Here is a 142,961-nt window from a genome sequence, read left to right as displayed (position 1 = left end):
AGAATGATCCTGTGTTTACACTACTTTATGCTTATATGTCAGTGTAAGTGTGTCGACTGCCATGAGCAAGACAGGCAAACAGCTGAAGAGGGGATGAGTCTGAGAGGTGGGTGACACATGGGAGTCAGGGGGAAGGGGAAGAAGAAGGAAGATCTTTCTTTCCTGGCTCCCCTAATCCCTACCTTAAAGTCAGATTTTGCTGAACTTCATTTTCTTTATGTTTATTTGAGGATAATTACTTCTTCCTCATAGACAATTAGGATAACCAAATAAGACCACATATATACGTCTCCTTCATGGCGCCCCAGAATAAGCCACTGTCATTACTCATATTATTCCTGTCGGAAGCAAGAGAAAGAACTGGCACTTCTGTGACCATCAGAGCTTCAGATGTTTTGTGTTGTTTTCCTTCCTGAGGCTGTTGTGGCCCAGGAAATGTCACCATGGAAAGGCATAATAAATTGTCTTTTTTTTTTCAATATAAGAGAAAGTAGCTTGTTTTACAGTGGTTCATCTGATTTCCTTAAGGCTGGGTATCACCAGGAAAAGTAAAAATGTCAAGTATATATATATATATATGCTTATACTACATCTCATCTAACATCTGGATGTTTGGAAACATCTAGATGTCAGCTCTTCAAATTTCAAGACAGATGCTTGTTGATTTTGTAATATATGGCTGTGAAACTTCATTTCTGTTATTTTATACCTTTACTAGCATTCCTAAAGTGACTTTCCACACATTTGATTTATTTCTTGCATACTCCCCTTTCAGGACCAAGCAACAAAGGGTTTGAATGATGAGGGGTTTGAACCAAGAATCCTGGCAGCTCACTCTGGAACTTCTCTCAAATGGAGTCAGGGCCTTGTGTTGCTTTTCTGACTTAATTTTCATACTTTGAGAGCTTAGCAATGGCAACGAAATTTTTAAGCAATAACAGTGGGATCCATTTGTTCATTCAACAGGTATTTTTATAGCATGTGACTACAGTGGGTCAGTCACTGTGCTAAGTACTGGAGAAATATAATAAACAACAAAAAAATAGAAATCTCTGTTCTTTTTTTAAAAAGATTTTATTTATTCATGAGAGATACACAGAGATAGAGAGGCAGAGACACAGGCAGTGGAAGAAGCAGGCTCCCTGCAGGAAGCTCGATGTGGGACTCCCTGGGTCTCCAAGATCACGCCCTGAGCCAAGGGCAAACACTCAACTGCTAAGCCACTCAGGTGTCCTGAAATCTCTGTGCTCTTTGAGCTTACAGTCAATGATCTTGGTTAAATGTTTGTAATACATGGCAGGTCACCTATCAGCAAAAGAGCTTAGAGCTCCAGAGATAAATGGAACAAACTAAGAAGATGGGCACTAGGCCTGCCCACAGGTGTCCTCCACCAGAATGGTATAGACTGCATATACTTCATCTACAGACCGCACACAAATCGGCGACTACTGAATCAGGCGGCAGGATTGGGCTGAGCTGGTCGGGCTAACAGGAATACAGGCGGGCCAGAGGCAGGACTAGGAGACGTGGCAGTAGGGATGGTGTGGTGTGCTGAGCGGTTCTACCACCCTGCGAGACAGGCCAGAGGGGAGATCCTGTCTCGCATGGCCTGGGGTAGAGGAGAGGTCACCCAGGGCTCAAGAAAGAGGCCTGGGCCCTACCCTGGACCACGAGGCCAGGCCTTCATGCATTAGACACTCACCATGTGCATATGCTGTTCTAAGTCCTGAGATGTAGCAGACAAAACTCCCTTCCTTGTGGAATTTGCACTTAGAGGTAGATAATCAAGACCATACAGAAACAAAACAGAGAAGGAAGTTAGGGAACACTGAGACGATGTCAGCATTTTCAAATGAAGTGGTCAGGGTAGGCCTTGCTGAGTTGACAGCTATGATCTGAAAGAGGTAAAGGAGAAAGGCACGTGGCTAAATGGGAGAGGATGACTGCAGGTGGAGGAAGCAGCAAGTGCAAAAACCTTGAGGCAGGAATGTGCCAAAGGGATGGTGAGAAGATGGAGTGGCTGGAGCGGAGTAAGCTGGAGGGAGAGTAGAAGTTGCTGAGGCCGGAGAGGCAACCAGGTGGATGGGTGTGTGGAGTGGAGGGAAAAGGAGGAGATTCAGAGGTCCTGGAGTGAATTTTTGCTTTCACTGTCAATGAGATGGAAGGTCTGCTGGAGGGTTCTGAGCAGAGAACCACTGTGGTCTGACTTAGATTAAAACAAGCTCACTCTGGCTGCTGTGTGGAAAGTAAACTGCAGAGAGGCAGGGCAGCTTCTAAGCTGGAGACACTAGGTAGGTGGTAGATGACAGGATGCCAAGTCAGCTCCTTCACTGCCCACCCACCCACCATACATTCTTCTGCCTAAGAATGAGATGGATGACAGAGCCAGAGGCAAGGTAGTGGCTGCGGCAAATGGGGACAAAGCTACCTCAGCCATGGGTGAATCAGGCCGAGGAGATAAGAGGTCACAGAAATTGGTGGCTCTCAACCCCAACTTCACACCCATCACCTCAGGGAGCTTCTGAAAATATTATGCAAGACCCACTTATTTATTCCTGGGTGGTATGTTTTTATTAAGCCTCCCTGGTGATTCTAACGTGCATCCAGGGCTGAGAACCATTGATGGGGGCCATTGCAGGCTGACACCACAAGGAGTAGGTGGCCACACATCCACACTTCATACGTTTCGTACATATTTATAATGCCCAGCTGGGAGCCGCTCTGCCTAGCGGTTGGTGCTCGGAAGATGTTACATGTTACTGGTATTAATAAGAAAGAGGTTGAAGGCCCTTACCCTAGGGTATGTTATGATCATACCTATACTTTGGGAATTTTATCTGACAGCGGTGGGTAAAATAAGTGTGACTGGGAAGACGACCCAACAAAGGGGAAGCAGCTCAGAGTGATGGTTCTCAGTCTTTAGCGAGCATCAGAATCATCTGTAGCACTAGTTAAATCAGCCATCGCTGGGCTCCACCCCCAAAACCTCTGGAGGAGCTCTAGAGGAGGTCTGGAGAGGGGCCTGGGATTTTGCATTTCTAACAAGTTCCCAGGTGGTGCTGATGCGTCTGGTCGGAAGACCAGAACTTGAGAACCATACTGCCCTAGTTTTGGCTGTAGCAAACGGTCAGGTGGTCAGGTGAGAGGTGAGGAAGGCCTGACCCAGGTGAGGGGCCGTGGAGAGAAGAGAACAAGGTGAGGCTTGCTGTGCAGGTCGTTCAATAAGGAGGTTGCAAGTGATTGGCTGGAGAGAGAGCGAGGGGCGGGCCCAGGAGAGGGGGAAGTCCACCGGAGGCTGCAGAGGTCCAGATGTGGCCCAGCAGCCCCTCTTTTAAGACAGTCAGGTTAATTTCCTTGTTAAAAGCAAAAGAGCTTCTTTGTTTTCTCTGTACAGGTTTTTGCTTTGTTTTCCCTACTAAATAGTACAATAAATTCCACTGCCTTATTTGTTTTAACAAATAAAAGAATGCCTGCCAATATCTGTTAGGTTAACATTATAGCTCAATTCCAGAACATCTTGTAGTGGTTATTTCTAACATGTTCTGGAATCTGTACTTAGGGTACTCAGTGCCTTAACCAACCCACATTTGAAATTGAATTGCTTCTGCACCAGTTTATCAAGGTTATTATGCCTGCAGAATAATTTATAGCAGATGCAGAGCAGGGGGCCGATCCTCCGATACCGCAATTATCTCAGTAATCTATAGACGCAAAGGCTGGTGATAGAGCAAGAAATGCTGTGAAAAGTTTCTATTTTTGATGGACTTTTCTGGTAGATGAAGCAGTGCAAATGGTTTAAAATGTGTTCCTCATGAAGGGATAAGATGTTGAAAGACCCTGTGATTTAAAAAGCTGGCATCACATTGAGGAACTGTTTAGTAGATTTAATAGTCTGTAATTTGGAGAAATGGTACAGATGAGATGTCCTTCTTTGTTACCAGGCTAGAGAATCAAGCATGGTATTCAGACCACCTATTTATAGACTGCACGTTCATGGGCCTTGCCTCAGACTTTTTCAGTATCCTGGCCGTGGCCTCAAAATCTGCATTTAAAATAAAGACCACAGGTTTAAGAGCCACTCATAGGAAATATGAGTGGGTTCAAGCAGCAGGCAATCTAATGCTAGAGGTTAGAGCAAAGAAGATTTACAACATGGTGGGGGGGGGGGGGTTCCCATAACTCTATTTCTATACACAATTGGTATACATAATCATCAAATTTCAGAAAACTTCAGAGCAGAAAACAGAGGCTCAGCCAGTCCAACATGAGAACCTTGTCTAGAATATCTCAGAAGAAACTCCAACCAGAAGTCAGTTCATCTTTCTCTTAAGTCAGTGCTATTTTTACTGCATTTAATGTGACATTTATTTACCTTGTCATTTGTTTGTGTGGCTGTCACCATATCAAAGCTTTAATAGTTATCACAGAAACTGAACTTTGTTGCCAGCTACAAATACCATATTTGGTGGCTAAACGTATAGGTGAGACCAGTTGGGGCAGGGACCATGAAACTCGTAGGGTCCTCTCTAGAGGGTCCTCTCTACACATGCTACAGGACCCCCTATACATATCAAACTGAGATGCATTCTGTCTTTCCTGACACTAACAGTGAAGGACACTTTATTTTTATGTTCTATTCAGCTTTCTTGAGACATAATTGACATATGATATGACATAATTGACATATGATATGACAAAATATGCAATTTGATTACTGGTGATGTAGGACTACATCATAATTGAGAGTTTATCACCCTAGAAGTTTCCTGTGCCCTTTGAAATTCCATCTTCCCTCCCTGTCCCCCCCTGTCACCAGAAACCACTAGCCTGTTCTCTGCCACAATAGATGTGTTCATATTTTATAGTCTTAAATCTATGGAATGTTAGTGACTCTTTTTTTTTCTGGCTCTTAATGAAAGAGTTGCTAAATGATAGCAATTTTGATATTCATTCATTTTGTTGTGCTTACAGATAGTTTTTTTTCTTTTTATTGCTTAGTGGTATTCCACTACATTGATAGACCATAATTCATGTAACCATTTGCTTATTGATGGACAGTAGGATTGCCTGCAGTCTCTGGCTGTTACAAATAAAGCAGCTGTAAACATTTGCACACAAGTTTTGTGTGTATGTGTTTTCAATTATCTTAGGTAAATACCTATGAGTAGAGTGGTATGATCGTATGGTTAGCATAGGTTTAACTTTTTAAGAAAGTGCCAAACTGGGGCATCTGGGTAGCTTGGTGGTTGAGCATCTGTATTTGCTCAGGTTGTGATCCTGGAGTCCTGAGATCAAGTCCCACATCAGGCTCCTTGCAGAGAGCCTGCTTCTCCCTCTGCCTATGTCTCTGCCTCTCTGTGTGTGTCTCTCGTGAATAAATAATAAAATAAAATAAAATAAAATAAAATAAAATAAATAAATAAAATAAAATAAAATAAAGTGCCAAAGTGATTTTCACCCTTTTTTCATTTCCCCTAGCAGGTATATGAGCATCACTTACTCTGTGTCCTCGACACCTAACACAGGCTCTCACTGTAGCCATTCCAGTGTATGTTAGTGATTATCTCACTGTGGCTTCAATATGTATCTTCTAATAACCAGAACTCAAGACTGGCAGTTGTTACTCTGGTTTTCAAAGAGAAAGAAAAGAAGAGGGTATAAATAGAAGCCAGTACAGCCAATACCAGTCCCTGTCAAAATTCCAGAACAATTAGTCAACCAAGTAGTTAAGATAGATCTAGAAGACTGGAAGCCTCACTAGCTGCCCACCTGGGCTTAATAGTAACAATTCCTACTTAGTGAAGATCATGAATATTTTGATAAGACATTGTTAGATCAGCAGATAAGAGAGGTAATGTAAGCACTAATCACCAGATATATAACAGTTGCTTTTCATTATGGGAGATACTTATGTGTTCCTAGGTTTTTAAGTCATGGGCACTTCTGTGTCCTCCTTTGTCTGCCAGCCTTTTGTATGTCTTCACTTGCATTCTGCTGCAAGGTCTCTTCATTTGTTGTTGGATTAAGTTCAAGTTCCCCCATGGCCCCATGTTTGATGATGCTCATTTCTGTTCCATGTGTACTTTTCCATTCATGATGGCGCTCTTCCAATCTCCTACATGTTTTTCCATTTAATCTAGTTGTCAACTGAGAATATTTTATGAAAAATCACTTGTACATTACTTGCCCATAAATTGTTATCATTTTCTAACTGGATGGCCTAAACAGAATGGTCTATCATGTATGCTTCTTCATTATACTATCTATGGAATGTTCAGTTTGGGGGCATTCTTGTTATCCTGGTCCAAAGGTCGATATCTGCCAATATATAATGAATGTCTTTATCCCTTTAATACCATGGATATTAAACTTTATTCAATTCTAGCCTTATTTTCAATTTTACTTCTGTGTCTTAATCCTAAAGTAGTTCTAAATTTAAGTAGATCATAATCTACAGAGAGTCTCTTATTATTAAAGTTGAATAGATTCCCAAACCTGCTTCTGTTGTCAGTAGGAAACAAATTAGAAAGTTTTCCTATGCGGGGGGAGGAAAAAAATCTCCTTATCGATAAGGGATGGTCATGGGATCCCTCCCCCCAGAATGCTCTCAAGATGCTTCTAGAAATCACAGGACAGTGTGCCTTGCTGCATATTCCTAGTAGTTTCTGGAGGAGAAAATAATACTTTAGCAGGGTCAAATGAGTTAATTTTTTATCTTCTCAGCTAACAGAGAAAACTAGAAAAATTTCTCACTAATTTCTATTTCCCAAACCGGGAAACTAACAACAAGAAACAAGACATCCCCCTTCCACAATGGAAGAGACCAGTAAGAATCTGTGAGGTCACTGAGCCTGACATTATTAAAAGAGGAATCCCTAGCAGTAAAAAAAAATAAAGCCCAAACAAATAAACAAATAAAGCCTTTCTGCAGATATGGAAAGTAGGCTAGTTTGGAGACTGTATACCTAGAAATATAAAGAAATTATGTTTTTCATACTTTCTACAAAGAGTATTTCCCTTAGATTATATTAATACATTTTTTTAATGTTCTAAATGTTTTTACAAAGTAAATTTTCAGTCCCTGAAAAACAAGATCACAACCAAATAAGCCTACAGGTGTTCCAATTTTCCATTCCCAGCCTGGGATGAAGTAAGGTTTTGAATTTTGTTTCTTTGTTTATTAACATCCTGTAATTTGAATTAGTAGAGTGTACAGCAGCATTTCTCAAAATACAGTTTTAGTATAATAAGCTGAAGAGCTTGTTAAATGTGGGTCCAGTTTGGTGCTAAGAGATAGGATCATTATATTTATAAGAATAAGCTGAGGGACACCTGGGTGGCTCAGTGGTTGAGCGCCTGCCTTTGGCTCAGGTTGTGATCCCAGGATCCTGGGATTGAGTCCTGAAACAGGCTCCCTCTGTCTATGTTTCTGACTCTGTGTCTCTCATGAATAAATGAATAAAATCTTAAAAAATAAAAGAATAAGATGATTATTTTTTAGTTTGGAATCAACTTGTAGTTTGTAAATCATGCTAATCTGTTATCTGAAGCCTCCTTATAGCCTAGGAATTCCCTATAGGTGACTGGAGATTTTACTGAGCTGAACCTCAAATATGCACTATAGAAAGCCCACCACATTCAACATCTTGCATATGAATAGCTACATTATGATTTGTCTTTATACTTTGGTGCTTTGCAAGCAAAACTTTGATAGGTTATGTGACTGACTTATCTTAAACTTAACCTGAAAGCTTCCTGGAAAAATATACCTGGTATGCTACCTGACATATATAATATAATAAGCACTCAGTAAATATTTACTTAATGAGGAAATAAATGAATGAATAAATGTTTGCCCATTTCATCTCTGCTACTCCTTCTTGCTTTTCTGTGTGTCTTATCATAGTAATTGATATTGTCATCCACCCAGATTTCCAGGCTAAAAATGGGAGGGCTATCCATAGAGCTACCTTCTCATTTACATATGATTGGTTACTAAACACCCTCATGTTTGTACCATCAGAATGTTCTCACTTCCTAGTATTCCTAGTTGTTATATGAGATGTTATATATTAGTAAAGGAATGATAAATCAAATGTATAAGGATAATGAGCATATATGTGCCTAAGAATATATCCTGTAAATATATAAAGCAACATCCTGCAGAGCGCAAATCAACAATTGAAGATTTTAACACAATCCTTTCAGAAACTTTTAAGTCAAGTAAAACAAAACAAAACAAAACAAAACAAAACAAAAAAACAAACAAGCAAAAGATCATAGATTTGAATAACATGATTGATAAGCTCAAACAAATAGATGTCTAGAATTTTATACCCAAGAGAGAATATGCATTGTTTTTTAACAAACATGGAATATTTACAAAACTCTGTGTTAAATTACAAATAATCAGCATCACACAGACTATATTCTCTGCTCATCATACAATAGGATGAGAATCCAGCAAGAAAAGACTTTTTTTTTAATCTCCTATGCCTGGAAACTAAGTAATATATTATTAAATAATCCTTGGGTTAAAAAGAATACCATAAAGGAAATTACAAAATATTCATAACTGAGAAACAAGGAAATATTACATGCCAAAATTTTTGCAATACAGTTAAACAAGTACTTGGTGGGAAATTTTCATTTGGATTACATTTGCCAGCAAACAAGAAAGACTGAAAACAAATCCTAAGCATCCAATTCAAGAATTTGGAAAAAGGAGCAACAAACACACCCCTCCCAAAGGACCAAAAGAGGACACAGTAAACAAAGGAGGGATAAATCAATGAAAGAACAAAAGAGAAGCAGAGAAGGCTAAATGCCTGAAACTGGTTATGTGAAGAAATGTGTAGCAGAAATGTAGCAGAAACATTGGTCAAGAGGGTGGGATGATGCAGGGGGAGCCCAGGGAGGGAGTGGGGCACTCAGTGCAGAAACACATAAATACAGAATGAAAAGGAGTCATAACTGTAAATAATATATATAATAGCTTTTAACTTTTAATCATACTGGATGTTAATATGTTATTGCACATGTCTATTATATATTGTACTTATCTACTGATTTTTTTGTTTTTGTTTTGTTTTTAAGATTTTATTTATTTATTCACGAGAGACACAGAGAGAGAGGCAGAGACATAGACAGAGGGAGAAGCAGGGTCCCTACGGGAAGCCTGATGCAGGACTCAATCCCAGGACCCTGGAATCATGACCTGACCAAAGGCAGATACTCAACCACTGAGCCACCCAGGTGCCCCTGTACTTTTGTATTATAATTGAATATGTATATAGAAGCATATAGTATCATATGTGATACAGTGTATTTTTACCTTGTATGTAATATATATCATATATATATGTTGTGTGTATATATATATAAAATATGTAGTACCTTGTATAGTGTTGTGTATATATGTCATATACTATTCTCTAATTCATAAATCTATATACTATATACTGTACAAGGGCACAAATTATTACATTATGGGAAAGAGAAAAACAACTGGATGTGGGGGCGATTTGGCTGCAACATCTGTCACTCCATTGATCGCCTGGGTTGATTCGGCAGATCTGACTGGCTAGGCAGCTGTCCCCTCCCTCCCTCTGAAGCAGAAGCTCCAAGAGGATGACCTAGCCCGATGGAGGAGGACAGTTCTTCTTCGGTCAAGGGTATAGGACTAGCTGCACTTCCTTGCTAGAACCTCCAAACAAGCTCAAGAACAGCTGAAACAGGAAATAAGGGAATACCAGTGACACGGTAACTAATTGGACTATATAAATGAAAGGAAAAATATAAAACAGTCAAAACTGGCTCAAAAATAAATTAAAAACCCAAATAAATAAATAACAATTTTAAAAAGTGAAATGGCAGTGAGGTTCTCCACACAGCAAAAGCTTCAAGGCTCGGGATAATTTTATAGATAAGTTATATCATATATTCAAAGAACATATATTTATTTTATAGGTCATTATAAAATGTAGAAAAATAAGGAACACTGTACAAATCATTTTATGAGACTAATTTAATCTTGATTCCCAAAATAGGTAAGAACAGGTCACAAAAGGAGAATTAAAGGGCTATGCAGGAATATTGGTAAAAGATCCCAAATAAAAATATTTGGTAAGCAAACCCAGAAGTGTATTAAAAATACTACACTATTAAGTGGGGTTAATACCAGAAACCCAAGGTTGGTTCAATGTCAGAAATATATCAGTGTAATCCACCATATGAATAAACTAAAGGAGATAAATCATAGGATTATCTCAACTGATGCAGAAAAAATAATTTGATAAAACTGAATAACTAGATATAATTTTAAAACACTTCTTGAAAAACTGGGAATAAAAAAGGAAATTTCCTTAACTTAATAAAGATCAAGTTCCAAAAACCTAAAGCAAACATCATTCTTAGCAGAGAAATTTTAAAACTTTCCATCAAGATTGGAAACAAACCAAGGATGCTTACCATTATGTTTTACAAAGTCCTGGTTAGTTATAAGATGACAAGAAAGCTAATATATAAAGACTGTAAAAAAAAAACAAAAACAAAAAAACCTTCTAAAAGTCTCATCATATGCAGATAACATAATCATCTAACCAGAAAAGCCAACAGAATCAACAGATAAACAAAAGGAACTGATGTGAGAGGCTAAGCTTTATCGCCAGAGAGATCAACTTACAAAATTCAGGAGACTTCCTCTATACCAGTAATAGTCACTTGGAAAAGAGTATACCACTTACAAGTGCAACAAAACCTATATGATATTTAGGATTTCACCTAATAAAGAATACACAGAACCTTGGCAAAAAAAAAAAAATGTGATTATGTGAAGACAGATGAAACTGTATCCCTTCCTTATACAATATACAGAGCTAGACTCCAATTATACTAGGAAGGATCAAATTATATGCAATAGGGACTCCTGGGCAGTTCAGTGGTTGAGCGTCTGCCTTCCGCTCAGGTCCTGATCCAGGGTTCCAGGATGGAGTCCCACATCAGGCTCCCTGCAGGGAGCCTGCCTCTCCTTCTGCCTGTGTTTCTGCCTCTCTCTCTCTACATCTCTCTTGAATAAATTTTGAAAAAATCTTCAAAAAAGAAGAAAATATAGGAGAACTCTTTTGTGATGTAATAGTGTACAAAGTCTTATTAAATAAGACTTCAAAATCAGACATGAGGCAAAAAAAAAAAAAAGGTTGTTGGATTTGACCACAACACAACTAACGAAATGTTGAGTCCTGAGTAAGTCCATGGCACTTGGAACATCATATCTATGATGCATATTCATAATAACTCATGAGTCCTCAGAAAATGGCTAAGATGTGCCTGCACAGGATTCGGGATCATGTGTGTCTTGCTCTTCATAGCTTGAGGAACTCTCACAGTGCCTGGCACATAGTAGGTGCTTAATAAATATTTATTGAATAAATAAGTTTTATTATATTTCCTATTCTACATAGTAAGACAAGGAAATATGGAATTTGTCTTAGAAATATTCCTTTAAAATCTTAAAAATTTTAAGCTTTAGGAAAATGTGCTTATGCAAAATACTTCATTTTCTAATTTGGTAACCAAATAAGGAACTACTTCATCATTATTTTTACTTATTGTTTGTGGCACTTGGGTCATTTTTTTTTTGTCTTTTTTTTTGTTTGTTTTTTATGGCTGCGACTCAGCCTCGTCACCTGTTCTAGGCCACGTTTGGCATGGCAAACAGGTTAGGATATCTTTTTTTTTTATCATAAATTTATTTTTTATTGGTGTTCAATTTACCAACATACCAGTTTTAAGTGTCAGTTTGAAACATGTGATTTAAAGTCATACTCAAAGTGAGTTGAAGTTTGCAAATTAAGTTTCATAAGACATTATTGGGTAAATATTTTCTCTGAAGCCCAATTATATTATATAATCTGAATTTCTAATTCCTGCTGCTTTGGCAGGCCAGACGGAGAGGCAGAAATGAGAAGAGTTAATTCATAACTGACTTATGTCTTAGCTTCATTTCCCATGATTTCACCCCTCCTTGAAACAGCCCTCTCTTACTCTTGACAAGAAGAAAAGCATAATATCCTTACAGTTAAATAGACACAAACAAATATTGGACCTAGCGTCTGTTTGCAGTACTTCTGATTTATTGGCTGTGATGTTTTTCTGCTGCCACAGGAATGGAACCAACCCGTTGGCAGAGGAACTGGGCAGCTGAGTCCAGAGAGAGAAATGGGGTAACAAATCAAGCCTTCAAAGAGCAAAGCCTATTTCAACTACTAAAGGTAATTTCCATTCTCCAAAGAGGAAGAAATAGGATTTGATAAATACTCCCCAAATATCGCTACAGTTATGTAAAGCCTCAGCATGAAGCTACTTCAGATTCATTTCCTCACCCCCAATCATGCCCCTTCTTTTTGGTTTTCATACTCTTGACTGTTCTGTTTGCCTAGAGAGGTTGGCATCATGCCTGTAGGGTGACGTTTCACAACTGGCGCTCACTGATTTCAGGTTCTGCACATAGTGCCTTTGGTCATAAGCCAAAGGTAAGATTTTGTGTTTGCACCTTATGGGATAAAACACTTTTCCAGACAATGTTGCTTAAAAGAAGTTACCCTGACTTTGCTAATTCCTGGATGGCCCTGCCTACCATCTTGTTTCTTAAAAATCCAGAGCAGAGCTGTAGCTGGCACTGCCGAGCCTCTAGTTGAAATTCATTTTCTGAAAACCATGGCCTAGTATCTTCCTAGAGCCAAAATGGATGATTCATTGCTGAACATATTTATACAAACTCATTTGGTTGTAAATTATAGAAATCCAACTTCAACTAGTTTGAGCAAGATGTTGGAGTTATTGTGTCAGAATCCAGGAAAGACTGACAAAAGAAGACCTTTTGAAATAGCAGATCCCCAGCTGGTTTCAGGGACTAGTGAAACTAGCAACCCAAATGGCAACCCATCTACTCCTTTCCTGTACCCCTCACCTCTCAGCTAAGTTTTCTTCTCTTTCACTAAAGACAGCTCTCTTTCACATGATGGGAAACATGAGTACCAAAATCTCCTAAGTACTTTTTGTAACCCCTAGCACAAATTAAGGACTGACACTCAGTTCTAGTCAAAATCTGAAGAAAAAAAAAATGATACTGGCTCAGTTTGGGTTAGATGCTCACTGACAGGGGTGAGGTCATGTGAGAACAAAGCAGCTTTTACAGCAGCCCTATAGATAGGGATACCGAGCAGAAAATATCACAGTAGTTCACAGAGCATCAAGAATAAATGTATTAGGATAAAATAAGGGTAATCTGGCTAAGAACCTTATTGAATATCACAAAAAAAATGTAGTTCAACTCAAGAAAAACCCAGTAACTCTAGAAAAACTGTAGAGAAAGATAACAAATGACAAAATACTTTAAGGCAAAAAACAGTGCTGCAGATGGAGGGTCATTTCACAATGGCAAATGATCTTCTTCAATAGAAAGAGATAAAGATTATATATATATCCACCAATTTGACATAGAGATATATAAAAAAAAAGTGACACATGGAAAAGTTGACAAGTCTACATATTTAAAAATATCTTCCTAAAATATGTCAGTTCTGTCCAAATTACCTATATCACCACTGCCAGAAGCAAAAATTTCACATGAGATTTCTTAGGAGCTTAGACTTCTGTGGTTGGTAGATCATGCCAGGAAGTCCTATCTCTGGCACAGAAGGACTAGGTATAGCATGCAACATGTCAAGAGCCCTGAATTTTCAATCAAGAGTAACTATCTCTAATCACTACTGGATACCATCTAGTGACTGGGTGGTTAAAACGCAATGTGGCAGAGATCTCTCTGCCTCACTTTTCTGAGATAAAAAGAATCCAAGCAGTTTTATGGCATGTACAAAAGCATATCTTCTTATGGAAAAATTAGTCACAGAAACACAAAGGTTGCCTCACAGACCAAATACAGCTTTCAACAGTTGAGAAAAAGCAAGCTATTTCAATTTCTTGAGGATTTAATAATATATTTATTAAGCATGAATGCCAAAAGGAATTAGAAAATTTGTTCAATATTACTTTAAATATATTTGACAAATCAGCACTTTTAACACATGATTATGATGATTGTATGTGAAACAATGTCTAAAACTGTAAAGTGGTGGATCTTAGCAAATGTGAGATTCAGGCTGAATGCCCCCCCTCACTACCCCATTCCAGAACCAAGCCCCACAGGAAACCCCAGGACAAGTGCACAAACTACTTTGATTTAAATTCAACAGACTTAATGCATTAGTCGTGGGAATTAAGTGTACTGGGATCATATCTTGCTCAGATTAAGATCCATATCACTTTCTTGAAATGTTAAATCCTTTGTCTAAGATCAGATAATTCCCAAAAATCTAAGTGGAATGATTGCTCAGGGAAACTTCCTAATCAAAATACTTTCTTAGGGTGCCTGGGTGGCTCAGTTGGTTAAGCGCCTGCCTTCAGTTCAGGTCATGATACAGGGTCCTGGGATCAAGCCAGCCCTGCATCAGGTTCCCAGCTCAGTGGGGAGTCTGCTTCTCCCTCTACCTCTTCCCCCCACCCCTGCTTGTGCTCTCTCTTTCTCTTTTTCTCTCTCAAATAAATAAATAAAATCTTTTTAAAAAATACTTTCTTAAACATAAAATTTGAACCTATAGTGAAATTTCCTGGGACTATGCCAATTTTACATATTCATAATGCTAAAAGGGGATAGAATTAGCAGGCAATAAAGGAAGATAATTAGCAGAGGCCAAGGAACCAGCTTTGATTATCAAAATGCATTTTTATTTAAAGTGTTTCACAAATGGAGAAACCAGCTTTGAGAAGGTGTCATTTGTCTACATTCCCACAGCAAATAAAAAGTAGGATGCACATATACTCATGTCTGTCCTATTCCAAGACCCACACTAATAAGTATTAGCATAGTAGGAATTTTGCTGTATTCAAATACATTTACTAAATTCATTTTTTCATGTCATTCTTTTGTTCCTATAATCTTACATTTAATAAATCTTCAGGAGCCCCTAACAGTAAAGGCATTATGCTAGGTCTAGAGAAATAGCAGGGAACACAAAGAAGTCATTGTCCTCATAAACATTCAGTCTAACGAAGAAGACCTAATACAACATAAAAAATTAATATATTTGAGCAAACAGGATTGAAGGGTGTTCATTCAGATGAGCACTATATACTGAAAGAAAATAAATGTTTTAAGCAATAGAAGCTAAACAAATGTGAGTGTTTGAAACAAGAGTAAGAAGGTCAAGATTGGCCTGATGCCTAACATAATGTTCTCATTTGCATAATCTTGTAAATGATTCCATCCCATTTCATTGAGTAGACCAATAGATGGGTAGGTAGAAAGATGATAGATACATCCATTCATAGATATGCACATAGATGGTAGACAGATGGACGGTGATAGGTAAATACACGATAGATGATGGGAATGGGAGTGGAGAAAGAAGAAAACCCATAACTCAGATGAACCACATTCCTCCTGACATGCCCTAAATTTTGCTTTCCAAGTATTTTCAGAAACCATTCCTATGTTGTCTGAGAGTGTGATGATCTAAGCCCAGACACATTTTTGTTCACACTCAGCCACCCCTTTGTTTGCCTTCAGGGAGCTCCACTTATGCTCCTGCCTTGGCATCATCTCCTACTATGTGCAGTTCTAAGCTGTAGTCAGGCCTCTGCCAAAGCTAGGATGTGACAGCCATGTAAAGAGTCATGGACACCACAGATACTACTCATTTTCTGTTTGTTTTTGGTTTTCTGTTCTGAAGCTTTGCCGTGAGTTCAGACTGACCTTCTGGCTATTGGTCTTACCAAGTGAAATTGAGTATTTTATAAGCAGCCAAATGGTATCTATCATCCCTTAACAAATAACCTCATTCCTTACACATGTGAGGTGCGAGTCCTCTTAGCTGGCACAGCTGACGTGAGCATAGCACACTCACCTCTGAGCGGTGTTTCTACCTTGCCTTCAGTGCAGAAACCTCCACCCAAATGGATCAATGATCCTCTTCACCCTCTAACACTTAAGAAGAATATACAGCCAAGAAATAGATTTTTTATATCCCCTGGCTTCTTGATCTTGATTATTTTTTAAATTAAAAGAAACTTCATTGGGGTGGGGGTGCTGTACGTGGGTGACTTGGTCAGTTAAGCATCCAACTCTTGATTTCGGCTCAGGTCATGATCTGTGTGGTGAGATTGAGCGCCAAGTTGGGCTCTGCTTAAGAGTCTCTCTCCCCCTCTCCTTCTGCCCCACCCCCACTGTTCATGTGCGCCGTGCGCTCTCTCTAAAACAAACAAAAAGAAGCTTCATTTTGATTTCTTCATTAATCCCCTCATAAATCCCTTCAGTCAACACTCCTCAAGCACCTACTGCATTCAAATTACTAGTGAAGAGCCGGGGAAACAAATCAGTGAGGCTCTGGCCCTCACCTGGAGAAGAGTGTTCATCAGCCAACTCCAGGCTGAGCTCAGGAGAAAGACACCTCTGTTCACCAGGTATTTGGTAATAGTCCTCCCCTTCTAAGCAGGATTGTTTATTTAACTTTCTTGTGTAGCTGCATACTCTCTGTCTCTAGCTATGTCCAGGCTTAGGTTTCCAGAATTCACATGAATTTTCATTGTTTTAAATCTCTACTGCTCCCCAAATGTAACTATCTTGTATGAAATGAAAACATAGAAGCACTCAGAAAAACAATAGGTCACATCTTTGAAATATATAAGAAAGTGGAATAGCGGTAGGGGAAAATGACTTTAATGTCCATTATGTTATCTTAGCTCCATCTTGAATCAACAGAAATGTGAACTAGGGAGTAAATTTGGCTTTCCAGAAACAGAAGTTCCTCTCATTCGGGTACTCGAGTTTGACACTGCTTCCTAATGTACCAAACAATAACATCTAATTACCTTATGAAGCCAACACTTCTTAATGATTATGTGCCAGGTGCCAGCGACACATAGATAAATGGGACATAGTTTCTGTTCTCAAAGAACTTTGCTTTTCAGAGTGAATCCTGTGACTTCCTCAGAGTAAATCCGGCATAGGCAACTACTTAAAAATGTATTGCTCCAGCTGACATTATTGGGATGGTCACACATCTCTGCCCTAAGCCAAAGAACGAAGCTCGAGAGATCACAAAAATCTGGGGGTAGTTATAAGCAGGCAGGTAAGGACATCATACAGAGGGCTCTAATTGAGTCCAGAGGAAACACGTAGCCAGCTTCTTAATTTGGAAAACAAACACAGGTTGCAGACGTTTACAGAAGAAACAGTTATGAGTGGTTCTAAAGGGAGGTGATGAACAGAATGTGACTTTGAGGATCGTGATTAGCTGTGAGGAGTGATGGGTCTTACTGTCTTCACAAGATGTTGGGACACCCAGACCTGCCCACTCTAACATACCTCCTGTGTGAAGCCCAGAGAATAGAGGGGAATCATTCAATTCCAACAGCATTATGTGCTTAATATTTAATAAGTTTTCTACTATCCTCAAATGACTCTTATCAGAGAAACCTGTGGTGTAAGGAGTAGTGGGAAAGAGCATTGGTAGCACATCGTCAGTCCTGAATGCTTGGATCCGTTCCTTAAGCCTCTCAGTCCACAGTTTCCTAACCTATAAAATGGGGATAATTTAGTTTGGATTGAATTACATAATAAGTGTTGAACACCTAATTGATGGATGCAGGGCACACTGCCTAGATCAATAAATGTTGGCTTCCCAGAGAAAAGAATTTAGAAGATTCCCAGAGCACATGCCTGAGGGTACACTTGTAAAGATTATATTTATATTTATAATGATTATACTTACAGCAGCCAGGATATTCTGGCCAACGAGTAAAGAACAAATTTGTAAAGCCTCAATACTAAAGACTGGAATATAAGCTAAGTGTTTGAGTGAGTGGCAAAGGTCCAGCAAAAAGAATAGAGCATTGTAGGGAACTCAGTGCCTCTTAGGAGAAAGCTCTGTAAGTCCCCTCGAAGGAGGGAACCTATTAAAACAAGCAGACATTTAGTTTATTCAGCAAACACAAATTGAGTGCCTACATTGTGCCTACACCGAGTGGCATTCTGTTAAGAAATGGGGAAAGAGAGGAAGGTTACAGTCCACAGAAGATTCAAGAGACCCCCACAATAGAGGCCAGTTGAAGGTAGCCATAGGATACAGTCCTACAGTAGATCTCCTCTTCCACTGGAGCCCCCACCCAAACGATGGTCTTGCCCTCCCAGAAGAGAAGCGAGAGTTACAAGTTAGCAAACAGCCACTTGAAGGGATGGAGGGATTGCTGAGTGCCTAACTACAAACAGGTCTGAGTGATGCGGGCTTGCACTTCTGAAAGCTTACCAGCTCTAACTCCAGGCCAGGAAGGGCACCACATGCTATAGGACTCCAGAGGAGGGAGGATATACTTTCAGCTGAACATGTATCACCTCACTGTATGAACAATTTACAGATACAGGTTGTTGTCATGGGCTTGAAAAACAGTTTGGAATGTAATTTGAGTAAAAAAAAAAAAAATATATATATATATATACATACACACACACACACACACACACACACATATATATATATACACACATATATGATGGATAATATTGTATCAAGTGCTAGGTTCTGGATGTAATGCAATTCTAACCACTGAGCCACAAAAAAAAAATAAGGTCTTCACAAGCTAACAAATATTAAATGATCCACCAATCAGACCACCTGCCAATAAAATAAATTGCTTTTTAGAAGCTGCTGAAATAGGGTGAAAAGAATAAGTGGGACTTTATGGTAAGCTCACAGCTCGATTTGTTTCTGGCAGTGTTCGTTCTGAACCATAACAATGTGTGCTCGTTAGTTACTAGCAGTAACTAGCCAGGTCTTTGTGCCAGAGAAGAGTATGGTAGTTATCACCGTTAATTAAAACCAGCCATATAAAAGGAATTAGAAAGCAAAGTACGCTTTTCATATAAGATAAGGGGAAACAAGTGGCAGAGAGTAGATTGCCACTTGCCTTAGGAAAACAAGTCTGAACAAGAAACGAGACAAAAACAAGTGTAATGATTCTGCCAAATGTAGGCTTTTTAAGAGAAACTTTGGGATCCCTTGAGGAAAGTGTTTGTTTCAACGCTGTCAACATTCTTGTAGATGTAGGGGAGGTTTAGACTCCTCTACTACTACTTTTAGTAAGACTTCCCAACATATGAATTGACTTTCTTTACATAGGCTCATGATGCGCTTCCTTTGATTTTACCTGCACAACAGCCAGGTGTGTAAGAGAGCTTAGGCTTCCAGGGAGATGGTCCTGGACATGGGAGGACATATGAGAGTCCTCTATTCATTTTCTTAACAATGATCTTAACAGGCCTGACTATTTGGAAATCAGAAGTGTATAATCTTGGATGAAGTCCTATTTTTCATTATTTTTTCCTTTATGGCTGGTGCTCTCTGGATCCATGTGAGAAATCTTTGCCTGACCAAGAGTTATAAAAAGTTACAAAAATATTCTCCTATGTTTTCTTCTAGAGCAATCTTCCCTGACCTTTGTTACATTATCATTCCCCATGTGAGTTTGCTAGGGTTGCCCTAACAAAGTAAAAATGGAGGGCTTACTTAATACAACAGAAATTTATTGTAGCACAGTTCTGGAGGCTGAAAGTCCAAAATCAAGGTGTTGGCAGAGCCTTGCTCTCTTTGACAGCTCTAGGGGAGGATCCTCTCTTGCCTCTGGCTAGCTTCTGATGGTGTGCCAGGAATCTTTGGCATTCCTTAGCTTGTACCATTTCACTGCAGTCTCTGCTCTGTCTTCATATGGCCTTCTCCCCTGTGTGTTTCTCTCCATGTCTCTTCTCCTCTTCTATTAGGATACTAGTCATATTGTATTAGGGACCTACCTTACTCCAGTGTGACTTCATCATTGCTTCTTAATTACATCCCCAAAGACACTATATCCACACGTGATAACTTTCACAGGTATCAGGGGTTATGACTTCAGCATAAGTTTTTTGGGAGACACAATTTATACCAATAATATTTCCACAGGAGTCTTTTCAGATATTCTCTTTCCAATCAGCCCAGTCCCCTGACATGAAATGTGTTAATATACACAAGATATATTGTATATCCATTCTTATACTATGACTCTTTAGAGGGCCACAAACTATTGTAATATCCAAGACTTTTGCACCCTCCTAGGGCTGATTTTCACCCCCCTTCACATTCAGATATAATAGCCATCTCAAATTCATTTTTGTGTATAGTGTGAGGTACAGGTTGAAGGTCACCTCTCTATATGGATATCCAATTGTTCCAGCATTGTTTATTAAAATGGTTTCATTTTAGGGTCCCTGGATGGCTCAGTGGGTTAAGCATCAGCCTTCAGCTTAGGTCATGATCCCAGCATCTGGGATGGAACCCCACATCAGGCCCTTTTCTCAGCAGGGAGCCTCCTTCTGCCTCTGCCTGCCTCTCCCCCTGCTTGTGCGCTCGCTCTCTCTCTCTCTCTCTCTCTCTCTGTCAGATAAATAAATTAAATCTTTTTTAAAATAAATAAATAAATAAAAATAAAAGATTTTCATTTTGTCATTGAATTGCTTTGTACCGTAGTCTCAAGGTGTAGTTCTATTTCTGAACTCTTGTGCTATCTTTACACCAATACAGCTCTTCTTTTTAAAGATTGTTAGCTATTCTACATTCTTTGAATCTCTAAATTTTAGAAATGACATGCCAATTCCTACACACACACACACACACACACACACACACACACATACACACAGCATACTGAGTTTTGACCAGAATCATATTGAATGTGTAGATTAATTTGAGGAGAATCATCATCTCAGCAATATTGAGTCTTCCAATCCATGATGGTGGTATAACTCTTCATTCAGTTTAGATCCCCATTAATGTCTCTCAGCAATATTTTTGTGTTTTGTCAGTATACAGATTTTATACATCTTTTGTTAATTTTAATCACAAGTGTTTTGTGGTTTTATATGCTATTCTAAATGACATTGAAGTTCATTTTACAGAGATTTATTGCTATTATATAGAAAGGCAATTACTTTTCATATATTGACTTGGAATCCTACAACCCTGCTAAACTCACTTATTCATTCTAGTGGTTTTATGTAGATTATCTAAGGCTGCCTGTGTATATACAACATGTTATCTATGAACAAAGACGCTTTTTTCACCCTTTTTAAATCTATATGTCCTTTATTTCTCTTACTTAATTTATTACCCTGGGTAGTACCTCCCATACAATGTCAAGTAGAAATAGTGAGAGTTCTTTCTTTCTTTTTAAAATTTACTGAATCTCATTGTATGGCCCAGCATATGTGGTCTATATTGGGGAATGCTCCATATGCATTTAAGAATGAGTATTTTATAGTTTTTGAAGATAGTGTTCCACAAAGGTTAATTAGGTCACGTTGTTAACTTATATTTTTCTGTTCTCTTTTATATCCTTTCTGAGTTTCTACTTTTTTATCAGTTACAGAAAGAATGCTGAAATCTCTAAATATACTTCTAGATTTGTCTATTTTTCGATTAGGTTTTATCAGCATTACCATCATTTTGATTTGTAGCTCTGTTATTATGTGCACACACATTGAAGATTGTTATCTTTATGCCATTACCACAATATCTTGGATACTGTAACTTTATAATAAATCTTGAAGTCAGTACTGTAAGTCTTCGAACTTTCCTCTTGTCCTTTCAAAGTTATTTGGCTATTCTAGGTTTGTTGTTTTTTGAAATGAATTTTAAAATCGATTTCTACAAAAAAAAAATCTGCTGGGATTTTGATTGGGATAACTTTAAGTCTATAGATCAATTTGGGGAAAATTGACATCTTAACAACATTGACTCTTCCAGTTTATGAATGTGTATGTGTGTGTGGATAGATAGATGATGGATAGATAGATAGATCTTCATTTGTTTAAGTTTTTCATTTCTCTCAGTAATGTGGTTGTTTTCAGTTACAAGTCTTGCATGTTACCTACTAGATTTATCTGTAAATATTTCCTATTTTGATATGATTGTAAATGGTAGGGATTTTTTTCTTGTTTCTGATTGCTCATTGTCAGTATAGAGAAATGCAATTGATTTTTGTATATTGATCTTATATCATGTATTCACTTGTAAGTTCTACTGCCTTTTTGTAAATTCCATAAGATTTTTCCATATAGATGATCAAGTACTTATGAACAAACATTAGTTTTATTTCTCCCTTTAGAGGCTGCATACCTTTTATATCTTTTCTTTGCTGTATTACAGGTCTAGAACCTTCAGTGCAATGTTGAATAGAAGTGGTGAGAGCAGATATCCTCGTTTTGTTCATTATTTTAGAGGAAAGGTATTTAACATTTCATCTTTAAATATGATGGTAACTCCAGATGCCCTTGATCAAATTGATAAAGTTGTCATCTAGTCCTAAGTGGCTAAGAGTTTTATGAGGAATGAAGGTTAAGTTTTGTCAGATACTTTGTTTTGCATCTAAAAAGATAATCAGGGATCCCTGGGTGGCGCAGCGGTTTGGCGCCTGCCTTTGGCCCAGGGCGCGATCCTGAAGACCCAGGATCAAATCCCACGTCGGGCTCCCGGTGCATGGAGCCTGCTTCTCCCTCTGCCTGTGTCTCTGCCTCTCTCTCTCTCTCTGTGACTATCATAAATAAAAAAAAAAATTAAAAAAAATATATAAAAAAAATAAAAAATAAAATAAAAAGATAATCAAGTAGGGGTTATTCTCTTATCTTTTCTCGCCACCCCCCCCCCAGTCTGTCATGGTAAATTATATTGATTGATTTTCAGAGGTATTATTAACCTCACATTCTTGTGATAAGCCTCATTTGGCCATAATGTATTGTTTTTTTGGGGTTTTTTTGATAATGTATTGTTTTTAATGTATATTGTTGGATTCGATTTTTTTATAATAAATTTATTTTGTATTGATGTTCAATTTACCAACATACAGAATAACACCCAGTGCTCATCCCGTCAAGTGCCCCCGCTCAGTGCCCGTCACCCATTCACCCCCACCTCCCACCCTCCTCCCCTTCCACCACCCCTAGTTCCTTTCCCAGAGTTAGGAGTCTTTATGTTCTGTCTCCCTTTCTGATATTTCCCACACATTTCTTCTCCCTTCCCTTATATTCCTTTCACTATTATTTATATTCCCCAAATGAATGAGAACATACAATGTTTGTCCTTCTCCGATTGACTTACTGCACTCAGCATAATACCCTCCAGTTCCATCCACGTCGAAGCAAATGGTGGGTATTTGTCGTTTCTAATGGCTGAGTAATATTCCATTGTATACATAGACCACATCTTCTTTATCCATTCATCTTTCGATGGACACCGAGGATCCTTCCACAGTTTGGCTATTGTGGACATTGCTGCTAGAAACATCGGGGTGCAGGTGTCCCGGCGTTTCATTGCATCTGTATCTTTGGGGTAAATCCCCAACAGTGCAATTGCTGGGTCGTAGGCCAGGTCTATTTTTAACTCTTTGAGGAACCTCCACACAGTTTTCCAGAGTGGCTGCACCAGTTCACATTCCCACCAACAGTGTAAGAGGGTTCCCTTTTCTCCGCATCCTCTCCAACATTTGTGGTTTCCTGCCTTATTAATTTTCCCCATTCTCACTGGTGTGAGATGGTATCTCAATGTGGTTTTGATTTGTATTTCCCTGATGGCAAGTGATGCAGAGCATTTTCTCATGTGCCTGTTGGCCATGTCCATGTCTTCCTCTGTGAGATTTCTCTTCATGTCTTTTGCCCATTTCATGATTGGATTGTTTGTTTCTTTGGTGTTGAGTTTAATAAGTTCTTTATAGATCTTGGAAACTAGCCCTTTATCTGATATGTCATTTACAAATATCTTCTCCCATTCTGTAGGTTGTCTTTTAGTTCTGTTGACTGTATCCTTTGCTGTGCAAAAGCTTCTTATCTTGATGAAGTCCCAATAGTTCATTTTTGCTTTTGTTTCTTTTGCCTTCGTGGATGTATCTTGCAAGAAGTTACTGTGGCTGAGTTCAAAAAGGATGTTGTCTGTGTTCCCCTCTAGGATTTTGATGGAATCTTGTCTCACATTTAGATCTTTCATCCATTTTGAGTTTATCTTTGTGTATGGTGAAAGAGAGTGGTCTAGTTTCATTCTTCTGCATGTGGATGTCCAATTTTCCCAGCACCATTTATTGAAGAGACTGTCTTTCTTCCAATGGATAGTCTTTCCTCCTTTATCGAATATTAGTTGACCATAAAGTTGAGGGTCCACTTCTGGGTTCTCTATTCTGTTCCTTTGATCTATGTGTCTGTTTTTGTGCCAGTACCACACTGTCTTGATGACCACAGCTTTGTAGTACAACCTGAAATCTGGCATTGCGATGCCCCCAGATATGGTTTTCTTTTTTAAAATTCCCCTGGCTATTCGGGGTCTTTTCTGATTCCACACAAATCTTAAAATAATTTGTTCTAACTCTCTGAAGAAAGTCCATGGTATTTTGATAGAGATTGCATTAAACGTGTAAATTGCCCTGGGTAACATTGACATTTTCACAATATTAATTCTGCCAATCCATGAGCATGGAATATTTTTCCATCTCTTTGTGTCTTCCTCAATTTCTTTCAGAAGTGTTCTATAGTTTTTAGGGTATAGATCCTTTACCTCTTTGGTTAGGTTTATTCCTAGGTATCTTATGCTTTTGGGTGCAATTGTAAATGGTATTGACTCCTTAATCTCTCTTTCTTCAGTCTCATTGTTAGTGTATAGAAATGCCACTGATTTCTGGGCATTGATTTTGTATCCTGCCACGCTACCAAATTGCCGTATGAGTTCTAGCAATCTTGGGGTGGAGGCTTTTGGGTTTTCTATGTAGAGTATATCATGTCATCGGCAAAGAGGGAGAGTTTGACTTCTTCTTTGCCAATTTGGATGTCTTTTTGTTGTCTGATTGCTGAGGCTAGGACTTCCAGTACTATGTTGAATAGCAGTGGTGAGAGTGGACATCCCTGTCTTGTTCCTGATCTTAGGGGAAAGGCTCCCAGTGCTTCCCCATTGAGAATGAGCACCCCATTGAGTGCTTCCCCTTTTGCTGTGGGCTTTTCGTAGATGGCTTTTAAGATGTTGAGGAATGTTCCCTCTATCCCTACACTCTGAAGAGTTTTGATCAGGAATGGATGCTGTATTTTGTCAAATGCTTTCTCTGCATCTAATGAGAGGATCATATGGTTCTTTGTTTTTCTCTTGCTGATATGAATCACATTGATTGTTTTACGAGTGTTGAACCGGCCTTGTGTCCCGGGGATAAATCCTACTTGGTCGTGGTGAATTATTTTCTTAATGTATTGTTGGATCCTATTGGCTAGTATCTTGTTGAGAATTTTTGCATCCATGTTCATCAGGGATATTGGTCTGTAATTCTCCTTTTTGGTGGGGTCTTTGTCTGGTTTTGGAATTAAGCTGATGCTGGCCTCATAGATGTTGGATTCGATTTTATAAAATTTTGCTAAAAAATTTTTCAGCCATGCACTTTTCTTTTATTGTCATGTTCATGCTGTGTTTTATAATGTTTCAGCTTACACCAGAGCAAGGCTAACCTCCTAGAATGAATTGGGAGATAATTCCTTCCTTTCAATTTCTTGAAGATTTTAGAGAGAATTGCTGTTATTGATTCTGTAAATATCTGGTACAATTCACAGTGAAGCTATTTAAGGCCTGGATTTTGGGAGTATGTGCAGGACAACTTTTAACCTCAAATTTTGTCTAATAGTCGATTTGGGTTACCTCTTTGTTCTTGAATAAACTCGAATAGTTTGTATCTTTCACGAAGTTGGTCCCTTTCAGTTAAGTTGTCAAATTTATTGGCATAACATGTTCATAAAATTCCTTCACTATCTTTTTGATATCTGTAGAATTCTTACTGACAATACCTCTCTCATTCCCAATAATGTAATTTGTGCTTTCTCTTTTTTATTCCTGATCAATGTGGTTTGCGCTTCATTGGTTATACTTGACCTTTTCCAAAGAACTAACTTTTGCTTTCCTTGATTTTCTCTATTGTTTTTCTGTTTTCAATTTCACTGATTGCTGTTCTGCTCTTTAATATTTCCTTTCTTCTCCATACTTTGGATTTCATTTGTTCTTTTTCCCTCTGGTTTTGTAATGTGTAAGCTGAGGTCACAAATTTAGATAGCATCTTCTTTTCTCTTATAGGTGTTTAGTGCTATAATTTCCCTCAAAATAACAGTTTAGCAAGATCCCATAAATAGTAATATGTTGCAGTTTCATTTTATTCAGTTCAAAATACTCTATTTCCCTTCTATTTCTGCTTTGACCCACTGTATATTAAGATACATAAATGGCAAATAAGCAAATGAAAAGTTACACGTATTCATACACAGAATTGTATGCAAATGTCCAGAGCAGTTTTATTTGTACTAGCAGAGAATTGGGAATGACCTAAATGTGCATCAACAAGTGAATGGATTTTTTTGAAAACCATAACTGTTCCTACAATGGTACACTTTCTCAACAGTAAAAAGGGATAACTATTGATACGATGCAACAACATGCATGAACCTCAAAATGATGCTGTCTGAGAGATGGGAGATAAGAGCATGCACTGTATAGATCCACTAATATAAAATCCTGAAAAATGCAAACCACTTTATACTGGCACAAACCTAGGGAAAGAGAGCAAGGACAGGAAAAGGCAGGAGGGAAGGATTCCCAAGGGGCATGAATAAATTTCTGGGAGAAAAATAACATGTTTATTATCTTTACTATGATGATGATTTCACCGGTACATACACATGTCAAAACCTATCAAACTTTACACATCAAATGTATGTCATTTACTGCATGTGAACTATACCTCAACACCACCCTTAAAGAAAAATGCAATGCAGAATGGAAACAGTGCCTCATTGCTTCTCAGGTGACTGGATTATCTTGTCAGAGCCTCCCTCTTTCCCTAACTCGGGTGTTTTGCAGTCTTTGACTCACTTTCTGTGTCTTCTTGCTCCTCTCCAACCCTCTCTGTTTTACTATTCTGTGTGTATCTCTGTGTGTGTGTGTGTCTGTATCTGTGTGTGTATGTATGTGTGTGTGGTATTAAAACTGCCTAAGAGAAGATCACAACCAATACTCATGAAGAATCCTGGCTGACCCTCAAAGGTCATGAGGTCTCCTTTATCTGGTGTATATGGTTGCCCTTGTCAGATTCGTGTGTGCAGTGTCTTGTTCAATATGTTGTAATCAGGACGCTGTGAAGGACATCAAAGGAGCCTAATGACAGGAAGTACTTTGGCTGCTTCCCTGGAAAGAGGGCTGTGGCTAAGGAGATTTCTCAGGCTCATTTCCCCCTCCCTGGCACAAGTATGCCCAGCTCTCCAGTTCAAGCCTGTTTACACGGGCCCTGGAGAGTTCAGGTGACCCTCCTATGTACCTTCTATGAAATGGGCTGAGGGGCTCTCTGCAGTCCTTCTCCTGGGAGGCAGGAGCCCCCAAAACAGCCCTTGCTGCCTGCCAGAGAAGAACAGCATGCAGAAACAGACGCATTGCTGAGCTCCCTCCAAAGCACAGATGGTTCTCAGGCACAATATATTACACAAACAGAAAATGTTACTGTGTTCTTCCTGTGGTCAACTCCTGGACTGCAGAAAAGGTTAAGAGTATAATATATCTGTAGATCTAACGTCTTACACAAATGTGTGACAACAAAGCGGGAAGGGGCATCATTGTCTGAAAGCAGAGATTATGGTCTGTTGTCCCCAAAGGTTGCACACTGAAGCTGAAGGTCACATTCAGAGAGGGGCTCTCCTGGTAAAACCCAGACCTCTTCATCTCAGCTGTTCTCTCCAAGGTCCAGGAACAACATCACCCTGGTGTGTGAGTTTGTTTTACTTCTTTGAGTGGCTGCTTCTGCCAAGAAACTCCTATTCGTCGTTCCACTGGTCATTTCCACTAGAGAATTGAGAGCCCATTGCTGAGCAGAAGGGAGATGTGGAAGCGTGAATGTTTGTTATGATTGAACCCACTCATATCTTTCTGAAATGTGTTGCACGTGTGTAAAAAAGACAGACATAGGAGATGGATGTCCTACCTAAGAAAATTTTCCAGAACAAAGGCAGTCGACTCATAGCTTTGGAGTAAAGCTTATTGTCTCTCTTTGTTTATCCCCCTTTCTCTTTCCAAAGAGTTTGCTTTTCAGAATAAGTAATGCGACAGAGAATGAACATTATGAAGTGAGGGGCAAAAATGAAGCTGAGAAGTGGGAACAAATGTAAATTAAAGGATAATTTCACGGCTACACCAATAAGCATCTTGGTTTGCACTGCTGTGGCTGCAACAAAGCAACACAGATGGGCTGGCTTCTAAGTAGCAGAAGTTTTCTTCTCATGGTTCTGAAAGCTGGAAGTCCAGGCTTGGGGAGCAGCATGGTTGGGTGAGGGCTCCACTCTGGGCCCCAGACTTCTTGCATCCTCCCATGGCAGAAGGTCAAGGGAGCTCTCTCGAGCCTCTGTTATGAGGATGCTGATCTTATTCATGAGGATCCTGCCCTCCTGGCCTCGTCACCTCCCAAATGCCTCACCTCCTGTATCATCAGCGTGGACATCAGATTTTCAGTATATGAATTCTGGGAGAACATAAACATTCAGACCATAGCCATAGACCATTTCATAGAAGGTACAGAGAAGGTTCACCTGAACTCTCCAGGGCTCATGTAAACAGGCTTGCACTGGAGATCTGGCCTTACTTGTGCCATTGCTGAAGACTGAAGTACTTCACTGTGCACGCACACACACACACACACACACACACACACAAACCCCCCCCCACACACACACACATGCACGCACACACACACACATGCACACAGAGGACAGAAGTCAAAAATTACAAAACCCACAGAATTTAGAATCGCTTGATGGTCTGTGGTTCAGCCTGGCTACTTACCAGTCCTGAGCACGTCTCTTCAGTTGCATCAGCAAATGAGGATAACAATGACACCTGACCTGTTCATTCCCCAAGGGGGGGTGTTGTATTCACGAATTATAGGGACAGCTGGGGGGCTCAGTGGGTTAAGCATCTGCCTTTGGCTCAGGTCATGATCCTGGGGTCTGGGGATTGAGCCTCCAGTTGAGCTCCCTGCTCAGCAGTGAGTCTGCCTCTCTCTCTGCCCCACCCCCTGCTCTCTCTCTCTCAAATAAATACATAAAATCTTTAAAAAAAAAAAAAAGATAACATTATGCAGTTACTGTATGCCATCATTTTTTCACCTATGTAATTCTTTATGAAGTAGCAATGATCTTTTAATGAAGGAGGAGTTTCCCTTATTCGCCCATTCAACAACCATTTATTGAGTGCCTACTGTGTGCCAGACATTCCTCCTTTTACTTTACAATTATCCTTTTCGTTTTACAGATTCCAGCTGCAAATGAGGATTTTATAGCTCCTACCTCTTCCTGTAGCTTCTCCATATATAAACTTCTAAAGGAGATGTGTATACATAAAACACACATGCAGAGAGAGAAATAGATCATATCAACGATACTGCGGGTGCCAAGGAAGCCAAGATAAAAATGAAAATGTAAGAATAACAATGACTTATTCAAAAATATACTACACTAAATATTTTAGGGAAAGAAACTGCAGATAGTTGCTTCTAGCCACCTCATCAACTTTGCTCTGAAAAATAGAGTTTTAACCTTTGACTTCCTCATTTTATCAGAGCTTTCAAGCCATTGCAATCTGCCATCCCATACTAAATTCCTTCCTGATCTTCTACATCCTAGAATAGTTTCCATTTTAAGGATCTTGGTCCTCCAAATCTTTGGTCCTGCTACTCATGTCAGGTTTCTCCATCCCTAGGTTGTCCATTGTACTACATCAGTACCTAAACTCAAGAAGACAGAAACAGGAGGCCAGAACCACAACTTAAGCTCAGAGTCGCTAGTCAGCTTCCTCTTGCACTTTCCTTCATTTCAATAGTGGAAAAGACCATGGGTCCCCTGTTCACAGAGCTGCACAAATAAACCGTAAAAACTCCTCTCCCAAACTGGAGGTTGATTTAAGCTCCACATTTTTTTCCTCCCATGTTATGTAATTTACAGTTTGAATAAATAGAAAATTAATTTTAATTCAAAACAAAATAACCATGGCTTTAACTTCACATATTCATTACATGAATTCAAGTAAAATTTTTGAAAAAATAATACAGGGACACCTGGGTGTCTCAGCAGTTGAGCGTCTGCCTTTGGCCCAGGGTGTGATCCTGGAGTCCCGGAATCAAGTCCCACATCGGGCTCCATGCATGGAGCCTGCTTCTCCCTCTGCCTATGTCTCTGCCTCTCTCATTCTCTCTCTATCATGAATAAATAAATAAATAAAATCTTAAAAAAAAAAGAAAAAAGAAAAAAGAATACATACTATAAAACTTTGGTTGCTCTTTTATGTTCCTCATTAAACTGTCTGGGATATGGTTTCTTTCCTTTCAACGTGCTTGATAGCACCTCTTGTTTATATTTTCATTGCATCTGTTCCTTTGCAAATTAGAAAAATGATAAAAAAAAAATAAAATAATTTGAATAGAATTTGCCAGAGCAGATCCATGAAGCACACGGGGTCAGATTTGTCAGACTGGTGAGGAGTGGGGCCAGCGGTCCTAAGCCTGCTCTATGCCGACCCAGAAGGGCAGCTGCATCTTCCCTCCATCCTTTCCTTCTTGGTCAGGAGCGCAGGGATCCCCTGGTGTGTCTCCTGTAGGCAGAGAGGGCCGCTCTGCCGGCAGCCCGACCCTGTGCATGCTGCCTTCCCATTCCCACGGCCCCTGAAGATCTCCCCGCGCTGGGATGCCTCCAAAACACCCCGAGGAGCGGCTGCACAGCACCGAGTGTGACAGCTTGGAGAAGCAGGTAGTTGGCCACTTCAGCGGAGCCTTGGCTAGGATTGGATGGAAAATTCGTCAGTGCTGAAAGAATGCTTTGCTTCCCCAGCACCCAGGTTGTTCTTTGCATACCTGCAAGAGTCGAGGGAAAGACCGGGCTGATGAAGCATCTGACTGTCAAACCAGACCAAGAGCTCTGGTGGCAGCCCTGTCTCGGGGCTGTGTTGGGAAGACAGGAGCTCACAGCTGACCACAGCCTCCACTTCCTAACTCAGCCCCAGGCACACATTGGTCCAGCCAGCACTAATCCATCTGATCACCACAGGTCATTGGAAACTTACATCTGATCATTACGGGTCATTGGAACTTACAATTCACAGTGTAGGGCTACTGTGTGCCACTTCTCTAAGAGGGGCACAGAGTCCTGCCCCACTGAGCAGTATCAGTCTCTTCTCATTTTGGTAAAAGCCAGTATTCTCCTTGGCTGCTTAGAAAGCAGTCATGACGGCATTCCTCCTCTAAGAGGAAGGGAAGGGAAGGGCGGTTACAGATACATCACCAGGGCTGAGCAGAACCAGTTGTTTGTTACAAGGATGAGCTATGTGGGAGGAAGGAGGAGAAGAGGCAAGACTTGTACAGCATTTTGCAAGGTCTGAATTCTTTGTTATTAATTCAAATAAATAACCCTGGAAAAAATGGCTCAGTATTCTGACCCTTGAATATCTGGGAACGATGAATGATTTGAAGCTGACTTCTGGTGGATTGCTAGTAAGCAGAATTTAAAAAAGAAAAGGTAATCACATCACAAAAGTGTTAAGAAGCACTGGATTTTGGTCTTGAGCTTTAAACCTGTCACTTTAAAAATGGCAAAAGAGAGCTCATGCCAACATAACTTATCCGAGATGACATCAGCATAGACAGTTTCTTCTCTGCATCATGTGTCTTTATCTTGAGCAGATCCTTCTCTGAATTGGATCACCCTGACCCAACCTCCCATAATCTACCCAGGAACAAGAAGAAATAACAAAACTATTTTGTGTGATGGTGGCTATGATTTGGTTTTTATAATGAGCCTTAGAAAAAGCCAACTCTGTTTTGCGTTCAAAGTTGTAAATCTTTTATAAAAGCTCAAAATGCCTTGAATCGTGAATCTGGTTCTCAAGAATTAATATGTGGAGCATTATGAAAATGCTTCATTTGGAACATGTCTTGCCTCTTGTGCTTCTTTTAAATTCATATCAGAAGTTATGCTAACAAAGTAAGCTTGTTTTATATCCTGGAGGACTGCATTGCTCACAGTGGCTGTAAGTGCAGATAATTTGTGCCCATGCTCTGGCCCATAAGACCACATGAATTTCTGGACATTCCTCCTAAAGCAAAGAATTGAGCTATGATTGTTTCCTATAAAAGATATGTTTTACAAGAAATCTTCACAACATTTTTACCTTGGATTTATAGTCAACAGCATCTTTTGTAAAACCACAGTAAAAATTTAAAAATCAAAAAATAATAACGGGAAAAATGGTATTTTTTTTAAATCTTCAAAGCAGACACTGTTGTTTTCCTGACATATATTCCCCTTCTTCCTTTGAATGAAAGCAAAACCCTACATCATTGGGTGTGGCGATTTGCCCAATGATTTATTCCTCCTCGAGGAGCCTGGGTGGCTCAGTGGTTGAGCATCTGCCTTTGGTTCAGGATGTGATACCAGGGTCCTGGGATGGCTCCCCACAGGGAGCCTGCTTCTCCTTCTGCCTATGTCTCTGCCCCTTTCTGTGTGTTCTCAAATAAATAAATGAATGAATGAATAAATAAATAAACAAACAAAATATTTTTTTAAAAAACTACATTTCTAAGCATCCCTTAGAGATAGAAATGGATGATAATATATGGATGGAAGTCATTGCATGTGGTTTCTTGGAAAAGGGATTGATTCAAATGAGAGACAGGATGGAAAAGCTATAGCTATTCAACCATCTTGTGAGCAGCAGATTGCCCTGAAAATGAAAGCCATTTACTAACTAAGGTCAGCAGAACAGAAAGAAGGAGACTGAGTCCTCAGTGACCATGGAGTCACCATACTTAGTACCTTATTAACCTACTTCTAGACTTCTCTTGTTAGAGAAAAAATGTATCTCCGATTTATTTTAATTACTTTTGCCTTGGATTTTTCTTACTAGCAGCCAAACTTAATCTTGTCTCCCTATTCCCTTCCCAACTGTGTTTGGCAGATATAATGATTGGAATATTAAAGTAAATTGTTAAAATTTAACTTAGACTGTTTCAATTTAGGGGAACTAGAAACTATAGTTCCTAAGCACGACCACTTCAGTGCAGAAGAATCTCTGAAGTACAAGAGGGGCATAGAAAGGAATCATTTATAAGGGGTTATGAATCCTTCATTGTCTCAATTATCCAAATTAAAAACAAAAAGACCCATTATAAAAAACAAATCATAGACATTGGCCCTCAGAAGAGGAGAGCCATATACACAGTGTGATCAGAACCTAGAAACAGGCAGGAGGGATGTTTGTGTGTATATACAATTAATTAAAAGAGGTAGGTGAAATAAGAAAAAAATGGTGTGAGCAGATATAAAGTATAGAGATCTTCAGCAATAAGGAAAAAAATCTTCTAAGAAGATATCCAGATGGCCAACAGACACAATAAAAAGATGCTCATCATCACTTACCATCAGGAAAATACAAATCAAAACCACAATGAGATATCACTTCACCCCTGTCAGAATGGGTAAAACAAAAAACTCAAGAAACAACAAGTGTTGGTGGGGATGTGAAGAAAAAGGAACCCTCAAGAACTGTTGGTGGGAACACAAGCTGGTACAGCCACTGTGGGAAACAATATGGAGGTTAGAACTACCCGACAATCCAATAATCAAACTACTAGGTATTTACCCAAATAATACAAAAACACTAACTCAAAAGGACAGATGCACCCCTATACTTATAGCAGCATTATTAACAATAGCCAAATTATGGAAGCAGCCCAAGTGTCCATCGATAGATGAATGGACAGGGAAGAAATGGTATATATATATATATATATATATATATATATATATATATATATATACACACACACACACACACACACATCACGGAATATTATTCAGTCATAAAAAATAATTAAATCTTGCCATTTGCAACAACATGGGTGGAGCTAAAGAATATAATGCTAAGGAGAAAAGGGAACCCTCTTACACTGTTGGTGGGAATGTGAACTGGTGCAGCCACTCTGGAAAACTGTGTGGAGGTTCCTCAAAGAGTTAAAAATAGACCTGCCCTACAACCCAGCAATTGCACTGTTGGGGATTTACCCCAAAGATTCAGATGCAATGAAACGTCGGGACACCTGCACCCCGATGTTTCTATCAGCAATGGCCACAATAGCCAAACTGTGGAAGGAGCCTCGGTGTCCATCGAAAGATGAATGGATAAAGAAGATGTGGTTTATGTATACAATGGAATATTACTCAGCAATTAGAAACAACAAATACCCACCATTTGCTTCAACGTGGATGGAACTGGAGGGTATTATGCTGAGTGAAATAAGTCAATCGGAGAAGGACAAACAGTGTATGTTCTCATTCATTTGGGGAATATGAATAATAGTGAAAGGGAATATAAAGGAAGGGAAAAGAAATGTTGGGAAATATCAGGAAGGGAGACAGAACATAAAGACTCCTAACTCTGGGAAACGAACTAGGGGTGGTGGAAGGGGAGGAGGGCCGGTGTTGGAGGGGAATGGGTGACGGGCACTGAGGTGGACACTTGACGGGATGAGCACTGGGTGTTTTTCTGAATGTTGGTAAATTGAACACCAATAAAAATTAATTAAAAAAAATACAAACAAACAAACAAAAAGAATATAATGCTAAGCAGAATAAGAGAAAGACAAATACCATAGTTTTCACTCAAATGTGGAATTTAAGAAACAAAACAAATAAAGGAAAAAGAGAGAAAGAGAGAGACAAACCAAGAAACAGACTCTTAACTACAGAGAGCACACTGATGGTCACCAGAGAGGAGGTGAGTGGGGGGATGGGTGAAATAAATGATGGGAATTAAGAGTGCACTTCTCATGATGAGTACTGAATAATGCAAAGAATTGTTGAATCACTATATTGTACACCTGCAACTAATAGAACACTGTATGTTAACTACACTGGAATTAAAATTAAAAATAAAATTTAAATTTAAAAAAAAGTCTTCTGAAATGGGAATTTGAGACTTGCAGAATTATAGGATGGATATCATGTTTATCAGGGACATTTAATCATATTGGAATGAGTCAATTCTGGGTCTTGGAAAACCAAGCTCTTTGCTAAGCTTCCAGGGACATGGCTCAGACCACCCTGCAGAACCAGCCTGATGAGACAGTTGCTGACCTTCCACCGCCACCCCAGAGCAATCCATGCCACTTGATTGCAGTCCCCACCGATGCTCCTGTTTCTGCGTGGAAGTTGACCTCAGCTGCACCACTGGGTCTGTAACAAAGCCTATTCCTCACAACATTCTGCTCTTATATTTGTCATTCATCTTCCTGCAAAAAAGCCTGAAAATGTATTGACTTCTACATTAGGAGACAAGACTCATAACAAAGGAATTTCCCCCAAATACACAGAAAGACTTGTCAAAATATGATGGGGAGCTATGAATAGGATAAATGTGTGCCACACAACTGCTAAAGATGAAGAATTCAGGAAGTTCTGAATGTTAAAACGAGAAGAAACTGGTTACAACTGGTTATAGAATTCAGGCAATTGGTAAAAGTGCAGTTTCAGTCTGAAGTGAGGGCCACCCCAAGACTGAGCTAAGAAAGTCATGGTGTAAAAAAAAAAAAAAGAAAAAAAAAGAAAGTCATGGTGTCCATGGTGATCCGGAGATGCATGCATTCTCCCAGTGAGCAAGTGGTTATTGAGTGCAGATTCACGCCAGAGCCTGTTACAGCACTGGAGATTCAGCGGTGAATCGATAAATACTGATAAAAGTCCTTGCCCCCATGAAGCTTGCATTTCACGGATAAAACAAATAGGACCTGAAAAGCCAGATACAGGAATCTGCCACTGCATACCTGCAATCTATCCAGGCTTATCAAGCTCTATTTCCTAATTCCTTTCCCAGTATCTCCCAAAGTATGTTTTGCCAACTCTGTGTTTTAAGAATGGAAAGGACTTGGTGAACAAAAACATTTGGGAAATGACAAGGATACAAAAGTAAACAGGTTTGTTGGAGGCAGGATCTCTCAGAGGCTTTAATATATTTAATATATTCCAATATGTGCATTGGAAATCTCCCAGAAGGGAATGGAATGAGTATGTATGCCATGTGTCCAAACTTATATGACGACAGAACCTTTTTTTTTTGTGAAGTATTTTTACAGAACTAGAATACCCAGGAATGCTTTAGAAAATGCTTCCTTACACTGTAACAAAGTTGATTTTATTCTCTTAAAATAACTGCTGGAGGGAGTGAAAGATGTGGCCCCCCAGAACAGCAGTGAAGCATTGGGTTTGGCTCAAAAAGAATTCTCCTTGCTCTCCAGGTGAAAACAGGGAAGGATGAAGCCATGCATATGAAAACACTGAGGAGATCCTGAGCAATTTTCACATCAGAGTAGTAAGTGAAGGAGAAAAAAGGATTTTTTTAAATAATGGTTGAGTTGAGAAGGGAATCCAACAATAGAGAAATATATAAAACATGGGTAATGAACCATCTTATTTATGTTCTATTAAGGGGCCTTATTCACAGAAAAAAATTAATTAAGGATCATATACAAAAAGAACCTTTTTCTCTCTTACTGGGAGAACAAAATGTACAATCCATATGCTTTTGGAATTACCAACAGGGAACATGGTATTGAAAGCAGTAATTTTAATCCCTTTCTTCACTAAACCTTTCATTACAACCATGAAAAAAATCAAATAGCTCTCATTTTCATATGATTTGTCCATACTCTTATGGGGTGCCGATGAATAGGTGAAAAATCAGAGCACAGCTCACACACAGAGAGGGATTGAAGAAATGTAAGGAAACTGGATGCCTCTGTAGGGTAGAGAAAAATCCTTTAGATAATTGGCAGGTCACAGGAAGCCTTGAAGATAATAATGAGAAACCTGAGTGTAGAAGGCCCCAAACGTAGGGAAATATTTTTGAAAGATTATATGAATCCTACTTCTCCCCCAAGAGGCCAAAGTCAGACAAAATGGATCAGTATTCTGGACCCTGAGAGCCTCCCTCCATCTTTCAAGATCCTGACTTAGAATATCAAAGTTTGGGAAAATTCTCATCCTGTTTCTTCTGTGTCCATGCACGATGAAGACCACATTGGTTCTGAAGGTCTGCTCAAAGTGGATGCAGTTTGGAAACCACCAGGGATGTGAAATTAGACAGTCTATTTTCTAAAACTCAAGAGGCATCTTTACAGGGTCAAATGCAAATAAGGCTTGACATATACAAACAAAATAATTTCTGCTTGGAAAGTCTCCCTAGACTACCCCTCTCTGCATCACTAGCTTTCATCGGATTCCACGTCTGAATAAGCATGTGAATACTGAGGCCATACTGACAAAACCAAATTTCAAAAATTATTGTGGAGCAGATTCTATTGCCCCAACATTATTTGGTTTTTATGAGAGGTATGTTAAGGAAGTGACTGGCATAGTCTTGCCTCAGGAGTTGATAAGTCCCCTTGGGGAGATGAGATTATATATGGGAAACAAATAGATTTCTAACAAATGAGGCCCCGATGGGAGTAAGCCTTGATCCTAGCATAGAACAATGGGAGGGAAGGGCCAGCTTCACAAAAGGGAAGAGTCAGCTTGACATAAGGCTTTAGGATGTACTTCAGAGAGACAGCAGGGACAGAGAAATGGAACAGAAGTGAAGGGGCCTTTCCAAGAGGCAAAGCTGAAGAGAACCAGGGAGAGAGAAAGAGATTACCAAGAGACTATTCAAAGCCACAGGGAAGGAGCATTTGTGGATAGCCTAAGATTTTTCTCCCAGTGGGATGAAGCATTCACTCACTCTGCCGTTCTAGAGATGTCTCTACTTATCACAAAGCATTACAATCACTTTCTGTGTCTTTTCCCAGCTAGACAATAAACTCCTCTAGGTCAGGGACCAGGTCTTATTCAACTTTGAAGCGTCCACTCCAATAGTAGAGTAGAGCGGGCACCTAACTGGTGATTTCTTTTTAACTGACCACAGGGACTGGGGAGCTGCAGAGAGACTATCTAGCAGCCTGGAGATAAAGAAGGAGAAGAATCTAGCAGGTCTTAGAATCTGGTTGGAGGGCTGGGTACATAAGTCTAAAATCCATATGAGAGAAGGCCGAGAAGAAATATCCAAAAGGCAAACCCAGGTTCCATCTCATTTTCATTCCCATTTGTCCCCCAAAATTGATGTTCCCTCCTTTAAAAGATAAAAGAAAAGGCTTAGAAATGCAGCCTTCATTGGACATCAGCCAGATTCTTCTAGCAAGTATATTAAAGTCTTCTTCCAAAAAGACTAGCAGAAGTATTTGGAATTGTTGAATAGATCACTAATTATTTTCAATTCTTGCCAAAAGAGGAAAGGAAAAGAAAGTGATTCATTTGTTATGTGACCATAAAGTCTTGATCCAAACCACAGTTATTAGTTAGGGCTGGTGTAGTAAAGCCAAGGCCTGCTGGAACGAGGGGCCGTGTGACAGCTCACCCAGGCATGCTGGGACCTTCCTTGTTCTGTCCTGCGCAGCTCCTGCATATGGATTTTGCATCCAAGTGTTGCTCTCTGTGATGCAGGGCATGGCCTGTTCTCCGGCATTGTAGACACAGTCTAATGGGCTCTGCTCGGTCAGTGCCATCTGCTCATTTTGTGAGCTAGCAGCTTTGCAGGGCATAACCTGTACGGTTCTCCTCTTCAAAACTTAAGAAGAGCTGTGTTTCTCTTGTCAGTGGCAGTAAAAAAGATGGAAACCTATATCTTGTTATTCATCAAAACCACACATTAACTGTTACAGGTCTTCAGGAAGCTATAGAAATAGACATGGGACATAGAAACAGAGACAGAGAATCATTTCCAAGAGGCAAAGACTTATGCAGAGGTAGAGCATATGGTAAAAGAAATTTAAATGGCAGGTCCATTCCTTTAATGCTTAGACTGCGAATGAGGTGCAATCCCTTAATGAATCACATCAAGGCTCCTGGGCTTTTCTGAGTCCCTGTGACAACTATTGGTCTGCTTGTCTGTCTGTCCCACTGGACTACACACTACCTGAGGGCAGGAACACAGTCTCTTCTGCTGCATACCAGACCCTCAACAACTGTTGCTGGAAGAATGAAGACTGGATCCTCTCCTCCCCACTGAGGGGGACAGTGGGGGACTGATTACACTGATATCCAGTGTAATATCTATAATACGGGAGAAAGTAAACACATTTTATAAAGAAAATTAAAAAACAAAGGACAGTCAATTCTCACTATTCACAGAAGTTAAATTCTCTAAAGTCACTGTGGATACCAAGTTAGCAAGTGCTGAACCATCGATAGCTCCCAGGGGAAAAAAAGGCTTAGATTCCTCTAAGCTCACATTTTTCAACTGAAATATATTTGCATTATACAGGTTTGTTTGTTAGCTGTCTTGTAAAATAAGTGGGGCTCATCAGCACTGAAACCCTGCTCTTCCATATTCCCATTTTCCTATATAATACTTAGCATGTATTTTCTTAATTGTTTTGTAGCCTCTGGATCTGCAGAACCTGCCTTGCCTGCAAGCTTAATGTTGTCTTTGACATATGGCCTTTTAGAACTTGTGGAATAGCTGAGACAACCCCAACGAGGAGGGTGTAAAGGCCTGACCCTTGGTAATGTGACCCTACGTCTCTTCGGCTTTCAGTGTCATCACAGTGCAGCCCACTATGCTTTTCATAAGGTCTTCACCTCACGAATCCACAAATGTACCAGCTTTTCCTTCTTTTCTAAAACTTCATAACATACTACAGATGTTACTACAGCACTTTCTGGGGCAGCCCTAGGTACAGAGCAGTGGACATTCCCAGTTTTTCCTGAATGGACTTTATTGTTGATTCTTTAACATTGAACTCACAGGTGACACACTATAACTCATGCCTGAACAAAGCTCATCTAGCATATATGTATTGTCTCTGTAGGGCACATCACAGCCTTCTTGCACTTAGAAATGCTGGCCAGCACTTGAGAACTATTCTTGCAGCCATTTTTAAACAACAAAATTACTAACAAAAACACAAAAATGCAAAAAATTGTATGGCATTAAATAGACTGAGAAAGGGACACTTGTTTATAATATGAAAGCTGAAACAAGAAGGCAGACATCACCCTGCTTGACCTCTGCTGGGAGGTGTGTGTCAAGTGATTTGAATTTTTCACCACTCTGGACACATTCAAGAATGACCTGGAAAGAGCCATGAGTATTGGTTTTGGGATTAGAAATAAAAGTGAGTCGATAAATTCGGAAATATGGAATCCAAAAAATGAAGAGCTACTACTGTCCTGTGGGGATGAGGTCCGGAGAAGGGATTTCTTTCCTAGATCATTTCCTGAGAGTTAAATGAGACCATATATGTAAGCAGTTCAGCACAATGCCCTACATACAGTTAGCAGTCAATAAATTCTTATTCTCTGACTAATGAGATCCCACCTCAGAGGGGAGGTGACTTTTGAGCTGGCCCCTGGAAGATAGATAAGGTATGGACAAACATAGATAAGCAGAGAGAACAGGCCAAGAGTTAGGACATTAAAAAGTCAGGAACTTGGCAGGAAAGAATTTGAAAAGACAGGTCAGGACCAATTTATAGAGTTAAGTTCCAGACTGAGGAATCTGGACGTAATTCTACAGGCAACAGAGCAGCTGTGGTATTCTATGAGTAGGAAAAATAGTGATGAGAGCTGAATTTCCAGGAGAATAAGCTGGTGATGGTGTATAAAATAAATGGTGCATGTGAGAGCGGCAACTCAGGCAACCATTCAGAAAGTGAAAGCATCACTGATGGCAATAATCATCTGGTAATTTTGTGACTTCAGAGAAATTTAATAGGAATTTTAAAAGGAAAAAGGGAAGTGTTTCAAAGTGAAGTCTTTGCCTGAGCTTTTGATGAAAAAAAATTACTTGACATTCTCATTAATAAGACAAATTCCTGGGACCAAATCCATCTCTATGGAATCAGAACCCCCAAGATGGTGGCCTGGGGAAGCCATCTGTCCTCCAAGCATCTCCCATTATTCTTCCATCAGTAAGTTTGGGAAATATTGTCTCCAAGCTGTAGGAAATCAGAACAGCAGCTCTGTCTGCTGTAGGTGTGGTCAAGAGCAACACCCTGCTCCCAACCCTAGATGTTGTGTCCTAACCTCCCTGGGCTTAGGGATAAGGAAGTACAAATGTTTTCACAAATAAGTCAGCCTTGGAAAGGAATTTTATTAAAAAAAAAAAAAAACAGGTACAACCAACTATATCCATTTGAAATAAATTTTGTACTTTCTAAACTCTTAAGGACACACTCCTTACTCCTTAATTTGTAATCTTTTTAAAATCCAATTTGTATAAATCTATGAATAGGATGAACTCCAACTGCTAATTCTAAGGCAGACACATAAAGTATTTTTTAAAGTAATATAAAGTATTTTCCATATTTACACTTAAGTAAACAGGTATGAAGAAAGTGAAAGTCTATTTGAAATTGATTTAGAGTCTACTAAAGAACTGTGAAGTTCTGTTCTATGATCCTTGACCTAACCAATTACATGGAAAACTAAAAGAACAAAAAGAAAGAACGAAAATTTTCGATTAGTAGATATCACATATGGTTAAGAAGTCACTGGTATCCAATATATTTTTAATAGATGCTTTAATAGTAGCTTTGAATCCATGATCTATCTTCTTCTACCTTCTATTTGTTGAATAGATTGCACTACCCTGAAGAAGATTCTAGAAGATAGACCATGGATTCAAAGCTACTTTGGAGACTAGATTAGAATTAATGTATCTTTTTAAGAATTTCCTCATATTGTGACAAAACATGAGAGACACCTAACTCTGGGAAATGAACAAGGGGTAGTGGAAGAGGAAGTGGGTGGGGGGTTGGGGTGACTGGGTTATGGGCACTGAGGGGGGCACTTGGCGGGATGAGCACTGGGTGTTAGGCTATATGTTGGCAAATTGAACTCCAATAAATAAATAAATAAATAAGAATTTCCTCAGATTATTTATGTACTCTTTATTTCCTCCCAAAAAGAAAAAAAAATGTCAGAAGTCATATTATATTAATACCTCAAAATCTAAAGATAATCTAGTGTAATCTCATTTTGTAGTGAAGGAAATGGGGCCCAGACAAATTAAATGACCCATGATTATACAATTAGTTAATCAGGAGTTAGAATTTTAGTCTACTGGCCCACCTTGCCTCTTAGCAAAAGGGAAGAAATACTGATTGCTGCTATACACAATCCCATTTGTATCTTTAAGATAAAATGAGTTAAAAATAGACAGCATCTTGTAGTCATTAATAATAGCCATCACTATAACGAATGAATGAGAGACAACAATGAACGCTTGTGTCCAAAAACTTGGAAATATCACGGACCTCTCACAAAACTTTGCTTTGTGAGCAATATTACAATCAAATATAATCTAAGTGGAGGCATGAGTATGTAGAAACCATCAATCACAGATTCCTAGTACTCACTTACAGACTCGTAGGGCGTTCACAAATCCAAATAAAGAACAGCAGACCTACAGGATACTGGTACACTCTGGACCACCAGTCAAGGCCTGTGGTCTCCATAAAAGATTTGTGCACAATTTGTAAGGAAGCTAGAGGTCTTACACATCTCTGAGACAGCATCTGGCAAGTTATGGGTATCCAGAGTCTCCACTGGGAGAGAGGTACAAGTCCATCTTGTGGGGCTAGTGACGAACGTCACACACACACACACACACACACACACATGCATGCACACACACACACCCATATATCTACTTGCAATCACTAGTTTACATGGGAACTAGGAGCCTCCCTATAGCAAATGCTTAACAGTGTCTAGTACTGGAGTCCAGCTGTTCACATCTCAGCTACTCACGATAGACCAGCATCTAAAATGCACTGGAGAGCACAGTAGGGGAAGGAATCAAAAGGAAAATTTGCCAGGCAGAGCAGAGCAGATCAGCAACAAGGCCTGGCAGGTCACAAGGAGAGCTAGTTTCAGATGGTGGCTGATTCTTGAACCCTTCTGGGCCCAGCTGTCCTAGCTAGGACAGCCCAGGGGAGAAGCAGAAGACCTGTTAGCCAAACTCTGCAATGTTGTTGGGCTGTGGGGTCCGCGAGCATGTAACCTGCCCCGAGGAAGGACAGCACAGAGGAGAGGCATTGTCCTGCCCCACGCCATGGGGGCCTAGTCCCCTTAGTGGCCGGGATGAACCACCAGGGTCCGGGCCTCCCTGGGACAGAAGCCTAGGCAGATGAGCAAGATCAGCTGGTGCCACAGTGGCTCTAATAGGTGTGGCCGAGTTATATGGGTGCTGGTCAGAAACCCCGTGGGGATCCCCAGAAATACTTGAGATAAGAGTTTTAACCTCAGCCAGGACTCAGACTGTGTTTGGGGAGAGGGTAGGAAAGTTGTAAGTGAGTGGACACAAATCCTCGCTGCTTCACTGGTTCTTTCTTTGGTCCAAACTCTCCCTCCTGGTTTCTTCCTTGCCAGTATGCTGGTTGGTCCAAGGTACTGAAGAGAATGGGCTCAGGGCCGGGGCACCGGATTTCTAGCCCGACTCTCCCATGCGGTGCTGTGACTTTTGGGGATTGTTTTAACTTCCTGAGCCTCAGGGTTCGGGCGTTCATGTCAGTCTGCTCCCATTCACACAGACCCACTCTTAAGACTTAGGGCATTCAAGTAATAAATGCAAAAAAAGACTTCTTTCTGCTGTATGATAGGCATCTAAACCATTTTCTAATCATTTCTAAATCATTCTAAATTAATTCCCCCCATCCCTTTCTCAGAGTCTGCACCAACATCCCACCCAGGGGCAGCCAGGCACTCAGCCCCAGGCTCTCCCACAGCTAATTGAACCATGAGTGGACATTAACCCAGCATCAGATTCTCTTCCATGATCCTGAGATTCTAAGTCAGGTCAGACTCTGACATGAACCTCAAGTGATATAAAAGCTAGAGTCAGGTCACCTATGTGCAGAGAAGAAAGAGCTGTTTTGCAAAAATAGTGAGCTGTGAGGTAGGCCGAGACATGAGGGCCCACAGCCCATGAGAGGGAGTGGAGAGAGGAGAGGAGAGGAGGGAATGGAAGGGGGGGGTGGGGAAGAGGAGGCCATCATGCACTTCTCACACTTGGGTCAGTGAGTTACTCCTGAAACCTCTCTGTGACATTCACGCGTGCTGAAGCTGACACACGTGGCATTCTGATTCTTGGCAGCTGCCTTAGTCTGTTCGGCCTGCTAGAACTGGAATATTATAGAGTGGGTGGGTTAAACAATAAACAATTATTTCTCATGGTTCTGGAAGCTGGGAAGTCCAAGACCAAGATGCCAGCAGATTCAGTGTCTGGTGAGGGCTCACTGCTTGATTCAGGGAGGGCTGTCTGCCCACTGTGTCCTCACATGGAGTTGGCAGACCTCTCCAGGGTCTCCTTTATAAGATCACTAAACTCAGGACCCAATCACCTCCCAAAGGCCCCACCCCTTATACCATCACATTGGGGGTTGGGTTTCAACATATGAATTTTGGAAGGACAAAGAAGTCATAGCAGCGAACAATTCCAACTAACACAACTGCACCCCACATGGGTGTAGGGAGGTTAGGACCTCTCCAAGTGTCATCCTTAAACAAGTGGCCACAGACCAGACCAGAAGCCAGATCCCAGACGTCCCAACTTCTCCACAGCTGTTGCTGTTGAAATAGTATCAGGTAGGGAGTTCCAGGTCACCTCAGGGGGCAGTCGGTAAAAATTTTATTGTTCTCCAGTTCGGGCTGAAGAGCTTCTGGACTGTCCTTAATATGACTCTGTACATCATTAGACCAGATTATCTACCAAACTCTTCCATTAGTTTTGTATTTTAAAGCTAGATTTTAATGGTCTGTTTTAAAGTGTACTGTAAATAGCTATGACCAAAATTACCACGGTTCAGAATTCTCATTTTTAATCTATATTTAGCTTTGAGCTGAAAAAAAATCTATAGATGAGAAAGAATATAAAAGCAACTGCGATGACACATTGTTCCTATTTCTACTTGCCAGGGTAACATCAGGATGCTGTTACTGGAAATGAGAGGGTTTCTTCAAAGGCAAAATCCTGGTGTGTCCTTTACCATCTGTGTGTGTGTGTGTGTGTGTGTGTGTACATGAGCATACATGTGTGCACATAAGCGTGTGTATGTATGTGTGTGTACATAAGCATGCGTGTGCATGTCTGTGTGTACATGAGCATGTATATATGCATATATGTGCATGTGCATGAGCATGCATGTGTGCATACTTTTGTGTACCTGAGCGTGTATATATGCATATGTGTGTGTGTGAAAGCTGTAAGTAAGCTGTCACAAATCCCTGCTTCATAGTTTCTTTCTCTGCTCCAAGTGCTTCCTCCTGGTATCATTCCTGCTTCCTAGTCCAAGATGCTTAAGGGAACAGGCTCAAGGGCAGAGTTCTGGGTTCTAATCCTGACTCAACCACATAAGGCTGTGACTTTAGGCAATTGTTTAAACTTTTCTATGACTCAATTTTCTCATCCATAAAAAGGGTCTACCAATAGTACCTATGTCATAGTTTTGTCAAGATGAAATGCATAGATATAAAACTCTTAGAACCATGCCTAATACTGAATAAATACTCAAAACTTCTAAGTGTTATTATTAGTAGTCATACCTCTTAGTTGTCAGAAAATAGTTTCTTCTTGCTTGAATCCCAGATCCACCCCTCAATTCCAGGTTGATACTGTCTGCTTATTGATGAAATCCTGACTCAGTAAACCCAGAATTTAATATAAGATTTTCTGCTATTCAGCTCTGCTATAAGGATTTATTATCCCTTTGGGGTGGGGGTCATCATCTCAGGGCTGCTCTCATTTTTAAGATTTTATAAGCTTGCCCCTGCCTCATGTAAACCCCAGAATTACAGGTTATCTACCTTTTTTTCTCAAGAGTTCTATCTTCCATGCACATTTTCAGCATCCTAGAGACTCCTTTCTCTCCTAGAAAAGACTCTCTCTGCTTCTACAAGGAATAAGTCAGCATGTTCAAGATTCATGCTCAAGTTACACAACCTGCTCTCGCACATCCTCCCTTTTGCTATGCTGGTGTACTCAGGAGGTCCTGCCCTGATAATGACCATACCTGTCATCTTGGGTTACATTTCAATCCATACAGTTTTTAGGGAAATTTGAAGACACAAAATCATGTGCAAGAAGGAACTGTTCAGGAAGCATGACTGGGGCATAGTCTGTGTGGGTGGGGTGGCAGGAAAGAGCTGGAGATGTACAAATGTCTTAATAGGTCAAGGAGTTCAACCTTTGTCTGGTTATCAGCAAGGAGACACGGAATAATGTTAGGCAGGATGGAGTCATCATCAGATCTGCAGCTGAGAAATATAATTCTGATTGGAGCAGAGAAAAGGGATAAGAACAAAAGTGACCACATATATGGAAGACAGGTGAAAGGCAATTTTTGGAACCACCTTTGATAAATGACAAGAACTGACTTTAAGGATGGAGAGGTGAGACCAGTCATGAGAACTTGGATACACTCAACAGTATTTGAACTTTGAGATTTTGGAGGTGATTGTGGGGGGGTTGGGGACGGAGTAAGTCTAAGATGACTCTAAAGCTTTGGGCTTGAGCAACAAGAATAGAGATGACCTGCCTTTAACTAAAGTAAGAAATGTAGGGGAAAGATAAAGTTCATGAAACAAGTTCATGAAAGCAAGTTCAATTTTAGATGCTCACAGGCATCGAAGTGAACATGTCTACTAGGCGCTTTGAAGTTCAGGTCTGGCACTCAAGAGAAAGATCTAGAGATGAAAATTAATATAATATACCAATAAGATATTGGCTTAAAGATGGAAGCTTGAAGCCATAGGAGTAGTGAGATTAATGAAATACATTAATCAAATAGGGTGTATAGGAGAAGAAAAGAAGATAGTCAAATATCAAACTGAGTCCAGTGAGTTCAGGTTAATTAGAAGGATTGGTGCTAACGTCAGGCCCTCAGAGTCAAAAATTCTATATATGAGGAATAATGACTATCTCTAATAATAATAATAATAACGTGGATGAACTCACTCTGAAAGGAAAAGAATTGGAGCACCATGGCAAGATGATCGCCATTAATATGAAACAAAGATGCACGTCTAAAAGTGAAAAGTTGAGTTCAATAAAGCAAGAGTGAGTCAAATACAAGAGCTCAACAGCCTAATAATGGGGACCGATAATGAATTTGTGTGTGTGGCTCCAGGAACAGTACTCCTAACGTCAATGGACTGGGGACTTATTCTTTACATCTTGATGGCAAGAACTGGAAGAGACAACCTCTTGAACACCAAAATGAATGAGAGTAAAAATCACACGAGACAGGCGGTGTGATATGACTAGAAGGTCAGTCATAATGGAGTGGCAATGATATACCATGAGCTCAGAAAGACCTCAAATAAAACTATCAGTCTCCCCTCGTGGACTGCGAGGTGAGAAGCAAGTGATTTGTGTGGCGAGGACTGTGATTCAGATATAGAATGACTATAACCATCTCCATTAATTCGGCATCAGGCTGCTGTTACCTGGGCAAGTGCGTGTCATCTGTATAAATATATACTCGCCCATTCAGCAAACCTGAGCCATATGAGGAGTGGGGTGCTGTAGGACAGACTCTATGTTCTGTGAAGCACAGAGGAAATCTGTGTTACCTGCCTTACTATTCCAAGGGCAGTGCCTCATATACAGTTTCTGACGTCAAGGAGCTAAGATCAGATCAAAAGTAAAGTACATGTGGATCCAAAGAGAAGAAAGTGTAATTGGTGGCTCAGATTTTTCATTAGAGACATAAAGAATTGGAGAGTGCTGGGATGTCTCGGGGGCTCAGTCAGTCAAGCATCAGACTCTTGATTTTGGCTCAGATCATGATGTCAGGTCATGAGATCGAGCCTGCGTTGAGCTCTGCATGGAGCATGGAGCCTGCTTAAGATTATCTCTCCCTCTCCCTCTGCCTATTTTTCCCTCTAATAAAAAAAAAAAAAGGAGAAAGAGCTGGACAATGCATTAAAAAAGGAGAACATCTAAAAAAGAGAGAACATCATAAAGCACATGTTGTACCTGGACATAATAAACACTCAATAAATGATTGCTATTTCTAATATTATATAATGTGCTCATTTTAGGCAACTCCTCTGAAAATAGGGTGTCTCAGAGAAATCCTAGAGCTTTCAGATATGTTTGTAACCAGCCATGAATCTGACTTTTGGTATAGTTTCAACTTCCCTAACAGAGCATAATGTAGTCTCTTCAGACGAGCAGAGTGTTTTTAACACAGATGGTTTAGATCAGTTATCTTATTATTCAAAAGTCTGCCCCTCAACAGGAATCCATAGAAGTTTAAACTGAAGATGAGTGGTCATTCTCAGCTAGAGTCATCCCCCATCTTGAAAAATACCTCTTCCCTTATGTTTTGGTTACACTTTCCTTTGATGGACAAACAGCTCCAGCTGTTTCAACCCTCGAAGTGCCTCAAGCCTTCCTGGGCAGGCTTTCTATCCCACTCTTCCTATGGAGACAAGGGGATCTGCATTCAGCCCCTGAGGAGTAGAAAGGACCCACATTTTCCCTCTGATCTTAGCCTAATTATTTTTGTAAATATAAATACAGCCCCATGGACTGTAGCTCTGTGGACCTCATTCACTCAGAAAAAGAAAATACCCAGTATTTGGGTACTGAGTACAGTTCTTAGAAGAAAAAAATCAGAAATGTTAAGGCACTAGTTGTTGAATATGCAAATGTTGTTGGGTGAACAGAAGAAAGTTCACTGCTAGCTGGGACTTTTTCTAAATTCATACTGACCAACATTCCATGATATCATCAAAATATTAATGTCGATTTCACTTGATTTGCTTTCACACACAGTGTTTTGAGGTTTTTTTTAAGGTAGTTATACTTTTTTTTTTTAACTTTCTGGCTTTGGTTTATACAAGATCACGACCAGTTTGTAATCCAACAAGCGGGTGGCAATTGACTCCCTCCTACGTGAAGGACATTGTGTTTGGAACATCATAATAAAGACAGATCTGAAATCACAAGCAGCAGGAAAAAGTTTCCCTCAAATGAAAGGCCAGTTGCTGCATTTCTCAATCTATCTAACAGAGTAGCTTCTATTTTGTAGCTGGATCTTTATATTTTATTTGCCCATTTGATATTTATGATGAAAATATTCAAGATTGAAAAAAATCTACTGTCCACCAGCCTTGAACCTGATAGGTGGAACCTATGCACTGCCTCCTAAGATGTGCAACAGTATGTACCAAGTGTGTTAGTGACATCCCTAGAGAAAAGTGCATTTTTCTTGCCAACAGCAATTCTGCTGGGAATAGCTTTTTGACTTAGGTAAAAATAGCTGTTTTCATCAGTCATCACACTTCCTGTTCAGCTTTTTTATACATACAATTTCTACAATTGGAAAGAAAGTGGGGAAGTGGGACTTTCAATGCTATGAAATTCATAGGCTGCATCTGTATTGAAGTCTAGTTTATGGCAGAAATTATAAGGAAATAAAAAAGAGCAAGGACTTTTCAAATGTCAAAAAGACTGCCAATTGCAGATGCTTCCTCTAATGTAGTAGAAGAGACCGGCTCTCACAGGTACAATGAAATATGTACATCCCAGCTCATCAGCACCTTGTGATCTCCATGGGAGGCATCACTTTTAGGAGAAGTATATGTTGAAATAAAGTGCGTTGAGTTCTTTTTTTAAAAAATTCATTTATTCATGAGAGACACACAGAGAGAGGCAAAGACATAGGCAGAGGGAGAAGCAGGCTCCTCACAGAGAGCCCGATGCAGAACTCGATCCCAGGACCCCAGGACCACGACCTAAGCCGAAGGCAGATGCCCAATCACTGAGCCACCCAGGTGCCCAAAGAATGTTGAGTTCTAATAGCTACTTTGAGATCACTAAGGAGAGTAAAAACAAAAGTGAGAAGTTTAAGATGTGGTTACTCAGGGTTATCCTCTCGCCCCACTTTTATACTGAGCATATTTCTCCTTGATACACTCTGTAAAGGTACCAAGAGTCATTTTCTAAGATAACCTTTTTATTGAGATATGATTTCACATATAGTGAAATGCATGAATCTTATGTGTACAGTTCAATGTGTTTTGTTGTTTTAATTGACGCATAGCTGACATACAGTATTATATTAGTTTCAGGTATACAACATACTGATTCGATGTTAATATATATTTTGAAATGCGCACCACCATAAATGTGGTTACCATCTGTTGCCATACAAAGTTATTGCAATATTATTGACTAAATTCTCTGTTACACTTTACGTCTCTGTGGCTTATTTATTTTATACCTGGAAATTTGTGACTCTTAATCCCCTTCCCCTATTTTGCCCATCCCTCCCACTCTAACTACCAATTTGCTCCCTATATCTATGAATCTGTTTCTGTTTTGTTTTGTTCCTTCATTTGTTTTCTTTCTTAGATTCCACATGTAAGTGAAATCATATGGTATTTGTCTTTCTCTTTCTGACTTATTTCACTTAGCATAATATCCTCTAGGTCCATCCTTGTTGCAAGATTTCATTCTTTTTTACGGCTGTTTTCGACAGTGGCTGCACCAATTTACATTCCCACCAACCCACACAAGGCTTCCCTTTTCTCCACATCCTCACCAACATGTGTTGTTTCTTGTCGTTTTTATACTAGCCAATCTGACAGGTGTGAGGTGATATCTGATTGTAGTTTTGATTTGCATTTTCCTGATGATGAGAGATGCTGGGCATCTTTTCATGGTCTCAAGATGTCATTTTTTAATGTCCTAGAAATTACCTAGATACAGAATAAAGATAATGAAGGTTGTTCACACATTTCTAAAACATAGATTTCCTTTACTATCTACTTTATTTGTCAGCATCTGGCTTAACACACACACACACACACACACACACACACACACCACAGAGTTCAGGACTAAATGATCAAACTAGTTGTGTATTTAACAAAAATATCATATTCCACCCCCAATTCATGAGGCTAGATGTTAAAATCATGGAACTTCAGAGCAGGAAAGGACCTCCTAAGGCTTGGGAAGACATATGGTGTGATTCCAACGTGCAGCCAAGTTTGAGAAAGTTTTCCAAATTGGTTCTCAAATTTTAATGGACAAGTAAATCACTTGAGGATCTTGTTGAGATCCTGACTCAGTGGGTCTGGAGTGAGGCCAAAATTCTGCATTTCTAACAAGTTCCCAGTAAAGCTGATGTTCCTCTCCATGGTCACACTCTGGGGCCATGAGGTCTCTGACATCTCTCAGCCCAGGGGCCATCAAACTGTTCTCAGAACTCTTAGGGCTCTGTGGAGAGTGCTGGGCAGGTTCCGCAATCTACATTCACATTTGCTAGAAATGAGGCTCATCTGAGCTTGCATCCTTCACCCATTCTCCACCATCACCTCTCCCAATTTAAATGTCATTTAGTGTCACTGTCATTGACTGACTTTATAATGTGTAAATATGATAAATATAAACTGAAAAATATTATAGATCTATTTTACATATAACATTTTGTTTGACAAGGGTGTACACTGCTAAAAATACTTCTCTGGTTCCTTCCATTATACAGATAAGGAAACTAAGATCCAATTGACTTTATGAAAGGCACATCACAATTATAGGCCAACACAATTTCCTTTTATAGAACTCAGTTTCCTTGTATAATTCAAGAGAAACTAGCCCAACTAAAGCCAAACCAATGGAAATGCAATCTGGGTTGCATGTCTGCCCATTTATGTACCAGTGTTTGAACTAAGAATGCAAGGATACTCAGGAATGCCAACCTAGCTCCTGGGCATGCTGGGTACAGTCCACTAGTTTGGAGGTTGGTTCCAATTAGGGTTATGTTGAAAATGGAAGGAAAAATTAGGGGTGCATATATCCTTTCAAGTTAATGTTTCTATGTCCATAAATATCCAATAGTGAGATTACTGGATCATATGGTAGTTCTATTTTTAATTTTTTAAAAAGATTTGATTTATTTATTTATGAGAGACACAGAGAGGGAGAAAGAGAGGCAAAGACATAGGCAAAGGGAGAAGCAGGCTCCATGGAGGGAGCCCGACGTGGGACTCGATCTCGGGTCTCCAGGATCACGCCCTGGGCTGAAGGCAGACGCCAAACTGCTGAACTACCCAGGGATCCCCCTAATTTTTTTAAAGAGCCTTCATACTGTTTTCCACAGTGGCTACAACAGTTTGCATTCCTATCAACAGTGCATGAGGGTTCCTTTTTCTCCACATCCTCGCCAACACTTGTTTCTTGTGTTTTTGATTTCAGCCTTTCTGACAGATGTGAGGTAATATTTCATTGTGGTTCTGATGTGCATTTCCCTGACGATGAGTGATGTTGAGCATCTTTTCATGTGTCTGTTGGCCATCTGGATGTCTTCTTTGGAAAAATGTCTATTCAAGTACTCTGCCCATTTTTTAATTGGATTCTTTGGAGGCTTTTTGGTGTTGAGTTATATAAATTCTTTGTACATTTTGGATACTAACCCTTTATCAGATTTGTCATTTGCAAATATCTTCTCCAATTCAGTAAGTTGCCTTTTAGTTTTGTTGATAGTTTCTTTTGCTGTGCAGAAGATTTTTATTTTGTTGTAGTCCCAAAAGCTTATTTTTGCTTTTGTTTCCCTTGTCTCAGGAGATATGTCTAGTAAAAATGTTTTTACAGCCAATGTCATAGAAATTAATGCCTCTGCTCTCTTCTAGGATCTTTATGGTTTCAGGTCTCACATTTAGGCCCTTAATCCATATTGAGTTTATTTTTGTGCATGGTGCAAGAAAGCGGTCCAGTTTCATTATTTTACAGGTAGCTGTCCAGTTTTCTCAGTGTAATTTGTTGAAGAAACTGTCTTTTCATTGTATATTCTTGCCTCCTATGTCCAAGATTAATTGACCAAATAAGCATGGGTTTATTTCTGAGCTTTCTTTCCTGTTCCATTATCTATGTGTCTATTTTTTTTTCCAGTAACACACTGTTTTGATTAGTACATCTTTGTGGTATAGCTTGAAATCTGGAATTGTGATATCTCAAGTTTTGTTTTCTTTTTCAAGATTGCTTTGGCTATTCAGGGTCTTTTGTGGATTCAAACAAATTTTAGGATTAGTCTTTTTCAGTGAAAAATGCTATTGGCATGTTGATAAGGATTGCTTTGGGTAGTATAGACAAAGAATATGAAAACACTAATTGGAAAAGATATACCCTATGTTTATTGCAGCATTATTCACAATTGCCAAATTATGGAAGCAACCCAAGTGTCCATTGGTAGATGAATGGATAAGTGGATATTATCCATTCATATATAAAGGAATGATATCTTGTCATTTGCAACAACATGGATGGAGCTAGAGAATATTGTGCAAAGCAAAATAAGTCAGTCAGAGAAAGACAAATGCCACATGATTTCACCCATATATGGAATTTAAGAAACAAAGAACAAACAGGGAAAAAAAGAGAGACAAATCAAGAAACAGAGAACAAACTGGTGGTAACCAAGGGGAAGTGGGTGAAGATGAGTGAAAAAGATGATAGGGATGAAGAGTACACTCATCTTGATGAGCTCTGAGTAATGTACAGAATTATTGAGTCACTATATTGTACACATGAAACTAATTTAACACTGTATGTTAGCTATATTGGAATTAAAATAAACTTTTAAAAAAGAAAATGGAAGGGAAACCATTTTTAGAAGCTGCAGGAAAAAAAAGAGAAAAGAAATCATAATTTAAAGAGAAAATTTTGAGCTCCAGAGAAAAAGAGATCAGAAAGCCAAGAAATAAAAAGCAAAAGAAAGTGAGAGAAAGATGGAGAAGGGCAGATGGGGAGAATGAAGAAGTCTTTCAGAGCTTTCCACTTACTAAGATAAGAGCCACTCATCAAGAGCCCTGTGACCAGAAAGGAATTCATGGAAGCAGAGGTCTGACCGCTCAGAGAGCTGTAGAGACCACAGCTTTGAATGGAACCATGGTGAACTTGCGGGCAAGGCCTTGATGATTTGGACCTTAAAATGGTGAAGACAATACTCCAGTTTTCATCTGGTGAACATACTAAAGGTGAATCAGATTTAAAACCATAGGCATTGTTAAAGCTCTGATTGCAGTGTTCCCTCATGCCAGTTTGCCATGCTTACACTTCATACCTTTATATTCTTTTATCCTGGGATCTTCTTAGGGTTAGTTTTTTCATTCTAAGTGGCTGAGTGTGAGTAAGCTATAGCATGAACACCCCTGGGGACAGCACACTGCCCATGAGGTGAAATGCAGAAGCACAGATCAAGGGAGTAGAATTCTAAAGGAGTCCTCTGTTACTTTGATTGATAGCAAGAGAAATCAGTTGGGGAACCTTCTATCTGGGAGCTCCTTAGAGGTTTTGGTTGTTCTTACAATGCTAAACATTAAACCTAATTAAAGACATCCTAAGGTCAAAGAAGGTGAGATGACAGAAGATAGATAGATAGAACATATATGAAATATATATACATATATTTGGGGGTGATTCTTTATTTATTTATCTGTTTTCCCAGCAGGAAACATCTGGCATACTCAAGCAGGATAATTGAGGAGACTTTTTTTTAAAAGATTTTATTTATTTATTCATGAGAGAAAGAAGAGAGAGACACAGGCAGAGGGACAAGCAGGCTCCCAGGACCCCAGGATCATGACCCAGGGCAAAGGCAGACACTCAACCACTGAGCTACCCAAGTGCCCCAACTGAGGAAACTTTAATGAAGGAACTACTCAGAAGGATGGTCACAGGTTCAAGGGAAACCAGGATCGGTGGAACCTCTTAGAGCTAGCAATAGCAGAGAGCTTGCCACCACCCCTAGGCCTAACCAGGAAAGAACAGGCATTTACAGAAATCCAATAATGAGACCTACAGCTGAAGATCAGGGCTTGGTCAGGGAAACAGCAGCCTTGGTCTCTGGTCAAGCCACTGCCAACCCATAGCCCAGCAATGAGGGCTCCTGGGGGAATAAATATCTTGACCTTCTTTTCCTTCCTCCTCAATTTTCTTTTTTCTTTTTTTTTTAATAAATTTATTTTTTATTGGTGTTCAATTTACCAACATACAGAATAACACCCAGTGCTCATCCCGTCAAGTGCCCCCCTCAGTACCCATCACCCATTCACCCCCACCCCCTGCCCACTTCCCTTTCCACTACCCCTTGTTCGTTTCCCAGAGTTAGGTGTCTCTCATGTTCTGTCTCCTGCTCTGATATTTCCCACTCATTTTTCTCTCCTTTCCCCTTTATTCCCTTTATCTTCCCCAAATGAATGAGACCATATAATGTTTGTCCTTCGCCCATTGACTTATTTCACTCAGCATAATACCCTCCAGGTCCATCCACATCAAAGCAAATGGTGAGTATTTGTCGTTTCTAATTGCTGAGGAATATTCCATTGTATACATAAACCACATCTTCTTTATCCATTCATCTTTCGATGGACAACGAGGCTCCTTCCACGGTTTGGCTATTGTCCTCCTCAATTTTCTATTACCCATTACTGGTACTTTCATTGGCTGAACCTGACCAGATGCCAAAGGGTGAGGGAGTTTAGTTGATTCAGTCCAGGAAGGTCAGCCTTGTGGGACAGAGTGCGAGGAGGTGAGTGAATCTAGAACACGGAGAGACCTTGCTGTTTTCTCTGGACATTGGGAGTCACAGTGTGCTCCTCGCTCTTCCCGCACACGCCATCCTCCTTTGTCTCCATCCTCGAGGGCCCTGTTGCCACCTCTTCTGTACATCTAAATCCCCTCAACCTTAAAGGCTCTAGCTCCTTGAGTGGTTTACACAGTAAACCTTCCATGTTAGGTATAACAGTGATGTCCACTCAAATGAACAGTAAGGTTTTGGAAGGCCTGGGGCCATAACTGTCTCTAGCAGAAAAGGCGGCCTATTTGCAGCAGCCTTCTCAGTTGATTCTCACTGCCCAGGGCTGAGACTGCAGACAATCCATTTACTATGGAATCAGGGAGAGAGGCAGCATGCCAATGAGAACCCAGAGCTGCCTGTTACATTTTTGCCCTGCCTGCCTGTCCCCTATGTCCTGTCTCCCCTAGTCACATGATCCTTGACCATCGTGGCATAAATCCAGCCTGCCTAGGGACTTGTAGTCTATACAACACATTAACATTTGTCAATTAGCTGCCATCATTTAAAATTCAGGAGATGCCACATAATCTTGGTGTACTGGCTTTTTTTAGAAAATGGGACAATTTGGCAACACTGCTTCCCAGTCTCTTGTGATGACAGCCAGCTGGAGCAGCGCAGTGATGATCCTGCAAAATGAGCACATGCTGTCCAGTCCATTCACTCTACTCCCCATCTAGTCTGCCTTCTCCCTGACAGTAGTTGACCTGTCCCCAGTTATCCAAGTTTGTGGGTCCTGCTTCGTGGGCATGGCTGCTACAGCTCTCCCTCCCCCACTTTCTGCCTTCTGACCAGTCATCTCTCCAAGATCCTGTGCCTAATCCTTTCTGCTTAATTCTATGAAGCCCTCACCCAACTATAAACAAGCTCAGCTCTTCCCTCAGCCCCATTTTTACAGTGTCTCTTCCACTCTCTTCCATTGTGGGCTGTGTTTCCTCAAAAGATATATTGTAGTCTGAACCTCCATATATGTGAATGTGACCTTATTTAGAAAAAGGGTCTCTGCAAGTATAGTTAAATTACAATAAGGTCATACTGGATTAGGGTGGCCCTTATAAGAAGAGAGGGATTTGAAGACACAGAGGATACCCAGAGGAGGTCATATGAAGTTGGGGGCAGAGACTGGAGTTGTGATGCCATGAGCCAGAGAATGCCAAGGATTGCCCACAACTACCAGAAGCTAAAAGAGGCCAGGAAGATTCTTCTGGAGCCTTCAGGGGGATCATGGCCTTGCTGACACCTTCATTTCAGACTTCTTGTCTCTGGAACTTAGATGGAATAAATTTCTGTTGTCGTAACCCACTGTGTTCGTAGCACAGTTGATCTACATGGATCCACTTATACATGAATGTTTTTCAGTAACTACAGTACAGAACTCTAAATGTATTTTCTCCTCTAAATGATTTTCTTAATAATATTTTCTTTACTCTAGCTTACTTTATTGTAAGAATACAGTATATAATACATATAACAAAATATGTGCTAATCTACTGTTTGTGTTTTCAGTAAGTCTTCTGGTCAATAGTAGGCTAGCAGTAGTTCAGTTATTGGGAAGGTCAAGAGTTATCCACATGTTTCCAACTGATGGGGAGTCAGTGCCCCTACCCCCCATGTTGTTCAGGGTCACCTGTATTTTGTTGTGGCGGCCCTAAGAAGCCATGACTCCTCTCTTTAACTGAAACTGAGATTTTCTCTTGAGAGGCTCACCAGGGTGTTTCAAGGATTAACATCCTGTTGGTGCCAGGACCGTCTAGGTAAATAAAGTGAAAGTATTTCTTGCTCCTTGGTTACAACCTTTGACCAGAGAAGACAGCTGGCAGCACCAAGTCACTGTGAGAAGACCAGGAAGCAGCTTCTCTACACAGATACATTTTGATGCAGAATTTAAGCTTGAAAGCAGGCATACATAAGAGTTCTATTATCTGCTGTATCTCCAGCATTTCTACAGTGTTGGCATTTAGTAGGCTTTTACTGTATGTTTGTTGAATGAATGTTAGCCATTAGAGCCTTCGAAAAGCATGCTACTTTGTCTCCAGCTAAGCATCCATGCCTTGAGTACTGACCAACTTGACCCAAAAGTGTGAGCCAGATACACATTTACTTCAGTGGAAAATGTCATTTCTTTGAAACGTTGTAAATGAAAAACCATCATGGTAGAAATACAGAGAAATTAAAGGGTAGAATTGAAGATTAATTGGAGTAAGACCTACTGTTCTCAAATAATGGTTCTCTATTTTCTTACAATAGTTTTCATTAAACCAAAAGTTTGATTATGTAAATCAATATTTAAATATACATTCAAGTATTTAAATAGATGCAGTTACAAGAAATGTGTTATCTCAGTCTGGGCAAAGGCAGCAGACACTCAAGACAAAAGGCCACATGGTGACAGGCAAAATGTGGGAGCAGGATGTGACTTCCCATAATCTGATGTGAAGTGGGGCACTGGGCCAAATGAGTTCCAGCCTTATTAATTCCTTTGTCTAAAGCCATTGCTGACTCTTGGCAAATTAGAAGTCTCCACTAAATACCAAGAAATTATGAGTACTATATTGATTTAGAAGGCTTAGGATTTGGCTATTTTTTAAATGTCTACAATTGCTTTGCTGTTACAAATTTGACACAATGCAACAGAAGAAATCTTATATTTTCACTAGCACCAAATTTTGGTAAAATGTACAAAATTTGATTTTCTTGTAAACATCAAGTACTCCAAGTAACAAATGTTCCCCAAATATAGCCCTTCAATTGTAGATAAATGTGCATAAAGTAAACATACTCTACTTTATGCAGTATTTGAAGACAAACAATCCCTGAGTCACTCAGAACTGATGTTTGCATAGAATGTAATCCCAGTGGAAAGTCATGTTTAAATAATAAAAATATTTTCCTGTGAAGTTTTTGATAAAGGCTGAGCTGAAAACAAAATAACTCATATTTATACAGCTAAAACAGAAATATTTTTAAAATCCTTTTTTGGGGAGCTCCTTAGTGAATTTTATTTCTAAATTCTGAATTCCTTTTGTGAACCCTACTCTAGAAGCAGAGATTATCAAGTGCTTCTGGCTCTAGTCTCTGGATGCGGATAGCTGGGTCTCTCAGCAGACAGGAAGCATAGGAAGTGTTGGCTCAGGCAAAGGCACCATGTTAAGTTCTTGGGGCCCACATGTGAGTAACAGCAGCAAGCCTAGTGACTCTCCCCGGGAGCTGTCATACCATCAGGAGAGCACCATCCCTCTACACAGGCTCTACCCTCCTCTAAAAGAATGTCAGGGCCAATCCTGCCATGTCTTGTACCCATTATCCCCCAAATTTCATCTCTATCCCATTCCTTCTATGACTAATTCTGACCAAATCCTTTAGCTGGGTCTTTGGAGCTTCCAGTCCTCAATCAGCTAATACCCCTGTGTCTTCTACTTCTTGAAATAAAAACCTGGATTTGTCTTATTGAAACTCTCTGGCTCCCTGCCTTCTCAGCCCTCTGGAAGTAGCTCCACATTTTCTGGTAAGAGTCTTTGGGTCCCCAGTGCCCCTCTCAAACCACTGACCCCCTGTTCTTGATCCTGAGAGGTTTTCGACACCTTCTCCCTCTCCTCACTGCTGACGTCTCCTCAACTTATAATCACTTCCCTCATTTTTTGAAGAACTCAACTCCTATCCATGGAAACTTCGCCCTCCCCTCCAACTCATTATCATTCTCTGTTGTCTCATATGGGCTTTAACGAACACAAGAAGGAGGCAAAAATATATGGCAAGACGTTCAATGTGACTAACAGTCAAGCAAATGCAAATAAAACCCATGAGTTTCAATACTATCCAATTGAAAACGTTTTTGACATGATGAGCCTGATAATATTGGGTGTGTTAAAGATGTGGATACATGAGAGTCCTCACCACTGAGGAGACTGTACAACCGTGCAGCCACAATAGAGAGCAATTTTGTAATAAAAGCCAGGTTGGAAATAAACAAACCCAGAAATAGTGCTTCTAGATACATGTGCATGGAAACAAACATTGCAAAGTTGATTTCATTATTGTTTATACCAGTATGACAACCCAAATGCCATCAACAGATGGATGGAGGATTAACTGTGGCTTATTCATACACTGGAATAGTACATAGCAATTAAAATACACATACAAAGCAATAAACACACAAATTTGGATGCAGGTTAACTCTGGGGTAAGAAAAAGGATAGTGTGGCTGGGGAAGCATACAAATGGGTCTTCATCTATATCTATTATATATATTTTTGTTATATTAAAAAAGGCGGAGCGAAAAGATGAAACAGTTTAACCTGAGTAATAAGCAAAATTTTTAAAACAAAAAAAAAATGTTCACTCAATTCCTCTTGGCAACAAGATTGGAAACCTTAGATGACTTCAGAATTTCAAATAATCTCTCAGTAATATAAATGCTTTCTGCAGAGGAAGAAAGAAAGATACTTGGCTGTTATTCAATTAATCCTATCAGTGTTAGGCATCTAAGCTTAAAATTTGCATGAAATTAATTCATGTGAGGAATCAATTATTCTTAGGTATTTAATATTGATCACAATTACCAAATAACAGTCAGACCCCCACCACACTTTGTACTATATGGAAACAATCCTATGCAAGTACAAATCTCCAAAAGGGTTTAGCAAAAAAAAAAAGTAATTTGTTTCTACACCTGGCCTTACTTAGGGAGAGCAAGGCTTTATTTATTCAACATCATTGTGAAATGAAGTGTTTCAAATAATTTTACGCCTTTAAGTGCCAAGACTTTTTTTTATTAATAATTTTAACCACTTGGATTGAAATCATTTTTGGAAAGCTGTTACACATGTGGATGTTTTTTTCTCCCCTTTCCTAAGACGGTAAGCAGAATATGCTTAAGGTTTTCATGTTGACCTGGGGTCAAGATCAGTTAGGCTCTCGATCTCATTTTGCCATATAATTCCAGAGGCCCCTTGTCTACCTTTGTCTCCCAGAAGTATATGGGGTAGTGGTACTTTGGGATGCTCAACAATTGGTCCTGTTTTCTCCAGAAAATCACTCTTTTTCATCTGCATCGAAGCCATTACCTCGGTCAACTTCCCTGAGCTTGAGTCACATCTCTTCACAAACACACATATATCAATACCCCTTTATTCCCACGATACTTCTGACTGAGCTTGTCCATATTTCATAATTATCTTCGCCAAAATCAATAGCAGTAATCTGTGTGTAAGGGCTGTTCATCCCAGTGGTAAATGACTACAAGACTGGGGATCTGAGTCGCTGTGTCTGTGTTAAGCTCATGTCCTCCTTCACTCTCACATTGTCAGCCTCAAGCCATGGCTTTCTTATTCTCCGTATTTAATTCCACCTTTTCTATGCTGGTTGTCATCCATGTGGGACTAAGAAATTAGGTGATTTATTCTAACATAAGAACACATATGCCATTCCTGACAGGGTAGAGTCTTTCCTCTGGAAAGTATGTAAGTCTGGGTGCATGCATGTGTGTCTGTTTCTCTCTCCTCTGCAATGCCCCCCAGATAATTGAGTCATCAGAGGCTCTCTCCCGAATGGCCAGGCATTGCCAAGCACTGGGCCACTGTCTATGAGTCAGGCCAATCCATGCCGGTGGTTCATTAGCACTATTATGGAATTGGCCTTTGTTTTGATTCCATCCCTGAATAGACAAGAGGGCATTTAAAACTAGTTCTTTCTTATTCTTAAACATTTCTAGATAAAATTCTGGTAACCTGAGAAGTTTTCTTAAAGGACTCCTAACAGACAACAAAAGCATCCGTTGTGATTATTACTCCATGCTAAATTTTATAAGTCGCCTACTAGCATTTATTTGATTCCACTTCCTTACAAACAAAGAGAAAATTTAAAGTGGGTGGACCTGCTACTCTCCAAGCCAATGGTCAGCAAATGATAGCCTACAGGCCAAATGCTGGTAGTTTTATAAATAAAGTTTTATTAGAACCACTTCATTAGTTTATATATATTCTATGACTGCTTTCAGGCTACAGTGGCAGAGTTAAGTAGTTGAGACAGAGACTGTCTGGTCCAGAAAACCTAAAATAGTTATAGAAAAAGTTAACCAACACCTGATCCAGGTTAACTAGTCATCCTTAACTAAACAAGTTTATTTCTTCAAAGAGGTGAATTCTAGCAATACCTTTCTTTTTTGAAATGCAAACATGTAAAAAATGTAAAATAATCAGCTACTAAGCAAGTGTTTAATAGTTTTTGAACTATTTAAATGTCTTTGGTCAGTTGTTCACGGCTGACATTATTCACCCTACACAAGGGCAGTTCTAGGCAACCATGGAGATTACATGCATCTCCCAAGAATACCAGTGATGAGACCCTCTAACCACAGTGTCCCAGGGGTGCATGTTATCATTTTGTCTCAGATATTAAAATGAGATAAGAGATAGAAAATATCTTAAAAAGTGCTTGTGCTCTTCAGAGTAAGACATAATAGATGTGGCATTATACCCACGATTTAGAAAAATTGCAAGCCCTGACAAATGGCTGGTAATTAATAGACTGTAATGTTATTAAGGAAACTTAAAGTGTATACTTTTAAAGAAAACAAAACAGAAACATTATTTAGAACCACTCACATTGTATTTGGGTTATATCTACAAAATATTAAGAAAAGGAAACAGCATAATTCCTTTCTAAATGTGGCATCAGAAAATAGAATTAACATTTATAATTTTTTTATACTTGATAATACATTTCAAGTATTTACTTATTGTATATAGTTATGATGTTTGAGGGTACATGATTTGGCCCACATTAACCTAAGAGCATGAAATAACTATTTAAGCACTTACATGAATTCTAATATATTTATGTGTTGGACACACACGTTGAATAGGCCCATTAAGTGGGATTTCACTGAAACTCAACTTTATTTTTGTCTTCACACTGCCCTTTGAAACTATTTAGTGAATGAAGCTTTGCCCCTGCACTAGATAAAAACTCAGCAGATTTCCTGAGTTTTCCATTCATTTTAAGGTAATAGACACTGTCATATTCACTTAAACAAAATACAGTCAAATTTCAAAAATTAAGAGTCCAGTTCAGGACATTAACCAATATTTCAATCTCCACTCAATCTTACACATATACCTTATACTCATATAGTCCCTACTAAGGATAGGTACTGTGTATTTTACCTAAAAAATGAAAAGCTGAAGTAATCAAAACAGCATGGTGCTAGTGAAAGAATAGGAACATAAAGATCAGAACAGAACAGCAAGTCCAGAAATAGACCCAAACAAATGCAGTCAACTGGTCTTTGAAATACAAGCAGCAGTTAAATGGAAAAAAAAAGTCTTTTTAACAAATGGCACTGGAACAATTAGATGCACACTCACACACACACACACAAGCCAACTTAGATATAGACTTTACATATTTTACAAAAAATAACTCAAGAATAGACCTAATATAAAATGCAAAACACAGAATTCCTGGAAGAAAACATAGTAGAAAATCTAGGTGACCTTGTGTTTGGCAATGAATTTTTAAATACTATACCTAAAGCAAAAATCCATGAAGGAAGAAATTGATAAGTTGGAATTTACTAAATCTAAAAACTTTTGCTCTTCAAAAGATGCTCTTAAGAGAATGAAAAGAAAAGCCACAGATTGTGGGAAAAAAAAAATCTTCACAAAATACTTTCCAATAAAGAACTTGTGTTTGAAGTAGAAAAAAAAATTCTTAAAACTCAACAATAAGAAAACAAACAGTCCAACTAAAAATTGGGCAAAATATCTGAGCAGACACCTCACCAAAGAAGACATATGGATAGTAAATAAGCATATGAAAAGATGTTCAACACTCTTTGTCTTTAAGAAATTGCAAATTAAAACGAGATAAAGGGATCCCTGGGTGGCGCAGCGATTTGGCGCCTGCCTTTGGCCCAGGGCGCGATCCTGGAGACCCGGGATCAAATCCCACATGAGGCTCCCGGTGCATGGAGCCTGCTTCTCCCTCCGCCTGTGTCTCTGCCTCTCTCTCTCTCTCTGTGACTATCATAAATAAATAAAAAATTTAAAAAAATAAAATAAAATAAAAATAAAACGAGATAAACCATACATCTATTAAAATGGCTAAAATCCAAAATACTGACAACACTAATTGCTGGCAAGGATGCAGAACAATAACAATATTCATTCATTGTTGATGAGAATGCAAAACTGTACAGTCACAGGGGAAGACGGTTTGGCAGTTTCTTAGAAAGCTAAATATAGTTTTTTCATACACTCTTAGGTGTTTACCCAACTGATTTGAGAAATTTATGTCTACACAAAGATCTGCAAACAATGTTTATATTTATAGCAGCTTTATAATTGTCAAAAACTAGAAGCAACCAAGATGTCCTTCAGTAGGTAAATGGCTAAATAAACTTTGCGACATCCATATAATGGAATATTATTCAATGATAAAAAGAAGTGAACTATCAAGATACAAAAAGACATGCATGAATTTTAAATGCACATTGCTAAGTGATAGAAATCAGTCGGAAAGGCTACATACTGCATGACTCCAGCTTTATATATATATATATATATATATATATATATATATATATATATATATTTCTCACATCTCATTTTGGTAAACAGCATATTTTGTATCTTAATGCCGTAATTGAAACTTCAATGTTAATGTCCTGCCATAAATTTATATAAGCACATTTTCAGGGGCCAAGAAATATTTACCCACAAGATAATTCTAAATATAAACGTATTAACTTTATACATTACATTAGCCCGATTATGGTTGACTCTTGAACAACCCAGGTTTAAACTGTGCATATCCACTCATACTCAGATTTTTTATGGTACATAAAAAATTGTAAAGCTATTTTCTCTTGCTTATGATTTTCTTAACATTTTCTTTTCTGTAGCTTCACTTATTGTAAGAATGTAGTATATAACACATATAACAAAATATGTGTTAATTAACTGTTTATGTTATCGGCAAGGCTTCTGGTCAACAGTAGGTAATTAGTGGTTAAATTTGAGGGGGAAGTCAAAAATTATACCAAACTTTCTACAGTGCAGGGGTCAATGTCTCTACTACTGAATTATTCAAGAGTCAACTGTAAAAGCTCCTCAAGTGCTATAATCCCATCTTCTACTACTTTGTAACATATATACATACACAAACACATTCTCCCATGAAGAAATGTACTTGCATCCCAAAATGGACTCAATAAACACTGGTAGCAGACTTGTTGATGATATATCTGTGTGTACTTAATTCTGCAAAACAATCAAGCATGAGTCTGTCATTGGAACACATAATTTGAAGCCAGAACTGGAATTTCTGAGTTTCCAACTAAATCACTAGGTCGATTACTGGAAAAGCTGGCATTGGTTAATACAACTATCATAACAGAAAGATCTATATCAGTCAATACTGAAAATCAAAATAGTGTACTCAAAGCAAAGTGAATCTCCAAATAGCTATCATAAGACCCGGGTAAAATATTTTCTTGTACCTTGTAATTCATTTGAATCTATAAAATTAACAGCATTATTTATTTATTCGTGAGCGACACAGAGAGAGAGGCAGAGGCACAGGCAAGGGAGAAGCAGGCTCCTTCTCTCACATCTCCTGATGTGGGACTCGATCCTGGGACCCTGGGATCACACCCTGGGATCACAGCCCACGGCAGAAGTTCAACTGCTGAGCCACCCAGGCATCACGAAATACATCATATTTACCCCCAAGCTAGCAAACCAGCTCAGCTGGCCCTAAAGTATGTAGGGCCCATGGCCATGGTTTCCTTGGGTCAGAGGGAGATCCGACCGGTTCTAAGCAGTTCCTCTTTTGTGGAGAATGAAGTTTCTTCACCTTCTGTTCACAGGATTGCAAAACCCAGGGCTATTGGACAACAGGTTGTGCACAAGCCAGGGATGGATTCGTGGATGACAAGGCCAACCCCTCGCTCCATTCCTAATGCTCACCCAGCCTGAGTCTCTTCCCCTCCCCACTTGGAACACTCTGTGCAGCCTACTCCCTCTACCTCCTCTTCCCTTTTCCCAAACCTCCAGGCTTACTTCGCCTTTGGGGGTGGAAACTGTAGCTAAATATAAGCATGCAGAGGAGTCTGCTCTTCCTGAATTAGGCCAGCGGCTCCTTTAAGTCTTTGTATCTGCTTCTGTGTGGGCCGGGGTAGGGAAGCTGGCCCCCAGGGCACCAGTGAGAGAGCAGAGGGAGAAAGAAACACTGTACTTATGTCAGAAAACACAGATTTAATAATATGAGATGTAGCCCTGTCATAAATGCTTTCCAACCAGTATCCTTTCCACTTTGCAAAGTCTGCTATCTTTACTCACCTCCCAACAAAATGATTTTAAAACAAAAAGTGACACAGTCTGAAAATGTTTAACCAAGACAGACAGCGGAGCTTAATAGGCAGAGCAAAGGTCTTGGCCAAACAGGAGAATTTAATAAATTTGGCTAAGTTGAGGTCATGGTCGGGGGCAATGAGAAGGAGAATCTTAGGCAGAACTTAAGTCACAATTGATGGCCAATGACCAGGCAGGGAAACCATCTTAAGCTGAGAGAAGGTAAGCCTTAGTATCCAGAAAAAAGTGGTGACCAACACCAGGTAGGTGCTTTTTTCCTGACTTGGTGGTGGGGGGTTGGGGATGATTACTGAAGTTTTGTAGCAATCATTAGTCCTAAGGGAATGAATGGAAGCTCCTAGAGACAGAGTATTTGGACGGAATCAATCCAAATAGATGGAGATTCTAGAATAACTCCAGAGATATTCTGATAATGGAAGCCTGCTCTGAGGAATGTTTAATTGACATGAGCTTTAGAATGCTTGATGGACTTTGAGCTTACTCTAAGAAGACTAGCAAGTGAGGTTTAGGTCAATAACCTTTTTTTTAAATTGCAGTAGAGTTGACACACAATCAATAAACCTTACTCTTAACCCTCAACTCTTACCTCAAAGTTCATGGAAATCTATTAAGACCTAACACCAAGTGGCCTTTTATAATTTGCTTTTGATTAAGATATTGGTGTTAGGAAACATTGTGTCTTAGAAACTCTTGTAATTTCCTGCTAATAAAGGCATCTCCCAATTTATGCTAAATATTTCTTTTAGGGATGCCTATATCTGTTTCAGGACAAATCATTTGTAAACAGCTTGTGATTAGTATATTGCTGTGTCTCAACTCAGTGGTATATGAACATGATGTCGTTTTATTTTTCTCTAATTACTGCCTTCAAGCAACTTCAATCTAATCTGCCCTTTGCATTCCTTGGTGACATGCTAGGCAGATTTCAAAAGTTTTCTGGTTATTTTCCTATTATTAGAACTCAGTCCAATTAAAACTCTAATCTCAAACTTGATTTGCATATAACATCTCCTCCCATCAGCACAGGTTTAACCAGAGGCCCTAGGAGTTGAGAGAGCACCAGGGCATGGGAAGTTCTGAGCTGCCTTCCCCCACCCTACAGCGCCTGGTCTTCTCTCCAGTATGCTGCCGGGAAAGAGACAGAGAGGGGTCTCTTACTCAACTGGCGCCTGTGATTCCTGTTCCCAAGGGCTGCTTCTCTTCTGAGGGGAGGTTAACTGGCTTTGTAGACAGACACCCCCATGTGGTTGGCATTCAAACACCTGCTCTTCAAAGAGCTCCTGTAGGAGCTCTCACTTCTCAGGGGAGATCTAACCCTGGCTCCACCCTCCACCTCATTCCTTTTCTCCTCCCACCCCCAACACTCATCGCTTATACCTGCAGAGAACCGAAGACCATGCCACAGCACCATGCACCCCTCTCAGGAGCAGCTTTTTTAAATGATGCAAGCTTACCTACCTTCCAGTGTGTTCTCCAGGCCCATAGGAGACACATGGGTCTTCACCATGGCCATATCTCTCAACCTCACCATCTCCCAAGTCCTCATCCCTGTTTGGATGAGATGAGATGGGACCTGTGAGCACACATCAGCAAGTCACCTACTTGGAGACCAGGATGCCCACCTCCCTTGCTCAACCTCTACAGGTAATTTCCTTGGAGCCTCCCTGTCACTTGGCTTGAGGCTTATAACTCATTTCTCCCTCGCCCAGGAGACAGAGAGGAAATAGCTTCTCAACACTAATACTGCACCGCAATGGCTTGTTTTCTCTCTTCCTTCTTCACTCCTTAGTTTTCTTGTATAGATTGGGGGATGCAGGAGGTGGGCAGGAGCAAATGGCTGGTGGTAGAGGGACTATTCATTACTTCCTAACACACCTAGAGGAAGTGGCTTCCAGGGGTTCCCATGAGTTGATGGTTCTCTCTACAATAGCAGATAGCTCTCACCTGTTGCTTTCAGCTGTGGGCTCCAGCTCCCATTTGAGGGTATCAGCAAAAGATCACGCAATAGGCCTCAGCAGGCTTCAGAAGAAAAATGCACAAACTTAAAAAAAAAAACACATATACACGCAATATTTTCACCACAGAATCCAAGGCACAAATCTGTTTGTCAGGGATGAGTGGGACAGTGCATCTTTTTCGTGTAGGCACAGAAATCCTCTCCTATCCACAATATTCATTCTCTTGTGAGCCAGTTGGGAAGGAAGGACTGTTTGCCCAGCTGAAGAAGCCAAAGGGCTGCTTGGTGACAGGGAACAGGCTTCCAGACCCTCCTCTGATACCTGAGGGAGGTCATGCTCAAAATTCCCAAGCCCATGGAGAATTCAATCTCTTCTTATCCTCAGTCCCCACTTAACCCCAAATTCAGTTGATAAGCCACTAATTAGAGGACAAATCTGAAGAACATAAAAGCACAGACAAATCAGATAAGTCTGAGATAAGGAGAGGAGTTGTCAGTAGAGTATAGGATATTCCCTCTGTGATTTTCAGAGTACACTCCTGAGGAAATGTGGGTTTTATTTGACAGCCTGAAATAGAAAAGAAAGGGCTAGTGTGGTGGAGGGCTGTTCTCTCTCTCACAGTTCTGCATCCCCACAGTCATCCCATGAACTGATGATAACTTTCAGTCCCTACTGTTCCCTAGAAACAGAGGGCTTGTTCCTACTCCCAGGCTGCTGGAAGATCCACACTCCACCAACAGATACAAAGCATATTAACCAGTATCTGCCCAAAAGAGTCACTGGATAAATGTTTTTAAACCAAACCAACTTCAAAATTTTATATCTAGCAGAGGATCCAAACATGTAAAGAAAAAATACCAAGTTAGATACATGATAGTTACAGAGAGAAATGCCCCAGGGCTGGCTGACAGGGATAGGGAACCAGCCTCGAGTTGGAGCTCTGGCATACGGTCAGGTCAGGACGCTCTGCCTCCAAAGCTATGGACTACTAGAAGCAGCTCACGGCCGGAGGAGCAGGCTGTCTTCTACAAGCTCTGTGCTCAGAGGTAGGGCTCCCCCAGTCCTGGGGGCATGGAGGCATACTGAAGTTCCCTCTTGGAGAAAAGACTAGAAAAGATATCCTTTCACCAGGGCCAGCAAGATGGCAGATTGAACCTACGGAGCCTCGGTGTCCATCGAAAGATGAATGGATAAAGAAGATGTGGTCTAAAGGTGGAATATTACTCAGCCATTAGAAACGACAAATACCCACCATTTGCTTTGACGTGGATGGAACTGGAGGGTATTATGCTGAGTGAAGTAAGTCAATCAGAGAAGGACAAACATGATATGGTCTCATTCATTTGGGGAATATAAAAAATAGTGAAAGAGGGATCCCTGGGTGGCGCAGCGGTTTGGCGCCTGCCTTTGGCCCAGGGCGCGATCCTGGAGACCCGGGATCGAATCCCACATCAGGCTCCCGGTGCATGGAGCCTGCTTCTCCCTCCGCCTGTGTCTCTGCCTCTCTCTCTCTCTGTGACTATCATAAATAAATAAAAATTAAAAAAAAAAAAAGAAAAAAAAAAAAAAAAAAAAAAAATAGTGAAAGAGAATAAAGGGGAAAGGAGAAAAAAAATGAGTCGGAAATCTCAGAGAGGGAGACAGAACATGAGAGACTCCTAACTCTGGGAAACGAACAAGGGGTGGTGGAAAGGGAGGTGGGCGGGGGGTGGGGTGACTGGGTGATGGGCACTGAGGGGGGCACTTGATGGCATGAGCACTGGGTGTTATGCTTATATTTTGGCAAATTGAACTCCAATAAAAAAAAATAAAAATAAAAATAAAGAACCTACCAAAAACTGAAGTTTGCTTGATCTAGTATCTAACCTGGACAGTGTTAATAAATACAAGCTACCCTACCACAATGCAACAATCCTGAGGCAGGCCACTTTCTTTATCCTCCTCTTATAGATGAGCCAACTGAGGCAGGGAGAAGTTCTGTGACTTGCCCATGTTTACATAGTTTATAGGTGGAGTCAGGTTTAAATCTGACCCAATAAATCTAGAGCCTGTGCTCTTAACCACTTGGCTTTGCTGTCTCCCGTGAACAAGAGAAGACTTCCCACCCGAGGACCACCCAAAGAAAGAGGCTCCTCCTGTATGTGCTACTTCCTCCTCCTATTAGCCGCTAAGGGCGGGTAGATGGAGTCTGAGATAAAGACAGAGAACTTGGGGAAATGGCCTCCTTCTTGACAGGCAGTCATGGAAGGAAGATTTTCGTTGACTTCCAGGGTTTTCAGGAAGAAAAGAGTAACATTCCCTCCATCTCACTGCAGCTCCCTTCCCCACCCCACCCCAAAAAAATCCTCTGCAGAGCCCGCTGTCAGCCAGCCCTTTGGTGACTGGTAGGGCTGAGGCGCCACCTAGTGGATTAAAGGGACAACACCCAAAGGATGTCCCTGGAGAACCCCGGGCCAGGAGGGGACCGAGATCTGTCCAAGGCAGGAAAGGGGAGTTGAGAAGCAGAATCTAACCCCGCTCAGAGGCTTTCTCTATTCCCTGTAGCCAATAGCCACACATCGTTAAAAGATGCATTTTTTTATGCCAGCCTGTGCAACGCTTTCCCCAGCGCATCGGGAACAAAGAGAGCGCTGGAATCCAGGAGACCTGAACCCCAGACCCCAGCTAACTCCAACAAACTGGAAATTTGTGTCTCCTAAGATCTCTCCCCAGGACTGTGGACCCCTCCTCTCCCCCCATATCTGTGGGCCTTCTTCAGTATCGCGGGAGACTCAGTAGAAAAGTTAGTGACAATGAAGGAGCCGGGAAAGAAAGGGAACTTGGGGAAGAGAAGGTTCTTTCTTCCCAAAAAACAGTTTCTGCTGAGTTTGTGCAGAAACCTCCAGGCACAGAGGGGAGGGGAGCCGAGTGCTCTATTGCAGGGGGCCCCTTGTCCCTTGCCATTTCAGGAGTTGGTGGTGGGTGTCCATCCCTTGTGCCTTACCTGGCACATGTTAAGGAGCAGTCCAAGGAGACCAGACCAAGGGAGTGCAAGGCTGCCCACACAGGTCTGCAGGGGAGGGGTGGGCAGGACACATCAAGGCCCCTAGCAGAGCTTTAGTGTAGGTCAGGCACGTGATGATGGAGAGTTACAGGAAAGAGAGGACAACTAGGAGGTAGACTCTGAGGGAGTGGGATGGAAATACAGCTTCTAGAATGCTGGGCAATGTTCATGCTTTGGTGTCTGGAACAGATGAGACTGTTACTTGGTGAGATCAATTCAGAGTCCCAGGAAACCAGGCTGCTGACCAAGCTCCCTCCACCCTACTTCTAGAAACCTAGAGGGGTGGAGAACTCCAAGCAAGCCAAGGATCAGACCAGAGAGGTCTGTGTGGACAAAACTAGATTCAGGTCAGTCGATGCCAGGTTCGGCGGTGACCCATCTACACAGATTGGTCCTAAGTTCCATTAGGTTAGCATTGTGCTCGGCGTGATAAACTCTTGACTCTGCAGGAACCAAAGTTCTGGTATATTTATTTTCTTAGAACGAGCTTTTTGACCAAATGTTCTTTTTGACCCCACAGCTTTATTCCATCTACTCTAAAGGCACCCCAGGCCCTGTAAGCCCCAGGACTCAGACCAAGGCAGAGGATAGATAGTATTTCTGTATTTGAGCTTCAAGAATTCTTGCCTTTGGGCACGTCTGGACTAATGTCACAGTCTACCCCATCACCTTCCTGTTAGTCTGTCTGCTGGAGTTCTGAAGCTCCAGGTTCCCCAGACTCCATTCTCTTGTCTATTTTTCTCACCTTTATTTTCTTTGTCACCTTATTTCTTTATTTTCTTTCTCACCTTATTTATTCTTTGTCTACTTTTCTCACCTTTATTTTCATTTTTCACCATTGGTTCTATCCTTGGGGGAAGTGTGACTTCTCCACCTATCATTCTAAGCTGAGCTCAGTCTTAGTGTCTCACCAGTGGTCATGTGGCCCTACTGGTCAGGATTGTCCCATGTCAGGAGCTTCTCTGATCTCCATCAGATCCCTCTCACAGCTGACAGACCGCTGTCTTTCCCTATTACATAGGCTAAGACCACTGAAGACCTCCCTAAACTCATTCCAACCAGAGGAGTCACGTGGTTGCCATCATCTGTTTGCCATCCAGAGCTGATGTGCATGCCTTGAGATTGGTGAGTGGATGAACATTGCTCTGTAGATGTCAATGCCATCACCGACTTGTGTATCGTTCCCACTGGATATGTGTGAAAGGCTAAGCTACAGTAGAAAAGACCTTGAACTCCAGTGGCTTAAACATAGAGTTCACTTCTCTTTCATGCTATCGTTCAGAGAGGTAGCAAGCCATTCACCGCACACTGCACAATATATGAGAGTTCTCATATATTCAATAAATATTTGAGCACTTGCTATTTAAAAGGTGCTGGATGATGTTCTGCAGGAGACACAGTCTGAGCCTTCTCAGAACTCAGAGATGAAGAAACTTCCAGAATGAGAAGATGAAGCAAGTCAACAAATCAATAATGTTCAGAAAAGAAAAGGAAGCACAGTAGAGTCTGTACTGTAGTTCCTACAGAATGAAACTAGGGAGGAATCACCTTCAAATCAGGGCAACAGGAGAGCCTTCACTGACAGGGTTCTATAGAAGATGGGATTTGAAGGATTCAGAAAATTTTATGGGAATAAAGAAGAAGAGAACAAAAGGCTACTAGGGGAGAGAACAGTATGGGACAAAGCTTGAAGGTAATGAAATATGAAAAAACCAGGAAGTGGTGAGCATAAGAGTGTAAGGTACAAACCCAAGATTCCGACGGGGAGGTCATAGCCCCCCCACTGCAGAGGACCAGAGAGGAACCTGTCCTACATTTGGTGGGCTATAGGGTATCTATGGGGATTCGAGGTCGGGGAATGAATGATCACAACTCCAAGGCTGGTTGAGATAGACAGTGGAGAGGGAGGTCAGAGATGAAGAAGTTTCCAGAAAACCAGCACAACAGCTAGGGAGGAGAAAATAGAGGCTGGGACAGGTTAAAAGCAAAGAGAAGGAGCCTAAGGGGAACCACAAAGGAGGCAGGGCTGACAAGATTTGACCACTAGTTTAATGCACAGTGTCAGTGACACACAAAATCATAGTGTGACTTAAAATCACAGGCACTTAGCTTCAGGGAGATATGATACTCTGTCCAAATAAATGCAAAGACCTTCTCATCATTGCAGACCAGGCTATACCTGACAAAAAGCTATCTGTTGTGGTGGTTTATCAGGTCTCCTCAACTCGTCCAAGAAGTGGGCTCAGGCCACACTTCAGGAGGCAAGAATCCTTAAGTGGGCTCACGCATCTTCCCAGGGGTAGGAATGGGCAGGCATCTACCCTCAGCACCAACATACCAGTTTACTCAGCTTTTCCTCAATCCCTACATCCCCCTCTCTAATGGATTCTGGGGATGGGCATAGGAGAACTGACCAGTGTCTTTAAGTGTTAGGCTCAGGTCCAAGAACTCTCTTCAGTCCCCATGCACTGCTCAGCAAGTGAACCCACCCACCTCTCCTGCCACAAAGAGATGCTTGCAGAAGTCTCATGCTTCCTGGACGGTCCAGTGGATGTCATAGGATGGTACAGTCTGAGAAACAAAATAACTGTGTGCCCGAAGGTTTCTTGAACCATCTCATTCACCTTCTCCTATGACTATGGCTCAGCCTCCCCCAGAAGCATGTCCTGCTGCCAGAGTAGCCGGGGTGCAGAGCGGGGTCTCCAGACCCCTCATGCTCCAATGTGCCTCCATCAAAACACCAGGATTCATTGAATAGCTTTTCTCTGACCCAGCAGATCCAGGACTGCATTTCTTCCATGCTAATTGAGGAATACAAGTTGCCTGTTCAGTGTCCCCTGCAGTGGAAACAGTCTATCCACATGTTATTCTTTTTTTTTTTTTAAGATTTTATTTATTCATGAGGCACAGAGAGAGAGAAAGAGAGAGAGAGAGAGGCAGAGGAAGAAAGAAGAAGGCTCCGTGCAGGAAGCCCAATGTAGAACTCGATCCTGGGGACTCCAGGATCTTGCCCTGGGCCGAAGGCAGACACGTAACTGCTAAGCCACCCAGGCATCCCCCTCCACGTTATTCTTGCACTGAACTTCTGTGTGCCCAAATGCCAGAGTATTTGCAAACCAGTTATTTTCAGATTTGAAGGAAAAGCTATGGCCATAAAATTGGCCACATGTAGAAGGACTGGATGATAAGTGGCCAGGTCCCCTCATTACACATCCTAGGAACTTCTTTCTAAATGACAAGTTACCTGCCTTCAAGTGGCCTTATCTGCTACCTTCCCTGCCCTTCTCTATATGTCAGGTCTGCTTCGAGCCATCTGCATTCATGCTTGGCAAACTATGATGGCCCCTCCTCTCTGCTCAGTCTTCATCAGGATCACTATGACCCCCTCAGCTAAGCAGAACCCTGTAACCTGCATTCATGCCACAGGAGGAGACACAGCCACCCTGAGCCATAGCAGTCTCCACATCCATCCAAGTGTAGGGAGAAAAGAAACATCTGTCTGCATATGAGAGTTTACTGGGCCCACTGGGGCAGGTGTCTGCTTGTGCCTAAAAGAAAGAAAGGTTTCTTCTTTCTCTATTCACAACACTCGTGACACAAAATGTGTGGATTTTCACACAAGTAACTCTCCAATTCACAGCAGATGCCAATGGGAGTCCTATAATTTAACTCAGTGTTGGCACTAACTACCCAGGCTTAGTGCAGACCCCACAGGTCTCAGGCCTTTAAGACTGCCCCCCACTTCAGATGCCAATTATAAGTCACAGATTGACCCCTGTACTTCTGACCAACAGGTTATACATCAAGAATTCCCATGACCCATTCCTTAGTTTCAATAATTTGCTAGAACCATTCACAAAACCCAGGGAAACAGTTTACTTATTATTCCTGATTTATCATAAGGATGCAACTTAGGAGCAATCAAATGGAACAGATGCATAAGCCAAGGAGTGGGAAGCTTTCGTGCCCTCTCTGAGGTGCCCCCTTCTGAGCACCTCGCTGAGTTCCCCAACCCTTCAGCGTTCTGGACCATGTAGTTTAGGGGTTTTCATGGAGACTTCATCAAGATAGACAAGATCGATTATTAACTCAGTCTCTAGTCCCCTTTCCCTCCCCAGAGGGAGGGAAGCTGAAAGTGGGAGCTGAAAGTTCCAAGCTTCTAATCATGGCTTGGTCTTCTGATGACCAGCCTCCATCCTGAAGCTACCCAGGAGCCCACCTAGAGTCCCCTTTAGAGCAAAAGATGCTCCTGTCATCCAGGAAATTCCAAGGGATTTAAGAGCTCTAGGCCAGGAACCTGAGTCAAAGACCAACATTAGAAAAAACAAAATGCTCCTAGCACCCCTGTCATTCAGGAAATTACAAAGGTTTTTAGGAGCTCTGTCAAGAACCAAGAAATATATATTTCTTATTATGTCACAATGCCCATTCTTTTCTCCATTTACGAGGCATGTGTTTTTGCTAGCACATTTCTCCTCTGTCTCCCTCTGCTCCTGCACCCCTGTAATAAAGGTGTCGTGGGGCTCTTTTGTGTTGTCAATGGAGTTCAACCACCAGATCATCTGCTCCTTTCAACCATCCCTCAAAGATAGGCCAGAGCAATAGGAAAGCACGAGAATAAAGGCAGGGTGGGGAGAAAGAGAAGGTGCCTTCGTCCCCACTTTGGCATGCCTGCTCTGGGTCCCTCACACCTGCCCTGTACACCCTCACCCACCATAACTACCTTTGTAGCACATTTATCAGTGAAGCCCCTGCCAAATTGTCAGGAGCTACCAAACCCACACAGCAGGTGCCCAGCTCTGGAGTGAATAAAAAAGCTGATACAGAAACATTGTGGCTGGAATATCTGAGGGGTGTTCCCACTACAAGATAAAGGAGACAAATACTAATTGTGCCTGTGCTATGTGGATTTGTGTTTATTCTACCAAAACATAATCTTATTTCACCCTCCTTCTTAACAGGCTGCCCCAGACCATCATCAGGCTTTGTTTTGACCCAACAACCTGCCTATGTCCACACCATGTTTCTAAACCCACCAGCAACTGAAGCAAACAGACCAAACTTATGGCCAACCCACACCCTTCCAGCAACAGCCATCCACTCAAATATGCAAGGACTTGTTTCCTTGGAATAAGAAAACAAGATCCCTTTCTGGGATCTTTTTTTAAAAGTATATTTAATTCTCTGTAAACAATTCTGGAATTCTATGCAAATACAGCCAAGCATACAAAGGGTATTTGATAGTGGAAGCAAGTACCTGTTGCAAATCAATGCATTCCAGCTTTTCCAATGACATCTAATATCCCAAATGCCTCTGCAGAATTCTGGACATTTCTACATTAACTTTCCCCTAGAAAATCATTATGTGTTTGAGTTTTGGATACAGGACCAGCCTACAGATAAATGGTTACAAACTCTTCAGTGGTATGTTCAGCTCATGGAAAAAGAAAGATTATACTCATGGTAACATTTCTTTATCATGCAAAATAATGGAATCCCCTCTTATATGCTTTATCTTTTCTGCTGCTTGTACCCAGAAACTGTTGTTTCTGGTGGATTTGATTGCAGGCCAGGGCCAGCACCTACTAGTGCACAGGACCATAAACACAGCTAAATGCTGTGGAAATATTGAGAAGAAGAGAAAGATGATCCAGTTGGAGATGAGGGATGAATATGCAAACCACTGACCCGGCATGGAAAGCAGCATGAAATCAGTGCCATTAGAGACAGTCAAGGGAGAAGCACCATGAAATGGGCCATTAAATTCATCTTGGTGAAGGTAGCATTGGTAATGCATCTTGAAAGATTTGTAGAATTTTAATCACATGAAGTGAGAGAAGGGTGCTCCAATTTAAGAGCATGCAAAAAACAGAGAGATATGAAAGTCGACAACTTATTTGAAAACCACCACTTACAGCTAGAGCAGCCCGCCCCCCCCCCCCCCAGCCTTCAGTACTTATTAAGAATCATATGAGGGCAGGGAGCTCACTTAAAATGCTGATTGGCTGGCATGATCATCAGATATTCCAATTCAGCAAATCTAGGATAGATTATATTTCCTAAGTACTATAGGTGATGCCAAGGCAGGGGGTGCAGGACCACTGGGATAGAGACTTTGTGGAGGGAAGAAATGATGGACACAATGAAAGGTATGACAGGCCCTATGATCGAACACTGTGCTAAGAAAGATTGGACTCTATCAGCAATGCGTGTTATATCTGTGTTCTAAAATGGTTCCATTCTACCTAAAAAGTTTAAAATCTTCCAGTGCAATGCGGAGAAGAATCAACATGCTTGGGGAATTAATTGCAGAGATAGTTAAAGTTCACTTAATAATGTTTATTTTATTTTAGCATAGAGCTATTTGGTTAGCAGAGTAAGAAAGAATTGGGATGACCCCTGCTTGGAAAAGAATACAAATCACAGGGGCTATATGATCAGTGTGGCTATGGCTCTTCCTTTTCTCATTCACTTAAAGGAGAAAAGGAAACCTAGAAACTAGGAAATTAAGCCAAATTTTGTCTTTTTAATTTTCTTTTAGATATGTGAAGGACATAAGAGGTGAATTCTCCCCATAAGAGAAGCGCAAACACCATGTTTTCAAATTTGTTAGAACATTCTAGAAACTCATTTATACTGTAGATGTTCTTCCATAGGATCAGGTGTCAAACCATGTGGTCTCAGAACCCTTTTACTCTCTTGTAAATTATGGAGGACATCAAAGAGCTTTTTAAAATATGACTTATATCCATGTATATATATTTTATATTGAAAATCAAAACTAAGGATTAAGAAAATATATTTACTATTCATTTAAAATAACAATGAACCATTACATGTTGATGTAAATAACATTTTAATTAAAAATAACTATGTTTCCCAAACAAAGTTATTGAGAAGAGTGGCACTGTTTTACAATTTTGCAAATCTCTCCTGAATGTCTGTCTTCATAGAAAACAACTAGATGCTCCCATATCTGCCATGATCTCCCTTTCATATATCATGTGACACGGCCCTAGAAAACTCTTCTGTACTTTCATGAGAGAATGAGAGAGTTAAAGGGAAAAAAAATTAATAGTTAATGAAATTGGTTTAGACTTTGCAGACCTTCTAAGACCGTGTCGGGGACCTCTGGGGACCTCCAGGAAACCTCCAGATTCCACTGATCTGAAATGAGGTGAAGGCCTCTGAGACAGAGCCAGGTTGAAGGACTACCAGATGATACCTACCTACTTCAAGCCCTGAAATTCCAAGTCTCAGACCAATCCAGACTAAACTAACTCTGTGCAGGACTAGGAAATGGAACCAAAATTAGGTTAAGCAGCAATCATGGGTCCTTGAAGATTAATAAGGGAAATGTCAGAAATTACCAAAAATTTGGTTGTTTGGGGTTTTGGGGTTTTTTGGCTTGTTTTGTTTTTGTTTTTGGTTCGTTCTAGAGGAGTTCATGACACCGAATATTCCTCAAAAAGACCACTCTCAAAAAAATTATTAAGTATGTTTTATTTTTTTATTATTTTTTAAAGGGAGGAGGGGTGGAGGGAGAGGGAAAAGGAGAATTTTTTAAACTTAATTATGTACAGTGTATTATTAGTTTCAGAGGTATAATTTGATGATTCATCAGTTGCATATAACACCCAGTGCTCATTCCATCACATAGTTACCCCATCCCCCCACCCACCTCCCCTCCAGTGACCCTGTTTGTTTCCTAGAGTTAAGAGTCTCTTATGGTTTATCTCCCTCTCTGATTTCATCTTAGGAGAGGGAGAATCTGAAGTAGGCTCCCCGCCCAGCGTGAAGCCTGACATTGGGCTTGATCTCACAATGAAGGGATCATGACCTGAGCTGAAACCAAGAGTCCAACACTCAACTGACTGAGACACCCAGGTGCCCCAGTAAGTTTGTTTTAAAATATAGCTATCTGGGCCCTATTTGAGAAGCTTCTGAATTAGAATTGGATGTGGCTGGGCATGGGTATTTTTGTTAGGTCCACCACTAATTCTGAGGTACTGTCAGATTTAGGAGCTTCTGGTTTGGATCATATATTTATGTTCTATATGTAATAAGGCTGTCCAATTGTATTAAAATGTATTCATTTTCTATTAATTTTGATTTTTTTCTGCCTAGAATTCTATCTATATCTGAAAGATGCCTAGCTTTTAAAAATTATATACCCACAATCTACATATTACAGACATAAAACCTATATTTCCTACTGGGACAGAGAAGCTTTTTCATATGCACTATTTTTTAAAACCTGACTCTAAATTAAAGAAATAGAAAATGGCACTGCTATTCACAAAACAAATAATGGATTCCTTGTTTCCATAATAAACTTTTAAGAGAGTCTGTTCCTAATGGAAACTCATTGTTACTAAATAAAAATCTTCTTGGGGAGGAAAATAGTACCTTATATACAATCTACATTGGGGATGCAAATTATAGAGAAACAGACACCAGAGGATTTGCATTTAATCAAATCTAAAGCAAGTCATTTCAGAAGCATCACTACCATGTACAGGAGCCTTTCCCATCAGGATCAGGCTGACCTTGCCAGAGTCTGGGATCCCGTATCAAGGAGAACACGACATTCACCAGATAGCCTACATTGCCGCTCAGAAGGGAATTCACCAGAACCATCCAGAATGGAAAGTGGTGAGTCGATGTCAATTATTGCAATGCTTTATTTAACGAAAACCTTAATGTGCTCGCTTCAGCAGGACACATACTAAAACAAAAACAAAAACAAAAACAAAACAAAACAAAAAAAACCTTAATAATCCTAATGTTTATTTCTGACATTCCAAAGTCATAATGCAAAGCAACGGACAAGAAGAAATACCCTGAAACTCTGGCTAAAACATGTAAAACTATTTTTAAAAACCACACAGACAAGAGACCAACAATTTAGAATGCTTGGTGACAGTTTCATAATTTCTAGTCACATTTAATTACTGGTTGTCAGGTTTACTTTTGCTGCCTAGAGGTTAGGCAGGTATTTATTTTGGAAGATCAACTCTACTGAACATTATTTTTATAAAATGGAAACAGGTATTCCAGCCTTCCTTTCCAGTATAGCAAAATGTTGTGTTAAATGAAATAATTTCTGGTAAGCTCTCAGTGGTAAGGAAAGTGTGGGAGGAGAATCCACATCTATATAGAATTTGAAATATCTTTTACTCATGCATCCTGTTTCAGATTTTTAGTCTAAGGATGAAGGACTTCCCACATGCATGTGATAAGGAAGAGCCTAAACTGCCATTTCATGATTTCAAACTGTCTATAGATCTTTCCCAATTTGTTCACTCTGAGGATACAGATGTTAGTGTCAGCATAGAGTAAAACCCATCTGTTTGGGAACAAATTTGAGATGAAAAAATAGAATTTTAAGTGTTAATAAATAATGCCAGAGTATTTCAAAAATGCCTTGTAAAGTGCCTTGAAAGAAAAATTAATGTTTTTTAAATGCCCCCACTCTTCAAAGTCTGATCTCAAAAAAGATGATAGAGTCATCACATAAGAGCCTCTACATACTGCAGCATGAAATTGGTAATTGACCAAAGTGCTGAGTTTTGGATCAGCTGTGAGACTTCGGGTGGGAGGAGGGTAACCAGGGGGAAGGGGCTGTGGGTGCCTGCAGGGTGGGCGAACCAAACTCCTAATTTGGCCTCACTTAAAAACTTTCCATCTTTCTTTCCAGATTAAGCTTTCAAAAATAATATATATTATTTCTGCTTAGTAATTAATATTTGTGCATGCTATTATTGATTGCGGAATATGCCTTTCCTTGTATTCTCCTGGAAGTTTCCCATAATAAAACTAACATGACATCAAGTCTGCAGATCAGAAGTGGAAGCACAAACACCAAGTCTCTAATGTGTGTAAAGCTACCACTTTTTATCCCTCCATGGTTATCTGCCTCCCTTTGGTGAGGGCTTTCTCATCCTCAGCAAGGCAGGCTGAGCTGTTTAGGTCCATGGGGCAGAGAGGGAGGCACTTGAGCCAGAGGGTGGGCAGGCACCCCATATTGATACCAGACCATTCAGGACCTCATTCTGGGCACTTCCCTTGACGGGCAGAGAAATGGAACAAATGTGGACCCTATCCACCAATAATCCATCATTCCGGAGTTTTATTCTAATCTGTCTTGAGTGGGAATGTGCCCATCCATACTAGGAGGGACTACCTTTCAGAGAGACGTCATCTATCATCTTAATTTTTCCATTGTCAAATGTACAACTCAAAATATTTTTGTTGTATTTTTGAATTGCTCTTTCCTAAAGTTATGGGATCGTTTTCTGTTTTATCCTTTCTTTGTTTCAAACTGTCTCTATTCCTTTTCCTTAGAGAGCAAGCACCTGTTTAGAGAAAGCAAGGAAACAGATCCCAGAGAGTATCATCAAAAATAGTAAAATAAGAAAGGGCTTCAAATGAGCACCATAAATGTATTTGATATTTAATAACTAAAAATAGTTTATGAACCACCTACATTTCAAATATTCAATTTCAGAATACATGCATTTGTTTTGATGCAGAAAATGTTTAATTTTCAAAAACAATATAAAGCAACAGCACCCCTAAGAATACTATGGGCCACATTCTTTTTGTTGTTGTTGTTTTTGTTTTTGTTTTTTGTTTTTTTGTTTGTTTTTATTATATATATTTTTTAATAATAAATTTATTTTTTATTGGTGTTCAATTTGCCAACATACAGAATAACACCCAGTGCTCATCCCGTCAAGTGCCCCCCTCAGTGCCACATTCTTTATCAAAATAAATAGCAGTAAGGAGAGGACGTGACTGAGACAACTGGCGGCATATGCATAATCACAATACGGAAGTATAACATTTTTTGTCCAAATTCTAAAGGATAAGTTGATTCTCCTTAATAAATTTGCTTGTGCTTTCTCTCCGGAAACACAGATCTTTGTTTTCGCAACAACTGATCTGAATGCAAGTTTGTATCCAGAGTATTTGAATAAAAACTCTTAAGCATCTCCTGGTTTCTGCAGGTGTGGATTCTTTAAATAGACACAATGCACCAGAGGAAAGAAATGTTTGAGAAAAGGAATACTGATAGAATTTTTAACTCCTCCCTAAATAAGGAGCGCAGGACAGGTTTAAGGGACTTTAAGAATTTTCAAAACATGGAGAATACTCTGGGCTATAGTTTAAAGCAATTGTACCAAGTTCCATTGCTTAATTAAATTTTATTTGAATTCACTTTTTGTGCTGTGTCAGATGAAGTATTTGCTTTTTTTTAGCACTGCTTCAGAGCAGACTTCAGTCCCCATGAAGCCCTAGAGAAAGGATCTCATCCACTCCTCTTAGAAAATGCTGTCTCCCACATTCTGAAAATCTTCACCTTTCCAAACCCTACGGTCTTTCTGTGCCTTCATTTTCCTGTAAGTCATTTTGCTTCCTCCCCAAATATTTATCGAGCATGTACTAGGTGCCAGATTCTGACAACAACGATTATTCCTTTCTCTACTTCTGATTTGCACTTCCTTGATTCTAAAGCTCTGCTATGTTACAAACCTCCATTTCTGACCTCTTGTCCCCGCTCCCACCTGCCCTGCCCCTGCCTTCCCCTGGGAATCAGACCTGGTGGCTTCCAAGGCTCTGTGCTTGATGTCTACTCTTCTATTGCTACAAAATTCCTCAAAGAATTTTATTTTTGTCATTTTAATTATTCTAGTCGTGAAGGTGTTTCTTAGAAGTGCTACTCAGAGCCCCCATCTTATCTGTAGGATATTTTAGTTTGATGATGCCCCCACAACCTCAAAGTCAACATGTTCAAAACTGAACTCTTATTTCCCCCATGAAAACTTCCCTGTCTCCTTGTTTTTTCCTCTTAATCCTGGTGGTCTTTTTTATTGTGCATTTGCATGTGTGTGTGTGTGTGTGTGTGTGTGTGTGTGTGTGTGTTCTTTTGAGAATCTTTTTAAATCTGTGCTTTCCTTGTCATTTCCACTGTTTTTGGTTAGCCTCTGTTTTACCTTTCTCCATCCTTCCTGCTTCCTCATCTTCAATCCATCCTAGGCTTCATCCTCAGACTAATCTTCCATAACAGTATTCTGTATCTTCCCCCAAGATGTCAAAGTCACAATACTCTCCTGCTCAAAAGGTTTAGTCGTTTGCATCACCTACAACATAAATTATAATTTTTTATACTCTGGTTTTCAAGATTTTCAGCATGTCCATTAATCTTAACCATGCCCTTCCCCCTACCCCACCAAAAGGATGCTTTCAACAAATAATTACAAAAGTCTAATGTATTTCAAGTATCATTCTAGGCATTGGCACTTGAGATGTTTCACTGAGTAAAAACAGGCAAATATTCCCACCCTCATAGAGCTTCCATTCTAGCAAGTAAGCAATAAAAGTTAGCAAATAAAGAAATTATATAAGTTATTATAAAGTGAGAAATGCTATGTAGAAAGGAAAAGTAACATGGAGTGAGAGGGATTAGGAATATTTTATGGGACAGATTCAACTTTAAATATGTTCTCATTAGAAAGATGACATTTGAGCCAAGATGTGAAGGGGACAAGGGCACATAGCCATGTGGATAACCAGGGGAAGAATAATCCAGATAGAGTGGACAGCCAACGCAAAGGTCCTGAGGCAGAAGTGATGGGCTTTGTGCATTTCAGAGACTGGCGAGAGTACAGAGAGCAAGGGGAGAGTTATGGAGGGGAGATCAGCAGTATCATGGAACAAGTTTCCATAGGGCAATTCTAGGAACTCTGGCTTTTACTCTGAGTGAAATGGGGAGCCATTGTATGGTTCTGGGGGGAGAAGTGACACAATTGTGCTTTCTTTTCTAAAGCATCACTCTGGCTTCTGGACTGACAATAGACCAGGACTGGGGGTGAAGGGTCCTGAGGCTGCTGCAGTAATCTACATGCCAGATGATGAGAGATTAAACCCAGGTATTAGTAGCAGGGAGGTGGGAGGAAAGTCAGCAGCTCCTGGATCTCTTTTGTAGGTAGCCCCATCATGAATTCCTAAAGGACATTTATGAAGTGGGACAGAAAGAGAAGAACCCAGGATGATAGGATGATGCCTATAGCTTTGGGACCAAGCACCTAGAAGGCTGGAGATGCTGCCTACTGAGATAAGGGAGGGTTCCAGATAAAGCAGAGGTGGAGGGGAGAATGGAATGTAGGTTTGAACATGCGGAGTTTGCAATGTCTACTGGACATCCGAGTGAAGATGGATAATCAAGACTACAGCCCGGCTGGGATAGGTCTGGGCTAAATGATATCTATTTGAAATTTATCTACATGGAGATGCCATTATAAACCCATTAATTTCCATTATCGTTCCTTACCCTTTCCACATGTGCCTTGCTCCTTCCTGTCTCTGTGTTTGTTCATGCCAGGCCTGATGCCCGCAAGACCTTGTCCCTACTCCTAACCCATCCACATCCTTGTGAGTCCAACCTGAATCACATCCCTTCCCACAAAACTGTCACCGACCACCCAAAGTGTGCTCTTCCCCACCCTCCCCTTTCACATGTGAATATCTCATTTCTTTTGCTGAAATGGGATCTCTTTGAGGACATCTGCTATACGTTCTAGACTTATTTTGCATCCCCTGTAGCATTTGGCTGGTACTTTGCACTAAGTCGGTGCCAAGTCGTACATAAGACTGATTGTTTATGACAAAACTTCAGAGTTTTGATCTGGTTATTTGCCATCTCGTGAACTTTATCCCTCTAGTAATTACCATGTGGTTACTTGTTAAACTTATTTAAAGGAGGTGTATTTCTTCTAGGCTTTTTGGCATACACATAAAGCACAAATTGATGAGAATCAGACTGAAATCATCAATTAAAAAGCGCTTCAGGAAAAAGTGAAGCCAAGACTGTCTGCAGACAGACAAGGGATCCAGGCTGGACCTTGTCTGTTCCCACCCCTCCCTCTTTCTCAGACCTGCATCCACTCCATCAATCACCAGATGTTCCCCTTTTCACTCAGCCAGGAATCCCCAGGTTAGAGTTGGCCCCCACCTGAACAGGAACCCTATAAAGTCCTCACTGTTATGTATACCTGTGGTTCTCAAACTTCAGAAAACATCAGAATCACCTGGAGGGCTTATTAAAATATGGCTTGCTGAGCCCCAGTCCTAAAGATTCTGATTTAGTACATCTGGCTTAGGGCGTGAGAATCAGCATGTCTAGCAAGTTCCTAGCAAAACTGGTGCTGCTGGTCCAGGAATCAGACTTTGAGGATCCCTGGAGTGCTCTGGATCACTCTGACCTGTGTATCTGGCTTTGCCCCCTGTCTTGTCTTGTCTCCTACTCCAGGCTGTTCCGGGTGCACTAGAGCTGTCCCAGCCACCGGCCAGGTCACCTGGCCTGGTCACCATTCTTCTCTGGCCCTTCCTCATCCTAGTCTCAGGGCTTGAGAGCCAACTTATGACCTGGCCTCCAATTTCTTGCTTCATCTTCAACCTTCTTCCATCAATCTCTCCCCTTTTCCTAAATCTTTAATCCCTTCCTCTGATCTGTTCAAATATCCTCAAATCTCAGTCACCTGTAAGTATATAGATAGAAAAATATAAGCAAACCTCTCCTTGACCCTGTAGCTCTCTCCAGTTATCATCCAACTCCTGCTTCCCTTTCTCATTCAGATATCAAGAAGAAACCTCCATCCCTGCGTTGGCCCTTGGCATTATGGTCTGGCTTCTAGCTATACTTCCAAAGCTTCTCTTGCTAAGGTTGACATCAACCACTGAATCGAAAGCTGTGGATGCTCTGTCATCCTTATCTTCCTGGACCATTCTCTCCTGCCTTTTTTACTTTTCCCTTTTTCGTAGGGAAAAAAATCTTTCAAAAAAATTTATTTATTTATTCAGGAGAGGCATAAAGAGAGAGGCAGAAACATAGGCAGAGGGAGAAGTAGGCTCCCTGCTGGGAGCCCGATGTGGGATTCAATCCCAGGACCCCAGGATCATGCCCTGAGCTGGAGGCAGATGCTCAAACACTGAGCCACCTAGGTGCCCCCATACTTTTCCCTTCTTTCTTGAAGTCTCTTCCCCCGAATTCTGTGGATGCCTTACTCCCCTGGTTTTGCCCCATTCTTCTCCAACTATTCTTCATTATCTTCTTCATTTCTCTCTTCCTCCTCTGACAATGCTTCAAATGTGGACATTCCCCAGGCTTCTACTTGTAACTATTTTCTCCAGAAATTCCCAACCAGTGTGTCAAGAGTTGGCATCATAGGAGTTTCCAAGATACTGATCCTTTGGGGCCATGGGAGTAGCCTGACCTGCTTATCCTGGTGTGCCCGACACATGGTATTGTTTCTATGTGTGCTGTCACATGACCCTACCTTTTAAACACTCCCCCAGGCAATTCCATCCTCTTTCCTCGTTTCATTACCACCACCACATCTTGATGGCTCCAAAATTATGTACCCAGACAAATCCCATGAGGAAAACTTGGGAATCACCTTTGAATCTTCCCTCTTCTTTCTCTCCCATACCTAAATAATTTTCAAATGTCTGCTCCTTGCCCTCCTGTCTACCACTACTCACAACCCCTTATCTCTTGGAAAGGTCTAGTGGCTTAGTTGGCTAAGCATCTGACTCTTGATATCAGCTCAAGTCATGATCTCAGGGTTGTGAGACTGAGCTCCAAGTTGGGCTTTGCACTCAGCGTGGAGTCAGCTTAAGATTCTCTCTCTCCCTTTCTGTCTTCTCCCTCCTGTCCCTCTCTAAAAATAGAAACAAAAACAAACCAAAACAACCACAAAAAAACCCAAACCTATTCTCTTTTACCTGAATTCTTCTAGAACTCTCCTGACTGATCTCCCTGTGGCTTTGTAATTCTTTTTTTTTTTTTTTTTTTTTTTTTACTTATTCATGAGAGACACAGAGAGAGAGAAACGCAGAGACACAGGCAGAGGAAGAAGCAGGCTCCATGCAGGGAGCCCAGCATGGGACTGGATCCCCAGGCTCCAGGATCACACCCTGGGCAGAAGGCGGCGCTAAACCACTGAGCCACCCAGGCTGCCCTGGCTTTGTGATTCTTAAATCCACCCTCTACATAGCTGCTAGAAAAGTCTATCTAAAATGCAAATCTAACCATATTGCTACCTTGCTTAAAAGCTTCCACTGACTCATTGTCCACAGAATGAAGTCCAAACTCCTTTGCCCACCAGAAATTTCATGACAAAGCTTATTCATTTCATCTTCCAGTCTCACTTCCTCCTTCACACACCTCACTCTGTTCCTGCCTCCTGGACTTTGCCCCTGAGGTCCTCGATGCCTGGAATGTTCTTGCCCACTTTATCATCACCACATGGCCCACCCTCCAGCTTGGATTCCCCTGCCCTCCCCGGGCCCTCCCCACCCTCACAAGGAGTTGACACATCTATGCTTCTCAGAATATCCTAGTCAGAATTCTGTTGTCGCATTTAGCACCTTTGCATTAAAATTACCGTCTAAGTGTCTCTCTCCTACCACTAGATAGCAAATTATTTGGTATCCCCAGTCCTGACTTGGTACCTGACACATAGAAAATGCTTCGATAAATCATTGATGAGTAAATGTGGCCCTACGCTTTTCCAAAAATGAAGGCATCGCGTATATTCTAGAAGGAGCACCTAGATTCCTTTGGAACAAACATAATATCATCAAGCTTTAAGTTGAAAGTTGAGGGGATCCCTGGGTGGCTCAGTGGTTTAGCGCCTGCCTTTGGCCTGGGTCGTGATCCTAGAGTCCCGGGATTGAGTCCCGCATCAGGCTCCCCACATGGAGCCTGTTTCTGCCCCGCCCCCCCGCCCATCTATCATGAATAAATAAAATATTTTTAAAAATTTGGAAGTTGATTTAAAATAAATACTTCTAGCTTCTTTAATTAAAAGATATATAAAGCAAAATTAGAACCTCCCAAACATAGACTCAAAGGACCATTCAAATAATTTTATTTTGCTGAAATCAGGTTTGTGTGTCCCTTCATTTGAACTAAATAATACACTGCCTTGGAACCTAGATTTTTTTTTCTCCTTCATTTTGTACACACATTTTATGTAAAACTTGGTAGTTCAGCATACTTTTATATGCCTATCTTATAAAATGCCACAGAGAGATTTTACAGACAAAGAAACTGGAGCTAAGAAGCTGCGATCATCTCCAGTCAGGGACCAGAGTAACATGTGATCATGGAGGTCCTGCTTACTGGGCCAGTAGCCTCTTCCACCCCATGGGCCACTTGACCTTCACTTTGGGTTGTGGTTCTTTCCTTTCTTCCTTCCTTTTATTCTCTTTGTAATGAAATTTGACTTATAAGTCAAGTAGGTCCTAGACTATCTACAAATTTAACCAGATTAGACAGTGTTTTGGATGATATGCTTACACATATACATGGGAGTTCCTTCTGCCATGCACATGGATGCCGAATTCCGTGCCAGCTGAAATTGCTAGTAAGCCAGCAATGACTCAATAAAAAGGAATTGAAACCATCCAACGTACTTCAGAACAATGATTTCAGATTTAGAAAATATCTTATAGTTCCTACAGTTCTACTACTATTTGGTGCTTGAACACTTCTATACTTGTTCAAAAAGAATGTCCTCCTGTCATTGTGTGACCTTCCATGGTGACAAGGAACTCTATCTCTAGAAGCAGTGTTGCCAGTTTCAGAATTATTTCAGAGAAGTATTTTTCTCTATCTGTTATTTCTCTGTAATTTCCTCATGGTAAAAATAGCAAGCTTTTCCAGTTGTGAGAGCTACAGTCCTTAAGTCTGGATCCCAGCTCCATTGCTTAATTAGCAGCTTCGAGACATTGGCAAATAACTTAGTCCCAGATCTCAGTCTCTTCATTTGTAAAATTGATCAAATGAAGTAATACAGTTTAATTAGCGAGCACAATACTATATTTGGTAAGTACTCAACAAATACCTGTTAAATGAATGAATGACTCTTTCCTTATCCTTGGCCTAGTTTCTTTTCTTTTTTCTTTTTTTTTAAGATTTTAATTTATTTATTCATGAGATACACAGAGATAGGCAGAGACACAGGCATAGGGAGAAGCAGGCTCCACGCAGGGAGCCCAACATGGGACTTGATCCCGGATCTCCAGGATCACGCCCTGGGCCTAAGGCAGGCACTAAACCGCTGAGCCACCCAGGCTGCCCCCTTGGCCTAGTTTCAAAGCAGCAACGCCCCATGTCGAAAGACTGTGTTTTCAATAAGAAAAACTGCTTAATTTGGTGCAGTAAACAGAAACAGATGGCTTTCTTCCTAAGAATATAATCTTAAAGCAGTCCAGTTGACCAGCTCACCCACATCAAGTAGGAGGAATATGATATGGCAAGAATGCTGTCACTCTACAAACTGAATCATGCAAATCTAACTTTTGCATCAGATAGTAAGAAGCATTATTTCAAGGTGCATCCGATTCCTGATCTTGTGACTAAAGCATAAATTTTAAGCCTTCCTGGAAGAAATCTTGACAAATCAGAGTACAAAAAAGAGGACACTCTGAAGAGCTGTTGTATAGAAGATGGAATAGTGGGGGGTGAGGGGGAGAGGTTTCCAAATAAGCAGAGCTCAGATGAGTTTCTGTTAAAGGAAAGAGGACTAAGTGGCCTCTATTGAAGCCACTTCAAATTTAAGAAGTCTATAATTTTAATGAGCAAACAGCATCACAATGACAAGCCCTTGAATACATCCCCAGGGAGGTTAACCTATCACTCCATCCACGTTTGATCATTACTTCTATTTGCTTAAGTCCCAGGAGACTACAGCAAACGAGTGTATCAAGGCGTGCGAGTGAAGCACACAGTCAAAGATCTACTGGCAGAAAAACGATCCAGGCAGACAAATAACTCAAGATTTAACGTAAGTCTCAATTTAATTCATTCTGAAGTCTTTGGGGGCTAAGTCCTCTTTTAATGTTAGTTATTCCCCCTCTCCCTTGACGCCAAGTCTCACTTCTTGAGTCTGATATTCTCAATAGCAAAGCCCTCCTTGACCTGGCACACACTTATAATTACTACCATTAATATCATGGTACAGGTGTCAATCTGTGAGTAAGCCCTTCAAGAACTCTGTGAACTTATTGGGTATCTCAGCTAATGGCAATAAAAGGATGATATGTCCTGACTTTTCCATTTCTCCCAGTCATAAATTAACAAAAGCTTGGCTGGTGAGGATAATGTTAACCATCATCAACATATTATTCTAAATTTGTTAGAGACAACTTTAAAAAATCCTCTCTATAGCATGCAAAGTTGGATTGAAATAGCCTAGTAAGAGATGTCTTCTGTCTGAAACCTCTGTCTACCATCCATATCTTCATAAATAGCTCCACCCTGTGCTTAAAATGTTTAAATAGTTGCACCCAGAGCTCCAAAAGTGATTCTGGAGTAGGAGTAGTGGTTGGTTGGCTATCAAGATGGGTTTGTGATTGCTTAGTCTATTGGCAAAATGTGACAACATGAATGTCAGGCGTCTGTTGTGCATTGCTGGATGTGGGACACAAAAGCAAATGTGGGAACTATGTACAGCACCTAGCATGGCGGCTGGCACACTGGTTCTTCCAGTGGGGCTGCTCAGAATATCAGGACTGTGTTCAACACCATTCCAGGATCAAACTTCTGAGACATGTTTCAAGTGAACCAACTCCAGATTCTAGGTCCTCCCATCCAAGAACTTTGATTGCACGTCTCTGTCTTCCTTTATTTTAAAGTGCCTCCTTTCTTCTAGTTCAACAAATGGAGCTTAGTTGATCAAAATAAAATCGGAATAATTGGCTCCCTGTGTGTTCAGTGTTTCTCAGTGCCTGCTCAGTCATCGGGGGTGTGCATTACAAATTTCCATACCAGTTTAGTCTCTTGAGAGAGAGGATGGAAGGGAGGGAGGAATTCGTTTTTTTAAAAGATTTTATTTATTTATTAGAGAGAATGAGAGAGAGTGTGCACAGAGGGAGGGTAGAGAGAGAAACAGACTCTCCGTGGAGGAGGGAGCCCAATGTAGGACTCGATCCCAGGACCCCAGGATCATAACCTGAGCCAAAGGCGGATGCTTAACTGACTGAGCCACCCAGTTGCCTGAGAGAGGGAATTCAGAGTCCATTCCAAGTGAACCTTCATGGAAGGTAACGTGGATTGTTTGGCCACAGCTACAGCCAGAATTGTGAGACCTAACAGACATTCTCGGCATACTGTCAATCGGAAGACAGGAATCACAGTGAGAATAAAGACACAGTAAAAGAACAGATATTGGATCTGCCCAGTGTGAATGAGGTTCTAACTCATTCCTTGGCATCATCATCAATATATACATACAATGATAAGGCACAATGCCAGATAGAATTAAGAAAAAGATAAGAAAGCATAGTATTTCCAAATAGTCAATATAACTATATTCTTCTTTTTAAAATTACCTAACATATTTTGGTTAAGATCTGTGACTATCACATAATATGTTTTTATTATTTTTTATTTATTATATATATTATATTATATTTATTTATTACTTTTATTATTTTTTCACTCTTTTGAGAGGGTGAAAAGATACAACAACATAAACATAATAAACCATATTGTTTGATTTTATTTTAAAGTGCAGATTCCTGATCTCTGTTCCATGTCTATTAACATAGAGATTTTGGACTGGAGCCACAGAATGGTCATTTTTAACCTGCTCCTTGGGTGATTCCTTTGCACATCAGAGTTTGAGAACTTGACTCTAGAGCAAAGAGCAGGGGTTCAAGCCTCACACAGCCAACGTTCTCATATCTACCCAGATTATAATTTGTCGAGCTATTTCTGTTGGCCCAGTGACACTGACAGTGTTACAGTGAAAGTGGATACAAGAAACATGTAATACATAGTCTATGCCATTAAATGCCAAATAATGTAGTGGAAAAGAATAAGATTTATACATTTAAAAAATACAAGCCCACATAACCAAGCACTAGACTAAAGACGAAAGACCAGGTGGCATGTGATATGCCATGTGATATGAAGACTACAATACTATTTACATAAAGACAGTTTAAAGCACACTTCCTTGTGTGTTGTCTCATTGGATGGACATACAAATCCTGTGAAATTCATATTTACATGGTTTCCCATTTCACAGATGGAAACATGGAGAAGATGCAGGAAGTGATTGTTCTCAGGTTGCACAGTTAGCAGGTGGCAAATCTTCTGGCTCCCAACTCAATATTCCTTTAAAAGGGACAGATCTATGTGGACTGGGATAGAACAATCTCTGACTCACACCATCTTGGTCCATTTGGTCTTCTGTAACAAAATACCACTGACCGGGTTGCTTATAAACATCAAACATTTATTTGTCATAGCTCTGGAGGCTGGAAGTCTAAGATCAGGGTGCCAGCATGGACAGGTTCTGGTGAGGACCTCTTCTGGGTTGCAGACAGCTGGCTTCTGACTGTGTCTTCGCATAGAGGAAGGGCCTAAGGAGCTCTCTGGGGGCTTTTTCATAAGGGTGTTGATACCATTTGTGAGGGCTACACCCTCATAACCTACTCACCTCCCAAAGTCCCATTTCTTAATAACATCACATTGGGCATTAGGATTTCAACATATGGATTTTGGAAGGACACGTTCAAGGGCCATAGCACATGAAAACAGGGAAAATCAGAAGACAGGAAAATATATCATGTGGCAAGAACTTCTAGGATAAGAAAGGTGCAAACCCGCCCTAACTATGGTAGTTATTCTTAGGCATCAAGTGCATAGGCAGCTTGAACTTAGCCTTGTCTATGCGGTCACGTAAATTAACTGATGTCTCAACACTAGTATCTTACTCTCATCCCTACTCCAATCACCTCTTAAATTTAAGTGATTAAATGCATGTTTTCCCAAAATATGGTTATTTGGCTTAAAATACCTCCATAAATTGATTTTCCCTTTCACCCGTTAACCACTATTCTAGAATATCTGTATATCTCAGGAAAGACACAATATTCTTTGGAAGATTTATTTCTGTCCCTATTGCAAATGCAACCTGATGAGCAGGAATCATGGAGACTCACGTTGCTGGTGGGCACTCCTAATTGCATGGATAATACCGAGCCTACCTTCTCCTCCTCGTGACAGTGCCGCAGGCAACAGTGAGTTGAACATCTTGAATAAGTTCAGATGGGGAAGCCATCCTTAGGCATGTTCAAACTTTGCTACTGATGGCATGGGTAATAAGCAATGAGAGGCCAGCTTGAGGAGGTTGGAGGCCCTCCCATGCAGCTCTGCTATACAGAGTGGTGCCAGCCCAAGGAACGGACCCTCAAAGATCCCACATCAAAACCCTGGAACCTGTGAAGGTTCTAGGCAAAATATATGATTCAGTTAAGGATCTTCGGAGGAGGTACCTACTCTAGATTATCCCAGGAGATATTGCCTTGCATTACTCTGAATGCAATCACATGCATCCTCATGAGAGAGAGTTTGAGAGAGAGAGAGACATACACAAACACACACACACAGAAGACACACAAAAGAGCAAGAGGCAGAACAGTCAGGAGGCAGAGGTTGGAGGCGCACAGCCAACAAGTCAAAGAATGTGGGCAGCCACCAAAAGCTAGAAGAAGGGGATCCCTGGGTGGCGCAGTGGTTTGGCGCCTGCCTTTGGCCCAGGGCGTGATCCTGGAGACCCGGGATCGAATCCCACATCGGGCTCCCGGTGCATGGAGCCCGCTTCTCCCTCTGCCTGTGTCTCTGCCTCTCTCTCTCTCTCTCTCTCTCTCTCTCTGTGTGTGTGTGTGTGTGTGTGTGTGACTATCACAAATAAATAAAAAATTTAAAAAAAAAAAGCTAGAAGAAGCAAAGAATAGATTCTCCCTTAGAGTCCCACAGGGAGCACAGCCCTGCCAAAATGCTGTTTTGGGCTCCAGGCCCTCAGAACTGTACAGACAGACATTACAGTCTTTATAAGCCACCCAGGTTGTGGTAATTTTTTACAGCAGCCTAGAAAGCTAATACACATATATGATGAAATGTGTGTCCCTCTGGAGAAGTATCCTTTAGGAAGTGTCCATTTGATGCCCAAATTGGTGCCCCACTCTCTATGATAACACTTTGATAAGTTTACACAGGCTCTGTTAATCCATCTTCACCACAATTTCCTTCAAGAACATCTGTTTTTGATACCATGAAATGTTTTTCACATCATTGCAGTAGGAAAGAAAAGGAGAGAAATCTCTTTCACCAAAGAGATTTGCACCAAAGACTGGACTTAAAACCACTTTTATACGTCCTAGCCATGAGCCTGTGGTTTCACACTATTACTGTGGACATCTGGTTTTAAATAATGGTTTTTCTCTTGCCTTCTCAGTTTTTTCTGTGTTATTCTTTACTACATTACTTGTCTTCTATCAGAATATTTAAAATATGAGCCATTCACCCACATCTAGTACCAAAAAATACATATAATTAGACTTTTGATGTAGGCTTTTATTGCTTGTTTTTTTTCAATTACACAATTTCAATTGAGTTTCATAAAAGCAAATCATTGAAAAATGTTAATAACCTCACAAAATTCAGTGAACTCTCAGTTATCTATTGTAAAGAACAAAAAGGGATAACAAGAGGAAGCAGTAAGGCTAATAGCCACAATTTTTCATTTTGCTTTCAAATTCAGTGAATGATTTGCAGGCTCTTGAGCTTTCTAATCAAGTTTTTCCTAAGCTATCATAAAAATTCATTTAAAATCATTGAGTACACAACAGCTGGCATGAGGGAAAAAAATTTTAACTTACTAAGTAGGAAACGACAATCAGGCTGGAGTAAAAATTATCAGCAGAACAGGCAGTGTGGAGGAGATTGCGATGAGCCTGGGATCAGGGTCTGCTCTTCAGTCTCTTTTATTGGTTTATGGGCATGCGAACAGCTATCTTGCTTATTCATCAAAATGCTATGGTGAACAATAAGGAAATATCCAGGAAAGTTATTTTAGATTACTATTCCACATAAACATGAAAGAAAATACATAAAGATTTCTAGGTTGCTTTGAAAGGTCTGAACTATATTTATATTATATCAGTCTTGAATTGTAGATATTATATACATTACAGACCAAAAGTTAGCTGTTTCCACTTGTCATGATTCTTTTACATCTATCTCAATTGTTTGCTTTCCAAGTCATAATGATTTACAATTACTTTATTTTTCTATATTTTCTAAATCCTTACATTTAAATTAGCTGCTAAGATCTCCATGCCAAGAACACATGAATAAAGCCATATTGTCAGCTGGGTGTCCTGGTTAATAATATTTCCTAATTATTTCTGGAAGGAAAACATTGTCAACATAGAATGAAGTATGACAGTAGTGTATATTGATGGAGAAATTCGGAGTAACAGAAGGTAAATGGATAACCATGTTGTGCATTTATGGCTTAGATAATGGAAAGTGTTTGATCTTTATTGAGAGATGGCCAAACTCTAACTGTGAGACAGATGTGTATTGCCTAGCTCCATCCATAATAACTGTCTGCCCTTCTATCAAGCCTGCTAGTTAGAGATTTGTTTAGTTACATATCCAGCTGCTGTTTTGCAGTACCAATCACGTGCACACTTCAGTTACCACTGGGTGGAAACATTGTGATGTCCATATCTGTGATTTACATTTGGGTTTCTTGTGAAGTGTTAAACACACACACACACACACACACACACACACGCAATCGGAAATTGTATATTCTAGCGTCGCGAGATTTCTTTAATTTCACTGAAGCTTTGAATGATAACATCCAAGACATCTCTTCTGTACCAAAAGACAAAGGCTCCTTCCTCAATCTGTTTCAACCCCTCCTTCTGGCTCTCGGTGACCTTGGGCAACTCCTTTCTTCTCACTGGCCCTCAGCATCCTTGTGGCTGGAAGTAGAGAGTTAGGTTCTTCCCATTTCAATATTCAATTTGGTTCCATAGCTTTTCCTGACCTCAGAACATGTCCCACCCACGGACAAGACTATCCCCCAACTTCCAAGGCCAAGCTGAACCTCTCTTTGTTCTGAGAAAGATAAATCCCCTTTCATCTAGTTCAAGTAGAACTTCGCAAATTGAGTTTGCCAGGGAAACGGGGAACAGAAAAATCCTGTAAAGCACAAGAGCAATTATGTGGAATGCAAATGTTCTGACACTAACTTGAATGTCTAGTCAAAGATTGGTATGGGTGGCACAGTGGTGCTGACTTCGAAGCCTAGGTCTGCTCCTGTCACCTCAGTTCTCTCTGGGGTAGATAAGAATTCTTCATAATAATAGTTATCATTTGGCTAGGCTCTGAAATAGGGAGTTATAAATATTTTCACTTATATACCTTAAAATATATGCCATTTATCAATGAGAAGTACAACAGCCTTGAGATGGTGGCACTCCTATCTTCTTAATATACATTTCTGGTCCAAGGAAGAACTATCTTTGGAAACCCCACTTTGCCTCAAGGCCTCCACTCAGTCCTCTTGTCACCCTTCAGATTCCATGCATGATGTTGGGTCTCAGTCATGACCTCTGCTCCCTCTCAATCCACCTGTCCCTGCAGTGATTCCATAGATTGTTTAGATGATGCCACACCCAGCCTGAATTAGAACCAGCATCCTCTGTTTCTATGCTGGCCAGATATCCTCAAAGGAACTACACATGAAAACTTCTTGGTTTCCTTCTAGAACCTGTCTCTAACTCTGTCCTAGAACTTGCTTCCAGACTATAGTTCCTTTCTGTCATTCCCCACAACTCCTGGACCTCTGATCTCTTGGGCTCACCTGGCACCTGGCCCTCTCCATAAAAAGAGAAAAACATTTCCTGAACCAGAATCATAGAGTACCACACTGACCTTGCAGAAGCTTCTCTGCAGCTCTCCTAGATATCTCTAGGCCTACCTCACCCAACCCATACTTCACTGACCTTTTGCTCTTGCCGAGGGGTTACTTTCTTGCTGTGCCTTTTGATGAAGTGTGGTTTGTTTGTTTGTTTGTTTGTTTGTTTTTGAATGTTACCTAGCTGCCTGAGAAGCTGGTGTCCCATGGCTCACTCTGGAGAATGGACATAGAATGTCACTTCTCCCACTTGACAAGGCAGAGATTGTATCAGTTTCCTTTTGAGGGCTGGAAGAGACAGACCCCTGAACCCAGGGAAATACAGAGTTTACCAGCTCAGCTGACCTGCCATCTCTGGTGATCCACCTCTTAGATGCTCCCCCAGTCTCCCTAGGGTCCAGCATTCTTTCATAGTTTCACACACAAAAAACTCATATGCATATTCCTGATAACTATAACAGCTACTAAGGAAAGGGAGAGTCATTTCCTTATGCTCTAAACTTCTTACAAAAGGTTGAGAAAAGATGAAGAAAGGTGGACCACCAATGGTCTCATTTCCTAGACACTAAGCCAATTTTTAGTGTTTCATGCTAAAGACAGATGGAAGCTTTTACTGATATCAAAATCTAATTTTAATCAAGATGTACCCCTCAAAGCCTACTAAAACTTGGACAATTTATATATTGTGCTACTTCTCTTTGATATTCTAATGGTGATGCTACAACAAAGAGGAGGCTAAAAGAAGAAAGAAGACTACGAACTTCTTATCCATGCTTTAAATTTAGGGAGTTAGCCATACCCTCCCTTTTCAAGGAAGAAATCCCAGCCATTGCAGCCATGATTGTCTTGTCAAAACTAAGAACAGAACACTTGTATGTAAAATTGAATCCATGGATGAAGAAGGGTAAGATTTGGGCAGTAGCCCCAAGTTCGGAAGACATGAGTGCAAGAAAATCCATACGACTGCTATTACAAGAAATATCCACACTCTTCTCTGATTTCTTAAACTTTGCTATAAAAATTATTTTTTAGCTCAACTTTCATAAACTGAACCCATCCTACAATGTGGTTTGGCTTCAGTAAGATTTTCTGGGTTGCCTGGACACAGCACATGGCCATCAGATGACCCAGTGTGCCTTCCTGCTATGCCAGTGTTTTATTTTTCTTATTTTTTAGAAGTACCTGATCCTTTTGTATTTGATTGCTAAATCTCTTAGGAAAACTATTATTTTTCTTTAATAAGTACATCTCACTTGTCCTTGCTATTTTTTTTCTGAATTGCCATCAGAAGGATCCACTTATTTGTAATGTTTTCAAGATAATCAGTGTCTACCCTGGGAGTGCCTCCCCCAAATGAGCACTTTGCATATTGCCTGTTCACATTGTCAACTCATCCCCTTTATGAGCCCAGAAAGAATTAAAAAAGGAAGAAAAAAATTTTTTCTTAGCAGGCCATGCCTCCTAAACTCAAAATGCCAATGTTTGAATACAGAGGTACATATTATGTCCTTGGCATTCATTTGAATGAATGCTTTATCTATGCCTTTCAAAATAGTCCATTGTCTGACTTTAATTAGCGCACTATCCTGCCTTGTTTATAGAATTGAACCACATTTCCAGGGCTTTCCATGTTCTCCACCCAACCACCTGCTCTTTCACAATTGCAGAAATTTTTTTAAATAATAATAATAAAGGGGAACCTTTTGCAAGCAACTTATTTTTTCAGCTGTTCTATTGGTTCTGTGGTTGTTGTTGTTGTTGTTGTTTTAAATATCACAAAATCTAAAATATTTCCTGGTGGTGAATTCTTTCATGCAGCTTGCAAAAATAATCAGGTTTTGCAGTGAAACAGCTATAGCAAGTCCATCTGGCAGGGCTGAAGTTCTGCAGATCCTGTTCTGGCCAGAGTTGTACAGGGCCATTTATCAACAAGCATCCCAGTGGCTTCTGTTGTTCTTACTTAGCTACATAAATACAAATAGCATTCCAAAGGCGGATCAGGGGTAAAATTTAAAAAAAAAAATGTGTTTCATTTTATAACTTAGGTAGCAGAAATCACTTTCTCACAGAGACAGCCTGGACATCATTTTGTGCCAAGCAGGAGAGGTTTAACAGTAAAATTTCGAGAAACTGTTAGAAAGTTGGAGCCCTATAGCTGTGTTAGCTTTCCAAAGGACATAAAATTGTTCATACACCAGAAATTTAAGACACTTGGGAATCATAGTTTTTTTTAACTTTGAGATTTACAATAAAGATATGACCCGAATTCTATTTATTAACTTTCATTAAGTATCTGTTTTAATTACAAAAGAATGCATGGTAAAATTTCAAATGGAAGAAAGGGTATAGAGTAAAAAATAAAAGTCTGATGACCTCTCCTGCTTACCCATCCCCTTGTTCTTCTTCTCCACAGTACCACACTGAGTTCCATGTGCAATATTCCAGAATTTTACTAGGACATTTTATTAAAAAGAAATTAAGTTGTTGTACCAACAAATCAATGAATGTCAAAATCTATGTTCAATATTTACATATGCACTATTACAAACATGCATAAATTAATGTACTCATGGCAACTTCCCTTCCCCCAAGAGAGAATCTAAACAAGACTTTAAGTTTTCATTTCAACTCTCTACATTTGAAGGCTGTAAGCAAATTATTTAACCCTTTTATGTCTCTGTTTTATATCAATTGCATAGTACCTACTTTGCCAGAGGCTGGTGATAATGAAAACAAAGTGCACAGAACCAGATGAGCAATTTCTTTGTGAGATCAATCCTCTGTAATCTAGGACTTTGTAGGCAAAAGGCAAATGTTTTTAAGGATATATGTGTCAATATTCATTCCTCACAAATCTGTGTGGTTTCAGGATTGGACCTATACGATATACCATTAAATCATTTAAGGATATAGGGATTTTTTTCTTTTTTTTCTTTTTTTTTTTATTAATTTTTATTGGTGTTCAATTTACCAACATACAGAAAAACACCCAGTGCTCATCCCGTCAAGTGTCCACCTCAGTGCCCGTCACCCATTCCCCTCCAACACCCGCCCTCCTCCCCCCTTCCACCACCCCTAGTTCGTTTCCCCGAGTTAGGAGTCTTTATGTTCTGTCTCCCTTCCTGATATTTCCCACACATTTCTTCTCCCTTCCTTTATATTCCCTTTCACTATTATTTATATTCCCCAAATGAATGAGAACATATAATGTTTGTCCTTCTCCGATTGACTTATTTCACTCAGCATAATACCCTCCAGTTCCATCCACGTTGAAGCAAATGGTGGGTAGGGATTTTTTTCTTTGTAAATAGTGCTATCTGAGGGAAACGTGCCAGCCCCCTCTTTACACACAGGCATCAGTGGGAAAGTTGGTGATAAAGAAGAAAAGACAGAAAGAGCCCTGGGAATTGGTACAACCGGGACAGGTGGCCAGCAGCCCTCGGCACTCACACGGCGAGTAGCAGCCCTTGGTGGGCTCTAAAACAAAGCCACATATAAAGTTTGATAAATGTCACCTGCTGATCTCCTGACGCTCCGCCCCTAGGAGAGCCCATCAGACCCTCATCGCTGGATCTCTGTTCAGTTGCAATAGCCACACACTCACCCATCATCCGTTCCTGACCTACTGTTGTCAGCACCAGATTAAATTTGTTGGAATGCCAATACCACTATGTCTACATGGCTAAGAAGCCTCGAAAAGACCACTGCCTGCTTCCGGACAAATTCCAAGCTCCTCAGCATGGCTCACATGGCTCCCTTTATAACTTGGCTCCTTTACCCTCCTCCAGTGTCTCGTCAGCCTCCTGTCCACACACTTCCTGCACACGTGTCCATGTCTGTAACATGCTGGCCGCACACTCGAACCTTTGCTTTCTCCTCAAATAAAATGCCCCATATCCCATCTCCTTTCTGATGTCCTTTCACCCTTCCAAGCCAGACTCAGATCTCTCCCACAATATCCTGTGTTCAGCCACCTTACCTCAAAATAGCAACTCACCCCCACCCTCCAGCCTCTACCTGTACTAAAGTGGCTCTGTCACTTACTAGCTTTGCGACGTTGGACAAGTCCTTCATACTGTCTAGTTAGTTCCCCAACCTATTAGTCTAGAGATAATAACTTACAACAATCTAATTAATTAGTTCGCAGTGAGGATGTAATGTTAATAATGAGGATGTAATCATAATGCATACAAGTCATTTAGCACAGTTCAGAGTACATAAAGCACACAAATATGAGTCCTTAATAAAAATGAGACACATACTGACATATGTAATGAGCCTGACATGGAGTCTGGCATGAATAGCATTTCTATTCATGAAATGCTAGTCCTCTGACCCTAGTCATACAGTTATGCAACTGTCTTCCCTATAAAACTGTGTGCTCCCTAAGAATAGATACCATGCTTTATTCCTCTTTTTCTTTCTGGAAACTACCATAATCCTGGTGCATAGTAGGCACACAATACATTTTTATTTAATCAATTAAATGAAACTCTTGCTCCTGACAAACAAACTTGCTTTCATTTCTTGAAAAAGAATTTTGCTTTTCTACTTCTGTGCTTGGATCACAAACTTCCTCGTACCTGGGAGCCTCCCTTCTCCTATCTACATCCCCTCATTCTTCAGTGTCCATTTCAAATGCTCTGTACCTCAGTTTCTCCCTTGTCTGACTCCCAGAGTATGTAGAGCATAGGCCACGCACTTGGAAACTAGGTGCATGGACTCCAATATCGCCCACTATATAATGTGTTAAGTCGCTTTCTCCCCAGGCAGCTACTCACCTCCATCCCACCTCCACATTATATAATCTAATGGCATTGGAATCCATGAGCTCTGCACCACAAGTGACTTTTTCCTGGGTATGTCTGCATCAGTTCCTTGTTGCTGAGTGAGAACCCACCCTTAGTAGGTGATAACACTTATATATATTATTTCTCCCAATTCTGTGGGTTGGCTGGATGTTCCTCTGCTGGTTTCCCTGGGGCTCAGTTATTCAGTTGCCCTCAGCTGGAGGTTCAGCCATGCTGGAAGTCCAAGATGGCCTTCTTCAAATGTCTGGCAGTTGTTACTGGCCATCAGCAGGAGCATTGGAATACACTTCCACAGTCACTTCTCCTCCAGGAGTTGAGATTGACTTCCTTAAGAGACCATAAGGTGGTATTTCAAAACAGGTGAAGGTGAATGCTGCAAGTCTTCTCGAGGTCTACACTCTGAAGTGCACACAACATCACTTCTCCTACATTTCATTAGCCAGAGCAAGTTACGAAACCATCCTAGACTCCAGGGGTAGAGGAACAGACTCCACTTCTTAATGGGAGAAACTGCAAAGAAACTGTGGTCCTAGTTAATCTACCACAAACGGCTTATCTCCCTAAGTGAATCCCAATCTAAGCCCTGGAGCTGCATTTTATCTAGCACCTGCAACACTCAGCACTGGGTCTCGCACATCAGAGGTGCCCAGGAAATATCTGATTTGTTGGAGGGGCAGGTGCAGTGAACTTGCTTGTTCCATTATTGAGAGCTTGATGGAGCAGAAATTTGGAAGCCAGAAAATCTGGGTTTAAATCTAGTTCTGTAATTTACTAGAAGGGCAATCTTGGGCATATTGCTTAACTTCTCTGATGCTTGCTTGGTTTCCTTATTTGTAAACCTGAGATGATAATATCTAGTTTACAATAAAATAAACTCATATAAAGCACCTGGCACATGGTAGATGTTTCAAACTGTAGTTCTTATTCATTAATGGACTATTTTTCTTATTTATGGTTAAATTGCTATGTAGCTCAGATGAGTGGCCCATAAATCAAAACCTGTCTCAAACTTTGCAAAACTAATGAAATTAGAATAGACTTGACATCCTTCATTCATTGTGTAAGACTTCACACCAATCAGAATGCCCCTGCTTCAACTACGTGCTTTAACATTAACAAAGGCATCTGATTCTCTACACCCATTTTCTTCTGGAAGAAGAAGGTATTCCAGCCTAACACAGATAACCACTTAAAGACTGATTATGTTACACCCAGCATTAACTTTATATTCATTTCAAAGTTGGAGGAAAATCATGACTTATGGTAGGTCTAAATTCAGCCACTAAAACATGGTTTTAGCGGTGCTTGGATGGCTCATTTGCTTAAATATCTGACTCTTAGTTTGGGCTCAGGTCATGATCTCGCAGACTTGGGATCAAGCCCCATGTCAGGCTCTGCACTCAGCAAGCAGTCTGCTTCAGATTCTTTCTCCCTCTCCCTCTCACTCATTCTCATTCTCTCTCTCTCAAATAAATAAATAAATAAATATTTTAAAAAAACAAACAAACATGGTTTTAGAAGGTTCAGTATAGTGTCACCCACTTGATCCATCTCTTAAACATAGTGTGATGACAGTGAGACAGTAAATACATAAAGTGCTACAAATTCTTTTAAAAAGAGAGCCCAGCAATTCATAAAGGGCTCTGATTATTATTATTTAGCATTAGTAGCAAAGATTAAAGAGACGCCTTCTAAACTATGTCATTAGAATTTAAAAATAAATTATATAGCAGCATGAAAAATCTTATGCTAGTCGGAGGTCTTTTCCTTAGTACATTTCAATATATTTCTTTAACTAGGTTGGCACTTAAAATATTATAGGGTCATAAACATGATGATAACTGTACTCAAGGTGAAACTCCTAATCTTATCACTTTATTACCTTGGTGACCCATTAGTTCAAATTAACTCATTTTCATGGAGGAGCTCTTGGGGCAGCTGTGAGGCTGCTGTGTAAGCTACAGGAAGTTGCAGGCTGGCAAATTTCATTCAAATATAAACCTCTGAATTTGGCTACCTGGCATTGCAAGATCCTGTTGTTTGCAGTATGCAAAATAAAAATTATATACCATCTTACCTTGGTCAAAAGTTATAGGCTCTTCAATATTAATTTCAATATTATTTCTGGAGGATTCATATGATAAGAGGCAACTGTATGAACATAATATTTTGAGTGAGGAAGAAAGGAATGTGAGTTTTCCCTTCATAAGTGCAATGACAACTAGTGATATGCTATAGACCCATATTTTAGGCTGTTCTTTCTCAACCTATAAAAAACTGAGAATGAGATGGGGGAGTAAGTACCAGTTCTGAAATCTGTCCAGTGAAGGCCTTCCCAGTCCCTACCCAGGGACTTTAGAACTCAATTCTATGTTGTGTGAGGCAAACTGACATGGCACAATATCATTGCCTTTTATATTTACCACCCCCCACCAAATATTTCCCAGGCCACCATACAGAGGGTAGCACTCATTATAGCTATAAAATAATTAATTTGATGGAAATGTTTTATGTCATGATTATAGAAGTGGGTCACAGGAGTCTGTCAAAATTTGTCAAAATTTATCAAATTGTGTGTTTAAAATTTAGGAATTTTGTTATATGTAAGTTGTACCTCAATAAAGCTGACCCCCTCAAAACAGTATATCCATTGAAGGACTAAGGAGGTGTGTGTGTGTGTGTGAGAGAGAGAGAGAGAGAGAGAGAAAGAGAGAGAGAGAGAGACAGAGAGACAGAGAGAGAGAGACAGGAAAGTATCAATCTCACTAAGTCTTTTTTGTGAGTTTTGGTATAATTTTATGCTCTCTCTGGATGTCCCTAAGTCTCCTGTGTACTAAACAAAATTTAACTACTTAGGATATTTCCCATTTTTATTTTTGAGATATTAGAATGCTTGGAAGGCAACATAGTGCTTTAGATAAGAAATCAGCTCTGAAATTCCAAAGGTTCTTATTTGACCCCCCCAACCACCATTACTACCAGTTCCACCTACTAAATAATGTGGGTTATTTCTCTTCCTGGGTTCCCTCATAATTAAGATGGCAATAATATTACCTATCTTTGGGGATTACGGTGATCACTAAATGAGATGACACATGTGGTTAACAGTATACTTATGAAGTGACAAGTATGGGTTTATGAATTACTTCTATTATAATTTAAATCCCTGTGAGAGAATTTGAAAATTAATGGAAAAATAAAATCTTTTATGCTGTGCCTAAAAAGAAAGTTATCTACATCTAGTTGCAATATTTAGCTGTTCAACTGTTTTGGTCAGACTAGATGGTCTGAGGGTGGGAAAATCCCACCCACAACAAAACTGGGTCCTGCATAAAACACATTTTAATAAGTTGTTGATCTGGCAGGAAGTAAGGGAAATCTCCAAGATGGAGGGGTTGTAGAAAGGAAGTGTTGGCATGGAAGGCTGGGGAAAGGTCTGATCAGAAATTAAGTCATTGAATGATGAGAAGGGAATCACACCAAAAAGGCAAGTTCCCCTGAGAGCAGGTGTCCAAATCAGCTTTATGCATGAACTGATCCCTGAGCAGTTGCCAAGGTTGGGGAACCGAACTTGGGACTTCAGGATTAACCTGGGGAACCTGGAAGGGAGCTGGCTCCCTAGAAATATAAACATAAATCTTCTGGAGGAAAGCATTCTCAAATTAGAACCCCAGATTTTTACAGATTAAGGTTAACCAGATATAAGCTTCAACCAAAGATCACCAAGATGCATAAGGAAGCAAACCACTATGAGTGAGAGTCAGCATAAACAACAAACAATAAATTTAAATTCCTAGAACTTTTAGATATTAGAATTACCAAATACTAAATATATAGTAACTTAATAAATAGCAAACCCTCAATGAGAGACTATCAAAAATTACCAAGCAGATTTTTTAAAAATCCAGATGGAATTTATAGACATGAAAAAATATGTATTTATTGATAACTTTTCAAATTCAGCGTATGAGTAAAACAACAAATTAACTATAGCTGAAGAAAGAACTAGTATACTGGATATAGATCTGAAGAAGTCTATAGCAATTTATAGCAAAATACAGAAAAAGAATCATGGATATAGAGAATATAAAGGGAAGTTTGAGGTATAGAGGATAAAGGTAAAAGGTTTAACATACATCTAAACAGAATCCCAGAAGGAGAGAATGGGGTTGATACAGACAAGACAGTATGTAAAAAGAGGACAGTTGAAACTCTTCCAGGGGTAAAATGAGTTTACTTTGAAGAAACTTGAAGACAAAGAGAGTCTATTAAAAAGCAGAGATTTATAAAATGGGCAGAAGACCTGAATGGGCATTTCTTTCCAAAGAAGATACACAGATGGCCAATAGACATGTGAAAAGATGCTCAACATCATTCATCAGAGATATGTAAATCAAAACCACAGTTAGATATCATCTCACACCTATCAGATTGGCTACAGTCAAAAACACAAGAAACAAGTACTGGCAAGGATCTAGAGAAAAAGGAAATGCCATGCACCATTGGTGGGAATGCAAACTGGTGCAGTCATTGTGGAAGACAGTATGGAGGTTCCTCAAAAAATTAAAAGTAGACCGACCCTATGATCCAGTAATTCCATGACTATTTACCCAAAGAATACAAAAAAACTAGTTCAAAAACATGTATGCGCTACTATGTTTATGGCAGCATTATTTACAATAGCCAGTTTATGAAAGCAGCCCAAGTGTCCTCGATAGATGAATGGATAAAGAAGATGTGGTATATATATATACAGTGAAAAAGTACTAAGCCATAAAAGAGAATAAAATCTTGCCATTTGAAACAACATGAATGGAGCTGGAGGGTATAATGCTAAGTGAGTAACAAACAGACTCTTGAATACAGAGAACAAACTGCTAATTGCCATAGGCGGGGGTGTGGGGGCGGGCAGGTGTGTGGAATGGGTGAAATAGGTGAAGGAGATTAAGAGGTACAAACTTCGAGTTAAAAAATACATGTCATAGGGATGAAAAGTACAGTGCAGGAAACATAGTTGATAATATTGTAGTAACACTGTATAGTGACAGATGGTAACTACATTTAAGACATGAGCATTGAGTAATGTATAGAATTGACAAATCACCACATTGAACATCTGAAACTAATACAACATTGTGTGTTGACTCTACTTCCATAATAATTTTTTTGAAAGCAGTCAGAAAAATCATCCAAAGTATAACTGCAAGGTCAACGGCAATTATGGAAGCCAAAAGATAGTGGGGCAATATCTTTGAAGTGCTGAGAGAGGAATAACTGTAAAGTTACAGTTGTGAACCTAGCAATATTATCTTTCAAGTACAAGAGAAAAAGAAATGATATTTTTGGGTAAATGAAAACTGAAACATTTTACCACCATTTCCAGCAGGAAAGGAGTTTTCTGAAGGATTACTTTAGAAAATAGAAAATGAATCTTAAAAAAAAAAATCTGGAAGAAGAGTAAGCCAAGAAAATGGTAAACATATAAGTAAAGCTACTACAGATTTAATTAATGAAATGATGACAATGAAGATGGTTAATTTGGGAAGATGTAATGAAACAAGCTAAAATGAAAGAAGATAGCATACGCATGCAGAGTAGGAGACGGCTAGTGAGAGTTCAAGTTCTAAGGATTTTGTCATGGGGAGTTTTCAGATATTGTTGTAGTCTTTGTTAAATATTCAAGGTAAAATGTTATGGGTAACCAAAAAAAAAAAAAAAAAATGAAAACAGTTGCAATGATGCAACTGGCTATCCCGCAGTGATAAGGAAGCCCGGGCAGAAGAAGGAGGAATATAAGAAGATTCCAGGGACTGCTGGTGTATGTAGAAGAGAACGAGAGGAAAGCCGTCACAGCAGAGGCTGGAAGCTGTAGAAACCACGTCAGTGTAGACTGAGTTTTATCCATGATTCAAGGAAGAGGCTGGAGGCAGAGCCATTCCAGCTGAGACGGGAGCGGCTGACAGATGCTGATGGAGGATAGGGTGCTGATGCTTCTGTCCAGCAGGTGGGACGTGGGCCAGCATCTCACAGAAGCCTTCCTCCTGGTCCAGCCTCGGCCAGAGCAGTTAAGGGGAGCAGGCAGGGAGAGCGAGTGGGAGAAGAGACACACCCTGTGTGCACAGAGGAGGCCCAAGCAGAAGCCAGAGCATGGAGGCTTTGGTCCGGGCCTCTGGAGAGACACCCAGCCAGACATGGCTGGAACTTGGAGGGAAACTCTGAAGAGGATGAGCCCCGGCAATGTGGGGCAATGTGCCCAAACCCAAGTGCTTTATGTTTCATCACTGCCTCCTTTCCTTCGTATGGAAGATGTAGGGCACCCCAATCTGCACCCACCTCTGACCCTTCCTGCCCCAGGTTTCCTTCTGCCACTTAAAAGTGTTAACTTCTTATACAGCAAGACACAGAAATCAGAACAGATTTAGAGGAACATGCCATAGATTTGAAGGGGCATGAAGATGCATCTGAGTGGTAACAGCTAACACTTACTTCCTACTTGCTCTATGCCAGGAACTATCCTAAGCATATAGGATATCATTTAATCTCAGGTGCCCAAGATCACACAGCTACTAAGAGGCAGAGCTGGGATTCAAACACATACACTCTGGTTCCAGAGTCTTCACTCAAAGAACCTGTGATCCTTCTAAGAGGCATGGAGCCCAAAGTGGGGCTTGAACTCACAGCTCTGAAATTAAATCCTGAGATCAAGAGTCGGACGCTTAACCGACTGAACCCCCCAGGTACCCCATGGTTGGAGGATTAGTCTGCCTGGAAAGACTGAATGCCACTTTAGTGCTATGAACTGGATACCTGTGACCCCTCGGAATTCATATGTTAAGGCCCTAAGCCTCAACGTAATGGTATTTGGAAATGGGGCCTTTGGGAGGTAATTAGGTTGTGAGGGTGGAGCCCTTGTGAATGGGATTAGTGCCTTCATAGGAGAGACACCTGAGAGAGATAAGCTCTCTTCCCACCACATGAAGACACAGTGAGAAGCCAGATGGGTGCAAACCAGGAGGAGGGCCCCCAACAAAAACCCAATCCCTTGGGCACACTTTCAGCCTCCAGGCCTGGGAGACATGTTTCTTGCTCAAGCCACCCAGTCTATGGCATCTGGTAGAGCAGCCCAAACTGATGAAGACGGTTGGGGAAATGATGGGTTCTCTTCTAATATGTGAAGGGCCATACATGGAAGAAGTGTGTGTGGACCTAAAAGATGAGAAAAAAAGAAATTTATTCCCTTCTGCCTGCTTTGTGACAGTCAATAGTGCCCAGAGGAGAAACGGACTTTCTGAGAGGGTGCTGGTTTCTGCAGCCCTAAAGGCTAACTGCACCCAGCATTAATAATGTGGACAGGAATTTGGCATCAAGTGGATGGTTGCAAAAGGCTCTCTATAAAATCTCTTCCAATTTATGAGTCTATAGTGCTGTGAGGGACAGGAGCTCAGATCCAAAGAATTAGATGTTGAGGACTCTTAACTCTTCCACAGCTATTTTTTCTTACATAACTTTGTTCCCGTGTATTGTGGAGCCAAAATTTGCAATTGTATATTTTAGGACTCTGCACACCAGGATACCCTTCCTTCAGAGGTCAGCTTTAGCGTCACCCTTCCCGCCGCCCCCCCCCCCCCGGATGTGTTCCCCACTCCATCCCTAATACCAGCTTAGGTGGCCCCTCACTCCATCTCCCCACCACCACTGCCACATCACTCCTCACACTACACAGCATTGTCTGTTTCACCATCAGTAACTATGTTAGTTTCCTAGGGCCACAATAGCAAAGCACCACAAATCTGGGGGAGAGGAGCAGGTGGAGGGAGGCTTAAAGTGACAAAAATGAATTGCCTCACAGTCTGGAGTCTAGAAGTCCAAAATCAAGGTGTCAGCAGGGCCAGCCTCCCTCTGAAGGCTCTAAGGGAGCATAATCTCCCTGCCTCTTCTAGCTGCTGGTGGTTGTGGATTCTTAGCCTGACATTGTATCATTCAAATTTCTGCCTCTCTTTACATGGCTTCACCCCTCTGGGTCTGGGTCCCTGTGTGTCTTTCTCCTCTTAGAAGGACACTGGTCATATTGAATTTAGGGCCCACCCCAAATTCACTATGACATCATCTTAATTTAACTGGTTATATCTTCAAAGATCCTATTTCCAAATAAGGTCATATTGACAGGTACTAGGGATTAGGACTTCCAGTTATCTTTTAAGGGAGCATAATTCAACAGACAACATGCCCCAACTTCCCATGATCACTGTGACTCTGGGTTCTTTGAGGACTGGGTCTTTATTCCACATATTTTTGCATCTACTATGAACCACATTCCATTCTGGGCACTGAGCACAAGCCATGGTTGAAGGCCCCTACCCTTGGTGGAGCTTTGATTCTGCATGAAGGCAGACAGTGACCATTGAATGTTGAAGCCAAATGCCAAGCATAGGTATGTATGTCTGCATGTATATAAATCACTTGACCTATATTTCATATTAACAGAAACAGTACAAAACAAGAGACAAATTATTCCATTTCATCTAGCCTGTGCTTTTTGGCATGTTTACCAGAATCTAACTTTGGTTTCTCTCTGTCACTTGTAAAACTTTGTTCTCTCATACGTGAATTTTTTTAAGATTCATTCATTAATTAAGTTTAATTCAATTTTAAAATATAGCTTATTAGTTTCAGAGGTAGAGTTCAGTGATTCATCAGTCTTCTATAACACCCAGTGCTCATTACATCATGTGCCCTCCTTAATGTCCATCACCCAGCTATCCCATCCCCCATCCCCTCTATTTATTTATTAGAGAGAGAGAGAGGGAGAGAGCGTGTGAGCAGAGGTGGGGGGCAGAGGGAGAGGGAAAGAATCTCAGGCAGACTCCCCCGTCTACTCTCTGAGTGCCTGAGATCATGACCAAGTGGAAATCAAGAGCTGGATGCTCAACCAACTCAGCCACCCAGGTGCCCCCAATAATCGAATTCTTAATTGGGGTTGCTCTCCCAGTTTAACCCCCAAATAATGTTTCTTAGTATCAGGAAAAAAAGCTTGTAAAATGTATCCCCGATCTTTTGTTTTTTTAATTCAAACTTGCAACTAAAGAAAACACTTGCTCTCTCTTTTGCCTTCCAGAGCAGTGTCAGCAACTCCCAGTCTCCATTTGCTCAGATGCCAGGTGAGTACTTGAGCTCAATGAGCTGTTAATTAATTCCCTTTTGAGTTTCAGAGAGGCATTGGAGCTTCCATTCCTTTATGACAGCACTTCTGAAATTTTACTTTTTCAAACCAGCTATTTTTAAAATATAAAATCAGTGAAGACAGACCTAATTCAGTCATTCCTGAATCCAGAGCTCATTCTGTATTGAAGGCAGCCTTTCCATCTGTTGTCCAGCAGAAGCTTACTGAGCAGAAGCAGTAGCAATTAGGCCCTTGATACAACTTTAAAATGTCTAAAATTCTGGCACCAGGATCTGATAGATTATGCACCTGCCTTAAAACAGGAGAGAGACCAGTGGGCAGATGGAGGAACTACTTTCAGGTGCTTGCTATCTGTCAGGCACTTAGATAAGCATCTGGCATTCATTTCAATACATATGTCTCATTAAATATTCCTGCAGGGGTGGGATAGGGGCATTCTTATTTTTAGTACTACCGCTGGGACTCTCATACACGTGCATGCACATGCACACACACATACACACACACACACACACACTCCTTTCAGATCCCACACTCAGAAGCACCATAGACTTTCTCAATAATGTTAGTATGCTTCAGAGCTGGATAGAAAAGTAATAAGAGCAATAGGAGATCTCACATGTCCAAATGTCTCCATGTTGTGTTTTCCAATCATGTTTACCATCCCTGGAATCTGGTTACATCTGCTCCCTTTTTAAAAAATATTTTATTTACTTATCCATGAGGGACACAGAGAGAGGCAGAGACATAGGTAGAGGAAGAAGCAGGCTCCTTGTGGGGAGCCCAATACAGGACTCAATCCCAGCACCCCAGGATCATGACCTGAGCCAAAAGCAAATGCTCAACCACTTAGCCACCCAGGTGTCCCATCTGCTTCCTTCTATAGAAAGACATTTTTGCAACTTCTTTTAAGATCTCAAATTATTCCTCCCTTTTTTTTTTTTTTTTATTCCTCCCCTTTTTAAGGAGAAAAATATATGCTTACAAGAGCACAGGATTTTTTTTTCTTGGTGGTTGTTTTTATTTGGAAATGGGAAGCAAAGACATGAGGTCCTGGAAGCCTTGTTTACATATTCTTCATTCTCTTCTCGGTCTTAATCACTCCCTTGGATATAAATTCACAGCATGAAACAGAATTTTATTTATTGATATTAATTTTCATTTGCATAGATTTTTTTCTTCTATGGAAGCATGCTTATGATGAAACCCCTATCTGCAGCTTTCAAATTCATGAGCAGATTAGAAGTTTGGGGCTATAGAATTTAAGATGAAAGTAGAGTGAATAGAATTTCCTGTAAGTTTCTACAGGGAATTTTGATTTCCTCTGAATGAATGAATAAATTTACATATAATTGTTGAACACGGTATTATACTACTGGATTCACAACAAATGTATAAGACATAAGCTCTGTCCCCATGGAGCTGGCAGGTGGATTGGAAAGAGGGTTGTAGCTCAGGTGAGGGAGTAGTGAACATAATAGAAAGTGCCACACCACGTGGCAAGGGCCAAAGTACCAAGTAAGTGGAATATTGCATGATGGTGTCATGATAACAAAGGAGAATGGTCTCCTCTCCCTGTGGATGAGTATGCGGAGTGGGTGGGGACAGAGTCCACAAGGGGACCACTCTGGCTGGGAGAAGGTAAGGACGACAAGCACCTGCATCCTCCTCTCTTCAGCCTTTTTGTGACTTCCGGGTGTAGATCTTAGCTGATTAGATCATCCACCAGCAGCTGGAATGATTAAACCAGTCATTTTACAGGGCTCGAGTCCATGTCCCCGGATATGTTCTAAATGATGAAGTGTTTCCCACTGCAGCTGAGCTATAGAGTCTCAAAATCTTTAGCAAACACCTCTCTTCCCTCATGGGACAATCTCCCTGGCGTTGCCATAATTGAGACTCTTCTTAGCTTCAGCTTCTTCCTCTGTGTTCACCAAGGGAAACTTTCTGTTCGAGGTATTCTGTTCCCACGCCCTCCGAGGGCCCAGGGGAGCCGAGTCAGGGACCAGGCCCGGACACAAGAGGGCAGCAAATAACATGAGACTCATCAAAGCCAGAACACACATTTTTTTTTTCATAGTCCTCTGAGTTGATTGCCCAGAAACTGTCATCCCAAAAGCAATCGAGCCATGTTTTGATGCCTGCCAGGTACAAGACATCCGCTAAAATGTCAGTATACAAAGAAGTAGGAGCAGCATACAGCCTGCCTCTGATTTGGGGTGGGATTGCAGCATCAAGGTGTCTAGAGATACTGAATCTCAGATGATCCTCCTATTATTAACAGTCCTGTGTCAATGGGGACCGAGCTCAGAAGCTAGGGAAAAAGACACTTCACTCGATATAGTGTAAACGGCAAGGGATTTCTTTTCTCTTTTCACCCCAACTTGTCCCAGCGCAGTAACTGGAACACAGAAAGTGCATCATGCATGCTGAGCAAGTGAATGAGTAGAGCATCTCGAATGAACTCCTCTCCAAAGGCAGAGTGCACTGGAAACTATTAGCTATTTGGGCTGGACCAGTTAAAAGAGGCAATGCAGCAATCTTTAATGCTTTTCGAGACCTCTCTGTATCTAAATGTTTGCCTCGGTGTCCGGCCTGCATTAGGACAGATTCCCGCGAGGAAAGCCCCAGCTGCAACAGATACCCCCGCACTTCCCACGGGGAAATTTCCGCACGTGTGTTTTTCCTTTGGCAACAGGCTCACCGGTGACGTCAGGTTACTACGGTGTCCGGAGATCTTTCCTCTCGGACTCGGACTTCCACAGCCCTAAACAGCTCGCCAACGACGTGTGCACCTCCAGCTCGGCGGCCAAGCCCTTCGCCTGCGAGTCCCCCGCGGCGCCCGGCCCCGCGGGGCTCCTGGACGCCTACTTCCCCGAGCCCTACGCGGACCCCCGGCCCCCAGGGCTGCCCCCCAGCGCCGGCTCTCTGCTCGGCGCCTCGGCCCTGCCACCGCTCCTGCCGCCGCCCTTCCCGGGGGACCCCTCGCACTTGGTGCTGGTGAGTATGCAGGCGCCCCACCGCCGGGAGGCAGGGGGGCTGGGCTCTCGCGCACCTGCGCACCTGCGCGGGGCAACCAGGTGGAAGCCGGAGCTGGCCCGCCCCGCACCCCACGCTCACCTGCCTGCGGCTGCTCCCCCAGCAAGCGCTCCGAGGGGCCTCCCTGGAGGACCCACGGGCTTGGACGGGACCACCGTTTATACCCATTTTGTTAGTGCGCTGCTGATCTTGCCAGATGTTCCCCCATCGCTCCTTCCACACGCAAGGAAAGAGCCCCGAAGTTCATCTCCCACATGACTAGGATGTAACATACCTGAACGAGGAAAATCAGGGGTCCTTCCCTCCGGGTCCCCAGGCCGCCCCTCCCCACCGTATTTCTACCCTATAGAATCTTGTTCCCCACCACCACCACCCCCAGTCTTAACAAAGAGGTGAGTTCATAAAGATCTGAAGAACACTAAAACCCATGTTGCAGCAAACTGTAAAGCCTTCCACTACAAAGGAATGAATCTCTAAGGATGGGAATTTAGACCAAAGAGGGAATGGAGGGAGGTGGGAATTAACATTATTGAGCACCTACTCCAGCCAGGAACTTCCTTTGTTCATTTAATACTTGCAACAACTTGGGATATGCTTATTAAAGCCCCATTTTGCAGATGAGCAAAGTGAGGTACTCAGAGTCAGGAAGGTAATAACTGGTGCAGCCATGAAATGAACCCAGATCTTTCCCCCTCCAAGCCTAGGGAAGTTTCTACCTCTTGATTCAGGGAGGGCAAAGGCCCATCAGGTAGTTTAGAGACCTACTCCTTTCATGAGTAGCTGGAGCAGATGTCCCCACTGTGGAAGGGGGATTCTGGGATCCCCTGTATTGTGCAACTCGAAAAGAATGCAAGACATAGTACATTGGAAATGGCAAAATGCTGTATAAATGTTCCTTCTATTGTTCTCTCATTTTACTCATTTAATGTTGTTTTCTGGGGAATAGAAGATAGATAGATGATAGATGATAGATAGATATATCTAATGCTAGAGTAAGAAAGGAACTAAAAACTCTCAGGGCTGGTGTTCAGACATCAGAGGGAACAGCAGCCTGCTAAGGAGGCTGGAACGGCAGATGGAGGATACCAAGTCCACCGTGGAAGCTGCCAGTGTTGGTGAGGAAATCTGTCCACATCAGAGTATCAACCCAACAACTAACCCCAGTGACCTTTCCATTTTCTTCAGAGGGACTCATGGGAGCAAACAGTGCCTGATGGTCTCAGCCAGACAGACCTCGTGCCCGCCGACACCCTGCAGACCCTGCCACCCAGCACAGGTTGCCTCTCCCAGATGGAGTCAGGGAGCACCACCCAGCACAGGAGCTCAAGCTGGGGGTCCCCCCTAGCTGGGGCTCAGTCCTACTCACTGCACATGCTGGAGGATCTGTACCATGTGCCAGGGTACCCGACACCACCCCCCTATCCCTTCACCCCTTTCATGACGATGTCCAATGAGCTACCACACAAGGCCGTGCCCCTGTCCCCAGAAGAGGGCACAGACACCTCCAGCCTTCAGGACCCTTCTTCATGGACCAAAGAAGATGGGAGCTTGGCGTGGGGGTCATACGAATGCCGCAGAGCTTACTGAGGGGTGCACCAAAGGACTTCTCCTGTGCTTTTCTTGGAGCTGAGTTTTGTATTTAACAGATTGTTTTCAGTGTGTTTCCAGCTCATTCAGAACTGGATTTTCAGAATAGGCCATCATGCCACCCTTTGTTAATGGACCATGGCATTTATTTGTAATCCTCCCTCCCATCGCTCCACTGAAACACAACATAATGTTAATTCAGGATATCAAGGACTATATTCTAGTGAGGCATCTGATAGTCATGTGTTTTTGGAACTTTAGTAACCCATCACATTCTGAATTTCTGTTATCTTTGAAATGTCATTTTTAGCGCTCATATTTTTTCTTAAATTACATTAAAAAATTTGTGCAGATCATGAAATATACTGATTTTTCCATTCAGTTTTTCTTAGTTATGAACTGAGTGTGTTCTATAAGAGGGAACACAGAGAATATAGTATAGATTAGGGCTCATAAAATAAAACTCATTTTATACCACACGATTTTAAAGAAGAAAGTATTGGGGTGCCGGGGTAGCTCAGTCAGTTGAGCATCCAACTCTTGATTTTGGCTCAGGTCATGATCTTGGGGGTGTGGAATCAAGCCCCATATCAGGCTCCACACTCAGCACAGAGTCTGCCTGGGATTCTCTCTCTCCTTCTTCCTCTGCCCCTCCCCACCCTTCCTGAGACCTCTAGTCCCTCTTGACTCAATGCCTTTCCCTTCCATATCCTGGGGGCCCATTGCTCTCATTTTCCACCTGGTTGTCTAAAGCCACTCAATACTCTTTCCATCACATCATCTGTGCCCCATGCTCTACCTCAGCCATGTAGGAGTCTAGAAAAAACAAATAAAGACATTAATTCACACTTAGAAGTGACTAATGGATACTCCTCCTTCTCTGTGCCTTCATGGATATTTTCTGGTTAACCAAATACACTCCCAATTTATGGAGTGCCCACAGAAACGCTTGGATACAGACCCTCCTGGGAGCCCCGCAGGAGCAGATCAGGAAGGAACACTGTTGGTGCCCAGACATTGGGCTGCCCTCTCCCAGGTCCCCTGCCTTACTTCCTCCCTTGCACTACACCCTGTCATGGCCTGATCTTTACTTTGCTCAAAATTAGCTCTTCGAGGGAAGGGGTAAATCTCCACTGTGGGCAAGAAAGCTGCTCTTCCTTAAGTCCTGTGAGACTTGAAACCTCAGTCCTGGTCCCAGGATCTTTGGCAGAGCCATCTGTCATCTGGGCCCCTGCCTCAGAAAGAAGAGATCTGGCCTGTCTTTAGATTTAGGGGTCTTCACGAGGGTCTTCAAAAGCCATTTTTCCAAGTTGGTTGTATAAATTTCATGATAATCACAGTCATCTGCTGCTTACTAAGTAGGATACAACACAATACTGGTGTGTAAACTATAAATATGTGTCCACATCACTTTAACTTCTGTTTGATTACAACACTAAATGTGAGACAAGCTCATTTCCCTTAGTTTGCTCTTCTCACTTACCATGTTCATCTTCTCACAACCTAAGGACGTGCTGGCTCTCAGGTAAGTAGAGCTCAGCAACCAGACCTCAGAATGGAGGTCAATGCAGTGATCGCAGTGCAATCTACATTCTTCTTAAAGCCCTTCCTGGTGCTTCACAAAACTAATTTACAAGAAAGGAGACATACACAGGCCTGTACTGCATCTAGTACCCATTTCAGTTACCCTATTTAAAGGGTGTGGGTATGTGGGGAGTGGTATATGATTTTTAGGAATTCTAGTTAGCTTGACAATGTGTTTCGATATTATTACATACATTTCAATTTGGTTCTGGTTTATCCTGGGAATTGACAATCCTTTGTCAAAAAAATGAAACCAAGTTACAAAATTATGACACAGAAATTAATCCTATTCTCTATCCCGTTTCCCACTCAAGTATTTCTATGTCCTACTGCACATGGGGGACTTATTGCACCTTGTTATAATAACACACATGCCAGCCAGCATCAGAAAAAAAAATACACATCCTCCTCTCCCTTTCTTCCTTAAACCTGCCACCCTCAGGCTTATAACTTTCCTGGGGAAAGCAGGGAAAATTAGAGTTCTCAGGTTCAAAACACGAGATTCTTTTGGGTCCTTTAAGGTTTAAGGTAAGCAGAGATTATGATAGCAAGTATAAGTTAGTTACCCAGGAAAGCTGACTAGATAATAACGTCAAGAAAAAGCAGAAAGCAAATTTACCTGCGCAAAAACTGCAATATACACAATTCTCCCCCCAAATCACTGGAAACAGACACTATAGCATGTAGTTGAGAGTGTTTGTGTTCCTCTTATAATGTTATGCAAAGCCCAAAGAATGAAAGAAAACCACATCTTCACCTCGTTTGTTTTATAAATGCTCTTAAATAAGCATTATGACTTGCTACACCTCGGTTAATAATAGAAATATGAAGGTACTACTGTGGTAGGGGAGGAAATTCTCTAGTATCATGAAGTACAAGAGTTCTCTGCAAGAAATTCCACAAAGAGAAAAAAATTCCTCATCCCAATAGTAAAACATACATTTACATAGTACAGATAGATGTACCACACACACACACACACACACACACATTACTAGTATCATTGTGCTCCCTTTTTATTATGTAAACCTAAATAATACACTCACAAGAAATAAAACATCAGTAACACTTAAAAAACTGAAATAACTACTGATGGATCCAAATTTAAGTTCCCTTGCATTATGAAGAATCTACCAACCACACACCAAAATCATATTTCTTTAGGTTCTGTCTCAAGTATCCTTTCTATTTAAAATATTACACTGTTTCTTTACAGACTATATTCATTAACTACCAACTCTAGCAATCCTAAATGCAAATTCATCCATGCTGGCTAAAGGGTAAGTCTCTGACCAGTCTCATCAAGCAGAGGACCCATGAATGGCTCAGTAATGTGTCTCTAGCATCCGGCTCAGTGTCCAGCATTTTCTAGATGCTCAGGAAAATCTTTGTTAAATTGAACTAAAATTATACCACAATAATGATTAACTCGGGGGATCCCTGGGTGGCTCAGGTGTTTGGCGCCTTCCTTTGGCCCAGGGCGCGATCCTGGAGTCCCGGGATCGAGTCCCACATCGAGCTCCCTGCATGGAGCCTGCTTCTCCCTCTGCCTGTGTCTCTGCCTCTCTTTCTCTCTCTCTGTCTATCATAAATAACTAAATAAATAAATAAATAATCTTTAAAAAATGATTAACTCTTTAGACTCTAACACTATGGGTGACAACTCTCTGAGACTGATGTATAAGAAAATGTTATCATGTTTAAAATTTCACATTAGCCATATTCTCCACAAATGTTGGTAGTAGTAGTGGATACTGTACATTAGTGGTAATAATATATTTAAGATGATTGGCTCAGTATTTTTAAGTGTCCCTAAGAAGGACTACTACTGAAGTTTGATGGGGTACAGAAAAAAATGTTTATATATTCACTTAGTATCTACATGTACTATAATATGTTGCTAAGAAATCTTATAAATAAAAGTTATTCAACATTGAGTGTTATCTCTGGTGTGATTAAAACAAATATGATTGGGGCACCTGGGTGGCTCAGTCTATTAAGTGTCTGCCTTCGGCTCAGGTCATGATCCCAGGGTCTTGGGATGGAGCTCCATGTTGGGCTCCTTGCTCAGCCAAGGGTCTGCTTCTCCTTCTCACCCTCACTCTCCCTCTGTTCTCTCTCTTTCTCTCAAATAAATAAATAAAATCTTTAAAAAAATAAAACAATGATGATAAATGGATAAGGAGCTAAATCCCTAAAGATCAGTCTAAATAAATAAGAAGAAAATCTTCTAATATTATCTGTAAATGATGATGCCATGTTTTCTTTGATCTTTGATACAGAAGTGTCCTCTACTCTTAACCTCTGATAAATAAGATGCGTGGATTTGCAATATGCTACATCATTGCTAGTCTATTACAAGCCAAAAGAGAACAGTAAAAAACCTTCACAGTTCCAAAAGGAAGAAAATGTGGACAAAACAAAGAATATTCAAGAATTAGCTCTTTTGCATTAGAGAAACTGAAAAATACCTCTACTGACCTTCTTCCTGATGAAACATCTCGAGTAGAACGATCCAAACGTTTAATGTTTGGTAAATTAATTTAGTCATAAATGAAAGATCACTCAATTGTTTTCTTTCTTAACCTTGGTAATATATTCATAGGTTTTTATCACAGTCATCTTCATATGTTTTTGTATGTCTCAGATATTGCATAATAAAAATGTTTTAAGTAAAGGGTGAACTTTTCAAGCAGTGTCTGACAGTATTTTCCTTACTTAAATGACAAATTACCAAATACTTATTCGCTACAGAAGCCTCTTAAGGAAAAGTTAAAACTTTGGCTACGTTTTATGATTAAGAAACTGAGTTACCACAAATCATTAGACAACCTCCATCTGTAAGTCTTCCTGGTCATTGGACCCAACAGTCACTCTGGGACCAGGAAAGACTTCTTTCTACCATATTTTTGGAACCTGATATTACCCACAAGGTTTGGTAACAGTGTCCCAAAGCCAAAATGACAAAGGAACTTTGCATTAATAAAGAGAATTTTAGAGCTGCAGTCAAATGTGGAGGGAATAAAACTCCCCCTTTTTCCTTATACCAAAAGTCTTTTCATATTCATGATATCTCCTACTTTGGGGGAAAAAATATAATACTCTGCAGTGTCATTTGCATATGAAAGCCTGCCAAAAAAATTTCAGCTAAATACTCCACTTAAAACTTTAAAAATAAATGCATTCTCTTCCCATTATTCTGGGTGCTCAGTGACTCTAAGAAGGTCAATGACAAACTAGAGGGTTTCTGAAGTCGGGGACTCAGAGATCTGAAAAAATATAATATGTAAAAAATTAGAGAAACTACAGATAATAAGCCTCAGAAAGAAATGGCTGGGGGCATGGGGCAGGGCTGGGCATGACTTCTTCAGGCTTAGCACTGGGCCTGGCCAGAGTATATGCTGTTAAGAGAATGAATCAGCGAATGAACCAGACAGACTCTTGGTGGAGAAGCAGTGGTATGGAAGTGGGAGAACAGGTATCTCATGTTATTTACAGAGCAGTTGATGGAAGAAACCAGGACTTATTTTTCTTTGTGTTCCTGATATCATGGCTGCTACATAGTTGGTGCACAATTAATACCTTATTGGATTTTAGCTCAATCAATGATCATTCTACGTAAATGGTGGAAAAGGCTCCCTTACAAGGACTGAGCCCCCACTTCCTCAACACAAGTCCACCATGGGCCAGGAGCTCAGCCAAGCAGTGGAGGGAGCCAGAGGCAGGATGACCACCAGCAGGGACACTGGAAAAAGACTCTAAGTCACTCTCAGCACCTCAGAGCTCCCTTTCAACATGCAAGCATCAGGACCCTGTGTTATGTTTTTAAGCAAGTGAGCTTGTTAAAGCCTGTTGAAAGCTTGCAACTTTTTTTTTTTCAGTCTTTTATTAAAAATCCCAGAATGATTATCAGAACTTCAGGGCAGACGACCGGAGGTGACAATGCCCCCCAGTCAGAGAAGCACAAACTGTTAATTAGCTTAATGCACAGCTCACCCTGTCTTCCAGCCAGTCTCCCCTTCAGGGATCTGGTGCCCCCAGTCTTTACAGAATACTTTGAAGACAGTATGCTGCCCTGCCTTAGTCTCCTCACACACCCTGACAGCAAAACAAACAGAACATCAAAATACTTTCACATGCACAACAATGACAAGTGTGTTTGCCTGTCTCACAGACAGCATTTTTCCAATGCTGGTCACAACTCATTAGTGCATCAACAAATTATCTTTGTGACTCCCAATTGACATACATTTTTCATAAATAGCACGAAATGGAAAAGATTGGAGAGGAAATGTCAGAATGCTTCATATACAGGGGTGTACACTGTTTCATGAGAAGTTTATTTTTTTAATATTATTTATTTATTTATTCATGACAGACACACACAGAGAGAGAGATTGAGACAGGCAGAGGGAGAAGCAGGCTCCATGCAAGGAGCCTGACATGGGACTCGATCCCGGGTCTCCAGGATCACGCTCCTAGCTGAAGGTGTCACTAAACCACTGGGCCACTGGGGCTGCCCATGTTTCATGAGAAGTTTAATAAACATGTAAATATTACTGTATAGTATGTGAACATGTAAAATGAAATCATTGTGGATTGAAGTCAAGAAAGTTTGAAAGCCTCTGATGTAAAAGATCAAGAAGACAACAATGATAATGAAGAGAAAGAGCTTTAGCACCAGATTTACCAAAGCTTGAGACCCAATCCTGCCATTTATGTGCTTAATAACCTTGGGCATGTTGCTTACCCCTCTGAGCCTCAGCTGGGAAATGGGAGGCCATACAATACGGTGCCTGATATCCAATAAATACTTTAAATGACAACTTTTAGAAAAAAAGTCTCCTGTGAGGACCATCCAACTCCATGGGGTCTTTGGGGGTAGATCTGGTTGCTTTAGGCCTTATGACACATGCAGATCTGTAGGAAAGATTCACGGGACTCATTAGAAAGGACCCTCCTCTGCACTCACAAGCATGATGTCTGAATGTTAAATATCTGTGCTGGGGTTTTGCAATTACAGAAACAAATTATAGGAAACAAAGCTCCTTCATATTGGGGTAAAAACTGGGAGACGTTATTTCTCAAAACAGGACTCAGGCATGAGGAAACTCAGTTTTCTGAAATTGCTTGCCAGCAACAGCAATGGAACATCCATCTCAAGAGCAGGGGCCAACACAGAAGCCCTCAGACCTGCGGCTATGGCTCAGGCAGAGGCTGCTCAAGAAAGGGACAGGGTTCTTCACTGTCTGTACAGACCCTGTGATTTCCAAGGACCCCATCTCTCATGGTCCAATCTCCGCCTGCTTTCAGCAAGTACCATGTAGCCAATCAGTGGCATGAGCTTCAGTGATGTTGTCAAGGGAACTCGGTGGCCTCCACAAACCACTGCCCATCTCCACGGAAGAGGAGAGGTTAGCAAGGAAAATAAGCCTGAAAAAATGAGAAAGTCCCCAGAACAGAGGGAAAGTGACACATTTAGAAAGAAGAAGAAGAAGAAGACAATGAAGAAAAAAGAAACTTGGGAAAAAAATAAAGTCTAAAGACAAAGATTTTAAACAGCAAAAGAGAAATGGAAAACAAAAAGGAGGAAGACAAAAGAGAAAAGAAGTCATGTCTCTCGAGGGCAAGAGAGCCTCCCTGAGCTGTTTTGTCCACTATCCCATCAGAAGGAGCGGTGTCCAGATAGGGCAGGGCAGGGAGAGAGGAGACAGGGGCTCTCTGAACTCCCTGTATCCTCCTCTCCTCACAAGTCTGGTCCTCAGGCCTGACGCCCACCGGGAAAACCCAGGACACAGGGTCAAAGGCCTCTGTGGGAAGACTCCAGGGGCTGACAGATTTAGTGGGGTAGAGACAGACACAGCCTGTCCTGCCCTCCAGAGCCAGGTGTCATGTCAAGTGCTCCCAGCTCCTCCCCATCACAGATTCCAGAGCCTTGTCACCCCCAGGACCCCTGCTCCCCACCTGTGTATGTTCCACCCAGCACTGGACACATTCAAGGGAATTCAGATTATTTTTCTGGTGGCCTGTGGGGCTCAGCTCCATTCTTTGCATTTCAGAGAACTCAGGGAGCAGAGGCCTGTAACCATCGCCTGGCCTGGCATCATGGGAATGTCCTGGCTCATTTGCAAAGGGAACTCCATCCTGCTTCTCCATCTTCCGGTGCCACCCTCTTCCCCCAGGGGCTAGATGAGCATCTGGACTGGCACTCACTCCCTCTCGGGACCACTCCTGTTTTCTCAACCTTCCAAATCACATGGAAGAGGTACAGCAAGCGCTTGGAGAACACCACCCGGCACAGTTCCAACCCTGGGGAGGGGCTCATGCTTGCACCTGCCTGGCAGCCTGACTTCAAGAATCTCCCACCTCTCACCCACAGTGTGAAGGCCTGCACACAAATCCATGTCCTTTCAGCTAAAAGGAGCAGGATCCAAGCTTATCATTATTACTCAACACATACTCCTGCAGCAGAAAGGGCAGGGATGGCTCCAGCCAGAGAAAGAGGGGAGGCAAGAGAACTTCACAGTGGAAGAAACACCAGCCTCAGAAAGTCTCCAGGGTGAGGTCCCACAGACCTCCCCAGCTCCTGGTGGGGGAGCAGAGGGTCACAATGCGCAGGCCTTCTGTCTTGAAACTGCGGTGTCTGGGGCCCAGACTGAGAGCGGGCCAAAGGCAAGGAAGCCGGCCTGTGGCCAAGTGGTACCAGAAGGAAATGTGGCACAGAGCAGAGGCCTTGGCCGGGCCTGCGACCTGCAACCTGCAACCTGAAGCAGGAATCACTCCTTGCCACGCCATACCTACTGGCTGCCATGTTCACTCCCCGAAACCTGAGATTTTCCCCTAAAATGGAGACTAGGGATATAGGACTGAGTCTGGTGGGCCAGTCTGGCTCAGGAGGTCAGGAAGGACAGCCTGAGTCACTCCAGGCTCCTGGGGCTGCCTTTGAGGCAGAAATACAGAGCATCTTTGAGGACTCCGGCTCTGTCTGTGGAGAGGTGGGCAAAATGTTTAAAATACAATAAAAGCAAGGCCCAGGGCCCAAAGGGGTCTGGCTCCCTGTTTCTTTGGACTGTCTGTGGGGTGCCTGTGTGCAGGATTTCTGCAGAAGATAGTCCATTTTGTTAAGCCTTTGAATATTCAAATTGAAAGTATCGCGCAATCATTGATTGTCAAATCATGGGTTTCTAGAGGTTTTAAATACTTGGCATGAGGGGGAAAAAACTCAAACCTATACCCGAAGGTATAAAACATTAATTCTGTTTGTCTCCTGCTCCAGGAACCTGGGTGCAGCTGGATGCTTTGTGAAACTTTAAAATGTGGCATCTCTGCTTCTCTGTCTGCACAGGAGCCCTGGGAGGCACCGAGTCCCTGCAGCTGCAGCATCCAGCCAGCGCCCCAGCTTCTGCTGACCACGATGTCGGGTAACCGGGCTGCTTCTCCCGGGGCAGGGTCACGCGAGCCAGGGCCTGTGGGTCCGGGTGTATCCACAGCTTTACCTGCATGGACAGAGAGGCACATAGTCAGGGCGTGCAAGGAGGAGCCGGCGATCCCGAGAGCGCACGGGCCACGCCGAGGCCGCCGCCCCCCGGCGCGCCCCGCAGCGCAGAGGCCCAGAGGCCGGCCCGGCCGCCGTGGCCTTCGCGGGCCCTGATCCCGCAGCCGCGCTCCTGCTCCGCGGCGCCCGTGGCCCCGGGGCTTCGCGGCGCGGGCTCTGCGCGCCCAGGAGCGGCGGCGGGGCAGCTAGAGGCTCGCGGGGCGCCCGGGAGCGGGGCCGCCGGCAGGGCGCGGAGAGCCAGGCCCGCGGGCCACGGCGCGGGGCTCCCGGGTCTGGGCGGCGACCGGCGCAGCCTCCTCTCGCGCGGGGACCCCGGCTCCGCGGCCCCGGCGCGGGGCTCCCTGCGGTCGGGCTGCGCTCTCGGCGGTGGCCAGGCGCGGCGCTGGCGGCCCTGCACGAGCCCCGGGACGCGGGGCGCAGGTCAGGGCGGGGGCGCCGGCCACCCCGACGGCGGGAGCGCCCCGGCCCCGCGCGGCCGCACGGCCGAGTCTCACCTCCGCCCGCGGCCCCGCGGGGCCGGCCCGGGCCGCCGCCGCCTCGCTCCCGGCGCGCCCGGACGCCCTCCCCGCCGGCCCGGGAGCTCCGTGCGCCGCCCAGACGCCCGCACCCGAAAGGGAGGGGGGAGCGCCGGGAAGAAGGGGGAGCAGCAGCGGGCCCGAGGCGGGAGGAGGGAAAGACGCGAGGGGGCAGGCGAGGAGGGGAGGGAGACGCGGCGGCCGCTGCAGCAAGGCCCAGCAGCCCGCGGACCGGGCTCTCAAGCGCCCCCCCGCCCCCGCCGCTCCTCCGGGGCTGGCTCCCAGACCAAGGACGTGCAGAGGTCAGAGCCTCCGCAGGAGCCACGCTTGGCCTGGGGGCGAAGCTCGGGACTCGGAGCTTCCACGCGCGTGGGAGCGTCACGGCGCGGTGGGCCCAGTCACCTGCTACGGATCAGAGACGGCCCCGTGCCCGGTGCCGGCGCGGCCTCTCTCAGGCCATCGCACCTCTCCCCCGCCAGCAGGCTGGGCCCAGGGCCGAGATCCCCCAAGGTAGCCAAGGTGGGGAGCTCCCCTAGGCTGTTCTCACATTCCGGAGCAGAGAACCCCGCGTGCTGTTGGTCTAGGGATAGGGCCCAGCCCCACAGATTTCCGTAGGTTCTGTTCCCACTGGGGCCCTGAAGTCTGCCCAGCTTCTCCTCATTTCAAGTTTGAGAAATGTGGGGCTCCTTCCCACCTGTCTTTTAGCATTCTCTTTGCCTTCTTCAGACTTAGAAACCTGGCCTTCTGCATCCAAACCTCCCATTTGAACGCTGACTCAGTTGCCTTTTCCCCCAGAAAAACCGAAGGTGTATCAAGGTGTCCGGGTGAAGATAACGGTGAAGGAGCTGCTGCAGCAGAGAAGGGCACACCTGGCAGCCTCAGGGGGAACCGTAAGCAGAAACCCTCTCTTCCTCCCCGTCTTGCCTTTGGCTTCGTTGATCCCTGTCTCTGGAAAGGTGTAGGTGGCCTGGCCGAGCTCCATCATATACTCAGGCATATACTCAGCAGTCCCCAGACCTGGCCTTCCTCAGCTGTCTTTGTAACTTCTGTGCTGCCAGGCTTCTTCCCCGTCTGCCACAGGAAGCCACAAAGAACAGCTGGAGCACCGTTGTTGGGCTCAGGATTTGGGGGAGCTCATCCCTCACTGATCATGGTTCAATATAATGGGCTTGCAGGTCTGGTGCAGGGAGAGGAGCCAGCCAGCGGGTGAGTAGATTGTTCTGGTAGGAAAACACTGTGTGTGCCCAGACACGTGCCAGAAACTCATTTCATTTTAGTGAGCCCTTCAATGAGAGAATCTCCGTAAAATGCCCCCCGCCCTGCTTCTCATTCTTATGAAACCCAGCCTCCAAGGTTATTTATCTGTAAATCACCAGGCATAGAAAGTTCCTGAGCAGAAATGGGCCATACATATATCTGCAGAAGAGACAGCTCAGGGTACAGACACACCTCCTTAATATGAAGCCTTAAGCAGTCAGGTAATCATGAGGTCATACGGGCTGTCATAAGGGTGCCCCACCACTTTATATACTTTCTGAAGCAGGCAGTCCTGCCAAGAGTGCTCAGAGCAGCAGCAGAACTAAATAAACTAGGTAGGGTTCTCCTCCTACAGAGGGCAACTCATTGCTGAAAGCCCTGATCATACAATTGCTTGTGGGTTGCTCTGGGTGTGGATATGGGATATGACAGATGGGCACATATTGCCAATGTTAGGATTGGTTCTGTCTCCAGCTTATTGGCATCCTCCTCCCCACAATGGTTTTTGAGCTTGCTGCGGTTTATGTGCAATGCACGACTTCCTGACATGGGTCTTTGTGGAAGAGGTAAATGATATAGGAGCAGGTTCCAGAACCAGTGGACTGGGTTCAGATCTCAGCTCCTCCATGGTATGTGCACATCCTAGAGAATTACTCAGGCTCTTCACCTGTTTCCACATCTTGAAGCTGAAGGTAGTAGGATTTTATGAGGGTTAAATGAGTTATTGCATAGAAAGGACTTACAGGAGTGCTTTCCATTTAGTAAGGGCTCAATGAATGTTAGCTGAAATTACTATTATTATGATTTGTGAAAAGGAACAAAAATAAAATTACAACCAAGATTGAAAACTAGCTATCCAGTAATGTCCGTTTGGTCTCTTTGCTCAGAGTTTCGAGTTCAGGTGTGAGCTTGTTGTGATACAGCCCGTACAGCACAAATTTTACATTTGTTGGAGAAGTTAATACCTCCATGTACAGAATTTTAGCTAACATAATAAAGCATCTTTCCATTTGCAGAGGGTTTTTACAGTGGTTAAAAATTTGCACACTCCTGATTTCATTTAGTTCTTATGACAACCAAATGAGGTAAATAGATCGGGATCCGCATGCCTCTATTCCAGCTGAAGTTCAAAGTCTTACTAAAGGCAGAGCTAAAAACAGGGCCAAAGTCTTCTTACTCTTCATGTGAAAACAAAAGAAAAAAGAAAAAAGAAAAAAAGAAACACTCCTACCTATCAGCTCCCTGAATTCATCCTTCTGTAGATCTAGCTGTGCTGAGCAGGAGTCTGGTAGCCTCAACCATCAATTCCTTCAGTTCAGAAATGGTTATAAAATTAATAAGACCAGGAACAATGGAATTGGGAAATGCCTCTGATGCAAAAAAAAAAAAATAAAATAAAATCAGGATGTTCACAATAAAAAATAATCTCTCATTAAGGAGCTTTGTTTGGTACATCGTAGAATTCTGCTTCGATGCACCTGGAGAAGTCCCACTTGGGCATGGTGACTTTATTGCTGTTGGCCTCCTACAGGTTGGTTTGGCCACTGTTCCCCTGTTAGCTAACTGCAGGAATGAAGGCAAGGTAAAACGCTTCACTTGTGCATCTGACCAGTATCCGTTTCCTGGAGCTGTTTGATTTATCTAAGTTCTTCTGAGTTCTAGCTGCCCTCACCCCAATCCCACCCCCACCCCCCAAGAAATAATAAAGCAGTACTTCTGAACCAATGCCTTGCAGGGACATGCACAGCAAAGCTTGCTCTTCTTTGCTTCCTGGAACATTATATTGGCCCATGCCCTCACAGGCACATAGAAGTAATACATAGATGATTTAATTATGAGAGCCAGATGTAAAATCCCTCACCAGAAACCATCAGAAGGATCTGCAATTCTAGGAAAGCTGCGAAGGCATATACTCAGCAGGCAAGGATGGCAGGTGTCAGGGGACAGCGTATGCCTGCTTCTTGGTATAGACCCTTTGGTTTAGCAGTTATGATCTCCAGTTTGTTCAACGGTCAAGGGACGTCTCTGGGAAGCTTCAAGCCAAGGAGAGAGAATTCTATCAGATAGACAAAGCAGGAAGATATTTAACTTAATTTGTTATACAGTCAGAGTAGTATCCGCAATTTGAAATTTTAAGAAGGCAATCATGAATGGAAGTTATAAGATTAAAGCAAATGTCAGGTGGCAAACAGTGCCCGGAGAAATGTGTGCTGCCAAATTTCTAAATTTGATTTTAAAAAGCTTATTTCAGCCAGATCAGTTTGCAAACAACCCTACACACACACACACACACACACACACACACACACACAATTCTTTTACCTTTAGGAGAAAGGGAAAGTTGATTTAGTATTTATGAAAAGATACAATTTACCCTTTTCAACCATTAATTTTCTAAACAGCCTTGATGTATCTTTATAAATTGTAGATTGTGGATTGTGTGTGTGTGTGTGTGTGTGCTGTTTTGAAATCTAAGAGAAAGGCACCTTTCTTTGTATTCTTGGAGTGAAATAGAAAGTGAACCCGTGACTGGGAAGATAATATCAAGCAGGAGATTGTAAACATACCTGAGGCAGATAATGTGGATAGGCAGACAAACAGACCATTCCCTGGGAGGAATGGGGTTAATGAGAGCTCTGCCATGAAGCAGATTTTTTAAAAACCCATTCCTTCCAAGTCCTTCAGCTCGAGCTGCTGCCAACTATTTGCATAAAGACCTGGGGAAGGATTCCAGCTTCCTGGTTCGTGACATTACGGCATGGATCATTTTCAAAATTAACACCACCTCCTGTTTCAGCAGCAGCTGACAGTGTACTCCTCCGTTGGCGTGCTGAATGGGAGTAAGTATAGCCTGTAATCCAAGAGAGAGAGAGAGGTGTGGTGAGCTTGGCTTCCCAGCACTGGTCACAGAGCAGTGCTGGTCCCTTTAAACTTTAAAGGCACCATCTGAAACCTTAAAAAGAATCCTAAATTACTCAGTGCAATCATCAATTCAATTGGAAGATACAAGATGCTTTAGTTTAAATATTTAAGAGATAATTCATAAATTTCAATGAATCTCCGGTATTCAGAGAGAGTGGTGAAATAAGCAAGTCATACAAAGAGGTGAAATACTTCCCGAGCATTACCTAGAATGTAGATAGGCTTCAGCTCCCTGACTACAGTATTAAGAAAATGCTCCTATTTTAACATTTCATAGCTAGTAAGCACATGTGCATATTTTTAGCTCTCCAGGATTAGCAAAGTCAGGAACTGTGTCATTTTGGGAAAACAAATTCCTAAGGCTAAGCAGCCAGAGAGTATAAGAAATTTTTGAAGAAAATGATTGACTCAGTCATAGATGGTTGGGATTGAACAGGTTTCGCTCTTATTAATTTTAAATTAAGTAGTTTAATAGAAAGGAGTTTACTGAGTATTCTCAAACGGTTCCATTTCTCTATAATACACAAATCATATATTATATACAAATCATTTTTATCTAAATTCGACTTAAATTTAAATTTTAGGTGGGAAAAATCTGATGGGGGGGGAACCAAGCAAACATAAAAACCAAATCTAAATAATATAGGACTCTGGTTGTATATAACGATAGCCACCTTTTTTTAGAAGAAAGAATCTGGCTTACCTTATTGCAGAAGCAACAAAGTTCATGTGAAAATGGCTTAGCTTTCCCCTGAGAGCTCTGACTTCACTCTGCTCTGTGCTCACGTTCTTGCTTTGGCAGCTGTCTGCAGGCAACGGCGTCCGCCTCTCAGACCAAGTCCCACCATCCCCGGCAGGTGAGTACAGCCAGCGTCCCATTCCCTCCAAACCTCTTTCAAAAGTCCATCTCCAAAGTCTCTCAGTGCTTGATTCAGAGGTGAAGATAGGCACCACCATTTAATTGGAATCCAACCAATCAGAAGGTGAACAAGCCACAGTGACCCCAGATGCAAGGGAAAAAGGGGACATTTTTGTTCTCATTTCTGAAATGTCTATTTTCTGCTTCGAATTCTGTCCCAAGAGTTATTTCTTCCCATTTATCCCAGTTCCTCATCACCAAGTAACTAAACTCTCAGAAGTGTTTTCAGGAACTTGTTATCTTTTTTTTTTTTTTTTAATGTACTGTTAGATGGAATACAAGACACCCTCGTGTTCTAGAATAATGCCTTTGCTCCTGTTGATTTAGTTTCTAGCCCATGGGGTTTGTTTCCCTCCCCTTCTCTCCTCTCCCCAGTGAGCAGTTCAAACAACTGCAGGTTTTCTCAGCTCAATTCAAATAACCGAATAACCGTATTACCTATGCCAGCCAGCAGTTGGGTGTTTTAGGACCTCATATGCAAGGAGATCTGTGCTTATGGGGGCTCACCACCCAATGTCCCACTTTAACGTGAAATCGAGCCTATTAATAAGAAAATGGAAGAGGAGTCATGTTTTCAGAATTATTCTTGTTTGGTAGCCAACAATTCATTTTAATTCCCCTAGCATATGGACATGTTTCCTAAGGAAACATTTTTATATTTTGTGATTCATAATAGGTACTACTAATTCACTTTGCATTCTTGGTTTCTATTTTTATAATTTATACTGCCATTCGTATCACTTCTCAAGATATAAGTTATTAGGTATGAAAAGTTTAGGGAAGCAAGAAGCTTAAATCAAGGGCATTGCATCCCGTGGCATCAGAAGTTTTCCTAAAGCCTCACACAATTTTATACGTTACTTCTGAGAGGTGAAGTTACCTGAGCTGCAGATGGGGTGTGGGTGCCTTATGCTCCAAGAAAGGAGAGCCTTGAGCCATTATTTGACTGTGACAGTTGGACACAGGGTGGATTGTCATTCTTTTATTTTCGCCCTGGCCATATTTACAGCCACTTCCCACATTATTAACCAGAGTCGGTCCACTGATTTGAATTCGCTAAGGCAACGAAAAAATCCAAATTGCCTGCCTGTTTACTTTCCTAGAACTTAAGTCCCCCCTTCTCCCCTAGACAAGGTTAATACTCAGAATATAGAATTCTATTCAAAGCCATGAGTGCAATTTTTAAACAACAACCACAAAATGTTATCCTTTTTCCTTTCTCTTCTAGGGCTGTATTTTGAGTCTGAACCAGTTTCTTCTACACCCAATTATTTTCAACCCCGAGAACTTTCCAGTTGTGTTTCCTGTGAAGAAAATACAAGCTGCCTCGACCAGCTCTTTGATTCCTACCTTCAGGCAGAGACACACCTGGACTCTTCGCTCAATGCCACGCAAAGCACTCCGCACTATTTCCCTGACAGCTTCCAAACTGCCCCTTTCTGCTTTAACCAGAGCCTGGTAATTTATCTCAGTTCTTTACAAAAACCTGATTGTTGCCTACTGTAAGGTAGTTGTGCTTTGTAAGAGAGTTTGCATCATCTCGTGAGAAATCATACAAACCCTATCAACAAGGAAGTCATCCAGGAAATGAGCAGAGAGCCATTTAAAACTCAGTGGGGGTCGGAGAAGCCACACGGTGCAGGAGGCAAACCTTTGGATACACAGGATTTTAATTTCCCAAAGCAGCTCTGCCCAACCACATGGTATGTGGCAGTAAAAAGAGGTTTCCTGGCAATATTCATTTAATGTTGTTAAACTGTAGTTAAGACATCTGTTCATTGCAAATCATTGATTTAAACAATGATCCCTGGATTTTTTGAGTTCTGGAAGGTCGAATTAAGGCTGCATCTACACAGTACCAAACTGTTATTCTTATAAGGGGTTTTTGTTTTATTTTGACACTGAACTGGCCCCACTAACTGGTTGTTTTGGTCTGGTGTAGGCACAAGAACTCTTCTGGGCCTGAGATGGCTGGTAAAAAAGAAGCCCTCATACTTCAAAGAATTTGGATTGTCTATTCTTGATGAACCTCAAATGTTTGAAAATATGGTATCATTTAAAATGGTGTAAGATTTCCAGTGTAGACACCAGTTGTTTGGGATTTTTAGATACTCCCATGTTGTTTTTTTTTAACCATAAAAACTAAGTTTTTTTAAAATGTAAATACTTTTTACTTTTGTCAAAAGTCCATGTAGGTATCAGACTAAATTTTGGGGGTATAGGAAATTAACTCCACAGACTATGCACACCAGACCCCTGCACTCTAGTTCCCTTCTGGCTTCCCAAGAAGGCTTTCTCAGTCATCATAGTAGGCCTGCTTAAGAGAAAGCAGAGTACCTTTCTTTTCTGGGGACAAGACTTCAGTGACTGTAAGAGTAGTTTCACGTTTTGGAGTCTCCCAGACACTGGCCTATTGAAGATCTCAGTTCTTTCTGCCTGGGTATGTTCACTTTGTTCTCCACAGTCAAGGGTGTGGAGGGACATCCAAGGTGCCACCTGCAGCTTATATCGTGGCACACAGCAAGATTTGGTGTGCAGGTGACTTGAAGCACAATGGGATTCTGTGGTTTAGGAACAAAGCATCCTCTAAAGTATGATTATAACAAAGAAAGCCAGTGAAGCAAGGCGATTTATTGTTGGGGAAGAAAAAGACAAATATAGAACAAGGTGTCCTGAAATCATGCAGTCAGCAAATAAAATTACTTCTGCAGATTTGGGTTGGGCTGGGTGTTTTGTTGTGTTGTATTTTTCCCTCTAATGTTCTTACTGTTAATAAATCCTCTCTATTCAGCTTTTTTTAATCCTGTCTAAATTATCAAGCTCTTTGTTTCTTGGTTTTCTCTAGACCCCAGGATCGCCTTCGGATTCCTCCACTCTCTCAGGTTCCTTAGACTACAGTTACTCGCTGGCTCAGCTACCTTCATATGCCCCGGAGAATTACAATTCTCCCCCTTCCCTGGACTCCAGAAACTGTGGCTATCCCTCAGAAGACTACTCCTACTCCCACTTGCCCCCATACACCCAGTACGACTGCTTCTCTTCGGCAAGCACCTCAGTCTGCTACTGTGCGTCCTGTGAAACAGAACACTTGGACACCATCAGAGCATCGGAGTATTTTTCCTATCCCAGCACAGACTATGTGAACTTTGCCCCCTCAGCAGCAGCCACCAGTGATTTCTATAAGAGAGGAGCAAACTGTGACATCTGCTATAGTTAATAGTAATTATGTGAATTTGGAACATGGCGTGAATATCTCTGTTTTTTCCACACCAAAAGACAACTCAAAATATGCAACCTGTTAACAAAATATCACAAGCCCGGTTCCCATGTCACCATTTTCAATGTCCTGATGCTCACTTAGGCATGGATATGAAGTCCTCAGATCCAGTCATTGTGCCACTCCTACTTTGTATGCTTACGGTTAAAACTTTTTGTAGGGAACGTTCAGTTGTTTTACTTTTCTATGTAATGAACAGATGCTAATTTTTTAACTAATAAATTTTGTATTATTAAATATCGGCTTATTTTTTAATTTTCTGATGACAGTTTCCAATTGGTTTGAGTAATAACAATTAATTCTGGAAATCACCAATTACATTTCAATAGTTTCATCTCTCTTATTCATGAATTTTAAGTTATTTTAATTTGGCGAGATGCCTTGGCTCTCATAGGGATGGAAGGTAGACACAGCTGGGATGGCTGAAAAGGAGAGGCAGTCTCACCTCCAAATGAGGGTGTACATCTTGGAGCAACATCAGAGAAAGACATTTATGAAACATTAGCTTCTCATATCTAACATTAGTCAATGACATGTTAATATGACCAAAAGGCACATCTTGCCTACAGCAATATTAACCCATAGATAATTCTTTTTCATGTCCAAAGTGTTGTTTTGTAAACTTTCTGGGAAAATACTTGATCTTTTTTTCTCTTGAAAGCCACTGTGCTGTTGGTGGACCACAAAGTTTGGAATTTGTTGTTACCTTAGATTTATGAATTTCTGCAGTAAGTCCTTAAGTAGGCCTTACACACTCATTTTTACAGATTGGTTGAGATGATTGACCATGTTGTTTATGACTGAATTTCAGAGTTCACTGCCTCTGATTAATCTATTTGAACAAGCCCAACAATCTTTGAAGATGAAGAGAAGTTAACTTGAGCTATGTATGTCAGACTATACTGTTCAGTCCTGTTTGTCAAGGGCAGTAAAGCACAGAACTTAATCCTTGCAGTGAAGTCAGGGGTCATTTTCCATATCCTAAGGTTCTGCACAATGGTGGCAATACTGGTACCATTGGTCCCAGCCATGGCTACCATTTCCCAAGCCCTCTCTGTGAGCCAGAGTTGCCTACAGATTTTCTTACTCCTGTCTCCTCTCCCAAGCTTCACAGCATTGAGAGCAAAATTAGAAATCTGAGACTTAGAGAAGTCAAATCACCTGCCCAGTGCTACCCAGTCAGTAAGTACCCGGGCTTGGGTCTGAAGAATGCCAGAGCTTTGCTTTGTACTCATCTTTGATAGTGAAAATTTTGAGCTGTCCTTTGTGGAAGAGTACTCTGGAACCTATGAAATCACCCGCATTAAACTCCGACTTCCTCATACAGCCACGGGTGTGTCCCACACACAGCTAGTCAGACTGTCCACAGATATGAAGGTGCCAAGCACAAGAGCTGCCAGAGGCCCCTACTCTGGGGACTGAGGAGGAGAAGTTGACAAACCGCCACCTCAGTGGGCCTTGTTCTATCAGGAAGCAGATAGGCTTTCAAAATGACATGCCTAATTGTCACCTCCCTAGGGACTCCACTAAGACTTGGGCAAACAGAACAAGTTGCAACCTGCCTCATGGCATATTTGTGCCAGGGAAATAGAACAATTGCTGCCTTTCTGCGATGCCAATAAAACTAAATTTTTAATAGTTTCCAACTAAATTGAAACTGGCCTTCATCAACAAACATCTATTTGGACAGACCATAAGCCTCTGCATGTCATCCACGCCACCCCACCTGAGCTATGCCCAAGGGACAAAAGCAGAGAACCCAAAGATGGCCAGTGGTTGGCACAAAAATATCCTTTTCCTGATGCCATTCTTTTTTTTTTTTTTCATTCTCTGCTTCTATCCTGTCCCCTCTGAATCAGTTATCTTGCAGATCTAACCAAGAGCATTTGCTCCTTGCTTCTTATTCTTTCTTCATATGTCCCTTACTATTTGCCTAAGTCTAGTCTAGTCTGGAGAAAAGATTTTTTAAAAATGTGAAACATGGGCTAACAGAGGTACTGCACCTTATAGTGAATAGTGAATTCCACCTGAAATTGGTCTTTAAGATCTTTCCAGATATTTGGGCCAACAGGTCACTTGGCACAGAAGAAAGTGAATGAACACTGCCCACCCGGCCCCTTAAGCACTCAGGCTCACACAGAGCAGCTCGGGGGCCCTCCTGCAGCCGGTAGGACATCTGCCCACAGCGCTGGGACAAGCTGGAGTGCCTCTCATCAGCATACACCTGGGAAGTTGCACAAAATCCAGAGGCCTGTTTCTCGGTGTCAGAAGGCATGACTCAATAAGTCTGTGGCAGGAGCCAGGCATCTGCATTTTTTAAATGGACCTAAGGTGATTCTGATTTAGATGGTTTTCTGTCTACACTTGAAAAGCACTCATGTACTCAATGCCTGAAGTGTTCCGTTCTAGGGCCTAGCAGCACCATAAGAGCTTATACAGACTGAGTTCTTCCTGTGGCCCAGGGCTGCAGGCATTTATCTCATTTAATCCTCAAACAACACAAGATAGATACTATTATTGCCAATTTGGTTTTTTTTTTTTTAATTTTGTTTTGTCTTGTTTTTAACAACAATGAAAGTGTGGCTCGGAGAGGTAGAAGAACGTGCCCAAGGTTGCACAACCTGTAATCAGGCTGCCTTCTCCAGCTCTGGTGGTCTGAATTTCCAATGGCCTTAGTCAACTTTCCATGCATTACACCTGGAGAAGTTACCTATTTGGAGTTGAATTTTTTGCAGGCATATCTGGACCCATCTCCTCACACCACAGAGACATTTAGTAAGAGTATAGATGGGAGCTTAAACAAATGAATAATTTTGTGATTCGGGACCACAGAATTAATAGAACAAAATCTTAATTAAGCACCTACTATGTGCATGACTGATTCTGTACCTTCAAAGGGTAAAAGGAAGTGAGATTTCAAAAATTCAAAGAGGTGAGCAGTTCAGTTAGGATGGACGTGGATTAATTTTCAAAGTCTTGGGAAATTTCAATTAGGAGTCAACCCTTAGAGCCTGAGAGGTAAGATGAGACAAATTGAAGGTAGTAAACATTTGGAAACCCTTAGCTCAAGCAGTGGCCCCGAGTAGTTACATCCTGGCTGCTGGCCTGAGCTGCAACTGGACATCAGGAGCAAGGTACAGATAAAGTTACCTGAGATAGAGCTGGGAGTAGGGGGATAGGGAGGTGAGGGCAGAGGGAAGGGGGTGCTAACATTTTGATAAAAAAAAACATTTTTAAAAATTATTATTCAGTCTAGACTCAAAGCCAATGAAAATTGAATAATATAGATGAAAATAAATGTGGACTTGCCATCATTTCCAAACCCTCAAACACTAAGTAACTCCCAACACAACCCCTGGCAGGGCTGCCCAAAAAAGTGGTTAACTCTTATCCCTCCTCCTTTCCTCTTAAGATGAAGTTATGGAGATGACCTATCTAAAGGAGATTTGGTCTGTGTGGTGTCCCTAGGTCTTAGGAGCTGGATTTTTCTGAGGCCAGAGAGTGGCCATTCAGAACCATGTGGACTTGTGCTTTAAAAGGTAGAATACAGGGGCACCTGGGTGGCTTAGTCAGTTAAGTACCTGCCTTGGGCTCTGGTGATGATCTCAGGGTCCTGGGATCGAGCCCCATGTCAGGCTCTCTGCTCAGCAGGGAGTGTGTATCTCCCTCTCTTCTTCTGCGCTCTCTCACTTGTTCTCACTCAAATAAATAAGTAAAATCTTTTTTAAAAATTAAAAAATAAAAAGTAGCATAAGCAGCCCCACCTCTTAAGTTCCAGTAGGCCTCTGGGCAAGATGTAGGGGCTGAAGGATAAAAAAATCTGAGGACACAGCTCTATGTGATAATAAAGCATCAAACACATTGAGGGCAGGGATTGGCATCCACTTAGAAAATAGATTTTCTTGCTTAATATGAATAGAGAATGTGTTGTTGGTTCTTGGGAAATGTGGAAGTGTGTGTGTGTGTGTGTGTGTGTGTGTGTGTGTGTGTGTGTATGTGAGAGAGAGAGAGACAGAGACAGAGACAGAGACAGAGACAGAGAGAAAGCACCATTTGTTGCCATCTGGACAATTGGGAGGAGAGAGAAGACATCCCCTTAACCCGTCAGGACTGGACCTGGGGTGTCCCAGCTCCAAAGCCACCACCTTCTTCCCCTACTGTGCAACTCTTGGTTGAATTAGCCAGATTTCAAGAAAAGCACTGCTCTGGTTACTCAAGTCATCTGATTACCCTGAGGAGGGGGATCGGTGAACTCAAAGGTTCCACCAGTTTGTGGGAAGGTGACCATCACCCTAGAGTGGAGCTAGAATTTCATTGTGGTTGTACAAAGAAGGAGGCATTCTCTGAAAGGAGGACCCATCAGGGGACTAAGAATTGAGGAGCATCCTCAAGGGAGCTCCCTGTGAGAAGTCTAATTTTCAGGACACTTTTCTTTCAGACCGTGAGACCACAATCCCATTCGGCATTGTTTGAATATTCCCCTGGCCACATTATAATCCTATGGGTAACCCTAGCTGTTTGGAAACATCTGGTTCCCCATAGAGCTTTGGATAGAGGCATAGAGAATAAAGCAAAGGCACTTCAGAGAGAAGCATTTGCCCTTCTCTGCCAAGAACTGAGCAGTGCTGATGGCACCTGTCTGCCAGGACTTGTGGTCCAAAGCAAACTAGAAGTGGTCTACTGCCAGTGTGTGGTGGCCCCACCAGCAACAGGAACCCCAGGAAGGTCATCACTTGAGAAGTAGCTGCTCCATGATACAGCCAGAGGACAGCAATGCTTGAAAGTAAAAAAGGCAAGGGCCCTTACCTCAAGTAAGGGGTGACTTTAGGACAAACAAAAGAAAGTTTTTACATAGGAAGTCATACACTTAAAAAAATTATCCCTACAAGTTGAACATTTAAATAGTTCTGATAGGGATTGTGATTAATTTGGCTGATATTTTAGGGTTGGAAAAGGACCCAGAGGTCACCTAGTTCTGTAATTCTCAACCCTGGCTGCATATTACAATCACCTGAGGAGGTTGTAAAAATGCTGACGTCCAAGCCCCACACCAATGAATAACAATCTCTGGAGTGATCTGGGCATTAGGATTTTTGTTTAACTCTTTATTTGGAAATTACAGGAAATTACAGAAAGAATACCTACCCTTTATCCAGCTTCCTGCAGTGGTGACTTGACATCTTGAATAACATAGTACAAAACCAAAATCAGGAAGGTGACATTAGTACAATGCTAACTAGACCATAGATCTCATTTCCTTATAGGCATGCATTGATGTGTTGTAGATATGTGGAGGTTTCTATGAATAGACATTAGTATTTTTTTTAACTCCCCCAGAAGATCCTAATGCTCGACTAGAGTTGAGATCCAGTGGTTTTGTCCAATCAACCTGCATTCCAAAGGCAAGGAAATTGAGTCCAGAGCAGCAAAGTGACTAGTCCAAGGACATGGCCATCTTTCAGGAGGGAAGGCAGTGGAGTTTCTCAGTCTAAAGATCTTTATTGAATATACACTTGTTATGAGTCAACAATGTGCTACTGAGAAAAAGCTAATTGTCTGATGGTTGGAGCAAAAGATAAAGGGGTGCGTGCCTAAATTTTGAGGTTACTTTAAGGGACAAACACAAAATACAACCTTTGGTAGCAATAATCTCATAAGGTTATTGAAAGACATGGTTTCAAAATGCATCGAGAGCCTGAGTCTTGGCCAATAGTAAACATTCCCCCATGTTCATTATTATTATTATCAGTGAATTCTGACCTGGAGGGATCACAGGTCTGGCATCACGTGGAGATCCTTTGACTTTCTCTCTGTGTGGTTCCTTCTGCTTTCTTCATGCTGCAGAGGGACTTTGCATGTTTGGGAGCACACAGCCAGACTTACAATCACCTCCTGCCATGCTCTCCCTCTCTTCTCACCTCCCCTTGAGGCGCTGAGCTAGGCAGGTGAGAGGACTCGCTTACTTTCTGCCGGGCTTGGTGTCTTCATCTTATGTGTTTTGTGGCACAGAAGTGTTTCTTCCTTCCCCAGCAGCCTGCTGCTCTGCAGTGAGCCTCAAACTGCTCTCTGTGTCAAGTGCAGCCCACCAAGCGGGGGGGGGCACGGAAGACAGGCCCCGTGGGGGGAGCCAGCCCTGGCCCCAGCCCTTCTCAGCCTGAGCACCTCCTCGTCTCAGGAAATCTTTCTGCACATCCACCTTGCCCTGAAAGACACAGCCGGGACTCCGTCTACACTCTCACTGGAGCCCCAGGCCCAGGGCAGCCGCCAGGACGGAGGGTCTGGGGGAGCCAGGGCTGGCAGATGTGAACCCTGAAGCTCTGGGCCTGGGCTCTCCTCCTCTGAGTGCCCCTGGGACTGCTTCTCGGGCACTGTCCCACAGCCGCCACCAGAGCTGGGTTTGAGGAGCCAGGCTCTCCATGAGTAGCTTGGACCTTTGCCCGTCCCTGTGAGCAGCAGCAGACACACACGCCTGTAGACTGTCCCTGTGGCTTCTTTCCGTGCCAGGGTTTCAGGCACTCACTGGCCACCAGGCTTTGTGAAGAAGACGAGATGAGGAAGATGAGGCCTGCCCCCTGCGTTCCTCAGGGCCAAAGGAAGGAGCAGAGCTGCAATGGGCTTGGCTGCCCTTTCTGGGGCTTGTCTCCTGTCCCATGGGAATGACTAGAGCAGGAGGGCTCCATGATGGCCTGGGGGAAGCCACCTGTGGAAGATGTACCTGAGCCTTCCCACCTGGTCAGCCATGCAGAGCCTGAACCTCGTCTTCCCTCCCACCCCACCGCAGTGTGGGGGAAGGTGCATTCATTTCTGTGTTTCCCCTTCCTGTGGCCCAAAGGGGAGGAGTAGGAATCCAGCCTCCCAGATGCTGACCCCATTGTCTCCACACCAAGTGGTACAGCCCAGACTTCAGAGCCCTCAAGCCAGACAGACCTGAGTTTGATTCCTGGTACCACCACTTACCTGCTCTGTAATGTTGGCCAAGGACCTTCACCTCTCTGGGCTACAATTTAGTAACCAAAGCACACAAATCATTGGAGTAAAACCTACTCATTCAGAAAACCTCTTCAAAACTAGTTTCTGTCCTGGGGACAACTGGTGGAATGCTATTTTTCTTGAACACAAGGAGGTCACACCCAGCATCATCCTAGGAAGTCAGGTCACATGGCATGGCCAGACCCTCCAAGACCTTTCCAAATCCTCCAAGGCTCTGACACAAGGGCCATCCTGTCTTGGAGGGAATGGTGATTCTGAGAGCATCACCAAATTTCTAAGAAGGGTCATATTCAATCCTTTGGGAAAGACTTCCATGCCTATCTGGTTTTTCTGTTTTCTCTGCACTTTAGGAGAAAATCATGTTTCTGCTGACATTGGTGGGTCACCACTACAGATAGAGCTCCCTGGACCAACTACCCGCCACTATCTCATCGGGCCCCCATCATCGACCAATGGGCTAGGTATTGTTTTCCCATTTTATAGACAAGAGAACTGAAATCCAGAGTTTGAGTCAAATGCCCAAGCCAATAAATTAGAAGACCAGAATTCAAACATAATCTGTCTAATCCCATAGTTTATGTCCTCATCCCCTTAGGGAAGGGCCTAGATGCTTCTATAGCAGAACTTTCCTGAGTGGGGAGTTCACACCATCGACTCCCTGTTCATCCATGTTCAGCATCATCCATTATGAGGACATTACTGACTCTGACAACAAAATGCTGAACCAGAAAACTATGTAGTAAAAAGTGCAGAATGGGAACGTAAATGAGAGACTTGATCAGATACTAGCATGGCCTCTATGAGGAAACTGCTCCAGGATATAGCTCTGTTTCAAATTATGCCATGGAGCTGTTATTGTATATGTCCTAAAGTTAGAAGGTCCCTGTGGGAAGCATTCTTGGGAAAAGCCTGGAGTTGCTGGTCTGCATTCCAAAGATATTTATTGTGCAGCTACTTTGTATAAAACATGGCACCGGGCACTCCACAGGCAGAAAGGTGATTAAGACACAGTCCCTGTCAACAAAACCTCACAATCCTATCTGAAATTATCTTCCATAAAATAAATCAGAAGAGATGCGATAATTGAAGGATCAAACAAAACAATAATAGAAATATTATTGTGCCGTGGATTTCAAGTAGAAGTGTTTAACAAGAGCTCACGGTCTGTTCTTCCCCATAATGAGCACACAGCAGGCAGTGAAATGCTTTTGTTGCACTATCTTCAAGGACCTCTTCCAGTGAAGTGATTCAGGAAAGTGTCTACAGCTGAAACCAGGTCATGCTCAGTGGATGAGGTACACGAAGTGTGCCCAGGTATTTGGTTTCAGGGAAACTTCACTAGCAAATGGATGTCTTTAACTGGCCAGTTCTTACGAGTGAGTCGTTATCAGTAACATCATGGATGATCAAATATTGTTCTTAAATTAATGTTATGTTCTTATAGAAAAAAAGGATGAGCTGAATTGTGAGCCAGTTATCTTTGCTTTCCGCTCTTGAGAAAAATCCAGCTGCTCAGGCCACACAAGCCAAGACTGAGCCCTTGTCACTCTGCCATGTAGGAGGCATCCGGGCTGTGGATAGAGTGAAGGCTCTGGCCGGGCAAGTGTGGGGTGGGGCGTGGGCACCCGAGTCTCTAACACACTCCCAGGTGATGCTGGAACTTCCAGTTTCTTGACCATACTCTGAATGGCAAGGGACCAAGGTATCCATTCCTCTGGTGGCAGCTACACCAACTATCCTTATGGTGTGTAGAAGTAAATAGGACTAGGCTAATGGACCCAAACACATAAAATGAGGGTAGACTTCATCATCCTCTTGTGATAATTTATTTATCTGAGCCTCCATTCTAAGCTGGATTGTCTCACTGCAGAGCCTGATTTCCTGAGAACTTTCTAAACTTGGACACTATGGTTTTCCTTTCAGAGCTAAGTACAATAGAAGAGCTAAGGGCGTGGGCACTGACCAGTCATCTCAGGCTCGAACCCCGAGGCACCTAAGCTTTGCCAAACTCCTTACCCTTTCCTAGGCTTCAGTCTTCTCCTGCATAAAGTGAGTATAACAATAATACCTGCTTGCCTCCTACAGTGGTTTGAGGACTCAGTGAGGATGTGCATGAAACATCTAGCCCAGTGCCTGGCTACTGGGAAGGACACACTGGCATGAGCTCTTTACCCTTGAGGCTTCAATGAAACTCTTTAGTGGACACTTCTTAGGCCCTCGCTCTCATGCATCTCTGCATTGCGGTCACAGTCTATGCTAACAAAAAGCCACGATTTCCCCCTTAATGTGTGGAT

At 41.6% G+C, this 142,961-nt stretch overlaps 2 protein-coding genes and 1 long non-coding RNA gene across 10 annotated transcripts; 2 read left to right on the top strand and 1 right to left on the bottom strand.

The window, feature by feature from the left end:
• The first annotated feature begins 79,803 nt into the window (after nt 1-79,803).
• Nucleotides 79,804-116,128, top strand: C10H11orf53 (chromosome 10 C11orf53 homolog). Its single transcript, XM_041771949.1, has 5 exons — nt 79,804-79,889; nt 89,982-90,091; nt 110,957-110,999; nt 113,721-114,022; nt 115,247-116,128. The coding sequence occupies exons 1-5, from the start codon at nt 79,880-79,882 to the stop codon at nt 115,646-115,648; spliced, it is 867 nt and encodes a 288-aa protein (XP_041627883.1). The 5' UTR covers nt 79,804-79,879; the 3' UTR covers nt 115,649-116,128.
• Nucleotides 116,129-124,409: 8,281 nt separating this feature from the next.
• Nucleotides 124,410-132,278, bottom strand: LOC121500303. Of its 4 annotated transcripts, XR_005990361.1 has the most exons (7): nt 131,751-132,278; nt 130,839-130,940; nt 130,185-130,406; nt 129,127-129,410; nt 128,421-128,615; nt 127,791-127,929; nt 124,410-124,728 (listed from the first exon to the last, which is right to left on the bottom strand). It is a non-coding gene; the product is annotated as an uncharacterized LOC121500303 (long non-coding RNA). The 4 variants fall into 4 exon arrangements; XR_005990358.1 differs by lacking the exon at nt 127,791-127,929 and having other exon boundaries at nt 131,751-132,269; XR_005990360.1 differs by lacking the exon at nt 124,410-124,728 and having other exon boundaries at nt 127,230-127,929; nt 131,751-132,272.
• Nucleotides 124,540-133,906, top strand: COLCA2 (colorectal cancer associated 2). 5 transcript variants are annotated; one of them, XM_041771914.1, is made up of 7 exons: nt 124,540-124,653; nt 126,098-126,192; nt 129,237-129,399; nt 130,284-130,338; nt 131,629-131,858; nt 132,343-132,449; nt 133,246-133,377. In XM_041771914.1, the coding sequence occupies exons 1-6, from the start codon at nt 124,547-124,549 to the stop codon at nt 132,422-132,424; spliced, it is 732 nt and encodes a 243-aa protein (XP_041627848.1). In that variant the 5' UTR covers nt 124,540-124,546; the 3' UTR covers nt 132,425-132,449; nt 133,246-133,377. The 5 variants fall into 5 exon arrangements, 4 of the variants coding, with proteins under 4 accessions (XP_041627848.1, XP_041627849.1, XP_041627847.1 ...); XM_041771915.1 differs by having other exon boundaries at nt 132,343-132,466; nt 133,246-133,369; XM_041771913.1 differs by lacking the exons at nt 129,237-129,399; nt 132,343-132,449 and having other exon boundaries at nt 133,246-133,906.
• The last annotated feature ends 9,055 nt before the right edge of the window (nt 133,907-142,961 follow it).

Source organism: Vulpes lagopus, chromosome 10 (genome assembly GCF_018345385.1).
Source record: "Vulpes lagopus strain Blue_001 chromosome 10, ASM1834538v1, whole genome shotgun sequence".
Taxonomy (NCBI): Eukaryota; Metazoa; Chordata; class Mammalia; order Carnivora; family Canidae; genus Vulpes; species Vulpes lagopus.
This window is presented reverse-complemented; position numbering and strand designations above follow the sequence as displayed.

Bases quoted from the DNA above. Each gene is read 5' to 3' on its own strand.
- C10H11orf53 (XM_041771949.1), top strand. The intron at 111,000-113,720 runs GTGAGTACTTGA...CTTTGGCAACAG, and splicing joins TCCATTTGCTCAGATGCCAG to GCTCACCGGTGACGTCAGGT. The intron at 114,023-115,246 runs GTGAGTATGCAG...CATTTTCTTCAG, and splicing joins ACCCCTCGCACTTGGTGCTG to AGGGACTCATGGGAGCAAAC.
- COLCA2 (XM_041771913.1), top strand. The intron at 126,193-130,283 runs GTAAGCAGAAAC...TTGCTTTGGCAG, and splicing joins TGGCAGCCTCAGGGGGAACC to CTGTCTGCAGGCAACGGCGT. The intron at 130,339-131,628 runs GTGAGTACAGCC...TTTCTCTTCTAG, and splicing joins AGTCCCACCATCCCCGGCAG to GGCTGTATTTTGAGTCTGAA.